Source organism: Pholis gunnellus, assembly GCF_910591455.1.
Source record: "Pholis gunnellus genome assembly, chromosome: 9".
Classification (NCBI taxonomy): domain Eukaryota; kingdom Metazoa; phylum Chordata; class Actinopteri; order Perciformes; family Pholidae; genus Pholis; species Pholis gunnellus.
Window position 1 is genome coordinate 20526276 of NC_136535.1, and position 121846 is coordinate 20648121.

At 42.4% G+C, this 121846-nt stretch overlaps 7 protein-coding genes across 10 annotated transcripts; 4 read left to right on the top strand and 3 right to left on the bottom strand.

Moving 5' to 3' along the window:
* Window positions 1-36093: 36093 nt before the first annotated feature.
* igsf5b (immunoglobulin superfamily, member 5b) lies at window positions 36094-48468 on the bottom strand. Its single transcript, XM_079166106.1, has 9 exons — window positions 48390-48468; window positions 46398-46715; window positions 43242-43369; window positions 42309-42474; window positions 41746-41877; window positions 38864-38888; window positions 38093-38181; window positions 37349-37413; window positions 36094-36457 (listed from the first exon to the last, which is right to left on the bottom strand). The coding sequence occupies exons 1-9, from the start codon at window positions 48436-48438 to the stop codon at window positions 36347-36349; spliced, it is 1083 nt and encodes a 360-aa protein (XP_079022232.1). The 5' UTR covers window positions 48439-48468; the 3' UTR covers window positions 36094-36346.
* A 2524-nt stretch (window positions 48469-50992) lies between these two features.
* On the bottom strand, window positions 50993-61700 carry sh3bgr (SH3 domain binding glutamate-rich protein). 4 transcript variants are annotated; one of them, XM_079166160.1, is made up of 9 exons: window positions 61563-61700; window positions 60391-60576; window positions 60184-60264; window positions 59208-59297; window positions 57593-57796; window positions 56949-56978; window positions 54199-54225; window positions 52719-52780; window positions 50993-51764 (listed from the first exon to the last, which is right to left on the bottom strand). In XM_079166160.1, exons 1-8 carry the CDS (start codon window positions 61605-61607, stop codon window positions 52763-52765), a joined length of 681 nt encoding a protein of 226 aa, XP_079022286.1. In that variant the 5' UTR covers window positions 61608-61700; the 3' UTR covers window positions 50993-51764; window positions 52719-52762. The 4 variants fall into 4 exon arrangements, with proteins under 4 accessions (XP_079022286.1, XP_079022287.1, XP_079022285.1 ...); XM_079166161.1 differs by having other exon boundaries at window positions 50994-51764; window positions 57608-57796; XM_079166159.1 differs by having other exon boundaries at window positions 50995-51764; window positions 56949-56981.
* An 868-nt stretch (window positions 61701-62568) lies between these two features.
* On the top strand, window positions 62569-66627 carry LOC306701228 (uncharacterized protein; the record flags this gene model as incomplete). Its single annotated transcript, XM_079166485.1, has 8 exons — window positions 62569-62803; window positions 62907-63178; window positions 63442-63684; window positions 63895-64032; window positions 64302-64371; window positions 64455-64567; window positions 65767-65878; window positions 66093-66627. The coding sequence occupies 8 exons, from the start codon at window positions 62569-62571 to the stop codon at window positions 66467-66469; spliced, it is 1560 nt and encodes a 519-aa protein (XP_079022611.1). The 3' UTR covers window positions 66470-66627.
* A 141-nt stretch (window positions 66628-66768) lies between these two features.
* On the bottom strand, window positions 66769-69434 carry get1 (guided entry of tail-anchored proteins factor 1). The gene is made up of 5 exons (XM_079166163.1): window positions 69303-69434; window positions 68452-68617; window positions 67583-67650; window positions 67373-67487; window positions 66769-67135 (listed from the first exon to the last, which is right to left on the bottom strand). The coding sequence occupies exons 1-5, from the start codon at window positions 69390-69392 to the stop codon at window positions 67062-67064; spliced, it is 513 nt and encodes a 170-aa protein (XP_079022289.1). The 5' UTR covers window positions 69393-69434; the 3' UTR covers window positions 66769-67061.
* Window positions 69435-70076: 642 nt separating this feature from the next.
* hmgn1a (high mobility group nucleosome binding domain 1a) lies at window positions 70077-73561 on the top strand. The gene is made up of 6 exons (XM_079165891.1): window positions 70077-70246; window positions 71363-71389; window positions 72155-72187; window positions 72295-72330; window positions 72454-72582; window positions 72689-73561. The coding sequence occupies exons 1-6, from the start codon at window positions 70229-70231 to the stop codon at window positions 72770-72772; spliced, it is 327 nt and encodes a 108-aa protein (XP_079022017.1). The 5' UTR covers window positions 70077-70228; the 3' UTR covers window positions 72773-73561.
* Window positions 73562-75174: 1613 nt separating this feature from the next.
* brwd1 (bromodomain and WD repeat domain containing 1) lies at window positions 75175-95588 on the top strand. The gene is made up of 44 exons (XM_079166334.1): window positions 75175-75354; window positions 75477-75535; window positions 75655-75684; window positions 75896-75955; window positions 76907-77057; window positions 77177-77275; window positions 78290-78450; window positions 78567-78788; window positions 79363-79463; window positions 80358-80428; window positions 80567-80667; window positions 80761-80801; window positions 80919-81020; window positions 82342-82495; window positions 82599-82733; window positions 83170-83298; window positions 83562-83710; window positions 83814-83890; window positions 84102-84326; window positions 84419-84602; window positions 84904-84994; window positions 85294-85404; window positions 85524-85591; window positions 85862-86105; window positions 86268-86384; window positions 86580-86687; window positions 86942-87066; window positions 87647-87729; window positions 87958-88069; window positions 88624-88685; window positions 88805-88960; window positions 89130-89250; window positions 89401-89526; window positions 89616-89682; window positions 89870-89920; window positions 90125-90250; window positions 90347-90499; window positions 90642-90802; window positions 90908-91080; window positions 91833-91952; window positions 92041-92205; window positions 92304-92603; window positions 92763-92918; window positions 93028-95588. The coding sequence occupies exons 1-44, from the start codon at window positions 75318-75320 to the stop codon at window positions 94464-94466; spliced, it is 6723 nt and encodes a 2240-aa protein (XP_079022460.1). The 5' UTR covers window positions 75175-75317; the 3' UTR covers window positions 94467-95588.
* A 1027-nt stretch (window positions 95589-96615) lies between these two features.
* On the top strand, window positions 96616-120251 carry LOC306700604 (mitochondrial intermediate peptidase-like). Its single transcript, XM_079165665.1, has 19 exons — window positions 96616-96951; window positions 97125-97298; window positions 97434-97522; window positions 97701-97787; window positions 97925-97988; window positions 98100-98282; window positions 98824-98980; window positions 99102-99150; window positions 100036-100096; window positions 100264-100316; window positions 102332-102485; window positions 102676-102753; window positions 103237-103444; window positions 104115-104224; window positions 104448-104522; window positions 104936-105052; window positions 108558-108679; window positions 110057-110130; window positions 119593-120251. Exons 1-19 carry the CDS (start codon window positions 96805-96807, stop codon window positions 119691-119693), a joined length of 2103 nt encoding a protein of 700 aa, XP_079021791.1. The 5' UTR covers window positions 96616-96804; the 3' UTR covers window positions 119694-120251.
* The last annotated feature ends 1595 nt before the right edge of the window (window positions 120252-121846 follow it).

Below are 121846 nucleotides of genomic sequence, written 5' to 3' on the forward strand. Positions count from 1 at the left end.
TTGAGGACCGTCTGTCTGTCTGTCTGTCTTTAACCAGGAAGTAACACATTGGATATAATGACTGAGTTGACGACTGTGATTTTAGTCAACAAGAGAGATGAGATTCAAAAAGCGTCCATTATTTATTCAGTCATCATGGCTAATGATTTGACATGATTTCCTGAAACTGATGGTTGTAAAGCTCTCTCCATTCATAGTTAGTAAAAATAAAAATAAACTATAACCAACAAAATGAGAGTTTGGTTAGAATTAGAGGTCTTAACATGACGGCACTGTGAGAAATCTCTCCTGGGAGATAACGCTGTTGATGTGGGCGCCGCTCGGCCATGACCATCCCAATGTTGCACTCAGAACGGGCTCTGCGGGGTTATAACTCGGCTCAAATACAAGACGTGACCGGAGGTCATTTTGTTTATGGCGAGTGGTGATGAGAAACTGTAACGCTCCCCGAGGGCAGCGGAGAGAGGAGGAACCATTACGGCCGAGCAGCTCTGGGGCCGAGCCAAATGTAAGCTGCAATAACGGCGAGAGAGAGATTACCGACGGGGGGGCAAAGGGGGCTATCTTCACTCTGCAGATAAATGAACGTGCACATGAAAAACACAAACACTGGCGAACAACTTTGCACACCTGTGGACACATCAGGACGTACTCGAGTGAATACAAATGCACCGTGAGAAGGAGAAAGCGGTAGATGAGAAACCAATCAAGCAGAAATAAAAAACTTTTAGATGACGTTGACAAGGGAGATGGGGAGCAGAGACGCATATATTGTTCCTCTCATTAATCGTCAACAGACTCTGAGGTACACAAGGTCAACAAACAGTGTTTTGATGAGTGTGTGTGTGTCTTTTTAGGTGAAATACACATAAACAGCAGAGCAACTGTAGAATACTACCGGCAGACTCCATAGTGGCTGCTTCAGTGTTTTGTGCCTCCAGGCTTTCAATTAGGATACTTCAAGAAGAAAAAAAGAAACACACACACATTCATTCATGGGAGGAGAGAGAGTGTGGAGGTTTTTCAGAGAGAATCCTTTAAAACATCATCCTGAAAAACATCCTCCTTTTATTCTGCTCAGAGCGAGCCTGTACTTTCCTCACTCAAAAGCCACACTCCTTTATCTGCCCGGCAGAACAGGATGCTGGAGGCAAGCGTTTTTTTAGTTTGTGTGCTGTAAATGTGAGTGAAAGTGACATTGATGAAACTCAAGTATTCAGATTATTTCTGTGTCGATGGACGTCGAAAATAACTCAAGGCTGCACTCTCAAATAAAATTTCTATGTGGTTCCTCCTTAATGAAGGAGATCCGCACAGACATGGAGCCTTATGCTGCTCTTCCACTTTCAATACAGATACATCTTTACATATTTCTTATATTTTATATTATGTCTCTTGACTTTTGCACTGTTTATTGTTGTGCATTACATCACCAAGACAAATTCCTTCTATGTGCAAACCAACAATAAAACCCTTTCCGATTCAGATGCTAGTCTGTTTATTCAACGATATTATATATATACTCGTGTTATCCTGCAATCAACAAACCATATCAAGAGTTAATGTTTATATTAAGAGTTCAGATTAAACAGACAGGATATATTGTGTTTATGTTATCTTGTCGTGTGGCGGCAAAGACGTCTTGTTTCCACAACAGCGACACGTTGGCATCATTCACGATGGATTGTTCCTCTGCTGCCTCTGAGGCGCCGTGGTTCAGCTCGTGGTTCAGCTCGTGGTTCAGCTCGTGGTTCAGCTCGTGGTTCAGCTCGTGGTTCAGCTCGTGGTGGGTGCTGCTGTGATGAAAACCTGCGCAGCAAAACATAGTTTCCCTTTTGATCCTCTGACCTCACTCTCCTGCTGCCTCTTCAGAAATCAGCCTGCTCGTCCTCACCGTGCAGGCAGTGGGAGTGTGTATGTGTTGTGTGTGTGTGCTCTTTACTACGAGTATTTTTATATGTGTGTGTGTGTGTGTGTGTGTGTGTGTGTGTGTGTGTGTGTGTGTGTGTGTGTGTGTGTGTGTGTGTGTGTGTGTGTGTGTGTGTGTGTGTGTGTGTGTGTGTGTGTGTGTGTGTGTGTGCGCTAGACCACTCATCTGTATGAGCTCCATTGGCAGTTACATAAACCATACTGTCATAAAGGCTACAGGGCATGCTGAAACACTGCCAAATCAGTGCTGGGTCAATAACTCCCTGCTGCAGAGTTTTTGGATTTTCTTCCCTTTGTTGGGTAGCCAGCACATGTCTGGGTAGAAACGAAGAGAAAGCCTGTTCATGCTGTTGCAAGTCAGTAATTACCATTAAACATATTTACTGGCTTTTCCCTGAGATGTTTTGTTTCTCTGATGAGACAGACACGAGTTCGACCGCAGTAATTAGAACATAAAGAAAGTCAGTTGAAGGGCAAATGGAAGAATGAGTTAAGGTTGAAATGCATCTAAACTCCCAGTTCAGAAATGCACCTTCTGCTTCTTCTTCTTCTTCCAAAATCCATCTCTGCAGCCTCTGGCACTGAGGAATTGTCATGCTATTTAATGATGACGCCATTAACGAAGTTAGATTTTTCTCATTAAATCATGCTAAAATGCTCTTGCGCCTTTTCCACAGTCCATTCAGAGACTACAGAAATAATAATGCCACTGCACAAGGGCCCACACAGAGAGTAGGTGTGGGAATGACTCTGAAATGAAGCTGGTTTTGGTATCTTTTACTATCTGTGAGTCAAGTGCTGAGATGGGTTTTTTTATCTCCTCAGCGGAGCCTCGGGGACAAGTGGAGCGAATCGGCGGGGTTGAGAGGAAGCGCAGCTGATCTGCTTGTCATAAACATCAGCTGTGCGACTGTGACACGGCGACGCTGCACCTTGGCACGGTCTCGCGCCGGCGAAAACCACAAGGCACAGAAACTCAGCTGCACACTTCCCATCTCCTCTGTGGCGGCCGGGGACTCCTGAGGTGAACAGTTGACGTTGAGGATGACACAAACGCTTCACATTAACTGCATTGTTGCATAGCAGTGGCAGCGACGCCGCTGTTCCCTTTCTGCAGCCCGTCGTCGAGCCACCTCCACACAATGCGCACGCCTGTCTGTGTGCGAGACACGCATCCGGTTGATTTGCTTCCTTTGTGTTTTCTCGGCGGTTCGGGCTGAGGAGGGCTTTTGGTAAAATGATGAGTCTAAGAAAGCAGGCCAGCTGTCATGCAACCAAGAAGCTTCCCCAGAAAAGCTGCGATCAAACCAACTCGCACTGACTCACTAACTTCTTTCCTTTTTTTTTTTAATCTAACATTTTATTTGGGGGGGGGGGGGGGGGGGGTTGCAATGCAGCAGTAAAACTCTCGGATCACATAATGCGGTCGACACCAAGCCAAGAAGTACTAATGCCTTCATGCCCCAGAAAAGCCTGAAATCACAAAACTACAAGGGCCTCTAGAATAAAATAGAAATTTGTTTATTTTATCTAAAAATACTTTGATTCACAGCAATTTCCACTGAGAAAAGCACTGAGGGGAAGAGGAAGGAAGGGGGAAGAAACACATTACGGCTCCTCTTCAAATTATTTCTTCAAACTCCCATCTGTTACACAACTTAATGAGCCTTGAAATTGGCGGGATTACATTTTTCGGCGTTCCTTTCATTAGTGTGGGTGTCGCCGATCTCTGGGGATTGGTTTCCTCATTTTGGGATCGGTAAAGCGCGCTGCCACAGTGCAGCATTGCAGCGATGAGAGGAGCAACAAACTAACCAGCAAGCCGGTAAATAGATGAGGGAGTTCCCTGTGATCAGCCGGGACTCTGGTTCAATCAGCCAGCTGATTTACACAAGCTGTGCGCTGGCTGAAAGTGCTTCTCTCTGCAACACGCTTAATCATGTGGCGAGAGCGGGAATCTGTTTTTCAATTAAATCACAATAAAAAAACAATCAAGCCAATGGGTTGAGATAGCACAACACTTGTTTTCAAGTCCCAATTGACCCTTCGCTAAGACCTCGTAAAAATGTGATTTCAGAGAAAAAAGCCGAAAGAACGGTCAACAACATGCGTTGCGATGATATATCCAGGATGTCAGCGGTGAAAACAGGTTAAAAAGATAGAAGCTAAAGCCTACAGATCAGAGGAAAAGTGAACCAGCACATCATCTAGTGATCGAGATGAACATTAACACTGTTCCTGGAAAGCTGAGTAGGTCTTTATTCCCTGTTAAAGCCATTTTAAAGCAAAAGCAGCATCTGTATACGTTCAGTGTATCTTCTGTAGTTAGCATCGCATCATTGCCAATGCTGGTTAATGATGTGCTAATGTACTCTGCTAATGTTAGCTCCACAGATTTTCCCGTAGAAACGTAACATTTTAGAAACGTACATCTCCGGGTAACAAGTGTCTCTCTTATTATACAATGATGAACCATGTCTAGCAGGAAGTCCACAAAACCAGTCAGAAACCCTGGTCGGAGCTGGCAGATGCTACGCTATGATTGGCCAGTTCGAGGGGCGGGACTTAGCGAAAGGTGAATCGTTTCAAGAGCGTACAGAAATGCGGTGGACTCAACAGACGTCAAGCGTTTCAGTTGATTTAAAGGAATAGTTAGAGTAGAGACAGCCAGTAAGCAGCCCTCTAGTTCATCTTATCTAACAGCTGGCCTGACAGTGTCCACAGGCATTGATTGAGTCCAGCAAGACTCACATCGCGGCATCCTGGATCTGGTTGTAGCCCCGCCCAACCTTTGTTGCACGTCATCACTTTCTCCCACCTGCTGGTTCTTCTTCCTCATGACAAACGGAAACGTGGCGTTGTTGTCAGGTGGCGGTTTCCTTCTTGGCTTAACGGTTTGCGTGGGCCATTAAAGCCTCTCGCTATACGCAGCAAGATGAGAATGAGAAAATCAATATTGTGTATCCCGAAAGCTTCTTACTTTGTTAATCTGTGATAGCTGATTCATAAGCATGGCTGGCATAATGCGATGATTGATGTTTTGGCTTCGTCTGGCTCAGCAACGCTGACCGTTTTTTTTTTAGCATGAGAGCTAAGACCCGGAGAGACTTGTTTGCTCAGAGGACGGCCAGCCTGTTGGCGGTCCGACTCGGTTGCTCCGATCCAGTGCCAAGCGCCCATCGGCTGCGGTGGGGGGGGGGGTCCACGTGATACAGAGAGCTTTCGCCATACGTAACCAGGCGACCCAGATAACACGCCGGGATTCTTTTTTTTTTTTTGTGGGCCAAGCAGCAGGAGAGTAGCTTTTTGCAAATGAACTGAAAAAAAGAGCAAGGTGTTCAAATTAAGACCCTAATTATGAGGAACGGTGAATCTGTCCCCGCTTGTGCCGTCCCACCAGAGACCGTCGAGCAGAGACATCTCATTGAACAACTTTCCAGGGAAGAGAAGAGCCAGGCATTTGATATGATGATAATAATAATGTGAGGAATCAGAATCGACTCGTAGTTTGGATCCTTTCTTCATGCCCAGTGGGTTCCCAAACGTCACACAGTTTGAAGTGTGGAGCAAAGCAATTTTAATCAAAGTAGAGCGGTGGAGGAAAATGAAGGGTGAGGAATTGTGGGAAATAATTTAATGATACTGTTCATTCGTTTCTGGGGTTATTTTAAGACTTTGGCAGCTTGGCATAGTCCGAGAGTTCCCTGACACACTCGATGGCCATTAAGAATTTAAAAAAGCGGAAGTAGGCCACAGATAACTGAAGCAGAAAGAACATAAGTCCAAACTTCCTCTTTCTCTTTCTGTTCTTCAAGCGTGGGGCAGAGACGAATGAGTCGCTGGTCTTTAAAACACCAGCTCATGGATGTGTAATGGACCGCATTGATCCCTGATCCGTACGGGTCCCCCCCACAGTTCGGTACGCGTGTGAACACTCAATTCAACCATCATAGTGTGGAATAAACTTTCATCGCAGACCGTTATTGGCCAATATATCCAGTCAAAAATGTTAATGCTTTCTAATAGCTCATCCCTGATTGTGCTACATTGTGAGCAATGAATCTGTGTTGATATCACCGGAGCTAAAAGCTAACGGAGGCTCCATTCAGTTGCGTTGTGATGCATTCATGCTCTCATTCATTCATGCTGTATTCAGTAAAGATAAGTATTGGGTGAAGGTAAATTATATGTTTAAATGTAACCTTGTAAAATTGAGATTTTGTTCAGAAACTTGACTACATACAGTTGGTTGAAGGCGATTTTTTTCACAGCAGTAAAGACATAAGAGATAAAATACTTCCTAACACTAGCTCTAAGCAGCTAACGATACATAATTAAAACTACAAATGCCAGCAAAATAGAGAATATAGATGACTATAACAAAGTAAAAGTATAACATATAGAATTCTTGACCGTTTACACTGACTTTTGGGGCTGTGGAAATAATTTCGCTCCCTTTATTTTCTGCTAATCCGATCCGTCACTCAAAACCGTGATTCAGTATTAACTGAGTTCTGTGATCTCATACCAGCTCAGGATCATGAACAGCCCATCAGGGGTTCACCGTCAGACCGACTGCTCCAAATTTCCCTCCACCTTTTTCCCTTTTTTTGATCAACTGATCAAACCATCTAACACAATTTTTCCTCATAACCTCTCATGTTTAAATGTGGTTCTGAGGCGCCGCCTGATGAAACCGTTCCTCAAAAGCTGCTGTGAATTTCAAGTGACATCTGCAGAGGGCATGCGTTGGCTTCCAGCGTGTGCCGGCTCAGACGAGCGGCGTTTGTGACAGAGTCGCTTTGAGGAAAGACAACGATAGAAAAGACCCGTGGGGGACATGAGCGCGCTGCAGGATTTATGAAAGAAGAGATTTTGCTGATACTTACTCGGAGCGTGTTTAATATTATCTCAACATCTGTCCAAAGACGCAGTTAAAGTTCAACTAGCAATTAACTGATTTTTAAATTTCATCGTGTGTGTCTTGTCATCAACATTCAGGAGTATAAACAATAGCATGTATGGATCTACTGGACTCTCAGGTGGCGGGTTAATCCCAAATGAATCGAGATGCGATGACATGTGTTTGCTGTCAGCTCATGATTTGTATCCGCTCCCTAAATCCATGTTTCACCTCCGTGCCAACTGCGACAAATCTCCGTCCACGTTGCCAGTTTTTCTCATCTTTGCCCCTTCCTGGAACATCCAAAGAGACACAATGTTTACTTTGAGCAGCAGGTTTTCTTTTCCACATGAGCTCCTTTTAGAAATGAGCGCAGATGTTAGGCTCCATTTAGTCCATAATGGGAAGAGCACAGAACACCATCAATAAAACTATGGCTTTCTTTTATCCTAACCAGTCCAGCACAGTGCTGCAGAAAGCTGATGCAACTGTCCTGACCTGCTCTGTAAGTGGCCATATAATGAGATACACACTTATATTAAAATTCGTCGTATTTTCAAATTATGCTTACATCCTACTCAAAATGGAGATACAATAGTACAAATCGGTGAACTCCAGCTCCTTCCTGTTACAGCTACTTCTACTTTGTGCACTGCAGCTCATAATAATCACAGACTGAATAAAGATACAGGACATAAAGTGTCTAAATCTGCCAGCAGGAACGTTCACAATGTTCTGTGGAGTCGGAGGCCATTTGCTGATTTGACACAACAGCCCTGCTGAAGAACAAAGTCAACTGCAGCAGGTGTAAAATTGAGAATATAGAAGTTTATTAACCTGTAATGCAACATTACCAAGGGGAACATAAAACTATGTTGTTTTACATAAAAATCAGCCAAGAAGAAAAGATTTATAATTCATAATCTATCATGAGTCGATGGAAAGCAAATGATTCATCTGGATTTAATCAGTCAGTATATTACAGTCTCACGAGGAACCTGGCTCCTCAAGAGCAAGTCCAACCTTTGGTAGAGTCTCTTTATAGGTATTATACGGTATATGGCTGTGACTGTCAAAACTGAAGGAGCAAAGTCTTTACGACTTTAAGCCTCAACATTACCAGAAAACCTCACTATTAAGCTCTGCATCTCAGCTGTCGTAATAAATCTCCAGAGACTAACACAAGTATGAACACTACCTAACGTTGTGATTCACCCTCATTCAAGGTCTTGTTCTGACGTCCTCTACCATCTCAGACTGTGATTACAGTCTAAATATTGGCCAAAAAGGGAAAAAAAAGCTAATTTGGCAATCGTTGTTTTGCAAGACAACAAATACTAGCTCACATCATGATATCTGACCCATTACTTTTGCAACATCTAATACCATCTATACCATTTGTAAAATCCAATTTAACCAACGCAAATCAACAATAACAACGCAGTCTGATTTAGAGCCTGAGGGAGTGGATGAGGAGGGCAATGTTACACATTTTAACACCTTTTATAACTGAGGTTTCACATGAATAGTGATGACTGAGGGCACAACACAGGCTGCACATTCACGTGCCTCGGCCACCATTTCTTTCCATTGGTGCAGATATCTAAAACGGGGGAACCTGCAGTCTCTGTAACCTGCTTACTTAATAAATTGGCCCGCAGACCCCTGCAGTCCCTGAAGTGTTATTTTCAGCCTCGAACCCGGTTGAGAGTGACGCTGTAATGATTTTGTGGGAGTAGATTTGCAGCGAGCAGCAGTAATGTCGCTCTGCTAATTCGGCCCTTCCCCAACCGCTCCGCTCCTAAGGTGAATGACTGAAACGCACACGCACGGTGCACTGCTGCCGACTTTGCTGAAGTGCATGATTTTCATGACGGCGATGAGAAGACGGGTTAAACACCGAGATGAAGCCTCTTATCACATATTAACACATTTTATGGTTGTCAAACTGTACTTTCACATCCCAATCTGTTGTGTTACAATTTGGATGCGGATGTAGAATATTAATGTTCACCAATAACGTATAATGTTTGAGCATTTTTCATTTATTTCATTATGAATTGCCATAAGTTTTTGACCTGAAAAGCCGAAACAGAAACTTTAAAGAGGATTTCTTTCTTTTTTTTTTCTTGCATACACGTAGTTTGATCTGACATCCACTCATCCATCAACCACAGCATGAAAGGAGTTCAGTAAACACCTTTCAAAGCACTTCACTAAAGCAACATGTTGAATAAAGACTTCAATTAATTTTATTGATTCACTTTACATCGCTATCCATGAAACTGAGGAACAGGAACCCGTCATCCTTTTGTACACAGCTTGTGGATTTACGGCTGCATAATAATAATCAAGACAACAACCGCACATGCATTACAAAAACTGTTTTCATCGCAGTCACTTAACCACCCAGTGTGGGATGGTTTCACTGTGCGTTGGGCACCGATCCAAGTGATTTATGAGGCTGCGGTTGAGTAAATAGCCGTTCTTATCTTCTTTGCTGTTTGATAAAGATCGTGTTGGTTGATGGAGTGTTTGTTGATTAGACTCGCGAGGGAAACCTGATATGAATCAACAAGAAGACGTGATTGTTCTACAAAGGAAGTAGTATAATTAATTGAACCCTTTAAGGGTGCTTTTAATTTGAGAATACCATTTAAAAACACCTTGTGCTAAGTGACTGCGATGCGAATGATTAAAATGGTTACAAAATGTTGCCGCAGGCAAAGAGAGCATGACATCATCGGAGAGTGCCATTTAAAGTTGTGATTACTTTCTCTGAAAGGTTTTTATTCAATTGTCTTCTAAACAAGACTAAGAGTCTACAGGATGTTTGAACGCTTGCATCGGCAGGTATAATGTTAACAAGATCACCACATAGGTTTAACGTGTTAATGCTAACAAGTGCAGCTGAAGCTGATGGGCGTGGCCGTATAGAAATATCAACCTCATGGTGGCGCTAGAGGAAAAGTCAGGGGATCACCAAAGTCAGTAGGATGCATCCTCTTGGCTCCATTAAAGATTTTTTTCGGGGGTAGTTCTTCCTTATCCAATGTGAGGCTCCAAGGGTGTCGTATGCTGTACAGATTGTAAAGCCCTCAGAGGTAAATTTGTATTATTGGGCTTTGCAAGAAAATTGAATGTCTGTACAAAGTCTCATGGCAGTTCATCCAACAGTTGTGGAGATATTTTAATCCGGCCCAAAGATGTAACTGTTCATCACATTAAAAGTACTTTTACAGGACAAACATCCGTAGATGCATAATTCCATCAAAATGCCATTATTGCTAGTGCAGAGAGTCCATTACAACAGCAGCGACATACTAATGGCAATAACTCATCTGGGTGAGTATTTATTTTTGCAAGTTTTAGTCCACTTACAAAGCCGAGCCAATTTAACCCCGTGTGCCATTAGGATGAAAAACAATCCCTCCAAGAGAGGTCCATCTGCCTGTTGGACAGCGAACAAGAATCTGGCCTCGACAACATTGGAGGCTGCGATACAGCAGATCAACACAATCCACAAAAGTCCCCTAATCCAGCAGTACATGCTCTAAAGCTGCTTAATGTTTGATTTGAACGCAGGGACAAACCACTTCCTGTTGTAGGTTTACAATCTGTGGAGACCAGGACAGATTTATCAATTGGCTTCTGCAGCAAAGAAATGCTGATTTCTACCCTCGGACACAAGGTGCATTTCAGGGATTGAGCATCTCGTGCATCTTATTGCAAAACCTGCTGAAGTCGGCTTTTAAATGGCGTGGAGAACAAACTGAACTGTTCAGAGCACAAGAAGAGAGGACAAAAATAACATTCTCTGAAGTAGATTCTCATATCTACCCCACATAATGACCCCGAATGAAAATGTTTGCCAACTACTTTATTTAACATGATGCATCCAGCTGCAGTGGAGAATGCATCCAATTTGGGTGAAGACATTATGATGGTAAATTTACTACAACTCCTCATGCAGTTCCTACCTAGTCTCATATAGCCAAACCCTTCCTTTAGCGCTGTATCAGCGCTAAAGGAAGGTCTGGCTCCACACATTATTATTCTGCTATAGGGGGGAGAAACGCTCTGGCTTGTTTGTATTTATTTAAAGCACAATCGTCTTGGGCGGCGCGAAACACAGGATGCAGCGAGGAGGAGAATGCCGGATGACAAGGCGGCTAAAGCAGTTCAGACTTCCCAAAGCTTAAGTGTTGAGTAGCATCAAACAAGAAGATGTCTGGTCTGAAGATGTCAGACCAGCATAAAGTATAGACACAGTGGGAGGACAGATGGTCACTGCCTCAAAACATCATTCGGTGAAGAACAATAAACCCAAAGGGCGATCTGCTGTTGACGAGTTCACGAACTTAAGTAAAATTAGACTTTGCTAAGTAAGCAAAGCTCTTTTGAGGCTATTCAGAGTTGCCTGATTTGTGCTGACTATTAATGTGGTGATGTCATCATCACATCCCTGGTGGGGGTTATTTCAGTCTAAGTGCTTGGAGAAATTTCAATCTCTGCTTTAAAGTAGATTAACGGCTCTTTTTTTCTGTTTCCTGTCCATGGGCTGTTGAATTTCAAAGTAAGGCAGGGCTAATTCAGAGTAGCTTGAATACATGCGTATGATTTCTCACTGCAGTTACTGACATAACCAAAGGCTTCTTTTTTTAAATATATCATCAGTAAAAAGCATCCAAAGAAGCTGGTACTTGTTATGATCTGGCAGACCATCAAGGCTAGGTTTATGCAAATGTTGTAATTACGCTAATTAGCATTCCTGTCCATTCCCAGCTGGGGAAACTTGTTCTAAAATGTTGCAGGTCATAAAAATGAATGGTGGGTAAAGAACTCCCATCAGTTCTCAAATGCACATAAAACTTTCTATATACTTGCTTAAAAAGACACCCACCACATCTGTGTTGGTGCATTAAGTGACAGCAGTACGTGAAAATGCTCCTTTAATGTTAATGAGCACAGAGCAGAGTATGGATCGGTGTCGAGCTAAGATCAATAATGTCTCAGGATATCTTTGACTTCATTTAGACACAGTCTGACCTGCTTCTTCTCCCACTCGGCAACAAACACGGAGCTGATGTGACAGAAAAGTAATTTTTACAAGAAACTGCAGAAACCTTTGGCTGCTGTCGTATGAGCTTTTGGCCTGAAAAGGCAGCTTAGTTATGAGTCGATGGCTGCAGGAAAATAACAGCCGGGTGCAATTTTGTAGTCCGAAATTACCTGCGACTCCACAGGAGTTCAAGCGTACTTGGAAAATGTCTCACGAAATGTGCAGTAACTCTTGAGAGTGGCTTTTTCAGTGCAAACTTACCTAACCTTTAAAAAACGTACTGACCTCCTACAGACAACTGTGAAAACTTCCAATGATTTGTCTCCTTGTTCACTGGGAAATGTAATCCTTTCATCCATCTTTGGGGTTTTGAATGAATGACAGCATTTTGCCTTGTTGCAAAAGGTTGATATCTCTGTAAAGTTGTCTTTGTTGTTTTTTTCTGAGCGCCGTGGGCCTTTTTAACAGCAGACATTTTGACATGTCACAGCAACAGAAGCACAGGTGTAATCAGTATCATTAATCATGGCTGCATTACATTCAGGTGTGTCTGTGGCTGGCTCACGCTGCGTTCATGGCATCGCGTTTAGACTGCAATTATGAGCATCTGAGTCAGAGGAAACGCTCATATCGGCCTCTGAGCTGGAAGAGCCACCATCGCTGGTGGTTGTGTGTAAATAAAGTCCAATATTAACGCGAATACAATTGATTCAGCTAAATTAAAGAGCTTTTTATTTTAACCTGAGCTAGGGGGCGCTTCTGCATTGCATCATTTTGTAATCTTACTTCTGTTTTAGAGCGGAAGTGCGATTACTTTGATTCGCGCTGTCAGCTTAATTATCCTTTACCTGCCAAAACAAAGTTTGTAAGCTTTTAGAAAAACATATTTTCCTGCAAAAAGCAACCATTTAGATTCCCAATATGTGATTACTTTATCCAAATAACGCCTATTTGAAAATGTACGGCAACGTTCTTTGGCGCTGCTGGCTGTATGAACCCGGCCCGTTGGCGTATACAAAAAGCGCATGTGACAGTGTTTCTGTAATTACTCTCACTAACATAAGGGATACACACAGGTCCACACTGCATGTTTAACCATATTAAGAATAATTACAAATCAAATCAAGAACCACCAATTTGGTGACAGTTAGATTCCTAGCCAGCTAGTAGCTAGATAGCTAGCTCCTAGCTAGCAGACAGACAGATTTAAATGATGCGACCACACAAGGCTAACAGCGGGGGTAGCCATCTTGGAACCTGGGGGTCTTCTGGTGACTCTTCCCATTCTGTTGACATTGTGTGAATGCAGTAGTTACTGGGAGGGTCTTTTGTTGCTTAGAGAATCAAAAACATGTCAAATACGTGAACGCAACACCACCGAGAAGGAGTGAAGACAAACTGCAAGCTATGAGACCTCAAAGATGTGAAGGCTGACTGTCATGACGGTTAGTAATCGTGTCAGTAGCTTAAACTCTACTGAGTGGTACAAAACACAGTGTCTGAGTCAGCCATTTTCCACCATCTGGAGCACTTGGTAGTTTTTTGTTTTTTTCAGTCTCTCTGGTGCGCTTGTTCATTCCTCCTTGACATGAACACACTGACAGCAATCTAAAGCTTTAGGGACTTTGATTGTTCCGTTGGATTTTTTTTTTAAAGCCAAGAGACAGATAGAGAGGCAGCAAAAGGTAAGATTAAGGGGTAGAACTATATTACCTTAAGAGTGTTGTACTTGTTCCGGGCAGGTTTGTGTATATAAGGAGGGGGAGAAAGAGGGAGGAGGAGAGAACAAGGGCAGAGGGTGTGGTAAGGAGGAGAGAGGCAGCGCTGCAGTGCTGACAACTGCGAGACTCATCCATCCAGAACGTGCTGAGCTGCTCTGCTTCGGGTAACTGGCTTCAGCTCAAGTTTGGCGCCCGAATTCTTTGATTGGGAACACCTCAACTCTGCAACATTACTCGACGCAACATAAACTAAGCATAAAAATCACTGCACCTCCTCTCCACTGCCTCCTCTTCCTCCTCCTCCTCTTCACATTCGCACAGGGGCCCTGCTCTCCTTAAAATGACACCTCTTTTAATCAACAGGAGTTGGCAGCTGATCTTTGCTTTGCACATTATTACCAAACAAAAAGGCTCAGGTGTTTTGCTGCCAGCAAGGGATTCAATTATTTAAAAGCTGTTCTAGCTCCTGTTTTGTGTGTGTGTGTGCGCCCTGACTTCATCTTTTATTGAGGCAGCCGGTGAATGACTTGTTACAAACAGCTCACAGGGAAGTACGCTGATGTCTGCCACCGATCCATTTGAGGGAATGACAGACCGCATACCCACCAGACTGCAGGATTGAACTCAAATAACTCTGCCTTCTTAACCTGAAGGCATTTGGACACTTTTCTTAAACCTGGGTACCTGAGTTTGAAGTGCAAGGTCTGAGGAGGTTTACTGCTGTTACACACATGTACGCCCTTATTTTCCCTACTTCAACACACGCACAGCGAGACACAAACACAAATGTGCCTGTAAGCACATACTCGTAAAAAGCAAATATATACCCACATAAATACGTGCGCAAACAAGAATATTCCGACAACTGCAACTGCATTTACCTGCATCCTACTGTTTTAACGTGTAGCAGAATACACTAGAAACCGCTTGTTGGATAAATTGTCAAAGCAGAATGTAAAGGCAAAGTAATTTACGTTCAATCTCCATTCTTTTCAAGAGGCACAATAAAGAGTCGCAGCAGTGAAAAGCTCAATTTATCAGATTCTTTTTTTGTTTTTAAAAAATAGATAACATTTGCTGCAAGTACCGTTTTGGTATTAGTTTCGTTCATACTATAAAACGTTAATAATTGAGATTGGACGTGAACTGAATTTTAATTCACTCGCATCTACTGACGATGTCCCACAATCTGCTGAGGCGTCGCAAATATTTCAAACACTGACAACTAGTTGTCACTTGGTTGCAGATAAGTCTTATGACAGTGTCACTCAACTGGCAATCAAAAAACAATTAAACGTCTCAGCGTCTGTTGAGAAAAAGATCAGAGCATCAGCTCTTTACAACACCTCATAATCTCTTTGGTTACTCATGTCAGTCCTGCTATTTACTAAAAATATACCCCATACTGACATTTTTATAACATAAACTACCTATTAAAAATAGTTATTAATGTCCTTCTCCCTCGCATGGGGCTGTAACATCTGTGACTGTGCGGCATCAGATGGGCGCGAGCTGTGGGAAAACCTCACAGCAGTTTTCCATTGCAAGCTGAAACCCCCCTGTGGATTCTATTTATACTAAGAGATAAACCTATACGTCTACTATCGTCCACAAACAGGTCCACTGTATCAATATACAAGACTTTATAATATTAGAATATATAAGACTTTAAATCGCTGTTTTTTATGACCGACAAAGTAAAAAAACTGTTCTCTTCTGTTACATTACGCTTCTCAACCCGTTCACGTTGCACTCCATTTTCGGCACATCGGTGTCAAACCACGAAGATTAAAATCCCGATTGGTCGTGAAGTAGGTCTGAAACATCGTAGTGACAAATGAACACCGTTATCTATCGTAAGTCCACCCTAGTGCCGCTTCAGGAGGGAGCAGCCCGCGGCACATTCATGCGCCCTGGGGGTTCCCTCCACTTTGACCGAGCAGCTGTGCAGCATCTGACACTCCGTAATGATTTATATCCGCGCTGCAACAGTAAATGTCGGATCAGAAATCTCATCAGTTAGCACAAAATCCGTCGACAACAGCAGCTTGGCCGTGGTCGTTACATCTCTCATAAACGACGGTTCCGCCTGTGTGCGTTAGCGCGCGCGTCGCGCGTAATTGGGTTAAACCCGACCGTTTCTCTGTTTTAATAAAAACATAAAGTAGTCCTACCTCGCTCATGATGGACGGTAAAGTGGAGGTTTTCTCAGCTGCTTCCAGTACCCGAGTTGCGGAGCGAGAAGTTTCAGCAACAGTGGTCTTTACAAGAGTGGCTCGCCGCGGACAGAGACGCTTTATAAAGTGTTAAGCCCAACTCCTCCGTGTCATCGCGTCACCAATAAACCAATAGGAGTGCCGTGGGCAAATGTGTCTCCCAAGTTACCACCCAACTCTTTCAAATATTCATACGCTGGGTAAGCCCCTTTTCATCAGAATCAGCCAAACGGAGCTCGTCTCCTCCTGTTGACGGGAGCGCCGGGAGGCATTTCATGCACCAGTCATCATGTCATCAGTAGAAATTGTTATTTCGCTAAATGTGCCATTGTGAATCCCACCTGAGTGCGTGCACTAGTGCGTGGGTGTGAGCTTCATAACAAAAGCTCAAAAGTAAAATTATGTTCTGCCTTTGTGTCTTTTATTTCAAAAACAGGGATTTACAGTTTGCCTGTGGTGCTTCACTGTAACATAATGTGCTTCTTTTAATCCACCATAGTGTTTATATAAGGTCCCTACATTACATTTGATTGTTTTATCTCATGAAATGTGTTGTGATGTTTGCCGGGCACTCCCCTCACATTTATTGTTAATTACATCCTGTAAAGTTTTACAGAATAAGCTAATTAGATTTTCTCTGGTGAATTCCCTAACAACAGCATGTTAAATTTATTGCATCAGAGAGACCAAGCGTTGCGTTTTACCTTTATTAAATGTGTTACTTGAAAGAAAAAGTGCTTGTGATTTTCTCAGCAAGAACAGTGCCTATTTCCAGCAGCCTTGTGTAATCCCTTTGCTTCAATCTAACTGCATCCAGCTCTATCCATTCCCTCCTTTTCATCCCCTTCAACATCAATTTCAGTTAGCTAATTATCGTTTGTCCTAAATCCATACGTCCATTTGTAAAAATTCAATACAGGCGGTGGTGCATTCAAATAGCAAACAGCAACTTGACTCAAGCCATGCCTCCATCTGGTTCCTGCACATCTAAATGGAAATGGTTTCAGACAAAGACAATCGGCACCGATATTCACAAAGCTCTGACGTGGATGTAACATGAAGGCTGTGCAGCTTCCTATTGGAGCGCCGCTGGAGCGTCGGTGAAGTCCCAATGGAGTCTTGATGGATGGGAGAATTGGAACCCGATTACAAATGAAGCCTAACATCTCTGCTGCTCCGGCCTGACCTGTGTGTCTCTTGGGTGTCTGTCAATGCGCCTGACAAGCTGGAGCGGATTTGCACTGAAAAATAGCTTCGGGGGTCCTTGTTCTGCAAAAAGAAATAGTCCTCATATCGCTCTGCTCAAGACAGTTTGCGAGAAGGGAGTCATGTTGGTAGATGCAGCACAATATGTGATGCCTGCAGCGTAGCCGAGCTCGTGTTGTCCTTCACAGCGTATCAGGACGCCTGCGGGACATGATGAAGTCAGAGACACCGGTCAGATCACACGTGAGGAAGTGGCTTGAACTCAGTAGTGTGGCGTTGTGTTGTTGTATATATCTTCGCAGAAGTATCATTGCACGAGTTCAGACATTTGGACAGCGTAGTAGGGAGACCTCTATGAATTTGGAAACTTCTTTAGTGGAGGGATATTGTGCAGCGATGAGTCCATTCCCAGGACCGACCTTCATAAAGTTGTAGCTTCAGGGTGTTGATCAAGTCCGTCTTGAGACGATATGCTCGGTGACGTAACCAAACGCAACTAAAAGATACATTGATCAGAGATGAAAAGGATGTGTTACTGCTTTTGTCTTGGAGGTAGAACGCAGTGAAACATTTCAAGCAGGATGCCACCTGAAGGCAAGACGTGATGTTTAAAGTCAGAGGAACAAATGATTGCACATTGGGATAGAGGGGGCACGTGAAGGGAAATGTATATTATCGCTGAATAAAACAATCCGTGATGAGATGAGCGTAGTGTAAACCAGCAGGGCTCTGGATCCACGATTGATAAGCACAACTCTGCACTCTCATGTCAGGTTTGTCCATCATTCATGTGGGACCTGAATTGATTCGCTTTGGGCTCAGTGGATCCTTACGTTGCAGTCTCTTTAATGGTAAATGTTGCACTTGCTTATTTTATTTTATGTAAATATGACAAATGAAGGTTATGGTGGATTTTTTTTCCCTGTAGGGCACTCGTTATCTGTTTGTGATTTAGCACTTAACGGTCTAAAAAAAGATTGCAATGCATGTACAGACCGTAGTTCTTACTCCTGTGGTGTTACAGACAAACCTCACTCCACACTGTGTAACTGCATCGCGACTGAAAGCTGAATTTGTTATTATTATGATTATATCGCATTGTTCTCTGCTCCTTTTTATCTCTCTGTGAGGTCTTTTCTGTCTGTGTCTTATGTCACATTCCACCGCGTATGTCCGCTTTGTTGTATTTCCATCAGGGTTTCGCCTCATGAATTATTCTGAAGAAACTCCTTTATTCTGCTCTGTTGTGTAGCTTGAGTTGGAGATACTCCTCCCTCGGAGAGCTGCACGGCGTCTTCCGTGTGCGTTTGTGTTGACGTGCTGCACGCATATATGTAAATGTATGTTAACTAGGCCTTTTGGAGACGTTTGAATATAATTTTTCCAAGACTGAAATTATTTTGCTGTTTCGTTGGGAAGCTCCAAGTACAGAGAGAGAGAGTCCATGCTTTCAGTCATTTTAAATGTCACTATGAAAATATCCATAGCTTGCCAGGCGCCATATGTGATGTAATACTGTCTGATATTGCTTCCGCTCTTTTGTGCTCAGCCAAGGCCTGGAGCCAAAACTGCTTTTCATTATTATTTATTTAAAATGTTATATATTATATCAGCAGAAACCCTTTGATATGTACCACCTCGTTTTCAAGCCGGTCCCAAATTTCAAACTGCTCTGAATAAAATGTACCAAGTGCAAAAGTGTTGCTGCTGATCTTAAAGATTCTGGTATTTTTATGCTTCGTAATTTTGATTCAACCTAATCTCTTCCACCTGAACAAAAAAAAATGCAACGGCAATAGTGGATAACAAATGAACTGCTCAGACATATGTTGTTACAGTGGCTTTGTTTTGTGACTGGTTTTCCGATTCGGTGTAATAACCAGTCAGTAACCTCCGGTCTCGACAAGTGAAGCCAATGCGGTAGTACCTTAAACTTGCATTCTCTATAATGGCCATCAGGGGGCGACTCCTCTGGTTGCAAAAAGAAGTTTGATTGTATGGAAGTTTATGAGAAAATGACCAGACTTCTAACTTGATTTATTACCTCAGTAAACATGAGTTTATGATCTCAAACGCTAGTTTAAAGTCTTCTTGAATACAGCATGATGATCATTTAGTAAATTATGATCCCAGTTAGAGTAAAGCTGACCATAAAGCAGAGTGTGCTTTAGGCCAGGCTACCTTGTGATTGACAGGTCGCTATCAGAGCTGATCACAGCATCTCTATGTCACTCCTCCGCAGTCCAACTGGTCACTTCCATAGCCGAACTCGAGGCTTCAAAACTGCAGTCCACAAACCAATGGGTGACGTCTCTGTGACTAAGTCCACGTCTTATACACAGTCTATGGTAATAACACTAGAGGAGAGAGTGAGACAGATCCTGAAAGTGTGTTATCTGACGGCCCAAGCATGACAGTTAACACACCAGGTGTGTGTTCAGCAACGTTCCGCTTCCATATCTCCTCAGTAAAGTATCTTTATCAAAGGAGAACCAGAGAGCATTTCATCCACAGATAGTTCTTCCTTTCATCTCTCTCTCTGTCTGAAGAAGCCAGCAGGTTGATTCGCAGGAACACAGAGAGTGACCCCAGTGCACTTCTTACCGCAGGGCAATGTGGATGGAAATAAAAGCCTCCACTGACCGAGTTGAAACTGTATGAACAATATAGATATCCAGAATAATACAAATTTAGATCGCTGTCATCATCACTTTGATCATGACCGTAATTGTACATGCATATAAGGTATAATATAAGGTAGTAAGTACTGTAGATGAGCGTTTTAAGAGAATAAAAACATAAAGACTGTGTCATAGCTATCAAACCTGTATAGCTTGTCAATATGTCTAGCAGTGAATACAGTTATAGAAATGTATTGTAATTGCAATTTTACAGCATGAAAAATGGGTTTGACATATAATATGTGACTATTTTATTTATCCTGATGTGTATACAGTGTATATATGTGTTTACATATATCAATTACATTGTAATGAATTAACTATTGAATTAACAACAGTATGATATGATCAGGTATGATCTCAAGAGCCGACTGAGAAGGTCCGTTCATGTAGCTATTCTATAAAATAGTGACTATAATGACAGAAATTCATGTGTTTTCACTAGATGAGTCAACATTTTCTAAAATAGTTGTACTGGAAAAGTTTCAGAACCAGTTTTTTTTGCATTCACATCACATACGGTCGGATTCGCCATCCCCTTGAATCACCGAGTACAATAGAGGCACCAACATTTGTCTTGGTGACACTGGTGCAGACTCAGTGACAGCTCACAGTTTGAACAACAGGAGCTAAGTGTACAGTATAATTCACACTCAGTGAGCACTGCAAGGGACAGATACATGATGCACAATCAATGCGCTCGGTATGAAAAATAAAAAACGGTCCACGCGTACATTTCCACCCTGCAGGATTATATAGCACTATGTGTTCTCACGCACTGTTCCATTCAGTTTGATTATATCTGCAGAGGGAAGTGATTTATCTTTATCTTCGTGTTATTTCAGACTCCACACAAGGAAGCTGAGCGGCAATTGTAGACCGCTGCCCGCAGTTAACGTGACCCCAGATATGTATCACACGACGAAGAACATGCCGGTGGCTTTCAATTACACACAGATAATAGTGTTTGCTTTGACTGGTAACAATAAATAATATCCTTCCACATTGGCTCTATATGTTGCTGGACGTTCTCTCCAACACATCTTCGTTTTCCAGTGCTGTAAATGTTGCCTTTGGGATTGGAGTGAGCCATGTGTGATCTTGGGGAGAAGGAGATTCTTTTCAGCCTGGCGTAACAAGGGTTTCATTTGTGCAGTTAATTAAATGATGAATAAATAAAAGTAAGCAATCTGCAAGAGACGTTGAGGAGCGACAGACTTTTAGCTCAGTGCGAGATAATGACTTAATGTTTACAAAAACATTAAAAAGAAGGGAACATATGGTGCAAACAAGATGCCACTGAATGCAGTGAGATATAAAGGAAAGCAGCTTCCTCCAGGGAAGTTTACGCGCTCAGAAGGAGGAGAACAAACAGATCAGAGCTGCCAGGAAGAAGAGGAGTGAGAAGAAGTCCAGGTAGACTAGGACAGATGGTGATGGGGAGAAGATAGTGAGCTATAGATCCTACAACAAAGAGGGACAGAAGAAAGTAAATATGAGAACTGGAGAGGCCAGGCTATGACAAAATGGGAGTATTGTGCAATGATGCACTGATCTTAGTCAAACTGAGAAAAGTGAGCTGATTTAGAGTAGAAAAATGAATGTGATGGTATGAGAGCTGCAGGCGGGGAGCTAACTGAGGACGAGGAGAGTGATAGAGGTGCAGAAAGAGAAGAGTAAACTGGAGATGATGAGGATGAAAACGTGAGCTAGGCAGAGTTGTGTGAAGATCACGCTCGGGGTACGCTGCCTCGGCTGATCATTTGTGCTTTGGAATCATGGTTCTTTGGACTCAAAAGAATTACTTTCTTCAGAACGAGTACGTGAAAGTGAAATACATTTTTTTCAAGAACTTTGAAAAAAAGTCTTTCTGTTGAAAGGCAAAGAGCAACAGTGATGGTGGTTGTGGGTTGTAGGTGGTGTTGTGCAGCTCAGACTGAACAACAGAACATTTTTCTTCCCACAAACAACCCAGCATCCCTACGAATGACAAACATTTTAGGCAATTCTGTGCCAACGTTGAGTACCAATGCTGGTAGTAGTCTCCAATATGTAGTGCCTTCCGTCACAGACGTGAGATAAATGCTGAAGAAATGTCAACAGTAGTTTGTAGAAAGAGTTTAATTCATCACTTTCTATGAAAATGAAACACTGTGTTTTCTGTTAAACTAAAGATATATTTACTAATACACAGGTACCATATTTCTAGGACCACATCCTTTTAAGATGGATGTTTTGTTAGAATTCAACATAAAGTTCTTGATCTGTCAACAGCTGTTTTTCCACCCACAGTATCCCATCAGCATTAAATGTATGAACTGTCATATATTGGATTGGGCTGATCAGTTACTCCTTAACTTTCAAGCTGTTAGTTAGTCTGTGATTCAGGGGCCACGACAGAAGTGAGGCAGCCTCATTCCTCTTGTATCGGGTTGTTCTGTTTGTCAGCCTTGAGCCATTTCAGCACGTCTGATTAAAGTACAACCACACGGCCGGCCTCATTCCAAGTGCAGCTCTTATAATTCTGCTCAGGGATGCCTGGATGTGTGAGTGCAATGTTAAAATTGCAGGCTGCGTCGGCTGGATTTGCACAAAAGGGTTTATAAGGCTCACATATGATTAATATACAGAGCAGTCGAAGGCATAAGTCCTTACTACGCCGCCTCTATCATCACATCGTCACACATTGCTTCCCCGCGTTCTTTCAACTTAAATAAGAGATTAACAAATGTATGCAGTAATGGAATTTCAAATGGGAAAATGTGCAGGTTTGTCAGTAATTGAGGGATGTTCTATGATGCCGTCTAATTTTGTGACCCAGGCTGGTGAGCAGGATGTGTTGTAAACTACTGCAAAGCAGTGATAAATGGTAAATGGGCTACCTAAAGTGCTTTTACAGTTCACCCGTTCATGCACCGATAATGGCGGGGGCCGCCACGGCAGGCGCTGGCCCACCCATCGGGAGCAACTTTGGGTTCAGTGTCTTGCTCAAGGACACTTCGACATCCAGACAGGGAGTTAGCCTTTTGCACTTTCAGCTGCCTCCTTTGTACATCCTAGCATTACTACATATCACTGATGTGTGTGTGTTTCCACACCTCGCGCTCTACCAAACAAACATTGTGTCAGAAAAAGCCCCGGGACATTCTCCTTGTTTTTCATAGCTGTGGTTGGCAACTTAATCTAATCCTGTGAGCACGGCCACCTCTGGAGAGCCGGAGACAGCGGCATAATGAAATCTCACGCAGGGAAGACCTGACAGCTCCGCCTGCCTGCCTGGGATCCTGTTCTTCATGATCTACATCTATTGTCTCTCTCCCTCCTTCCTCGCTCCTCCTTTTGTCTTCCTCTTCATGTCCTTGCTTTATAATCCCCTCCTTCGCGGGACTCCCAACTGCTGTCACACTCCTTCGTCACTGTCCGTTCCTGTGATGCTCCCCGTGTTGGAGTAGCTTTGGCGTCTCGCCGAGGCCGGGTCTCGGAAACGCTGCTCCTCGTCAGAGTGTGCCGAGCCATTTTTATAATAAGTGCTATAGCTGCTGGGCACTGAAAGCCACAGAGCCAATCAGCCTCTGGACACACAGCTCACTGAAGACAAGCTAGGGTTGAGCTAATGAGATGCATACTGTGTGTTTGTGAGAGGAGAAGAAAACACAGATACGCTACATCAGTGCTGGAAGACATCAGGGACCAAAGAGTGTTCTGTTACAGTAGATCGCATCATTATTTTATTCTATATGTGTTCAAGATCAGAGAGAATGGAAGTCTGACTATTAAGTTATATCTGACCATTCAATGCCAAAGAAAAGCAAAGAGCTGGATGAGAATATTGATGCCGCTCTCATGTTCATACAGTGAATATGAAGCAACAACCAGCAGCCCATTAGCTTAGCTTAGCATTAACAGAACTGTTCAAAAGTGACAACATCTATGTCTCACTAATTCATGTTTAATTCATAAAAAGACAAACTGTGGTTGGTATGTGTTGGACTATTTCTTGGTCGGACACGTTGGCTTCCTGGAGTCCTGTCGTCACTGTGAGGTGAGACATAATGGAAATTATTTAATTTGTTGAATCTCCTCAGCCATTGTTGCAAAGATAACCGGATTGCCTATCGTTTTCCACAGAGCCGAGCAAAACAGGACACACAGCATTATGTTTTCCACAGTTACTTAAGTTGATTTCCACTACATGGGGACAGTTACTGCATAGAAGTTACATTGATACTCTTTGGTAACTGGGGATAGCTACCGGCGGCGCTACCCTCTTCCTGTTTTGGACATTGCACAACCCGTTTTGGTTGTGCAATGGTTCTTTTGCTCCATAATTGGATCCTTGACTTTCCGGGAGATTGTACCCGGTGGCAGATAGAATTGCATAGTGAAAGCAAGGCTCATAAGGGAACCAATCCAAACAAAAATGGGGTCATTATTCAATAGCTATTACATTGTACAATCAACATTTACTTCATAATGATAACGTTAAGGCAAAAACTTGTCCATTGCCACTTTAAGAAAAATAGGCAAAAGCACTCCCTGATTATGAAAGTCTATTCTTATCTGAACCAACAATGCTCACGCATGTGCATATACAGCATGTGCACACATGCTCATCTTGCTCCCCTCTACACACTATAGGCCTGCACCTTCCTCACCCCTCTACACATGCGTTTCCCCGGCTGTGCAGCTCTCCAGCTGCCATGCCCATTGGGGATCTCCAGCAGAGCACAGCCAGTTCATTTCATGTCTCAGCTCTGCACACTGCAGTTATTAGTGCCTAATTACTAGGACTGTTGCCAGTCAAAGGAAAGTGATGATAGGCTGTGTTCGCGTCAGTCTCCAGTTGAATGTCGGCCTGACTGAGAGAGACGGTGACTGAACTGGAACCCGCTGACTTGATGTCCTGAGAGGGAATTTAACGTTATTTTGTGTACTGGTGAGGTCTGGATTCAATTTGTCTTGCCTTGTCTGTGCTGCTGATCAATACCAACTGTATTACACAGGCAGCGGGGCCAAACCAATGTGCACCGTCAGCACCTGCACGTAGATGGATCGGTCGGGGGAATATTGGCATTACCGCTTTTTATTCATATTAGGGAAAACACATTAATGGTAATTGAATCCATCTTTAACCAATCCTCATCATTTATATCAGCAGCAAATTAAGGATATTTGCATTGTCATTTGATCACAAAGTCAATGTGAGGGTGGCAGGGTGCCTCAGCTATGCAGAGTCTGGAGAAGCCTCATGTGAAGGACTATGAAAATAAAATGAACAAAGCATTGAAGCTCAGAACAATAAAAAAACTCAGCTACTTCGAGGAAAAGGTCTTGGCAGCTGAGTAACTCCAGGAAGTTCTAAATTAAACAAGATATAATGTGGTAATTAGTGAGCTTTAGAGGTGTATGTTGGCTGTTTAGCTTCGAACATAGCCAGGCTTTCCCCCTGTTTCCAGTCTTTATGCTAAGCTAAGCTAACCATCTCCTGTCGCTTCATTATTAACAGAAGTGAGGGCGGTATCGATCTTCTCATCTAACTGTCAGCAAGAAAGACCATTTCTAACAATGTCAAACTATTTCTTCAATTATCCGTAACATTTAATAGAATGTTTTATAGTGTTTAATGTTTTATCATGTTTGTTTAGAATTGGTTCAGTTTGGTTTTATGTCTTTTGGTCACTTTTTTTCTCTGCAGCACTTTGTAACAGTGGTAAGAAAATTATTTTATGAATCTATATTAATTTCATTATTAAAACAATTTCCATTTGTTTTATCATTATTTATAACTGAGTTTGAGCCCGTTCAGCTATCAATATGGCTACTTGAATGCTTTGAATATAATAATAAATAAATAAATGTCTGTTTTTCTAGTTTTTCTAAAAGCAAGCATTCGTCGATGATTTGTGTTTTTAAAATGGTCCTTAATATATTAATTGATTTGACAGTATATATATATATATATATATATATATATATATATATATATATATATTATAATTACAGTGTAGTTGACTTATTTGCACAAGGTCCGATGGGAGAAGAGGCTGGTGGCTTTTAAAAGAAACAAGAGAAGCTTGAGGGTTATTTACGGCGTCATCCTGTACATGAATTACATAAAAATATCAAAGAGAGATTTGTGTCACAATATAGAGCAGTAACAATGTCAATTTGTACAAAATAATTAGTGGAGCACTTTAATGTCAGGAACGTCTATACGCCTTTTACATTACCAGGACCACATTTATGGAGCTGTTAAAAGCAGCTGGTCCATTATGCGAAAGTGTTTTTATCGCCTTGTCAGGCTGCACACCAAACAGAAACTCTTTAAAAACTAAAAACAACCAGAAACAGGCAGACAATCTGTATACTGGAATAGTTACATGATAATAAAAAACATCAAAATGTCAGGTTGAATCTGAAAGTACAGCGAAACATCAGAGAGTTTCATTTGGAGGTAAACACTGTTTGGTTTAGTGCAGCTTTTATGCCGCTTGAGAGGACAGAGAACAACAGTCTGCTAGCTCAGTGTTCCTTGGATAAAGGGGGATTCTCTGTTTACTCGTATTTCCTCAACAGAGAGTGTAAAAATCAAGCATGCACCAAAAAAATAAAATAAAATCCACTCCGGAGGAGGTGTGCAATTACGTTGTTTCACACCGTCCTCGGCTCAGCTGGGAAAGACAGAGAAGCTGTTCTCTCATTAACTGAATAACGATGTATTTTAGCCAAAGAGCAGAGAGAGAGAGAGAGAGAAGCAGTCAACTCAGCAGCCGCGATGAGTCAGTGCTTAATTACCACACAGCCAGAAGACCTTGGTTTCCTCCAACTTCCCAATGACATTATTGGAAACTGGTTCTGAAGATTACTTCAAGCTGTATTTTATGAGACATGAAATTGCTGAACGAAGCAGAAGACCTCGTGAGCAGGAGCACAAAGGGCTCTGGCAGAGCACGAGGGTACATTACTGATGGCCTATCAATACCCATTAGCTCGGAGACCTATTCATCATTCCTCATTCACCCAACAGAGAGACCGAGACAGATGTGGGATGCTGAGACCTTCTTTAACACTCTCCAAAAATATAACCTACCTGTGACAAGAAGTTCTGTTAAATGGATGTTAACCGGTAGAAAACCCAAATATATACAAGAAGGATTTTAGTGGTTTCTCCTGCAGCAAAGATGCAATTAGTGCAAAGAGACCCGAAAAACACTTCACTGCTTGTCTGGTAAAGCGTTAATGAGGGCTAGTGTCTCGATAGTCTTGTAAAGAATATAGAGAAATAGTAGAATATGAAATACACGTCCAACTATATCAGAGAGAAGAAGGCAGGGCTCTCTAGCAGAATAGATTTCCCAGGTCTCTGATTTGTTTGTTTTCGATGTTTGAACTATGCCACCAGTGTGTAATTTCCCTGAATTTACAGCTAAACTTACCACTGCTGAGATTTCCAAGTGTTTTGGCCAGAAACCTCATATGGTCCATTTTTTTCCACCCAATTCTTCATGTTGGTCCAGGTCTCTGATTTAGCTGCAGCTTTGATGGTTTAGTGTCACCAGATCTCAGAGTGCAGAACTAGACCAGGACCCACAGGGAGACTGGAAGTAAATCTCACATTACACTGAGTGGGTGTTAACAACTGATTAAGGTGCTGCATGTTGTGTTACTGTCTTACATCCTCATAGATCCTTCAGTCACCTATTCGATTACTCCACATTCTTCAAGTTATTATTCCCTATATAGTCAACACATTTCAATCTCAGTGGGTAATCCCAATCATCAGTCAACCTCAGAAATAGGGCTACAGTATTACACCGTATGCATAATATTGCTCTTTCACTCCTTCACGACTAAACACACACTAAATGATGTGCATTGCATTGTGGGCAGGAGGTAGTGTAGGATATGAAGTTGTCTTTCTTACATAGCAAAGGTCTCTCCTGGTTGAACTGTGAATATTTAGGGATGGTGATACAGTAATGATGGCCAAGTCCTGCAGTTACAAATCTATTTAGCAGTACGTGAACTGGATATTGTGGGTTTATCTCTTCACCAGTCAAATGTACCTTCATCATCTCTCTACTCTCACCTGCAGCTTCTGTGGCAACATCTGTGCTTCTTCGTTTGGTCTTTGCAGGCTCATGTTGTGGTGTTAGATCTGCAACGATTAGTCGATTTAATCGATCGTATACCGAAAATGAATCAGCAACTATTTTGACAATCGATTACGTTTTTAAAGGAATATGATGGTTTTCAAATATGGAATTCTGCTTCTTTTTCTTTGACATTTTAATGAATTGAATATATTCTAGATATATTATATATACTAAGGTATTGTTACGGTTATATTTCTATTTTCCGAAGTATTGATCGATTGAAATAATCAGCAGATTAAATGATGATGAAACAAAGTGGCGTCATAGCAAATGTTCTTAACTAGCAACAGTGTTTAAAAATAATGCAAATATTTGAAACACCACCATTCATTTCTATGGAGTGTCATTAGCAATATTAATATATGAGTTTGTTAACATCCTCATAGCTTTATTGTAAAGGAAATAAAGTTTGGTCTGCATCCAAAGAGGGAAATGAATACAACTGGTGCCATTGAGTGCATAGACCTAAAATACGATATCCTAAGAGAACAGTTCAACAATAAAAGAATGGCGCTCGCCCTCGAGCAAGTGCTTTCCAGATTCCAGCAAGTTTGTCAAACATGTGCACGATGCATGTCAAAAGCTGTTGGAGTGAAAAATTAGCTGACTTTAAACAAATAAGGCTGCCACTGCAATATTCCAAAATGCCATCAGTTATGCAGTGAATACATTTGTCATGTTGCTGCCATTGATCGGTGTGTTTAAACAGAGGAACCGCTCAATTGCCTCCTAATAGCCCACATGGTAGTCAATGCACAACTTCATTTGATCATTTAAGAGAAAACAAGAACACCACATTCATGCAGAGAAGAAAGGAGGAAAATGTCTCCTTGATTTCTATGAAAAGAAAAAATACCTAACCCTAACCCTTTCACGTCTTTGGTAAAAAGAAAAAAAAACGAGGTCTGCCTGCTGGAAGAAAATGAGTATGTCAGAAGTGAGAATAAAAATGGATGAAAACTATTTACAAATGTAATGAAATTCTTTTAAACTACTTTTCAAATCACATATGTCAAACACAACTTGAATGCCAATCTCAGTTTTATGGTTTACTAAAGGTTCCGGTCCTCACACAGTAGAAAAAAAAACAGGCCTTCATGCCAAGCACTACCAGCACTCCAGAGCTATAAGTCTGCGGGTGTTTAGAAACGGTTTAAACTTATCTGTGTGTTGCGGAAACATTGAATTTTAGGACGTGGTGTCCAGGCAGAGGGCATACAAGGGGATCATCCAGAAACGACTGCTGTGCCGTTTGATAAAACGCTGCAGTGGACTAAGCTGTGCTAGCATGTTGTGATGAACTGAAAGCCTCTTAGGGGACCAACTACATTCTCCACTTGCCCCTTTTTTTTTTTTTTCACCTGACAGACGTTCAGGAGCCAAACACACAACCGGCCTGTGCAACAAACTTCAGCTCCATCCTCACACTGTAGACTTGCAGTAGAAGATAATTGCAAAGTTTGTTTAAAAACACTTCCAGGAATTATTCCTAAATGTATGGCATAGAAATAGAAACTCCCCCTTAAACCTCTTTCCCATACCCACTCCAACACACACACACACACACACACACACACACACTTCTTGCAAGGTGCCATGTTCTTGTTGTGATGGCCGCTGATCAGTTACATCATCATGTTGCTCTGCAGAATTTCTGCAGGAAAAATTGGCCTTCACCTTCTGTGTGTGTGTGTGTGTGTGTGTGTGTGTGTGTGTGTGTGTGTGTGTGTGTGTGTGTGTGTGTGTGTGTGCGTGTGCGTGTGTTAGACACCATTGATTTCTTTTTTTTCCATCTACTATTTTGGGCGTAAGGCAGATGAAGTGTGGGCGGCTTTCCTCCCTCAGCCTGAGGTGGATTTCTCTCATACAGAGTAGTAAAATACCCTTCATCTTCCCCTGCCCTCCCCAAGACCTCGCCAAGCAATCGAAAACTACCGAAACTACCTACTAACACAACAATGACACAAAAGTTGAGCGACAATGAAAGATAGGTAGAGAGCAAGAGAGATAGAGAGAGAGAGAGAGAGAGAGAGAGAGAGAGAGAGAGACAAGAAGCAAGATTGTATGTAATGGCTCTTTGGGAGAAGTCCTTTGAATATTTAAGAAGCTCTTAAATTTAGTCTTGATGCTCTGAAGCCATTTTTATCTCCGTATAATCAACGGTATTATAATATTTAGCAGTTTTCATGAGTCGGCACATGGCAGAGAAGAAGCCCCTGTGTATCTGTGGGAATTGCTTTGCCAGCCAACTGTACAGGTTGTCACATTGAGCAACGAGTCAGTGCTGGACTTCAGGAGAAGTGCTTTCTGTTACGAGAGAGTTGGTGCGTAAGTCTTTTTGGGTGCCCAGCTCATTGACAGCTGGGTATCATTCATTGGGACAGCACTATCAGGGGATGTGGTCTCGCAGAAGCGCTGACGTGCTGAACTGCTACACCCTCACCGCCAACGTTGTTGCCATCCGAGCACGGCCATGACAGATGGGCGGGTCGGGACAGGTGGAGGAAAAAAAAGTGCCAGAAGAGTTTCATCAGTCGATGTCCCTTTGGGCGAAACTCAAGGACTCTGTGTTCATTAGAGCTTGATCGGGAGTGGTATCAGTTCACCTTGCCACCTTGCTGGAAACATAATTTATTCAGCAGCTCTCGGTTAACAGTTTAACCATTATTCTAAATCAGGTATATCAAACTGCAGGTTTAAGATGAGCTAATTGTTACTCCTGTAGCCGACCTAACCAAGGGTTAACATGACAGCAAACACATTTTAAAAAATGTAGGACTATCTGAACACAGGTTCTCCTTTTACCTGTGGTTAGTAGCCATACTAAAAGTGCAATAATGCACTTTAAGGTGTGCTGATATAGAAAATAACGGATTGTCATTGACATTGATTGATATTTTCACATAGTGAGAACCACCGACACAGTGACTCTTGGCACGCACATGCCTCTACCAATGCAATGAAACTGTTCAGAAATGCCAGTTCAACCTGCTCAAGTTGCACTGAATATTCATTCTTAACAATTAAATTAAGACGGTTTTAGCATTTTAATTAAGGTAACGTACCTGAGACAGGAGTCGAGATCTACCTTTTCAAGTTTAAACCACTTTGAAACATTTTAGGAGAATATCACGGCAACACTTTATTGCTAATCATTCTCATATTTGTTTAGTCGGCATTTATCCATAAAAATCTGTTACGGGTCAGCAAACTAAAACGCAAGAGCTTTTTATTAGAGAGACTGCATGGGATTGGAAATACCTCTGATAGCTCTACTCAGCCGGGCGGCACCTCCGACAACCGCAGCATCGTCCAGTCATCGTCCAGTCAACCGGCCACGGGGACCCCATGCAAAAGACAAGTAACTCAATTATTTTCCTTTCTTTTGAATACCGATCGCTGAATAGCTAATCACTCTGGGGATTAGTCTGCAAAATACTTTGCTGAGTTGCATTAAACGGCTAATAAAGAGTACCCTACGCTAACAAGGTTATGTCAAGGATTTTAGCCTCGATTGCTGCTAATGGCCCTCGACACGTAATACAGTGGCACGGAGTTACCTTTGAAGGCCCTTTTAATTTAGTAGGAGCCCCGTGGAACGATGCTCTTGAAAGCATCGCCTTTCAATAATGAGAGGACGTGTTAAGTTATTCATCAGTGGGGCTCTACCAGTGCTGGACCTCGAGAGCCCAAACAAAGCACGGACCTTTTAATTTGCCCTGACCAGTGCCGAGAGGGCCCGTTTAATTCAAGTCAATCAACGCGGTGACGTTCTGAAGCGGCTGAGCTTTTTCATGTGTCGCCGGGGTCTGCTGTGCATTAATGCATATTTATAAAGCTGATGATCAAGTGCTCTTGTGTTCAATTATCGTATTCATGTTGGAGGAGGAACTGCAAAGTCCTTGTGGCCCTGCGTATTTTGTCAATGACAAAGTACAATTGTGTCTTCACCTTTGTGTTGGCCTACTTCAGTCTTTAAGGTTTTATAGTGTGTAGTGCTCTCCCTCCAGTTATCCCCCTCAAGTTAACACCGTTAGCTGCGGTCCAATATATTGGCTCAGCCGTCTCCATGTTGAGAGCCGCACGGAGGCAAAAGATATGCTATGACGTCCGTATTGAGCACCTTTAATCTATAAAACTAGCAAAGGAAGACTTGTTTGTCTTCACCCATCACAACATGTAGCCTATTTTTGGAACCAGTGAGCTTGTAGCTACGAGCAACAGACGAAGTAAGGAAGTATAAAAAGATGTTTTGGGCTTTTCATGGTGTTTTTTGACAACAACAAAAATATTGAATATTGCTACCTGTATGCTTTAAAATTGTCCGATAAAGAATGGATCACAAAGAGGAGGCCATATTAACATATTTGTAAATGTGTGGTTTTAATGTCCTTTCTCTGCTCCTCTCTTCCTAGCAGTTCAGTTACTGGACTGCTAATGGACCTTAACTAACGGGAAGTTGAAAGCAGAATATAACAAGCCACTGGAGACATCATGCTGTACTCCGGAGGGCCATTAGCCAAAGTTTCCATTTATTTATCCATACACCAAAAAAAAAAGAGTGCAGTGGCTTCTTGCTAATTGCCAACAGAAAACTGTTGAGGAAGCTGGGGAGCTGCACCCAAGCAGCAGACTCTCTTATTGTCCCCGATGGGTTGCGTTCCACTCTGTAATTTTCTGCGATGCATGCAGTGAGGTAGGAGATACCCGCTGTACCGACAGCCGGTCCCTTGCAGACGGAAGAAGTTTGCGCGTCGACGTAGGAGATCCTGAGATCCAGAGTGGCGCTGGAGACCGGGCATGTGCAGAGCAACTGCAGTGTCACACGGAGGAGATCGGCTTGTGACGGGCAGGAGAGGAGCAGAGAAGACAGCGACTGAGTGACAGTGACTCCTGGAGACGGCTGCAGCTGTGAAGGGTGAAAGCGAGGGAGCTTGTTACGGCCTCGCTGTTGGAAAGGCAGACACTGACCGGCCCTGGCTGGCTCTCTGAGCTTTAGATGCCTCCAAACGATACGAGCGCACCATTTTGTGGAGCGTAACTGACACCCACGGAGTGCCCTAAGTAAGCCCCAGGGAAGGCGATGGTAAAGCTGCAAAAAAACAAAACACTAAAGCAGGTCATGTAATGGGCCTCTCATTTTACGCCCGTCTTTGTCAGGCCCACTGGAGGAAACCTAATTTATTTAATAGCCCGCTGCTTCAATGCCAGGCGTTTGGTGCACGAAAAACAGAAGGCGGCAACGATGAAAGCGTAGCGGGAGAGAGATGGAGGACAAACACTTTCCTCACATTCGCTGGCGAGATGTGATTTCCAAAATGAAGATCTGTGTCAGCCATCTGGTGATGGAGAATAGCAGGAAACCATGTCAGCGTGCTATTTTCAATAATGCAGGCGTACATGCTGTCACCACATAACTGACAATTCAAGGGAAGATTTCTGCGAAACGTCAACTTTTTTTGTGTATTCCATTTGCTTTCTTTTCAGTTCCTATCTATCCATTTATTTTTGCTGGAAAGCCAAGATGGAACTGGCTTCGACACAATGTCAGAACAAAACAGAGCTTCACATTTGAAGGGTGCTGTGGTGAGTATTCAGCGATAAATCCCTGTGAACAGTGGCACTAGTGTGGCGCTCAAATGTGTCTTTTGGCACATCAGGTTTCAGCCTGGTTCGCATCATCTATGGCATCTATCAATCCGCCACTTTGTTTCAGAATGAAAATATCTCAACAACTATTGCATGGATTGCCGTGCAGTTATGTCCTCTAGCCCCACCACGAGGTTCACATGTGAGGTTTTGAGTGAAATCTTTCATCAACTATTGGATCCACTTTCATGAAATTTGATACTGATTCATGTCCTTTAAGCATGAATTTCAATTTGGATTTATTTTTTGGATTATCACTGAATACCTGGAAAACTACTGACATTCAGTCTCAGCTGTTCTGTGTTTAGTGCTGATTAACAGATATTGGCATTGTACAATGCTAAACTAAGATGGTAAACGTATCCGTGCTAAACGTCAGCATTTTAAAAGTGTCATTGTGAGTATATTAGCACACTGATGTTAGCATTTGGCTCAAAGCACTGTTGCATCAAAACAGCCTCGCAGAACTGCCAGCATGGCAGCAGACCTGGGGTGTCAAATTTGGCCGTAATGCATTTTATCTTCCTTGTTCTCAGTTGTCCTTGCAAGTTCTTGTATTTGCCTGATTCAGAGTCTGATAGTGGCTCTGAATATTATATTCCTTGAGCACACAGGCTTCCCATTTACCTCTGTGAAGAAATAGAAATGTCCTTTTTTCTTTCAAAACCTGACACTGTGTCCACTTTTCTCCTTTTTGACAAAGACATTTTTTTTTTTTACTGGTGGCTTCTGCATTGACAGTAGGCTTCAGAGTGTAGTGTCACATAGCATGTATCTATGCATGTGGGATCTGTACTAACATATCCAACATAGGGCCGCCACTCTTGTTGGACTCTAGAGACGGGTGGCTGGCTCGTTTGCTTTGTAGCTCGTCCATCTCTGGAAGTCTCAGACTGAGCGTTGATCCAGGTCGTCCGCTAGTTAGCTAGCTAGCTAGCTAGCTTGCTAAGTCCACCATGCATTAATGCTACAATGGTTACAGAAAATGAGCCGAACAAAGCTGCCACTCATCTGATGATAGCGTTGTGCTTTCAAACGTTGTGACAAGAAGCTGTGGATGAAACAAGTTGTTCAATTTGACTCATTTAATGTCTCTCTACGCTTCGTAACGTTACTCTACTGCTCGTTTTAGTCGTTACTGCGAAACCTCCCCTCATTGAGCCCGCTGCTTGCAGTACGACGGTTGAATTTATACAGATGTACTTCTTTTCTATTTTTATGATTGGACCTTTTGACACCCCTACAGTAGACTGGTGTTTTTATGGCCTCTGCCCTGGTTTATTCCTGACCTCTGGCTCTGACCCCCCCTGTTGAAGGGGTTAAGACAATTTCTCCTTCATTCGTGATTCCTTATTATATGAAAATATACAACTTCACAGTTGAGTCCACTGCAGACGACTGCATTTGTTTTCAGCATTGTTTGTATTTGCAGAGATTTAACCGCCATGCCATTCTCGTATGGGCTTGGAGTCATATTCAGCTAATCAAGGTTGCCGGCAGCGGAGATATATCACATCTAAAGCTGAAAGGGCGAATCAGAATGTGCATTGGCTTTCAGTGAAATGAAAGAGCATTTCCCATTCAACGAAGCATAAGCTGCCGATTGCATGATTTGGCATTTCTTTCACAGTCATTGTGGGAGGTGACAAACGATACGAAAACACAGCATCATCCAGAAAATATAGTTTTTGTCAGACATTGTGACATTATCAAACAATGATAATAACCCCTCGTTGTGAATAATTTAATAAACTCGCATGGGACCGGCTCATTCACTGTCTGAAAATGTGAAACACAATGCATGCGTATTATTAGGAAACAGCAGCAGTTTGTAAAAAAATAAATAATATTTTTTTCCCCCAGACACCAGCAATAGGTATGTCATCTTTTTTAATGCACGCCAACTCCTTTAATAACAATGCAAGCAATGCTGGTGAAACTATAGAGTGTCTGGCAGATTCATATACCTCCATCTCCACCGCTCTACTCCCCTCCATCCTTTACTATTATTAAATGCAAATGTTATGTCACCCACTTCACACAGAGATAAATCTGTTATTTCATGCATTACTGCGGAGAGCCTCACCACCACATCGTTCTCATTGCAGCACCAGTCACATTGTGTTAATTTACACCCCAGCCTTCCCCATTGATACGTTATCTTAAAACCATTTCCTTTCCTTGACTGGGAAATTGATTGAGTTTGAGATGCTACCACATATGAAACAGAAAAAGAGGCATACCTGCATGGCTTTCCTGAAAACAGGATTGTATGTAAATGATGTAGTATGGATATCAATCAACATGCAACAGCTTAGAGAGTCCCTTTAAATCATGCAAGACTAAACCAAGAGTGCAGTCGTTAACCGTAGGATTAAAACAGTTTAAAGCTTTCACACTTTCTAAAGAATACGTACGCCAAAATAAGATCCAAGTTGTAATAAACTGGAATGTTTTGAATGAAAGCACACACTGTAATTCAAATCCTGTTTTGGTTTAAATTACTATATCCTGCTCAAACTATGTAGATGTAAGCAAAGAACATAAAGAAGCACAAAAATGTATTGAACATTTAAAAAAAACTTTTAGTTTATTCTAAAAACAGTTTACATTTTTTAAGGATACATTGAAGTTAAAGGCATCACAATATATTTTCGAAATAATGTGCTGCACACATTGAGCTAAAGATTACAAACATTAGCTTACAGCTTTACAAAAACATGATATCGTACAAACGCTGGTGAGGGGCCCACCTGTAAATACTGTCCTGTACAATAGTGTACATCATTGACACCACATTCTTTTTATATTTCATATCATAATTCAAACTGTGGTAATTCTCCTGATATTCTTGGAGTTTTCCTCTGATAGACACACCTGCGGTGGTCCCATATTGTGTAGAGACAGGCTGCTGGAGGACACCACATCAGGGACCTGGGACACACAAACCATTACATTTAGGTTTTAGGGACAATACATCAGCACTGTAGATTGACAACAAGCAGAGATTCCTGTCCTGAAACCTTTCTCCTACAGCAGCAGTGACACTGGGGATACGCAGACGTATCGGAGGACGACTGGAGGACAACTATTGCCTTAAAGTCCTCAAACTGTCTTCCACCTTTAGTCCCTCCAGACTATACGGCAATCCTATTACCGAACTCATTACTTCAAAGACAGTGAATCAGAACTGAACTTGTGAACTCAACACAGAGCCGCTCTACATCAGACGTAATTGGGAAAAGAGGCCACGTGCACCAGCACAGAAGGGGAACACTTGTCCCTCCTTCCTTCATTGTTACATACCAGAACAAATCACAAGATATCAATGACAGAATATATTCATAGCAATATCTATTCAATATAAATCTATTCCTCGATTACAAGAAAGGTAGAAAAAAGTTCAGTTTAGTCCACGCCAGCATGTACACCTTGAGATCATCCCATTATTGAAATACTACAACATGATGATGATGACGATGTCGATGATGATGGCGCCACATTAGTGCCCTGTAAGCTGAAAGAATATAGTGCTGTAAGCTGAAAGAATATAGTGCTGATGACATTGTGTGGCGCTGTGCCAGAAAGCATGTTACTCCACATCCCTGTCTAACGTCTAGCTGTCTAATGGGAGAACAGGGGAGCTGCAACAGCACAGCAGTTTGTTCTTGTTCCCATCAACATGGGAGGATGTGGCAGAAACTCCAGCTGCAGAGTGAATGGCTGCATTATTCAGTTACAGTCTCTCTCTCTCTCTCTCTCTCTCTCTCTCTCTCGCTCTCTCTCGCTCTCTTTGCCCTCCCACCTTCTCTTTCTCTATCTTACCTTGTGAAAGCTGACAAGGTCCTCCTGCCTACGAGTTTCCACGATTAACTCATTGTTAACTGCATCTGCAGGGTGAAAAACAGCAGTTTAGCCTGATCTGACCTCGCAGTCCCTCTGACCAGCTACGGCCCACTTTGTACTTAAAGCTGACCTCGGCAAAAATAGAAAGAATCGGGTGATTTAGTGGCTCGTGGGTCTATTATGTTTACCAAATTGAGACAGCGTCCTGAATTAAACTCTTATCTTTTGTTTTTGTCTCAATTTGAAAAATATAAATATGCAAATATACAACAGCCAGCTCTGACTGAAATGGTTGGTCTTGCATGTGTACTTAATATTACAGCTCACCAGTTTGCAAACCATGCTGAACGGTTTAAGGAATTTCAGTCGATCTATTTCTATTACTCCAGACACCCGCTGGCTTCTTTACATTTCTGTAGAACATGAATATCCATTAACAGACTCTGGAATCGTGCTTAAATTGCGTAATCCATCACAGTGAACATCAAGCGTTTTTGTCAAAGTTACATTATTGTTATGGAGCATCAATCTGCGACAAAATGTCATTACAGGGTGATCATAATCTAACTTTGACAAAAGAATGACTTTATGTTAAATGTGATGAATTACACAACTCGTGCAACTTTTTAAGAATAGACGTAAACATACTGCAAAGGTTTTTTAATGTGACTGTTGCAGTAGAGTCGTACAGTTATCATGGTGAACTGTGTGTCGCTCTCTCACCTGTGAGGCCCTCGCTCGAATATCCCAGGTTCACCTTCCCTCCTGTCTGCTCAGCAACCGAGCGTCTCCCGCTCACCGATTGGTCGGACCTGCAAATGCCCAAATGAATGTCCAATGGAAAAAGATAACCTTTAGAGAGGCTGTGCTGTTGTGAACAGACAATCTTTCTTTTCTCACAAAGCTGCAGTATATATCAGGGGCCTCTGCATTGTTTTCATCATAAAATGCTTTGACAGATTAAAAAATGAACGTCATCATCTTTCAGGGCGTTTTATGAGACCTCGCCGACGTGCTCCACTCTCACAATGTGCCCAATGGGGAAGTTATAACGTGTGTTTCAGCCGCATGGAAGATCCTGACAACAGTGATGCGTAAATATATCTGCTTCTTAAATGAGCTAACAACAATTTGATTCTTAATTAAGTTGTTGCAAAATGTAATGACTATTTAATGCATCTAATTCATGTCTCCAATTTTCTTTTATAATGAGAAACAATGAAAGCCCATTCGTTCTCAGAAATAAGTTGCCCGTATTAATAGAGATTGCTGAGACTTCATATTCGCTTATGCAAAGTATAAATGGAGCTCAATACAGCCGGGACTCCTTCGCAGATTATTGGCAGCTACTTTCTCCTCAAGTCAATCACTTTTACATGATCTTAAAGTTGTGTTTATTGGTTTGGAAAGTGGAGGAAATCCAAGGTTTTCGTTGTTTGAAAATAGCCTCATAAAGCAAAAGGTGTCTAGGAAAAAATAGCTCTTAAATCTTACCTTATTGCCTCCTGTAGGCTCGGTTCTGAAAGAAAATGAGGCATTATGTTTACAGAATTATTATGAGCTGTCAGCTAAAAACTGTATTATCCTCACTGCCTTGACCACAGAGCCATTGTGCTTGCTCACCACAACAGTGTGAAAGCTGTAAATGTCCCGCCGTTTATTAGCTCTGGAGTCTGCACTAATATCATAGCCTCCAGTCAGTTTGCTGTTCAACGGTGAAAGCTGGAGCTGAGTGTTAATGAGTTTTGTAATACCGCTTCATGGTTGTCTTTGCCAAAGGTCCTCCTGACCACGGCGGAAACACAACAATATAACAGTGGTGCAGATGGCGCTTGCCTCAGGAGACGTATAAACTGCTCCTTTATACAGGGAAAGAAATTGCCTTCGTCATTATATTTGAAATCCCTGCTGTCACGCTGGCCAAAGTCTTTGAGGGTGACTACATTAGATCCCTTCTATTTTCCCCCAAATTACAAAGCATACATTACTCCCCATTGAGGTGGATTACTCAAAAAAGAGCTTAGTGGCTTGGAGCCATGCCACATCCTCTAACATGTGAAACATCCTCACAAAGTTAATTTAACTTATTTTGCTCCATAAAAGCCGCGAAGACGAGGGTGAAGACGGTATCACGCGTTTCAGGTATAGAGAATCGGCTGCCGGAGGAGAAAAGGTCACACCTGCTTCGTGATAATCCCTTAGCTCTAAACCATAGCCGTGATTTGCAATAGTCCACAATCAGTCAGGGGGATTACGCTGACTTCTAAATGAGTGACTTAGGGCCTCTTTTTGTTATCGCGCACAAACAGGCCTCCTCCGGCTCCGCGTGCTATAGAACAACGATCCCCTCGCCGATGGCACTGCAGAAGCATCTCCGCAACATCCCTCTCTCCCGGACAGACTTTTTACAACATCACACCACTTTACCTCCACCAACTTGCCGAAGCGTCGAAGTCTCTGAGGTGACACAGATTCTAGGCCGGGTTTTGAGCTCTAAAAGAGTTGCAGTAAATCTGTCTCACTGTGTGGTGGTTTGAAACCCTTATTGCTGAGCCATGCAATTCAGTAATGCCTTAGTCACCTTTAGACTTTACAAATAAACAAAATAATCAACATGTATGTCTTCAAGGAGTAGTTCAACATTTTGGAAATTATGTTCAGGGGCTTTTTTTGCAGAGAGTTAAATGAGAAGAGTAACGCCACTCTAGCAATTAATTAGCTTAGCTTAGCAGTTAGCCTGGCTTTATCTGAAGGAAACAACGCCCCTTAAGCTTACTGACTAACATTTATTGATTAATCGGTACAAAAACCTTGGCGTAAAAAAGGACAAATGAGTTACAATATGTGAAATAGTGAGTTTTGGAGGTGCTAGTATTCTAAACCACCTTTCCCACTGGACAAAAAAACCCCACTAACACCTCCTAACAACCAGCTTTTGTCTTTAGTGGCCTGCCCTGGTGTCTTTTCCTGAACCAGAGAGTATTTCACTGGTGTTTCTGAGCGAGAGTAGCTGCGACTTCGGTGTGTGACTCAACTACGTCATGGCAGGAGTATTGCCGAGGCATTCGGTCCGTTCTGAAAGGGCATGTTTTGAACAGGCGCCTCACTAGTTTATTTAACTCTACAGAACAAGCTGTGTCCAAAGGCTTCATGTCAAACATACTGACTCATTTGGCAGGAACTAGGTGTGAGTCAGGACCTTATGTTCCCCAAGGTACGACCTCTGCCAGTGTACCAACAGCGGTAATCCTCTTCACACACAGGTTGATAGCTTGTCCAGAGACGCCACATTAAACAACTGTCAACTCATCTGCATATCTCAACGGACAGGGTTATGATATAAACCCAGGACTGGAACATGGTCCCTTTATTTATCCAAGAGAGACTCAATGCAGTTACCTATTTTTTTGTAACCTATTTTCCTACAACATCCTGTAACACGTTCATTAAATCATGCACCAGTAGAGTAAAGACCACCAGTCCATTAAAGGAGAAATACTGTTTCCTGGCTGGTGTTTGATAGAAGACATTATTGAAAGTGCAATTGCACAAAGTTGAAACTTGACAGCCGTGGCCGGAGGCATTATGTTTTGGGGTTGTCCATCTAGTTGTACGTTCGTCCTATTTGTGCAAATACAATATCTCTGGAACGCCTTGAGGGAAGTTGTTACGTTATTAGAATTTGGTGGTCAAAGGCCACTGTTTGCACATAAAACACTTTTTGGCCATAATTCAAGAATTCATATGCCAATTATGAAAATGTCCACACACTGGCTTACAGGATAAAATGATGAAGTGATGACATTTTGGACAGACGCAGATGTAAAGTGCAAATTCTAGTTTCATCCCCAAAGAAGAGGAGGACAGATATGTACGTTAAAGCAGAAAGAAACATGCAACTTAATTTCAGTTGGACTTAGAAAAGCTACTCGGTAAAGTGACTGTAATTGGGGCGACAGATGTATCTTCGCACTGTTTAGCTGGTGAGACGTCTCGCTCAGGCTCACCCCTGCAGTGTTTATCCAGGGTGAGCATTAATAGTCCTTCCTCCTGACGATTTGTCCCAGTTTTTCTGGGATTTACACCTCCAACCCTGCAGTCATACAGTCCACTTACTTATCTAACATTCCTGCTGTTGCTGTCTTCTGAGAAGAAAAGCTTTTTGCGCTGACAACTAATGTTCTGCCATTGTCACAAAATATATGCCGTGTCCTTGGTGAAGGCCAGCGCGGGGCAGTGCCGAGTCACAGCGCGCAACCGCCCATCTTCTTCATTATCCTTTAATCACAGTTTCTGGACTGGAAAAGTGGAGGGGGAGGTGACGTTTTTTTTTCTCTTCTCACCTAAAGCAATTCAAGAAAGAGAAAAGTGCATACTTGCTTGTCTCCTTCGCCTGTGCCAGAGGACGGTGCAGATGCAGAGCAGGAGGAGCAGCAGAAGAGCAGAGAGGGAGGCCGTGAGTGCCAGAGGGAGCGTGCAGTCATCTTCCTCCTGCAGCACCTCTGCCACTGAGGAGAAAAAGGTCACGTCGGTGTTTCGCTAAAGAAACGACGAAGCGGCGTTGTTACCTTGCAATTCAATTACAGATTTGCAGACACAGTGTAAAGAGTGCTGTGTTCAATCTCCTGTTTTAATATGCCGTAGCGTGCGTGAGGGTGTTTGCCTTTGTGGATCTCAAGAAAATACTACAAATGGAACATTACTACGATAATTGTAGTATTTGTATTCTGGGCCTTAGAGAGGTTTGCTCTTGTGATGCAAACTCATGCAGTGTTGATCTGGCGGCTCTTTTCTCTTTTTCCCTCTCCTCTTCAATATTAATGCTCAGTGATGATTCACAGGCGTCCCAAAAAGAGAAAGGAACAGGGGGAAAAAGAAAGGACAAAGAGAGAGAAGGAATACTAGGACAGAACAAAGCACGACGGCGGCGTCCTCTCACCCACTGTCAGACGGACGCTGCTCTTCAGTGGTGTGAGGAGGGCAGACACGGAGGCCAGACAAGCCACATGAGAGCTCTTCACTGCCGTAACGCTGAGGTTGCTGGTTACAGTGAAGAGGCTCTTCCCTGACTCTTCACTGCTGATGTTGTATTCATCCTGGTTCACCTCCACGCCAATCCCCAGAGAGAGAGATAATTAGTTTTGCAGTTATTATGTAAATAATCAAAACAGAGCTGTATTTAAAGAAACAGTACAAATGTTAAAGCATATATTTTTTTCTTCTTGTGATGCAGCCGACGCCGTGACCATGTCTGTTTTTAAACGCCTAACTCTTTGGAGATGACGGATCTGTTTTAGATCTGTTCAGCCAATAAAACGCTCAATTCAGTGGCAGATCAGTGTGACTGTAGTTCACATCCACACCAGTGTAATGAAGCTCATTTGGTTTATGGTACTTAGCACCAAAAAATTAAACTTGAGACAATTATCGTTCCAGATACGATGGTATGATTATCTGTAGACTTTGTTTGGACCCTTTAAAAGCAGTGCAGTTGTCAAACTGACAGTCTGACATCGATCTAGAGTTTTTAGGCCACTTTCTCCCAACAGAAAGCCTCAAAATAATAATTCACCTGCAAATACACTCCATTAGAGACTCTACTGATTTTTAATGGATACTTGTGGTTTTGAGCTCAAATGATCACAAAGAGGATTGTGAATTTGGTCAGAAACAAAAGAATCCCTTCTTTGCCTATTGTATAAACCAAAATGAGTGCATTGTACTGTATTGGGATTATGGCTGATAAAACCGTTTTTTCTTGTGTTTTGAGTGCCCAGTCATTCCTATGTGTCTAAATGAAGAGTTGCAATGCTACACCTTGAGCTTGATGAGTGTTCTAAATTACCATAGTGAGAAGGTTGTATGCACTTACCTTTTTGTCATTCACCTGCCATTGCAAAGTGGGTGGAGGGTACCATCCTGCTGCTTGGCATTCATACAGGACCGACTGACCCTTAAAAGCCAACTTGTCGTCCCCAATGACTTTCACGCTGCCTTTTTCTGCAATCACAATCACAAACCCTTTTTTTCTCTTCTTCTTATTTATGTACTTATGTATATTCCTGTACATGCATGAGTGTGAGTAAGTTTATGAATATCAACGCCGGGCAGGAATCCATGAATCTCTGTTGAAATGCACATTGTTGCATTCACGCGTCTGCACCCAAAGGTGAGCATCACCTCTCCAGTTCTCCCGCTCATATACAAAAGACGGATTTCATTCGTCCCGGGCGGTTGATCGCGTGTCTCAAAGTCTCAATTGCCTGACGGATCCATCATCTCTTTTCCCCTTCATCTCCTTCCCTGCCAGCCAAATAAGCCACTTAAGGCCCTGGGAGATATACAGTATCTCATACGTGAAGTCCATTGTCTGGCAGAATGAAAGGCGGCGAATGCAACAGACGATTGCCACCGACAGAAAGATAATTACAGAAGCTTCGATGCTTTGTGTATGCGAATGACACGTCTGTGTTGATTTAAATTCAAATCCTCAGCTGGTTTGGTACGCTTTATTGGCTCTCCCTTTTCCCATGGGGCTTTCATTTGATGCCTGATTTTGTGTCATAAACATCGTACCGTCCCATTCTGACAGAGTGGACTCTGGCCGCTCTTTCAGAATCTCTGCGCCATTGAATAAAGGTTGGCGAGGAACCAGCAGCCTCATTTGCACTGACTGATGAGGGGCTCCGGGCGATCACGGCAGATTGGTACATCTGAATAGAGAAAGGGACGACATCAGCACTCAACCAAAGCTCCAATTTAAGTGATCCCTGAAATAAGGTTTCATAAGGTTGGTTAATCACTGTAGGGGAAATCTGAAGACGTGTGAGGCAGGGAGCCGTCAGCTAACTCTAATTCCAGTGATTTTTCAGCAGGGGTCCTCAGAGGGGAAATTACTGAGGGCAGCATTTAAACACTTTACATGTCTGTCACATTGCTGTGTATGCGCATGAATTTTGTCTTTCATTAAAAAAAGAATCATACAACACATGCACCGTATACGTGTGGGTGTGACTTTATTCCAAAGAGGACGGCGCTTCTACTCTTCTACTGTTCACTCTCCTCCTCTGATTTACATAGAAGACTTTTCTGCAGCTCTAGCCTTCACTGCAGACCTACTCAACAGTGCATGCAACTGTATTGATTTTCTCAAGTGAGAGGCGTGTGTGTGTGTGTGTGTGTGTGTGTGTAAGCAGAGAAGGACCAGCGAGAAGAAGCAGGAGTGTGTTGTCATATTTACATCATCTTCATGCTGGACAATTAAAGTGTGTGTGTGTGTATGTGGGGGGGGGGGGGGGGGGTGATAGCATACGTCGTCCAGGCCGCGGTGGATTTGTGGCTCCTGTCCAACAGTATATTTGAAGCTGCAGTACACAAATCACGGGCAGAGTTGCTGACTGTTAACTGGGCGTGCCAGGATGCACAATTAATTCAAAGTCTGTGTCAGGCCATAGTGATCCTCTGCATCCAGACCAGAGGGTCTGATTCACCATGCACTACTGTTAATGGCTGCATGTGTCAGTGGGGATTTGTGGCACTGGCAGCAACAGAGGCTCTCTCCGTAATATATCGGAGGCGATGGGTCATTGGTTTTGTATCCTCTCGCCTTTTTACAGAGAGGATGTTTCCGTGCTGATTTTATTTTAGCTGAGTTCTCGGTTCAGTTTGTGCGTACTGCAGATGCAAATAAGCTGAACGATGAGGTCAAGCACAGGTCCAAGCAGGTCTTGAGGCTTTGTATTCCGTAATAAGTTGTCTAGTTTGAGGCGTGCCGCCTCCGTGTGAGCTAAAACTGTGAATATCATCGAGTGGTCAATATCGTCCCAGAGATGCGTGTGTCAATAATCTTCTGAAATGTGTCATTTTTCATCAAGCAGTCTTTGAACTTGAAACGGCCGTACAAAACTTTGATCCTTCTTTTTGATTAAATGTCAAAATTGAAATATCCTTCTTTGCCCTCCCTCCCCCAAAAAAAGCCCGGCTGTCCTCCCTTCAGCAAAAAGGAAAACAACTGCTTCACCTTTCCTGACCTCCCCACAAATCCTAATCATTTTTTTTTACCGTCCCTAATTCATGTGGAAATGAAAATGTTCGTGAATGGTACGGCCAATTTAAGTGAATCTGCTCTAACTTGCTTGTTTAGACCTTTTTTTGTCTTTCAATCAGGTCAAAATGCTGCAATGCTCTTCAGCGTGAGTCATCAACCTCATCGGAACTGCAGAGAACTACTTACAAAGTCCTGACTCTTAGGAGAGGAGGGGAGATCGGCCTGTAAATCCTGCTCTGCTGCCGGGTCTGACTGGCATGGAGTCCGGTGCTTTTCCTCCTGGTATTTATATCTTAGGGCCAATCAATTCCCGTCAACCGACACCATCCACACTGTCATCAACAATGTCACAGAGACCATCAAACATGCCTGGGCACCTGTACCCCACCACACAGGCCCAGATGTTATTGATACACACCGTGATTGATCACTGAGGCGCTTGTTCAGCTGCTTTTACAGAAAACTTTCATCCTTAAATCCCCACTTCAAGAAATGTAAAACAAAAGCACTTAATTAGGATGAGCGCCTTGAATGCTGAGGCAAAATACCACGTTTTTGGTCTCTGACTCTTTGTGTTCTGTCTGCAGAATCAATGCAGCTGTACAACTTTAATGTAGTCCCTTCATTTACCTCCTTTTTACATGGTGCTTTTTGCCTTGTCGAGGTTAAATTCAGTGTGTTTCTGCACTCTCTCGCGCTGCAATAGTTGTATTTGAGACTTGCCATCTGCTTGGTTTCCTTCACTGCTTTGCGTGTGTGTGTGTGTGTGTGTGTGTGTGTGCGTGTACAAGACTCTAGTTTGCAAGAATGTGAGTTCTGGCTGCACAGAAAGCCTTTGAAATTCTCTGCAACCGAAATAAACAGTTCCTTGCTGCCTTCCTGTTACAGTGAATCACACACACATGCGTACACATGCATGTTGCGCCTCCTCTGAGTCTCTCTCTCTCTCACACACACACACACACATACGGACATACAGACCTTGTACAAACAGGCTTGCTGTTTTCCTATCAATGCCCTGGAGGTCACAGGTCACTGGTCCCTGGTCGTGCCTCTCTGTGCTCTTCAGGACAAACACCCAGCTGTCTCCATGTGAGACGGGGCTCGTCTCGGCCGTCACATTCGGATTGACGGAGGGCAGGAGACCAGTATCCTTGGCGATGGTGAGAACCGCTGTGCCGTTCAGCAGCCACACCATAACAGTCCACCGGGTGTTGGAGGCACTGCAGGTAAACCGGGCCTCCTCTCCTCGCAGGACGGTTAGTGTTTGAGGCGACAGCTTCATCCGACCTGCGACTACTGACAACCAAAGAGAGACAGACAAAAAACACATTAGTCCTTCCATGTTGAGCTGAGTATGAAACATATCGATCACCAGAGCAACACTGACTAACGCTGCTGCTAACGTACTTGAACGAAGTAGTCTGGCATGTTGAGAAATGCGCTTATTTGCTTTCTTGTTGAGAGTTGGATGAAAAGATGGATACCACTCTCAAGTATGTAGCTATGGAGCAAGTAGCCAGTTAGCTTAGCTTAGCACAAAGACTGGAAAACGTGACAAAGTCCCAAAAGTGACAACATCTAAAGCTCAGTACTTAATGCACCTTGTTTGTTAATAAGTCCAGTGGTATTAAAAAGCAATGTTCGGCCATTCATAATTAAGAAGCTGGCTTTGCAAACTCACTGTTGACCTCATCAGAAAATCACTCGTAGTCGGGAAACACAGATCTATATTCTGAACATAAACAGTTTAACAACAGACAAAGGCTACAGTTCTCTTGAGTGACATTAACACGTGAATGCAATTTTAGCAGGATAGGAAACATTGTTATACTACAGCATTATTTATGCAATGCAAACTGATTCCTTCAAAAATGATCTCAAACCACATCAAATGAATGCAATGCGCACATACAGTTAGATTACATTTGTACAGAAATAACAAGTAACACGTTATTGGAGAAGTTATCACAGATTATTTGAGAAGAGACCTTGAATTGTATAGTCGGGGGGATGAATTGAAGATTGGTTTAGTAAAGGAAACCCATACATATGGTGGAGAATCAGTGAGCCGTAAGTAGAGGCAATCGCTCAGTTTGCTCAAAGAACACAAAAACTATAGCGGAGCCATAGTGTGTCACTTTCAAACACATTTCCCGTAACAATTAGGACATGGCGAGAGCGAGAAAAAAGGAAAGAGAGAAAGCCTTTGAGGAATAAAGAGACAAAGAAAGAGAATGAAACAACTCCTTAAAACGGTTTCTTCTTTCTTGGTGATTTAGACGGGTGCATGAATGAGAGCAAGTAGGATTTAGGGAAGAATTACGATCAAAAGTAGGAGAGTGTAAATTAATCTGTAGCTGTTGGCAAAATGCCACTGCATCATTCTGCAGGTTACACATTTTAACACGCAGAGAACCCTACAGAGTTTGATAAAGCCTGCAGAATCCTAAATTAAGCATCCGTTTAGGACATTAGGCCTGAGAAATATCGAGGCCAGCCTTTATGGCTTTTTCTTTTCATTGCAATTAGAGAATGGCAGTCTAATGAGCGTCATGTATGCATGCTCCTATTGGGACCATGAACCAGTAACTCTTAAGCCCCCTGACCACGGTCTTCATCTGACTGTTAACTTAGATAGGCAGCTGTGGACAGGTCTTGTAAATTAGCATTTCGTTACCAACACTATACTCATCGCCTCTGGTCTGTGGTGTAAATGTGTGTTACAATTCTAATGCTACTGTGATGTCCATATCAAATTAACTGAACATGTTTTTTTTTAAGAAAAGTAATTATAAAGGATAGGTAATTAGGCCTTCTAATTAGATTGTGGGTTTTAGCTGAATGATGCTGCTACTAAGCACACCACAGCACTGAATGTGGCCGTTAGTACAACCACATCACTGGCCCTTTGTGACACAGCTCTACTCAAACAAGCGGCTGTGTTTGTTTGGAGCTGCACCGAACTCTCACCTTGAATCCTGCATGAAAGCAGGAGCACGAACAGGTAAAAGATGTCCATGTTTAATCCGTCGATCCAGTTAATCCATTGTTCGATGCTGAATGGACCGGAGACAAAAGGGATTGAATTATTTCCCAACAGAGGAAGACGGTTGATCACAATCTCAAGTCTTCAGCCATGCTAGTAACGAGGCTTCAGGGGTGGGTTTGTCTTTCTGTTAGTCCACAGCTCTGGTCCAGACTGAAGTGTCTGAACTATGGGATAGATTGCCATGAAATTTGGTCACATATCCATGTAACTCAGAGGGTGAATGGTTCTTTCACATCAGCTTCAGCTGTACTCGTGTTTACTGCTAATTAGTATCTCTTTGAGCTGCTAGCATGGCTGTAGTCTTGTTTAAAGAAAGCCTTTAAAATATAAAACGTATATTCATATCCTACATCTTCTATAAAAGACAAGAGGACTTTTCCATTGCAATCAAATATTTGAAGTTCTTCCTGGAAATAAAATTAAATACAGTTCAGAAAGATTTGGTTTTATTTTGTTAAATTAATTATTATTTTATTCCGTCTTAGCTTAACTCATCCTTGTGCATTCATGTCATTTAAACAATAACTCAGTATTTGCTGACATCAAAAGAAAGCAGTGAAATAAAGTCTAACCTGAAGAGTTAAACGAAGTTTCAGTAAAATAAGTAATAGAATTGAGGTCGTCGTAGTTCAGTAATTAATTTGTTATGGGAACGTCCTGCTGTGAGATCTGTGATAAAAAGTTTTAGATGTTGATCTTTTCTTTTCTCTTACTGTATGCATAACACATTTATATATTGTATATGTTGTATATGAGAAGTGAATAAAAAATGTTAACTATTTAAAAAGTTAGCGAACATTTTTTGTATACAACATGATCCTCTGTTTACTATTTCCTAGTTTCTATGACCACTGGTGGTAGTAATAATCATAATAATAATATTTATAAAGTTAATTAAACAATGCTTTACATAGTTTGGATTGGGCCGATGTGATCTTGTCTTCTAGTATTTGTTGAAAGCCGAGCAGCTGTATTTTGTACTAGCTGAAGGCTTGACATAGTTTTTGGCTTAACCCTGAATACAACAAATTAATTAATTAAGTTGGGACATTTGTGGACAGAGATACTTTGTAGGATGAAAAAGAATGATTAGAGATTTGTTTCCATTTAGCTGGAGATGGTTTTGAGGTATCCAGCACTTTATCTCTGACAGAAAAGATAATACAAAGAAGAAAGTTACTTTAATAGGACTTTAAAGTTACTCCATGGAATGAACTCTCTGATCATTTTACAACAAATCATATTTTAGTAAAAGTAAAATAGTTAAATTGAATTCAGGTCAGAGTATGTTTACTTATTTAGACACAAAGTTAACCAGTCAAATCACTGAGATCTTGTATATAAAAAACCTGCAACGCTGCACCTGTGTCTCAGCCATTTCTTTCACTCGCAGCATAAAGCAGCACCGACTGAGTGAAGTTCAAGTTGAACAGTAAATAACAATAAACACCGCTGTGTTTATCTGACTCACCTCAGTTTGGTGTCTGTGGATAAGCGGTAAGTGTCCCACGCGGTCGAAACATGTCAACAATGCTGCACCTGCCTCACTCTTGGTGCTCAGCCATGTCACCCAAAATCTGTCCTGTTAAATATTACCAAACTCAGTGCGAACTTTGCCCCGAGCTGCACTGATGTAAATATAGAGTGACTCAGAGTGCAAACAATACCCCTTGTAAGTCCCCAGTTCCCAGGGGGCCATAGCCCTCCGCCCTCTTCAAATGATTGGCTGTGGACACGCTGGATGATGTAGCCTTATGGTAAACATGAGAGATGTACAGTGTGAAATTCTCAGTGTGCTTTGAGAACTTTTAGCCATGCTGGATGGCAATGTCAGTCTGTCAGGTTGGTCCAGACTGAAATATCTCAACAACATTCATGTTCCCCAGGAGATGAATCCTAATGACTTTATTGCCTCTAATGCAACTACGAGTTTCCTTTTTTGGCTTTTAGTGAAATATTCTAATGAGCCGGAATGTGACATCTGAATGGCTTGTTGAATCACATGTTTTCTGATACAGGCAGCCCACAAGTTTACAGTTTATGGGTTGGTAGGCACTTCAGATACCCAAATGAATGTGTACAAGCACTAAAAAGTTAGTTTTTCGTGATACGTTCCCTTTAAGCCTCAACTACGTTTTGGTTAGGGCTAATTTTAGCAAATGTTAGCATGCTATCAGCTGAAATAAGATGTTGAACAAGGTAAACATTATACCTGCTACACATCAGCACGTTAGCGTTAGCATGCAGCCTCACACGGTTGCTAGCATAGCTGTAGACCCTTTGTCTTGTTTTAAGAACTTTTGGCTGGTAAGGCCTTTTAATGTGTTTTTTTAATTTTGTAAATGAGGAACACAGATTTGCCAACACCAGTGATCAGCTTGTTTCTTTAATTAAACATAATAAATTCCTTCGTACTGCAGTGGTTAGATGACAGCCTATTGTACCCTGCTGACAGCTCTTACATTGTATTGTAAAGTACTTACAATGCCTCGCCAAATATATATTTCTCTGGTATCGTATTTCCTCTTTGGATGAGGCATTTGCTGTATCTTCCTGTTTGCCCCCTGCGCTACTCACCATGCACAATGGTCCATTGATCTATAAATATGTCAACAAAAGAAATAGAACCACTGGGGTTTCTTTCTATACCAGTCTACTTTATTGCATTTTCCATTGCATCCAAGACGTAGTCACATGTTTCACTCTTCATTCAACAAAGTGCATTGATTAGACAGCCGTATTGGCAGAAGTAATTGTAGTGGTATGTGCGTAGTCTTTTCTCATGTGGCCATTAGAAGTCTTAGTTTGCATTTATACATTCACTTGGTGGAGGGAGTCAACAAGGCACGACATTGGTAAAACCGCTGAACACACAAGAGAGTGAGTAAGAACCTTTGAATCTGAAGTAGGCCACGGTAATATTTTTTGAAAAGGTCACTGTCTGTGTTAGAAAACGAGACTTTCTCAAAGAAAAACATGAGAAATATGTTTGAGTCTAACAAAATAACTGTTTTGCATTTTACAAAAGCTACTCATTAAAAACAAACTGACACCACTAGGCTACTCATTTTCAGTACAGTCTCTAAATGCAAAATATAAAAATTAAGTCAACATTGCAGTCAAAAGGGAAGAGGGTGGGGGGGGGGCAAATGTGGGTTTGGACTCTTCATTTCGGATTGGCGCCTTCAAGCACATGACCGACAGTTTCCAGTGGGGTCCAGTGTGGCCTTGGGGAGAGGTGGAGGGGTTCAAGCATCATGGGGTCAGGGAGAGACGTAACGGGAGGCTCCTTCAGGCTGAAACACAAGGCCAACAGGAAACAAACATAAAAAATAAAAAAAAAACGAGGTCACACATTTCCCAGTAGACAGTCTGCGGTGGCTGAGACAGCCACCACCACCGCTACGCCTGTGCCACCCAGCGTGCCCGCTCCTCCGGAGGCACATCTGAAGCTCACTTAGCAGCTTCCTCTAATAAGGCGTGACAGGGGCTCGCAGGGGTTGGGAGACAGCTGAGGGACACGAGCGTCGCCCGTTCCTCCAAAAGCTTGCTCTGTGGCCCATAATGCAGCGGGGTCATAGATGCCTGACATGCACAGAGGGACTAAAAGACATGCTTTGAAGATTAGGATTATTATTATCATCATTACCATCATCATCATCATCATCGCTGCCTCAGAGGAACAAAAAAAAAAAAGAGGAATTGTGGGATGTTTTTGTTGTGGCTCCAGATGATCCCCAGGCATTCTGTGTGCTCACTGAAGCCGTCTGCAGATGGAGCCAGTAGTGGCAGTCCCTTGTAAATAAGCTGCTGCATTATTTAGTTTCTTCTGACTGAACACCTCAAAGTGCAAGTCAATGGAAAAACCAAAAGGCAACACAATGCAAACACCAAGGTGAAGCAAGGGGAACGTCAGCGTTAGCATGAGATTTATGCATCCCATATGTGAAAGGCAAGACACTACAGCGCTGCTTCATAGGCACAGTATACAATGTAGATAAAGCAGAGAGGTTTGAGTAATCGCCTGCTATTATTCGGCGGCCTTTGATTTGATAGCGGGGTCAAAGAGGCACATAAAAGCAAAACACAGTTTAATTAATCTGGTTACATAAAATGGCAAATTTTTCCTCTTCGGGACCTATTCATGCTGTGGTGTAATGTTTGCTATTAATTCACATAATGTGTTACTGCCCTCCAGTGGTAAAGCACAAGCACTGACACAAAGCAGTGGAGAAAGTGTAGTGTTTCACCTGGAGAGTAGCAAGTCGGCATCAACAAGGTCATCTGGCTTCAACTACTCGGCCTCTTCCTCCTGTGAAAAAGAAAGAGTCACGTATGAATAACAAATAGAAAAAAAGAGAAAGATGACAGAAGTAGAAAACTCTCAAGAATGTGTCAAAAGCTGTGTTTTGAATTGCTTTCTGTAGAAATGTTATGTGATTATAGCATCGGAAAGTTTGCACAAATTGGTGCTTGTTGTGTCAGCAATTCCTCTCAGTGACCCGGGTCGGATCCAGCGAGTGAGTGGGGCTTTAAGCTTAGTGGATTTAAGCTCAGTTTGTTGCACAAATAAAAGCAACGCTGTTCCTCCGACAGATGGTATAAAATAAAAGCTAAAAGCTTCTCTTCTCCCTTATTGCTCTCCTAAAATCAGTGATTACTGGGTCTGAATAATCAAGATGCCCTGTTAAAGTGTATTTGTGTCCCACACAGAACCACCCTCTTAATAAGAGCGAAACAAGACTTTCTGCAGGGATTTCAAGCACAGGAAGCAGTTCAGATGTAAAAAAAAGAATGGATTCAACTTGTTGCTGTAGTACTACCTGTGTTTCTTCCAAGTCTTCTTCTTCTTCCTTTGACGTGTTGAAAAAAAGAAAGACAGAAGACAGGGGTTGTGTGAAGCCACGGCCCCGAATGACAGCGAGGTGAGAGGACTTGACGTGTTAGTGTTTGTAGGGAGGGTGGGTTAAAAGTGGAGGAGTAACCCGAGAGAGGTGCGGCCCGTGGCAACGACGGCGGGGACGAGAGAGAAAGGGAGCTAATGACCCACAGAGTTCAGTTTATCCTGGGATGACCTAAGTGAGACAAGAGTGGTGCTTAAGACGGCGCACCATACAAGATGAGTGCCAAACGCCATCACACAAACAGATCTATGACACCTGGAAACAAACCAGGCAGCAGTTTATAGCCCAGTGGGTCATCTAATGTAACTCAATATATTTGTGTTTTTTTTTGTTAGTGTTGCAAAAACAACAAGATGTGCTCCATCTCATCCTCTTTGGAACTCGTCGCATCCACTTTGTTTCAAAGCACTCTTGGCAAAAAGAAACAAAAGGTATGAATTCTTCTTCTTCTTCAAAAAAAGAGAGAATAAGACATGTCCCTCTGTCAGGTCAGAGTGTCCCCTCTCCATGCAACCAAACATTTCCACGTTATGCTCGTGTGCAAACAGGCAGGGTTGAACAACACATCAAAACTCTCCACCTGTTCTCAAGGCATCAAAACAAAAAGAAGTAAAGACGTCTTGGCAGACTCCCGAGAAAGTTGCCTGAGTAAATGTTCTTTAATGCTACTGTGTGGTCAGATGCCATCTTGAAGTAATGCTCATCTGTGAAAATCACAGCTGAGTCACTTGTGTGCACTTGACTTTGTGACACACTGTTGTCTTGCGGTCAGCTCATGCATCAAAATCCAAATATGATTCACACAATGCAAAAACAGTATATTTACCTCTTGTACTTCAGCCTCTTCTTCTTCCTACGGAAGATGAAAGCGCGTAGTGTTTAGTAATTAAATGTCACACAGAAGGAAAGAAGATCAACGTAATTTGTGGTCTGTATATAGACTCGCATTTTTGTTACCACACTAAATCCACCATCGATTTAATTAACATTTTGTCATATCTCTCATGCTGCACACCATCAGGCATCTCCATGTAAAAATAACCGACAAATCCATGCAGCAACACAGAGAGAGAGAGAGACTAAATAAAGAGGGAGGACAGTTTAAACCCTACATTTTATACAGCCTTAAAAAAAAACAGAACTCCACAAACAACAACAGAAACAACCTCACGGCCTTGTTTGTCTTGCTCCTGCAAGAGAAGTGGGACAACAACAGATGGAGAGGTAGCGAGGAAAGAAGGCGAAGCAAAGCAGTGAAGCATACGTGACAGGAGATCAGGCAGAGGCTGGAATGTCTCAGAGAGGCGGAGCTCTTTTCACACACAGCACATCAAACAAACGGACATTTTAGGATCTGGATTTTTGTTTGTTGTTTTTTAATCCTGGGATCTGGTTAAATCCGGATTCTCGAGGGAAGTTAACCCAGAGTTAAAAGCAATACTGTGAGAAAAGTCGCAGAGTTGTTCACAAACGAGTCTTAACCAAGGAACTTGCAAGCCTGCCCTTTATAGCTGAAAACTGTCAGTGTGAGAGACAATGTGTGATCGAACGCATAGGTCTGGTTTTCAGGAGTGTGTGGTGCTCAATGTAGCCGGACGTCTTCCTATATGTGCAACAAAAAGATGACTATTCTCTCATCTGGAGAGCATGAGGACGCTTTTTAGAGAGGTTTTTAGGAAGTAAAAGTGTGTGGGTTAAAAACAGGACTTCAAAAAAAGGGTGAGAGATATGTCTCCACCAGACCCAAGAAGAGATGACATCGCTGTGTGTAAGTGCATGCTCAGATGTGTGTGTGTGCTTGAGCTCGTGTGAATGCAAACAGGGATGCAGAAGAACTTTGAGAACATACTGTAAATTCATTGCACACTCGAATGCAGTATCAAACTAATGACATATATAAGTAAAGGGACTTTATATTAGTCAGTATATTGCAGTATTACCTTTCTAAAAAATGACTCTTGTATTGGATAGGTTCTTATGACAAGCACTGGAGGTCATACTTTCAATCGTCACTGCATTTGTGAGCGGAAACAATACACACTTGAGGTTGCGAGCAAAACCTCTTAGTATGGCCAACAGTGTTGTCCTAAATCTCAGTCTACTAGTTATCTAGTGAAAGAGAACATTTGATGGAATGCTTGATGGATAGGAAGTTGATGAAGGAAGCGATAAAAGGAAACTGAGGAAGGATTGGGGCAGGTTAAAGAAACATCACGTGAATCTACCTCAAGCTGCCGAAGCTCTTCTTCCTCCTAGAAGTAAATAACAGATAGCAGGTCAGCCGGCTGTGTGGGGGAGCAAAAGAGCACCACAGGCATGCGCTATAGAAAAGTCCTCTGACTTAAAATGGAAACTACGTGGGGATGGTTGAGGTTGTCAGGAGGCAGCTACAGAAACTGGGAAGAAATGAGGAACGAGATGTTAGCAGAAAAGAGATGGGAAACAAATGGGAGTAGAGTGATGGAGAGAGAGAGAGAAGATAGGAGGGGAAAGAAAGAAAGGTGAAGCACACTAAAGAGTGTACAGATGAGTGGGAACAGCAGACCAAGCCCATCCCATCCCAACCCAACCCAACCGGAGCAGCCTTCCCTGATCTGTGCACCAGATCAGGGACGATCAGACGCAGACAGAAACGATCGCCGACGCACAGTTACCTCTGACTGCAAATCCTCTTCCTCCTGGAGGGAGCAAACCAAGAGATGGACAAAAGGGCAAAGAGGGGGGTCAAAGGCCGTACGGTGCGTGCATGAGGAACAAGACTGCTGCAGGACTTCTGAAACTGATGCATCTAAGTGAATGTGAGTGTTTTAGAGTCAGTCGATTTGCAATGGACCAGAACACAAGCTGAAGAGACGTGCCAGTTCTTACATGCAGCTACCTGAAGAAGAAGGTGGAGACTGTGTGTGTGTGTAGCTTTAATTAAAAATGGCAATAAGAACTCAATAAACCTCACAGCATATAAATGTGTAACGGTAAAAGACCAAACTGTGTAGTTAAAGTGGAATGTAGCATTTTTTAAATGCTGACATGCCGCATAATAGTAGGTCAATGTTGAGTTAAATCAACTATAAATGCCAAAATGTCTTCTTTGTATATTTTTCATAGTGGTGTGAGGCTGTTTCAAACTTTGTTTGATGATCATGACATGCATTCTCAACACCAGAGTCTGGCAAACAGCGGCTGAACTGAAGGTATTAAGTTTAAGGCATTCAAATGCTTGTGCACAGTCCAAGTGGTGCGTGAATTTAAAAAAATACCCACTATCCTTGTACAGACAATGGGAGAGTATCCACTAAAACCTGAGTGTTGTACAGTAATTTACAGTCAGAGTGGGTCATTTTAAAATCGAAGGAGAAACTCTCACGAATAGAAATTCTCTATTTGAGGTTCTTAAAACCGACGGTAAACAAAAAATCTGCCCACATTTTTTTTTTTTAACAATATCATTAATCCAGCTCTGGCGTGAGATTTAAAACAAGTCAATAGACACCCGACAAGTTCAGCTCATGTTAGCAATCATTATTTTCAGATCTCCAGAAGCAGACATCGGTGTTTGTAAACTCTTGATAAACCTACCTGTTCCTCTTCCTCCTCCTCTGCTTGGGCCTGCTGACAGAAGAGATAAGATAGTATTAGTGATGTCAGACTGTGCTTACATGTACGGACTGATGCCCCACACACAGAACACATACTGCATATTATTCACACGAAAAACACAACAGCATCCACAGAGCAGGCTCATTGAACCGGAGACGTGGGGTGTTTGTGGGACCCTACTGACAGACTTGGACCAGGACGGTTAATAGTGATCGGAGATGTGCAGTGAAATGTGGGATGGAAGACAAGTGGAAACAACGTCGTCAGCAAAATACAAAGACACATCGAGGAAAATAAAAAAAGAAATGGACAAAAGGTTGCAGGAATACAACAGTGAAACGGTTAAATGAGTGGTGCTGAACAAGAACGGTGAAGAGGAAAATCCTGAAGAGGGACTTGACAAGGGGATGCAGTACGAGGAGGACAGGCACTCAAAAAGGAGGCAAAGCCTTAATAAGGAAGAAAAGGACATTAAAGGGACAGTCGAGATGCTGAGGGAAGGAAAAACAGAGCATTCCAGGAATGATGGGAAGGTGGAGGAAAGACATTGCATTCAAAACATTAAAGGGACGGAGGGAGAGGCAAAACTACGGGAGGTTGGATTGCAGTTGAGTGGCAATTACTGTGTCTTCTGTGACCTCGTCTGTTTCTTCCACTGCCTCCTCCTCCTCCTCCTCCTCGTAGTCTGCGGGGGCCTCGTCTCCTTCCGTGACTTCCTCCTCTGCTACCTCCTCGTCACCCTCACCTTCCTCCTCCTCCTCCTCGTCGGCTGCCTGCTCCTCCTCCTCTCCGTGTGCATTCCCATTTCGCGCCTCCACCGGAACCTCCTTTTTTTGTGAGGTGAGAACAACAACAAACTGGTGATTGAGGAAAACAAGCAACTTGAAATATTAATGGCATAGTTGTTCAGGCACTGGTTCATCAGCTGGAGAGGTTCAGAAGCTGAAATGGTCGGAGTTAGTCAATCCTGGGAATAAAGCAGAGGAGGGGTAGAAGTGGCAGCGGTTAAAAGAACCAAAAGTTGGCTATGATGCATCATGAATTGAAGAAAGCCTCTTTGTCACATGTGAGAATCAGTCATTGCCTTAAAGGAATAGTTAGACAACAGTCAGACTATTACAGAATAAACTAACTAGATATAATGAGTTCATCTGAGAGCTTTTTAGGTCTTTGGACAGAGCCAAGCTAGCTGTTTCCACCTGTCTCCAGTCTTTGTGCTAAGCTATGCTAACCGGCTGTAGCTTAACATTTATCTTACAGACATGAGAGAGGGCCAAAATGTTGACCGGTAAAAGCACAGGGCCAACCGCACTCCTGCTGGAAAGAAAATGCACCTGAAATGAACTCTGTGCTTTGTCCCTGCAGAACAGAATTATACACTGTGGGATCAAAAGAAACGACATACAATCTTCTTTAGTTACTTTAAATCACAGAGTAGAACATTATTGGGGTAAAATCTTGCTTTTAAGGAACGTTTGCTTGTATCTTGGACTTACATTACTTAAATAGTATTCCATTTTAAAGATGGTTAACGCAGAATATAGATTTAAATGTAGAAAGTGAATGACGTAGGTTCTTTGGTATCTTCAGATCTGGGCTAGTGTCCAAATTAAATTGTAGATATATGAAAACTGGAATTACTACTAGTCATAATTCGGTTACAGATTGTAGATATCTGTAGTGAGAAACCCTTCTACACATGAATGGCAAAAGCAGTTTGAATCGTACTAGTCAAAATGTAATTACAGATATCTAAAATTAGGTTTTGAGCAGTCAAAATATAGTTAGAGCTCTGACTCGGCACAATGGCATTGCAGATACTGTGGTGAAACAGAGCACCAGCAGGGATTTTCATTTGGGAGGAAAGTGACTGGAGGTATGAAGAACACAACATGCTTTTAAGTACGCATTGAACAAAACCACAATAGTGAAACAAAACATCACATTTTACAATGCAAATCAACTGTAGGGACATGACGCTTCACACCTCTGTGGCAGTCCGGACACAGTGACGCAGCGATGTGACAACTCAGTGTGTCGTGTTATTGACAAATACAATTCTCTCTCATGCAGAACACCAGAAGATTAGTCAGTTGTGATGACTCGGACAGAGAGGAAGTCAAGAGTCTGTTCGAGTCGACAAGTATGGAGAGAAGTTACGCTGGGTGGAGAGGAAAAGTTGAGACACGGTGAAAAAGGAAACACGAGGGGGGGAAACAAAAGTAGCGGCGGCATTACTATTGATTCATCAAGGCTCTCCTCGGCATTAGTTTCCTCAGCGTGGGTCCCGTTCTCCACAATGAGCGCCTTGTTGGCCTGCTCTGCTTCCTGAGTCAATAAAAAATGATCAGCTTCAACAAAAGTGTGTCAAACAAAAGCGGGGCTTGAACTGTTTAGATCACCAGTCAATATGTCCACTCTATCAATTTCAACACGTTTAAGGTTACATTTATGCTTCATCGGTTACAGTCCCTATGAGTTTTGTTATAGGCATCAAGATCTGACAACATGATTATGTACGTTACGTTGTTCTTCACAGTATTTTGGACTCTGTAGTATTGCTTTAAAATGCTTGTGCAGCATTCTGGATCTGGTTTAAATGAGTTCTGCTGTTTTATAATCCCATGTGGGCTGTATGCGGGATGTATGCATGACATGGTAATAAAGAAACATCATCATATATAATGGTGTCTGATGTTCATTTCAAGCCCTGTGCACGCTTTAAAGTTGTTTAATTAGAAACTATTTTGATATTCTGTGATTTATCAAGCACAAATGCCAAATATATCACCGCAGATTCATTATGTTTCTGTCTTGGACTGTTAGTTTGACAGGAAATGTAATAGAAAGGCATCATTATGGGCTCTGGGATACAGTGATGGTGTCTATTTTTCACAGATCTGTTGATTGCACAGGTTTAATGCTTCTAATGAGATTTTTGCCAAATTGCCTAAATTGTATCGTTCTAGTACTTAAAATCCTAAAGGAACATCTTTCTCTGACAGATGTCACATACTATCTACTACAAACAGCTGCTGACGTATTGCACAAAGACACATTTTGTTCCACTAACTTTAAACCTGCTTTTAAAAAAACAATAAGCTCTTTGGTTAAATAGAAAAAAAACACTGTCGCTGCTGTCCCAATACAGCAGATCTACAGTCTGGCGTAGGGGCGAATGAAATTATTTTATTTAGAAGAAAATAGTTCCAACCTTTGACCCTGGAGGAGGAGGCAGCCCCAGGAAGGCATACACCATGTTGTCCTCCTTGGCGTCGAAGAACGTCTCATAATCCTGCAATAAAAACAAAAGAGAACGTTGTTTAACAACTCACTGCATCTTCCATTCCCACTTCCTCATCATGCAGGTCTGTGCAGTTACAAATCCAGTAAATCCCTGTTTCTGTGTAGGCCTACATACCCCACAGTAGCCCTCCTCGTTGAAGATCTGAGGGGGCAGCGGGATGCCGTTGGAGGGCTTCTTCTCCTCGGGGACGTTCTGCCTCATCCACATGCGGTTCTCCTCGTTGCAGGCGATGTCCAGCGGAGCGTAGTCCACTTTGAGAGACTCCAGGAAGCCGACCACATCTTGCTGCTTCTTCTTGATCTGGGAGGCAGGAGAACGAATAGTAATCTGCGTTAAGAAAATCAGCACTGATTGCACAGCGTGTGGGGGGAAAAGGGCTGTAATATTGTAATATTTCACTTTAAAGATTGTAAATTGCAGCATTTTTTGTGTTTAATAAGTGTGCACCACCTTTCCCCGTTCCCGTGTCCTACCAAACATATAAATTAGGACTTGAGCAATTACTAACTATTTTGATATTTGATTAGTTGTTGAAGTTATTTATCGAGCACAAATGCCAAATATATCGCTGCAGATTGAATATATTTGTATTTTGGACTGTTAGTGTGACAGGAAATGTAACATGAAGATATCATTTTAGTGTCCTGGGATAAAGTGAGGGTCTATTTTTCACTATTTTCTAACAAATTAGAATGAGATCTGAATTGTGTAAGACACAAAGTGGACTAGATTCAGTCGTAACACTTCTAAACACAGTGTGGGGACCTTGCAACTCTCCCAGTGTACGCTGCAAGGAAGACAGACAAACAGACATACAAACAAAAATCTACTCAAGAGGACAAAACCAAACTTTTACTGCTGTGAGACAAACACTGTTGGCCAGCTGGGCCACCAGGCCATCAAACTGCTTATTTAGCTTTGCCAAAAGTAGCACCAGAAGATATATTCAGCCCTCTCTGCTGTGGTCATCACACATAGTGTTTAAACAAGGTACATCTGATCACAAATACTACGATAAAGGCTGTTAGTGAGGGTCACAATGAAAGCGTCTCGAGACATGAAAAACTTTGGGAGCCCCTGTTCTTAGAAAGAGCTGCATGTGAATCACATAATAATAGCATTGAACCGCTGCAGAGGGACTCAATACTAAGCGTCCATCATTTACGTATATGCGAAAATCACAAGCAAGTGACATTCATGTCGAAGGTTTAGCGCTGTGTGAGAGAAAGTCCTGCTCGGTTTAAAGAAGTATCTTCAACCGGAGGAAAGTTGATAAGAACACTTACCGCGGTGGATCCCGACGAAGAGGCGAGGAATACTTTGATAACCATGTTTGTTGCAATATGTTTTAGTGGAGTAGGCTATTCAACAAGTAGGCTCTTAAAGGAGCAGGCGGCCTCCTCTATTATTAGAGCTCACCCAGGACGGGGGACATAGCAGCGAGATCACACACACACACACACACACACACACACACACACACACACACACACACACACACACACACACACACACACACACACTACTGCGGCTATTTTAGGTCTCTGGGCTCCATTAACGCTGGATTGGCCGGTTGGCCCCTAGGGGCGCAGCGCCACACAGACTGATTGGCAACTTCAGCTGTCTGTCGGCGCAGGGGACAGTGAAGCTGGTCCTCAGCTCGTTACTGAGTGCATATATGGACAGAAATAGCTCTGACCAGCACTATAGGCTGTCCCGGCTTTGGTTTCCAAACGCACCAACTCGGGCCCGTTTAGGGGGCCCGAATGAGGGACACACATAAAGCCTTTATATTTTTTAATGCATATTGAATATCATTTAATATTGTAACGTTTTTGCAAGAAGTGTATCCCTCTTACTTTTGAGTTTTCTAACCATTACTTCCGCCGGTTACGGTGACAGTTTTCAGTCATTTTTAAAAAAGGCCCCGAGCAAACCGTTGGTGAAATAATGTACCGTTAGCCTCATTAGCTACTAGCTAGCTATCTTACATGTTTACAACCGTCAGGAGAGAAAACAACGAGATTATTTGCAGGTAAAGGTATAGGATGCTCTTATTTTCTCAGGCGACAGCAATTAAAAGTTTGTGGTGGAGGAAGTTTTTTTTTCTCATCAAACTCTAAACAGGGATTATACATTTTTAACTCAGAAAAACATTTTTTTTTAAATTTTATTTTTTTACTCTGTTGTTTAAACTGGTTAAATGATCTCCAATTTACATTTTCCTTTATGTGAATTCTCTGATTTCCTTACGTTTTTTCGTCTTTTCTGGAGCAGCCTATAAAATAAGTGATGCAGAGCCTCCGGCAGGCCTTTGCTCCCAAAGAGGAGGAGGGTGACGGTGATGCTGTGAGATCCAGCACCGACACCTCCAGGTGGTCCAGTCCCTCCAGGCTGCAGTGTGACTCTAACAGATCATACTACACGTCTGACTCTGAAGACCAGGATGACCCGCTTATAGACAAGGCCCCAGAAGTCAAGACATCAGACAAGTGGCCAAGATCGAACACACGGGGACGAGAAAAAGGCATTTTAACATCATTGATGATGATTCACTACCTGTGTAATAGAACTTGTGTTGTTTATGTGTAAATGCATTTCACACTATCCTGACTTTTCTCTTCCTTCAGGTAAAAAAGCACAAGGGCCCAACAAGCAAAAGACAGACCACACTGCCAGCCGCCATTTCCCCAAGTTGCCTCCAATCAAGCCCCTGCAGGTTTCAAAGCCGGGGATCCCGTCTCCCGACTTGAACTGCATCAGGGATCTGAAGAGCCAGGTGTGGGATCTGCAGCAGCAGCTGAGCGAAGCCAGGACCGAGATCAAGCTGCTGAAGAGGCTCCAGCATCGCCACACGGTGGCACTGCAGCACTTCCAAGACTCCGAGGGCTGCCTCTCCCAGGTCTGTTGGTTTGTCTCCCTTTAGTATCACTGCTCAGATTTCTATCATTGCCACAGAAACATGGCCTGTGGTGGGTACTCATCCTTTAAACGAAGAGTTATATTATCTGTGTGAACCATTCATCCTACATCTACTCCACCAAAGCTGCTCATTGGTCTCTCTCCAGTCAGACATTTTTTTTTTTCAGATTTCCAAATAATGTTTTATATTTTTCTCTACAGCAGTTTTCTAATCCTTCCTCTTGACACCGTCCCTATTCCCAGATCCTCGAAAACCACAGCAACGAGGCCCGAGTCCTGCAGGGGTCGCTGCGTGAGACCCGCGCCTGCCGCGACAATCTGGCAAGGCAGCTAAAAACCACAGAAAAAAAGTTGCTGAGCACAAAGGCCAGTCTCCAGCACCTACAGCTGCTCAGTGAGGACCACCGCCTGCTGGAGAGGGAGGAACTCACCTTCAGGCTGACCCGGGCCTCTGCAGAGCTGGAGGACAAGGACAAGAGGATACTGGTATGGATGAGCAGGAGGGTGGGACAGTGGTGGCTGATACTGTTCGGAGTTAGATATGTCCAGTGAGACTCCATGTCTCCTAGCATCACCCATGGTCATGGCTTAGAAATATAGATTAGACCGCAACACTAATACACGGGGCATATAAATAGGAACGGGAATGTTTTATGATTTCAGTCACTTTGCTTATTCTTCAACGCAATATTTTAGGACTTGGAGAAGAATCTTGAATTGTGCCGATCCTCATTCAATCGTCAAATAGTCGGTGAACAAAGAAAGATCAGCAAGGCAAGAAAGATGTCCGGCTATCTGCAAGAGCAAATATATCAGCTAAACAAGGAGATTCAAGTAAGTTTAAAACAGCTTGGGTGATATTCTTTATTAGACATACCCTAGTCCTTGTTAATGTACAGTATTGTTTATTGTGCAAGCTCCTGTCTTCAGTGATGGGAGCAGCTCAGCACCCCATAAAGAAAACCAAACATTCTAAATTGAATTTTCCAGGCGTAGATTTCCAAATAATGATATTCCAAACTGTCACACGGTTGCATTAGCATATTAAGAGATATTTAATAACAGACTATAATCACAGTGTGTCTTTTGTTTCCCCTTTACAGGATAGAGAGAGAGAACTGGAAACACACAATATTTACTCCCACAGGTTCCTAAAAGGACCGTCCAAAAAAGGTGTACAAACACAACAAGCTACTCTAGCTCAGTTTGGCCATGTCACATTTGTTGTGTCTCAGTTTCTTTTCCCTGATTTTTAGTCACTGAAAGCAAGATGGTTCAAACGGATGGATTAGACCTTCTCCCCGCTGCGGCTGTGAGTCTTTTGCCGTTAGAACATACGGAGACTGAGGAGGAGAGCTCTGTGAACCGGGTATGATTTCAATATTGTGTTGTGTACTGTCAGGGTTTTTACATCACACCATTTTACTCGTTTGCCTACGTTTACTGGAGTTTAATTGTTTATAAAGAACCTTGGGGTAACTTTTGATGGCCACTTACCCTTTGAGCAGCATAACAGAAATATCATACATGCTTGTTTTCATCAATTAAGAAACACCTCGAAGCTAAGACACATGCTCAATTTGAACAAAACTGAAGAAAAAAATCATACATACTTTTATATCATCACGCCTGGACTACTGTAACTCTCTTTTTACTTGTTTTGACTCCCACTCAGTCTCACAATTTCAATTTATCAAGAACTCAGCAGGCAGATTAACTATATCTAGTCCCATCGCTCCAATTCTATTATCACTGCACTGACTGCTCACTAAGTTTATAAAACTATTTAACTTTGTATTAATTATCTACAGGGCCATCCGTGTTCTGTTAACAGATTATATTTAAGAGCTTTTAACTCCTTGCAGCCCAAACAGGCGCCTAAATTCAGCTGACCAAGACCTTTAAGTTGTTCCACCGGTCAGACTGATAACCGACGGTGACGGTGCGTTTTCGGTTACGGACGATCGGCTTTGGAACTGATTTTTTTCTCAGTGAGATCGGCAGACTCCACTGCAGCTGAAAACTGACTTTTACAACATAGTCTACACTTAATGTTTAGTTTTCCCTTATTGCATCACTTCATATTTCCTCTTTATACTACTATTTTATGGTGCTTTATTTTATCTTAATTGTCATTACATTGTCATTACAATTGTGCTTGTTTTAGTATTATTTTATATGCACTTCCATATATTTAGGTTTTAACAATTTTGTATATATACTTAATTAAATATGGGCTTATTTATTTGTCTTTGCACTTGTACCTCCATCTGATATAGGCTCAGTGCTGATATGCTCTTATGTCATACGGAGGGGGCTTACATGGGTGTCTGATTTTTTTATTCAGTTAATCTTTTAATTTGGAAAGGACTTGCTTAACCTTGAAAAGTGCTATATACAATTATTAATATTTATGATGAATGTAAATGTGCTAACAGGACATTTAAAGACATTTCCTTACTACTGGAGTGTTTTCAAATCTATATTTTTTTATTTATGAATTTGTTTTATTATCCAAGTAGTTCAAGATGTTGCTCTCATATTAACAAAGCCTGTATATCATTTCAGTGTTGTTACAATCCAGTGCAGGAGTCTTTGGTACTAGAAAATCCAGAGAAAGACATTTCTGCAAATGTCTCTTTAGAAGAGAATCAGCAAGAGGAAACTGAGACGTGTTCAGGTGAGCACTTATTAAAACTGACACCAGAAGCAATGCACACATACAAAGTTGTTGGAAGATAAAATACCATAGTGGTACTAATCCACCAACAACTCTCACACAAGACAACAAACACCATTAAGTATGGGGTCTTTGTAATTTGGAGCTAAACGTATGTTTTGTTTTAGACTCATTCAGCATTTATTCAAAGAAACTATAAAACATTTGTTTTCAGACACCAGTGAGCAGAGTAGTTGTTCAGAAGAGAGCCCAGAATATCAAACAGAGGAAGCAAAAGAGACACCAGAGGTGTTAGAAGAGCAGCAAACAGAGGAGTACGAGACGTCCGTCGTTTCACAACAGTCGCTGAATTTGACTGAACCCAAGAGAAAAGGATCCAATCTCCCCAAAAACAGACGCACTTACACCTTCAAAGAATCCATCGAGAACCTGCACAGTGGAAGGCCTGTCTACAGCAGTGTGGACTTGAGTCACTGTCAAAGCGCAGAGAGCCCAATCAAGGTGGAGGTCATCAGCAGCGAGAGTCGTGAACTCGTTCCTCCAGCTGGGAAATCCAGGAGAGGTGAAGCAGGCAGCCCTCAGGGTGAGTGACGACAGAAGCAGAGCCGGCTGATGATGATGATGACTAGACATCAGGACTGAGGTCAATAATGTCAGACACACCTATACTCTCCAGCTGCCACACACAGAGATTGCGGATGAGGAGATTTCGTCTGTAGTGGCAGAAGATTTTCTAATATTCAAGTATTTCTCTGAATAAATTATTTTTTGACCAAAAGCTACACACGTTCCATTGTGATCCATCTACTTTGTTTTATAATTTTACTACAAGGACAACCACCCGACTTGTTTTTTTTGCTTGTGAATTCCCAAATCATAACATTACAATCCTTTCTTGATGTTTTATTTCTTTAAAAATATTTCGACATTTCAAAACCATTGGTTTTGGTCCAATTCAGTCAAAACATTCTCACAATTAACTTAAAATCCTCAGAACAAAATTCAACATCACCAACAACAAAAAAAACTATGTTGCAACATGAATCAGCCAAAGCCAAAATGCACCGCGTTTTACACGTTGACCTGAAGCAGCTGAAAGTAAAATAACACAAAATAAGGCTTTCAACAACTGAATGTTGAGCAATAAATTAGAGAACCAGTGTGTTTGACTCAGCAGCCATCTCTAGCTGACGGCATGGAGACCCAGAGAAACCACTTTGTTACAAACCACCAGCCAGCATGTGATTCCCACTCCACCTGAAAGGAAAGAACAGCTCCGTCAGTGAATTAATGGAGTAGGGAAAGTACAACATACTGCAACTTATACACACACACACACACACACACACATCAGTATCGTGTCTGAATCAGTAGAAAAACCCAACAACATCTAAACTAAAGTCGTTTTATTATCAATGTATACTCAACTGTTCTGTCTGTATTTTATAGATGAGTTGTTCTGCGTATATGGAATATGAAAAACAAATTGATTACCTGCAACTCCTGTTGGGAAGGCCACAAGGCGCTCCACTGGGGCGATCCATTTACTCGGGACCACTGTGACTGGATCAGTGTAATACTTCCATATCAAGGAGACCATCAGAGCAGCCTGGCAAATAAAAGAAACAAAAGTGTAAATACCTAAAGGATGTTTTGTTAGCTTCACTAAATGCTTTTGTGCTTCTTCTTACAATCTCCACCTACCTGCAGTATATAAAAGACGATGTTCACCACCCATTTCATCTTGGCTTGATGCGCTGTTCTGGATTTCACTGCAGAAGTGAGGAAGTACACAGCTGTTAGACACAGATTTTAGTGATGATGTGTCCTTCTTTATGAGAGAAGAGAGGAGGAACAAACACCAGTGTTAGGAGAGGTGCTGACAACAGTGAAAACACAAGTATACAGGAAAATAGTCGCACACTCGTAGATGTGGTGCAAGAACAAGACACAACAGTCTTCTTTAACACTAACCCAGTGCCTTGTCACCTGTTAGCCAGATTGAATAGCCAGTGTGTTGTACTTCATTGGAGAGTTCCTCTTGATGAACACAAGTAGAGACTACAAGTCAACTACTGTTTTGAGAGCCATAATCAGGGTTAAACTAGTGATTGTTGGTATTCAATATGGAACATATAGCTTGGTACTGGGAGATTTAAAACTGCCAATGTGCAATTAAGATAAATAAAATGTAAAATCAGAATCTGTTACATCCTTTTGCTCTGCTGTGCATGTGTATCATATTGACAATCTGATTGAAGCCACTTCCTGTCTGTGCACAAGATAATCCTGAGGCTGGGTGTGAAGGACAGTAACAGGCAGCAGCTGTTCCCACTGAATACTCGGTATGTCATCCTAAACCTCCAGTGGCTGGTGGTTTTGGGTAATCTGTGAGCCTTTATAGGGGTGGACTAAATAACAGGAACACCGATACAAAATGGCCCTGCAATTAACACTCATGTTTGATTTTGTGTTGAGACTGTCACAGAAATGTTGATTTAATAAGAGGTCATCATTTGTAGTGTCGCTGTATGTAGATGTTATGAATGTTTTTTTTTACTTTTGTCTCTCACCATGTGTTTTCAGCTTGTCTGTCATCTTGTTGATTTTGCGCTCCAACCTGGCATATCTAGCAAACTCATCCATCATGCTGATCGAGACCTGCTCCTTCTTCATCTCCTGGACTTCAGCCCTCATCTCACTCTCCTGCTCAGCATCTTTCTGCACCATCTTTGTGAGCTTGAAAGAAGAAAAAAAAGACTATTACTGAGTTAACAGAAGTAGTTTAACTGCAGTGTGGGCTTTTATTTATGGATGCAGGGGCTCAGACACACAGTTCCTCAATAGTCCTGCTGGACAATAACACATGTGGTTATTATTACCCATGTATGTTTAACGACTAGCATGCAGATTTCCACTTTTGGTAAGCTGTTGTTGTTTTTTTGCCGTTAACGTTACAATTTCCCAACGTCACAATCACCTTCCGACATTTGAAGAATTATGCAGAACAAAATGTTCCCCGCTCATGTGTAGCAACGACAGCGGGATCCTGATTAAACCCCACCCTCTGACTGTAGCTAACAGCGACGCTGTTTAAAGCTAGCTAACAGCTAGCTATACGTGTAGCTAAAAGCTAAGCTAGTCAACAGCAGTCTGCCGACTGTGAGACGAAGCTAACAGCTAGCTATACGTGTAGCTAAAAGCTAAGCTAGTCAACAATAGTCTGCTGACTGTGAGACGAAGCTAACAGCCAGCCAACAGCTAGCTATACATGTAGTTAAAAGCTAAGCTAGTCAACAATAGTCTGCTGACTGTGAGAGGAAGCTACACGAATCAGCCTACAATAACACTCACGATATTGGTTGTCGCTTTAGCATGTGCCTTCAATGCACACACACTTAATATATTCAAGAATCCTACTTACGAAAGAGGATATGGTCGGCAGGAGGCTTTTCATGAGATTGCACAGAAAAACCGACCCCAGCACAAGGAACCATGCATAGCCCGACGCCATGTTTGTTCCTCCTTGTTGCAGCTGTGGAGCTGCAGGACGAAGTTACACAGTGAAGTTGCATAATAATTAGGCCGTTCGGGTTATTCTGGTAATGGCGGTTTTTTAAAAAGCACGTCGTCTTCACAACATCAGTGAACTCCTTTATTTAATACGTTTGTCGTACAGCATTATAGATTGCAACGGCCAAAAAAACAAAAAAAATGTTTTTATTTATTTAATATGTTTATCATAAGAGTTGATTATTCCAAAATAAGTTGCAGTAAAATATGATTTCAGGGTATATACAACTTGTATATAATGACGGTATGCATGGGGATTTAAAACAAAAACAAGAACAGGCCGCACACACAAGGACTCGGCATGCTTCTTTAGATATATGTTTTTGTTTGTGCCTGTACATTCTTACTTAATATCTCATAACATGTAACATGTCGCGCATGTCTTGCACACACACACACCCCGGGCACCGTGTGATTAAAAAGTGAGAGCTGGCTTGGGCCGACTGATTGGCACACAATCCTGCCCACACAGGTAAGATGTTGTGGTTCAAAAATGTGTTGCCTTGGCCCCAAAGCCAATCACTGGAAGCAAGGGGCGGGGGATTACTCTCCCTGCTAGGTTGGTAGGATAAGGGATAAAATATACAGAGAGGGTGATCCAATCCGGTTTGAGCTAGTTCTAGTACTGGTCGGACGTTAATGTGGAGTTACAGACGACTCTGAAGGTGTAGGCTGAGGTGTATACAGCTGACCCACATTTCATTTAGTTTCCCAAACGGTGAAAGGCTGCGCTGTTCTTTTTTATTTATATACATCTGTCCTACAACCTCAGCAACAATGGGAAGGAAAACTAAAGTAAGTCAAAACGTGTACATTGTGTGAAATGTAATATATATACCGTATAATTTAGCATTTTTAAAAATAAATAAATGCATTTCCTTTTTAGCAAACGTATCTTTTTCACAGTGCATGCGCTTTAATGTAATGTTGTAAGGACTCGTTACAGTATGTCCATGTGCATGCATGAGGTCCGCCTTTGCTGTGGTCACGTCTGTCGTGTCGACCCTGTTGATACAGGGAAGTGGCGCCTTTTTACTTAGTGCAGTGCAACGTGCTTTTTCGTCGTCTCCTCGAAAGCGACTACACTTGGCGGTACATTTGCTAAAAATAAAACCCTAATGTGGCTGTGGTTTAATAATATAATATGTTGTCTTCAATGTGTTGCTGACATCAAACAAAGGGGTGCAACCACCGTCGATGAACAGGTTGCCATTTCAAGGAAATGTCTTCCGTAGTTGCCTCTGGATGTAACTTAAACGTGGACTGTGCGCGGTACTATTTAGGCGGTTATTTGCCCATGGTACATGTCGAGGTGTTGTCTTAGTATTTGCAGCCCGCGCTGTTTTTTGTACTCCTTCCACATAGAGTACTGTAAAAGCTGCTGCGCGTCACCATTCGAGGTGTCTTTTCATTTTCTGAGTGTCATGGCAGCTGAAATATCCTCGAAAAGACAGCGACACATCTGGTCGCTTTTTCTTTTTTTTTTAAACCGACGCCCTATATTATCGTGTCGGATACGTTTTATTGAAGGTTTAGTCGTTTGTGTAACATACAGCGGATCCATTTGAATTGATGCATGGAAGCGCGTGTTGAGGTAGAGGAAGGGGGCTCTTCTTCTCTTAGCTATAAAGTAGCTACAGACCACCATGCTTACTCAACAAAAACATGTCGATCTCAAATAATGATGCTGTGCTCGGCGGGAAGAAACTAAGAAGTGGCTAAATATCCAAGTTAGAAAACGTGTTATTGCTCCCCTCCCCACTTTAAGGTTGCATAATGTCTTTGTGACCAGGGGGAGGGAGAGGTGCCCATCCCCCCCATGCGTTACACGCCCACATTAGCTCCGTCATGAATGGCTGTTGTTCATTCTTTTTTAATTTCTTTCTCCTTCTCTCTCTCTCTTTCTTTCAGACTGCCAGCTCCGAAGCAAGCGACGAGGTTAGTATCCGAGTAATAACTCACAAAACTGGCCGTGACACCCCCACTTGCACCCAAGCGAACATTTTGTTCTAGTTTCTGTCAAGACAAAGAGACAGTCTTTGTTGGTACTGGATGGCTTTTGATGCGACTTAGTGCAACACAGTTTCAATCGTGCAAGCAAGAAACTCAGGTTCAAAGGACGACAATGTCAATTAATCTGTTTTAATGTACATGTTATATTCCAAACCTGGTCAGTCTATAGGGTTCAAGGAGCTGTACCGCCTCTAGGGGGTGCTGGTTATTCTAGAGCCCCCAATTGATCTGCCACTTAGAGTGCCCAGATGCTTAGTGGAAATTCCTCGTGTGTGTGATGCCCCCACGAGGCAAAATTTCATGTTGGATCCATAGTATTTTGCTACAAAATCCCTCTGCAGTATTTCACCGTTGCCCCCAAGACAACAGTACACGGTTATATATTATTACTGCTGATTTCTCACCATCTGAAATGTCAGTTAGCTATTCACTGTAGAGTGCCTCTTTTGTAGGCATGAAGCTAATTTAGCAAATAATACATTTTTACAAGGACAAAACTTGAGTTGGAGGGATTATTAAACTGATAATTAAACTAAATGTATTCCCCCACATTTGCTGTCATGTGTCATAATTTCCCTCCTGTGCACATTGAGAAACATTAGTTTAATCAAACATTTTGGATCAGGATGTATATATTGTGTATTAATACTTTCAAATGACTGAACTATTGTGTTTTTATATGTTCTTCAGCAGCCACAGAGAAAATCTTTGCGATTGTCAGGGGTAAGTTCTACAAAGACTTTAATAATAGCTGTGCATATTCTACTATTACTATGCTTATTTTGTTTGGCGTAATATGTAAATAACTGTATGGTGTGTTTGTGTTACAGAAGGCACAGCCAGAAGCTTTGCCAGAAAAGAAAAAGGTAAAAATTAGATCTTTTTTTTTAGTGGACAAGAGCACCGTATCCATTTAAAATAGTTTAAAACTGTGTTGCGAGCATTTTACCGTGTGTTTTACACTGCTTGCTTGGTTGTTGACATGGTAGGTGGCTCCCAAGATCAAAAAAGCAGCCAAACCAGCAGCAAAGGCCAAGGCTGCTGAGGAGAAGAAAGACGAACCCGAGGTTGAGAAAGAAGAGACTCCTGCTGAAAATGGCGAGGGAAAAGCTGAGGAGGTACTACACGCTTTTGTTTCTTCATGACTCCTGCCATGTGAAATCTGCACCGTAGCAATATCCCAAGAGAACCGAAATAATAAAACACGTTTTCTCCATCCTTCAGAAGGCTGCAGCAGCAGATGACGCAGAGGACAAAGCTGATGATGATGATGAGGAAGAGGAGGAAGAAGACAAAGAAGCAGAGTAGTTGTGACACCCCAAGACTCACTTGTCAGGACTCCCTGTACCTCGTTTCTTGTACAATGCAGAGAATATTTTTATCTACTATTTTCATAAGACAGTAACGTTTTTAGGCACCCGGTTGCAGAAATGCATTTTTAAAAATACTACAAATTCCACTCAGTTTCATGGCCTCTCGGTCATTGTGTTGGTTTTTTTTCTCTGGCTTCTTACTTTGCCTTGTTTAGGTTGTAGTTTTCTGCATGACATGAAGTTGTGCCTATATCAGGAATTAAATGTTCAACTTCGGGGGAGTTTACCTGAGACATTCCCGAGACGTCTTGAGGGATTTTTGTAACCTGTACTGTTTTGGAATCTAATACATCGTAATACTATGTGTTTGATAGGGAATAGGATGATTGAGAGTTGTGAGCTAGGCTAAGAAAGTCTTGTTCACAATGTTCACTTTAATCCCGTTCACTAGTACTGGACATGTTTTTGTTTTTATATGCTGTCAGTGATGGTACATTTGAGGATGGTTAGACTAATCCGTACTCTCTGTGCTCAAAACAAAATGCATTACAGAGCTTATCCCTCTTGTCATGGTTTGTCCTTTTTATTTTTTTTAATTACTGTATTTTCACCTCAGTCTACAAAAATGTATCCCACATATTTGTGGGTATATACATTGCGGTTTTGGGATTTCTCTTCCAATGTACAGTTTCCTCGGTTTTTAAAAAAAGAAGAAAAAAAGAAAAAAATGTTTTGTTTATGAATATAAAATGCCAATTAAAATGGGAATTCCTCTGAAGTGTTACTCATCGATTGTGTATTTAATTACATCCTGAGTCCAGTGATTGAGTAAAAGTACTATTTCAGATGTTTTTTTGCTACCTGAAATGAATCATTGTTGCTGTTTACCACATCAGTGAGCGAAAATAATACAATCCGGGTTCAATTCCAGTTTTGGGGCCATTGTCCTGTTAACATTACACTCTGTCCCCCAATTTCCAGCCTGTAAAAGGAACAAATGCTCACGCATAAAAGGTCTATTACACTAAATGTTTTGTTTACATTACAGACCCTTTTTTTCCTAGTATTCTTTATAAGATAACTACTGGATACTGCTGTGAATGAGGCCAATATATGTAGATAAAAAAGCTTGGACATAAACTCAATAGGTGGACCAATTTGCTAAAGGCCTAATTGGTTACATCATACAGTTTTACTGGTAGGTAAAGTTAGGATGAGCAAAATTCAAAGTGAATTGCTAAGTTTAACTTTATTGTTAATAAATAGCATGGGGTTTTACTTATGTAGTTTCCGAAATAAGGTGTTAAATGCATGTTATAATGCAGTGATATTGCACAGTGTAAACTATTCTGAAAAAACTAATGTTGGCATCATTAAAGCCAGGAATTTGGGGGAAAGTATGTTTCATAAAACCTTGTTGAGCATCAATAACATGGCTGAAATTAACGTGTGTGGGGCGACATGAAAATGTGCAGCGGTCCCAAATGTACCTTCCACTATATTGTGCACAGTATTTCTTTGCTGGATCAAATACATTTAAAATGACTTAATTTAAGAGTATGCATCATGTAAGTAAATGACATACAGTGAATCTAGGACCTTTGGTGCTCTGGGGATATCTGATAACCAGTGGTGGAAGTATTCAGCAAAACGACAGTCTAAAAAAATAGTAATAATATAAAATGAGTACAAGTACTCATTTTATATTACTATATTATTATTATTGATTAGTCTACATCACTTAAATATTACATCTGGTAAAGTTGGGGTTCATTTTACTTTGTATATATAGTGCACGGTGAATTAATGTAAAAATATACAGCAGGATTCTTTAGTTGTCTTACATTTTGTATTAATAATCTGAATCTACAGAGTACCTACAAAAGCGGTTAAATACATGTTGTGAGTAGAACTATAAATTAGCATTAAAACGGTACTCAAAATTGTACTTTTAACTTAACTTGAGTATATACTTAGTTACATTGCACCATTGCCAAAAAAAAGAATGTATGCACTATAAACTCACGTCTTATTAAGTACTGGTTTGATGATTTAAATCAATCAATACATTGGTACAGCAAATTGGCAGCCATTACGTATGACGTCATGTGCAGAGCTCGCGATCCTGGTAAAAAAAAAAGAGGCGGCCGTTTGATCTCTACGCTGTGTGTAATTAAAAAAAAGATATATACATTTTTTTTTAATTTAATTTAATTTAATTTAGCAATACTTGACTTCCATACCATAATGCTAATGTTGCTAGTCGTCGGGCTAACGTACACGTTCGTCTTTTGTTGAGCGCGCTCCTCCCCACCCCCTTGTTCCTGTGTGTTACTCCGCTGTGGCGGAAGTAAGTCGTATCGCTAGGGCCTCATCCTTCCAATGGCGACTGCAAACAGGCTGAATAGAAAGCGGGAGCAACCGTGGAGGGGGGTCAGAGCTGTGTAACCGAAATTAAATAAATATATATCCTATTCTCTGTAGTCACAAAGTTAAGCCGTACAAATTTGTGCCACCTCTCCAAAATCACGGCCGATTCAATGGCCAAAAATCGGAACATTTCGCTCCTTGAGTCGGGTAAGCCGCAGAAGTAAAAAACCCAACTGATAGCTTGATTACATACGATATCGCTCGCGCTAATTGACATCCTAACTGCTGTTTTTTCTCACGCTTTAATGTCTCCGCTGTTTCAATTTCAGAGCTCTATTACTTGATTTCTCGTTTTCTAACAACGGGTCCGTGTCGGAGAGCGGCTGAGGTGAGCTTGGTGGTGCTTTTGACTCGTACCAGTGTGTAGTATTTCAAAAATAGTTTGACTAGCTAGTTTCTAATGAAGTTAATAGAATCTAATCGGAATCTCCTTTAATCCTACTGCAGGTCCTCGCGAGTGAACTAGAGGAGTATCAGGTGTGTATCCTCTGCTGCTGGTTAACGGCTAACGTTCGCTAACCGTCGGTTTTGGACTTGAGTTGCATGAAACTTGTCCACTTTTTTTTTTTAAATACTTCTGGACGTCTCACTCGTTTGACATCACCCGGCTTTTTTTATTAGCTAGCTGTGTACATGGTGCTTTTCTGTGGTGGCTCCGCTTTTACCCAAAAACTTGTGTTTTCGACAGCTCTTACCCGGGAGATTGGACTGGCTGGGGAACGAGCACCCGAGAACATATGAAGATTTGGTGAGATTAAATTTAATATATGTGTTATTAAAGCTCATTGTCTCATTGTTTTTGTCTTGTGACAGACGGGACTCGGTATCCATGCTTCTTGTTTACGGTCTTTGTTCTTTTTCCTTGCTACTACTGTTGGATTATTTGGAGGTGGGACAGTCGACGTGGTCGCAAGTCGTTACCACTGACTTAATTCGTCAGCGTGAACTGTACGGTCGCTCAGAAAACTGTATTTGGATAGAGAGAGGGTTTAATATTATTTAGCCCCGACTGTTGTACCGCAGAAAGGGTGGGTAGTTCGGCTTCATTGCTTCGTCGAGACGGCTCCGCTGGCCAATCAGAGACCGAGATGCGCTGTCTCTGCGTTATTTAGCTGGTGACCTGCGCTGTGATTGGTCCATTAAAAAGAAGCCACGCCTCTCGGGATATGAGTTGAGAAGCACATGAAACCACCAACTATACCCTGTCCCACATTTATTCTGACTAAACTGTTGAGACTACACTCCCTGGAATATTATACACAACTAAAGACCACACAATGTCATGAGTATATTATAAGTTAAATAGACAAAGTCTCAAATCAAGATGGGTTTTTTGGTTGCTAGTTTTCATATGAAACAAACTTAACCAGACTGATCAGTACAGAATCCTACATTACATACAATTCTACAAAAACGAACATCTGCATTAGCAAAGCCAACAAACATTCTCATTATTGATACATCTGTTCCGATTGTTTATAAACAACACATCAGAAAGCAGTGAGATATGTCGATCACAAGTTCTGACATCCGCAGGTGATGACTTCAAATTACTTGAATTTACCGGTTGTTTTTTATTGGTTGTTTGACATTTTAGTGACCTAATTGATTGTCAAAATTGTTGTTTATTCGAACAATTGTTGTCTTCGGTGTCTGTTCACTACTCATGTCACTACTCTGTGTTTTTGTGACCCGTCAGGTTGCAGCCAACAGACATATTGCACCAGACCATTTGCTACAGATATGTCAGCAGATTGGACCCATTCTTGACAAAGAAGTGCCATCATGTGTCCCAGGTGTACACTCTCTCCTGGGGTCTGGAAAGCAGTCGATGCTGAGGACGGCAAAAAGTACATAATCTTCAAGTATTTCTGCGAAATTTATAAATAGCTTTTTTTTCTTCCCTTATCCATGTATTGGTGATTCTACGTGCCTCGTACACTGACACACTAGTTGTTTTGTTTGTCAGACTGCGACGGTGTGCGGTTCAATGCTTCATCATATGCAGCCCTTCACCGGGGCAGACCACCAGAGAGGCCTTTCAACTGCAAGAAACCTCCACACCTAGGTACGTCTGGCCTCGCTCAATTTGTTTAAAAATACATGAAATAGACAAACGGATATGCTAGACATTGGTACTTGTATGTATGTATGTTATGTGTACTGTACACACTGTGTATTCCTCTTTACCCTGACCGTAGAATTTTGAGTAGATGGCATTTCGTTAGGCTATTGTTGTCAAAAAACAGTTTGGTGCGCTGCCACGACTTCGCCAGATTGGTCGCCTTGATGCAGTCTGTTACCCCGCAGTGCTAGTTGCTATTAACACGATTGTCTTGATCATAAATCATCATTTCATCTACGGATTTGCAAGGAATTATTGGTGTGTTTTTAATGCTTTACTCCCTTGATTCCCATTTGCTGTGACAGTTATCTACTACACAGTACTGCAAAGATTCTAGTTACGCCTGTTTTCTATTTAAAACCTGTCTTGGCCTTTTTGGAACATTTGTTAATTTTCAAGAAATGCTGTTGAAGTAATTAAACTGTTGATTAAGCCACCTTTAAGAGGACATGCTCTCCAAAAGCGGCCTCATAAAATGCTTAAAACAGCTTCATGTTGAGGCAGTGAGAACAGTACGGACCAGGTGCATCAGACTTCAGCAGTGATATTGTTATTTTTTAGAGATGGGGATGGCAGTTTTGTTTCATGCAATTGATGTTTAAATCAAACTGATGTAACCCGGGTTCGATTCCGATCCATGACCCTCTGCTGCGTGTCATACCACCTGTCTCTCTCCCTGTTTTCCTGACATTGTCCAGCTGCTCTAAAGAGGCAATAAAAGCCCTAAAAATATATTCTTTAATCTTAAAAAGGTTTATTGGAAGACGATGCATTTACATGCTTGGTTAAAGCCCAACAATAACGGCTTCTTATATTTATTTTCATCCTGTGATAGTGCCCCTCCACTCCTGATCACATTAGAGTAAATGTATCCCATGCCCACATATTTGTGTTGTCTTGTTACAGCCCTTTAATTTCATCACTGTTTTCTGATGATTGGCGTCTTTTAATCCACAGTGAAGGTCCATCGAGGGAGAGAGCTGACGGGAGCGCAGCGCTTCAGCTCCGTCAACCCCGTCAGCAACTATGAGCACATGCGGCTGCACAGGCGGATCCTGGGCCATCTGTCTGCAGTGTATTGTATTGCATTCGATCGCACCGGTCTCAGGATCTTCACAGTAAGATGGAGCTTGTCAACATATCGCCCTATTTAGAAATATACCTCTACTTCATGTGCTGGGATTACAGCGTCGAGTAGAATATTAAAGTGGAAGTTGGTATTTGTCTTTGTCAGGGCTCAGATGACTGTTTGGTGAAGATCTGGTCTTCGTTTGACGGAAGGCTTCATTCGACGTTGCGAGGACACTCTGCAGAGATCACAGACTTGGCGGTTAATTACGAGAACACACTGATTGCTGCGGGAAGCTGTGACAAGTCCATCCGTGTGTGGTGCCTTCGTACCTGTGCCCCCGTGGCTGTGCTGCAGGGGCACAGTGGATCCATTACCTCCCTACAGGTAAATGGATCTCTGTCGGGAAAAGGGTTCTTTTTTCTATACAATAGTGATTTATCATCATTTGAATGAGAGTAGAATACCAGTCACACCAGCTCTCCTAATTCCATTGTGAGATACTTTGCTACTGCTTTGTAAATATTTTTTTAAATAAGATAATTAACTGACTATAACATTGTTGTATGCTTTCTGCTTCCGCCTATGTAATCAGTTATTATATTTAAATTTGTATTTAATTTATTGGACCATACTTTTGTGATGCGCTTTAAAGATTGGGTGGCAGTATATATTTTTTAATAATGCCTAAAATAAAACAAGAAGAGGAGGTGGTAGCAGGACTGGCAAAGATATGTTTCTGTCAGCCTTTCATTCAATCTTCTCTTTATCGCGATGACAAGTCTGTACTGCAAGTGGATAAAAACATACTTCCTGTCACCATTGTTGTCTACGCTCTGGTCTGGTCGTCTGGTCAGGGGGGGGTGTTAATATTTAACCCTCCATGTAGAATCCATGTCTTGATTTTAATATAATGTGAGTGGTTTCAGATGGTTCACCTGTGAATGTCTTGTGTTCTCAGTTCTCACCGTTTGCTAAGGGCTCCAAACGCTTCATGCTGTCTACTGGAACTGATGCCACCGTCTGCTTCTGGCAGTGGGACGTCAACAACACCAACTTCAGGTGAGCGCTGCTTTAAATGGGATTTAAAATGGTGACTTAGTGATATTCAGTTGTAGTAATTAAGAAAACAAAAACCTGTAATAATACTTATGTGAGAAACACATCAACACACATACATATGTGTTCCATGTGATCAATTCATTTTGATTTAAAGTGTTTTGCTCTTTTTAAAGGAGCAAAGATTGAGAATGGTGTTTTATGGATTTTAAGGAAACATTGACATTGCTGAGCAAACAGTTTTAAACTGGTAAACTGCAGGCTGTTGGATGTATATAGTAGTTGGATATGACAGTTCTTTTCATGGAAATCAGCAGTAGACATGCAGCAAACATTGGAAGACAAGTCGAGTTGGGTTGACAGTCTTTCTGTCCCAACACTGGCTACTATATTAGTAAAATAAGTGCATTCAAAGAGCCTGCTTTACTTTGACTTTCCATCATATAGTTGTATAGCAGGCAACCAGGTAAAAGTATAAAACAAATACAATATTGACTTAAAATAAATGGGTTTTAAGTGATCTTTTAATTCCCTCAAAGTGTGTTAATGAGTCTCACCTGACAAAGGAATGTGAGATCAGCACCATAGCTGACTGTTGATGACATCAGTCATCTGAAGTTGAAATGCCGGTTAGATTGGATGGAACTTGCACTTACGTCTTTGTTGAAGGATATGCCAACAAGTCAATACTAGATGTAAAGGTGAGCACTGGTGCTAGGTCTGTAAATTAATTAAACTGCTGGCTGACCGTAGACATGTGCAGGACAATTCTTTAAATCCTTCTAAAGGTCCCCTGCAACCAAATATTGTGTATTTTACTGTGCACTGTATTCAGTTAAATGCACTTTTCCTGTTCTGAATAAAATCAGTAAAACATTTTCTTTCTATCTTTTGAAGCGATCGGCCACACAAATTCACAGAGCGGCCGAGACCCGGAGTTCAGACTGTGTGCTCCTCATTCAGTCCAGGTATTTAGTCACTTTAGGTAGACGGTTATGTTGAATGTTTGTACTGTTTATGTTTAATTAACCCGTATCTATGCTACAGTTCACAGAACGATCATCTAGCTAGCACATATTTATGACAGACAAACTTTTTTTTTTCAGGTGGGATGTTCTTAGCAACAGGAAGTACTGATGACGTCATCCGAATATATTACTTGGGTGGCGGAAGTCCAGAAAAGATATCGGAGCTCCACGAGCACACGGTAAGAACCAAACATAAACTTTCAGCTGCAGTGTCTGCTTAAACATTCCACAGTCACTCATGATTACTCTCCATACTTCTGCTCTCCGTTCAGGACAAAGTCGATAGCATCCAATTCTGCCACTCGGGTGAAAGGTACAGTAGAATCCTTGTACTTGACTCACCATTGTTTGTGTTTAATAGTAGATGTACTGAATGAAATGTAACCGTGTGTGAAGTGATGGTTCACGGTTTGGTGTCGTCCTGTCTCAGGTTTGTGAGCGGAAGCCGAGACGGAACAGCACGGATCTGGAAGCTCCATCTGCGTCAGCAGTGGAGGTGCATCCTGCTCAACATGTCCGCCACTCTTCCCGGGTAAGCAGCACTGTCGTACACCAGCGCATATTCTGAGTGTACATTCCTTTTGATGTGTCCTCAATGTTTGTGTCTCTCAAGAATAAATAGTGAGACAAGGACGTACACTTTTATAAGCATCAGGACAAGATTCTCTGTAGAGAAGTATTTGGAAGATTTGCTGTGTTAGGCACAATCATTTGCTCCATTGGTCGCCTCAGAGAGCTGTTGGAGCATGTACAAGTAAACCAGCTGCTGATGTAAGCTGAGGAATTCTTTCTCCCAATGTTTTATTTATGCGCTTGTCAGATTGTGTTAGCCTTAGCACAGCCTTCTCGCCTGCCTGTAAAGCAGTGGTTAACAGATTGTGAAGACATTTCTTCCCGCTATGGTCTGAAAGACGTGACACTATTTCTGGATATAAAGTTCTGATAGCTAAACATCTTTGCCTGCTGATGTAAAGGATTTTGTAAAATACTACATTTGTTGCCCAATTTGAACCTTGTTGCTGAATTGTAGGTTAATGAAGGCGTTAATGGAGCCTGCTGAAACATGAAAGTAATTAACTACATTTAATCTGAGGAGGCTGAAAACATTGAGTTGCTACTCCCTGTTGTCATGCTTTGCCTGCTGATACAAAGCCAAACAGCATAACGTCGCCCAACAGCAATGTGAAGGACGTATGAAAGCTGTGATTGTAAATCAAGGTTATTCCACCAAATATGGATTTCTGAACTCTTCCTAAGTTAAAACATTTGTATTGTGTTGTTTAAAAATGAATATGAACTTTCATTGCATTATTCGAGATCTGAAAACACTGCATCTTTTTTGTTTCTTTGACCAGTTGTCATTTCCTGCAAATAAATGCTCTAAATGACAATATTTGAAATGTTGTCAATAGTTTAAAGGAGATGGATCTTACGGGATGTCAAGCAACTTCTAGTTGTTGCTAAACAGTTGGAGCCTGAACTACACGACATTTGCGACAAGAGGACAGGCTACACAAAATAACAAGAAGCAATGTCGAGCAGAAGGAGTGAGAGTCACAGGGAGAGAGTGAATCTCCTGGAGGACGAGAACCAGATTCAACATGTGGAATGAGGCCGCAACAGCCGGGAGAAAGAGCGGGAGAAAGGGAGGGAGGGAGGGAGAGAGCGCAAAGGGAAAATTAATGGAGAACTTAATTTTTAGAAGTACAGCATCAGATACAAGCAACTCATTATTTTATTCTCATTTGTGTTCAGTAATGAATCAACTGTATCTCCATTACATTGTATGCTTTGAGAGTTGCATCATGGTGTGTGTGTGTGTAATATCTAATTAGACTTTTTTTCTCTCTCAGTGTTGAACCATTGACTGAAGAGGAAAGCTACTTCAAACCCAAAGTCACCATGGTAGCGTGGGATCGCCACGATATTACAGTCATCACGGCTGTGAACAACCATCTCCTCAAAGTGTGGAACTCCTACACAGGACAGCTGCTACATATCCTTAAAGTAAGTGTTTCTCCTCGTAAAATATATAGCAAAGTGGATATCACAACCACCTAGTTTGACCTCTTATTTTCAAACCAGAGACTAACTGGAACATTGTTTTCAGGGCCATGAGGCTGAGGTGTTTGTCCTGGAGCCGCACCCTTTTGACCCCAGGATCATCCTGTCTGCCGGCCATGACGGGAACGTCTTCATCTGGGATCTGCTGCGAGGGACGAACACACAGCACTACTTCAACATGGTACACTGAGCACTATCAGAACAGGGCATTTACATGATGGTCAACACGACAGTTCTGTAACACGATGAACAGACAGTTACAGACCCACCATAACACACAGCATGACAGTAAAGACAAACCTAGTTCAATGTTTGTCATCAGCTTACCTCAGCCTCACAGTTTGCCTTCAAGGGTTTTTCATCCTCTAACTCTCATTGTTCCTGAATCTCGACCTACAATCCTGTTTTTTTTTTTTTCTTTACTTTCTATTTCTGTGCTGTACGATGAGTTTGACTGCCTTATTATTGTGCATTTTTTGTTCTCTACAAAAAGTTTGTTTTTAAGAAAAACGTACGGTCCTGCAGGATCTGAAAAGGGAAAAAAAAGCATGAAAGAAAGTTGGCTTCCCTTTCTAACGGGTTTCTGTACCTGGGGTGGTTTTGTGTTTGTCTTCCAGATTGAGGGCCAGGGTCATGGAGCCGTTTTTGACTGCAAATTTACCCCCGATGGGCATCGTTTTGCTTGCACAGACTCCCATGGCCACCTGCTCATCTTTGGCTTCGGCAGTTCCAAGCCGTATGAGAAGGCAAGGATATAACTCGTTTAAATGTTCACACAAACAATTGTAGCCTGATGAAATCTATTATAATGCCGTTTTTAGGGATACTTGGTTTCACTTGATAAATACACTACAGCATTTTCCAGATGTTATAGCCCTTGAAATTGAACACTTTCAAATCTTACTGTATTGTATAAAAGTCTAACATTGGACATCCCAAAATAAGTGTCTGAAAAAACATGAACATAACAAAAACCTTAAACATCCTCTTTCTCCTGGTCGTCACACAGCTTCCAGACCAGGTGTTCTTCCACACGGACTACCGACCGCTGATCCGGGACACCAACGGCTTCGTGCTGGATGAACAGACGCAGCAGGCACCCCATCTCATGCCCCCGCCTTTCTTGGTGGATGTGGATGGAAACCCCCATCCACCAAGGTAGACATGATGACCGTCTATCAGTTACACACCAGCCTTTCAGTCTTCAGTTATTCCCTGTGGGCTCAGTTGTTTTGACTCAACGTTTTGACTTGATTTTCAGGTACCAGCGCCTCGTCCCAGGCCGGGAGAACATTGCTGCTGAACACCTGGTTCCTCAGCTGGGATACGTAGCCACCAGTAAGCAACCAGCCAGAAGCATGCCTTAAATTCACTGTAATTAGCTAGTTTACAGAAAAAGAAATTCACTTTTTGATATATACAGTAAGTGACAAATCTCGATTTAAGAACATCTGAACCATATCTTTGATGTCTTCAGTGTTTGACCAGCGTTAACCTCTGCTACCATCCCACTCATGCTCTCTGTTTCCCTGTTTGATGGCGTCTTCAGGTGACGGCGAGGTCGTGGAGCAGGTGATCAGCCAGCAGACTGCAGAGCACGACGAAGTTGCGATAAGACGCAGCAGCCTTCTGGACGATGCCATCCGAAATCTCCAGCAACAACAAGACCGGCATAGCCAGCCTGGGACAGAGTCGGCTCTGCCGGCGATACCAGAAGGGCCAGCTGAGGCACAGGGCCACGCCTTGGCACCGGCACCGAGCACGCCACGTAGAGGTATCAATGCGCCACCAGTGTTTTATCTGATTCTTATCAGCATATTGATCCAGTGAGCTGTTGGATGCTAGGTATGTGATCCTTCGTTGCAGTGTCTGTGAATGATCGAGCAGACGTGCAGTCACCCCCCAATGTGGGTCTGCGCCGCAGCGGACAGGTGGAGGGCGTCCGGCAGATGCACCAGAATGCTCCTCGCAGCCAGATGGCCACAGAGAGAGACCTGCAGGCCTGGAGGCGCAGGGTGGTGGTGCCCGAGGTGGCACCCAGCAGCTACAGGTACCAGAGATATAATGTTAGCTTCACCGTCAACAGCTGGCGCGTGTGACTGGCAATGTCTGTACTGTTGTGGTGTTTTATATTAGTTTGTTTCTAAGTGGAAATGGGATTCTTCTCCCATTTTAGATTACATTAATATTTTAATAATACTCAAAAGAATTCAACACATACATCCATGTCAAACGTACCCATCAAGCAACAGAGCGTGGTTTACAAACCTCATGACATTTTGCAGCGTTTACTTTACATTTTGTGGCTGTTCCACTTAAATTTCATACATCGTGGATTTTGTTTTTTTTAGGATCCAGGAGCGCCTGCGAGCGGCCAGAGGAGATGAGGAGATGGTTCTGTATAATGCGAAGAAGAGACGCATTATCTACAGCAGCTGTCGAGTAGGTTTCAATGTTGGAAGTCTTCAATGGCAATTTGAAACAATGGCTTGAGTACCCGTGTATTGTGAATAATCATCACAGTCTGTACTGTAATTGGCAGGAAAACTGCATATTCATTAAAGGTGTTGTTGGAATGTGTCATTCATATATATACTGTGTCGATAAAAATATCGCCTCTGTCGTATTGTAATTTATTTATAAATATTGAAATAATTGTCCGCATTTATTTTCCTCTGTTCACAACTTATTTCTGTAAGAATCTTTGCACTGGTTTTGAGTCGGCCCGTCTGTCCCCTCAGGATGATTCAGATGATGATCCTCATACAACGAAGCGAGCACACGGCCGCAGTGACGCGCTGGAATACATGGACATGTCCTGCGAAGAGGGAGAGGAGACCGCAAGTTCAGAGGTACACACTGAGGCCTCACGTTCTCCTGACTTTGCGAAAAAAGTCATTTACAAGCACCTGTGGTCCTTTTTGGGGGGATTTTACACAACTTCCTGGTTTTAATTTTTTAATCTGTTCAGGACAATGAATTGGACGGCAGTGACATGGATTCCTCCAATGATGAGGAGTGGAACAGTGACAGCTCAAGGTATAACGTTTTATAGACTTAGAATTTGTTTTAACTTGTTTAGAGTGCCAGATAAAAGGGTTTTCCTGAATCACAAGAATGATCATATAGACAGAAGAGTTTTGTCTTTCACGTTAAAATCTTGTATTACTCCTTTGTGTTGTCTTAGGTGGCAATCCCCACCCATCTGGTACCCCAAGCAGGTTAAAACAAATAATTTAACTACGTTTTTCTGCCTGTTTTCATATATGTAATTTAGAATTATAATTGTAACTGCTTTTGATTGGACAGCCACACGTCCAGCGAGTACTCGGACTGGACGGCAGACGCCGGCATCAACCTGAAGCCCTCCACCCCCTTGTCCTCACGCAAACGAGTGCAGCGCAGACTCAGCAGCTCTGAAGAGGAGGAGGAAGAGAATGAGGAGGAGGAGGAGGAAGAGAAGCAGCAGCAGCAGCAGCAGAGTGACGAGGAGGAAAAAGCTGGCAAGAAAAGCAAAGAGAAGTCCAAGAAAGAAAAGTACAAGTCGCCCAGGGTGAGTTATTGAACACAGTGCAGTATACGCAGTAGCCAACCGAATGTCTCGCTGTCTGAATCCTAACCGGTTGATTATTGCCCAAACTCTGCGTCTGTCAGGGAGGAAATATAAAGATGAATTTAAAACAGCCTCATATTTACCCTCGTTTTACATCTTCAGCGTCCAAAGGTCCGACCGTCCATCAACAGAGAAGTGTCCAATGAGTTCAGACCCTCACCGTGGATCACCGACGTCATTCCCAGGAAGTCTCCTTTTGTTCCCCAAATGGGCGATGAGGTATTTATCGTTTAATTCCTCATGCACTTTACAAGAGCATGAGGAAAAAAACACTCCGTACAGTACAGGTTGTTCTTTAATAAACAGCAGTTGTATTGATCTTTTGGTGGTTTAACAGGACGTCATGATCACAGTCCTGTTTCTCATCTTGTAGAAAAGTTTATTGTCTAAGCTCTGAATCTCTTGTCTCGTCAGGTGATCTACTTTCGGCAGGGACACGAGGCCTACGTAGAGGCAGTGAACCGAAATGAACTGTACCCCATAAACCTAGAGAAACAGCCCTGGAAGAAAATGGAGCTACGGGTAAGACTACGGCAAATAAGAAGACAATAAAAATGTTCTTGGTTGAATATACAGAACTCTGAAGAACATAATTTACTAAATCTTCATGGATGTCATGAAAAATAAATCTATCTATAAATACATTTTTGGTTATTTAAATGTGGGCACATTCCCCCCCCCCCCCCCCCCCCCCCCCCCCCCCCACCACCACCACCACCACCACCACCAAAAAATGAACCCAACATTTTGTGTTTGTTTTCTCAAATGTGTTCTAGGACCAAGAGTTTGTGAAGATCACCGGGATCAGATACGAAGTCTGCCCTCCAACCCTTTGCTGTCTGAAGCTCACTCTTATTGACCACGGCACCGGCAAAATATCAGACAAGTCCTTTTCTGTCAAGTAAGCAGTTCTTCTATTGAGAAACGCATCACATGCTGTTGCATCTCTTACTCCCATTAGGAACCCAACGTGAAGGCGGCATTTAAACAATGTATCTAACATGGAGGTTATGATTCTAAGATGTGTTCTAGTGAATGCCTACATTTTGGTTGTGGGTTAGTGTTATGATCAGGACAAAACTTTGAGGATAACAATCAGTTTTTGGCTCGACATGTACGTGAAAAGTTTCCAGATTCATTCATTCAAATTTAGGACATTTCTACATCTCATCTAGAATCGTATCTATTAGAATCTGCTAATATGTTTAATAGTATTACCAAAGGACGTCATATAATTAGAAATTATCCACCACGTCTGCATTTCATGCAGCATATTTAAGCGGGATGAGCGAAGTCATTATCCCTCAGATATATCAGGGCTCTGTGTAACACCCAAAAACATAACAAATTAACGACACGGCAAATTTAAACAGGATTAAGATCAAAGACGACATTCATCATTGGGGGTCAGCTGAAAAACAAGTTGAGAATCTCCGGTTTATTGTACTTCGGCATTAAAGTGACGTATATTTCTCCCACAGGTATCACGACATGCCAGATGTGATCGATTTCCTTGTGTTGAGGCAAAGTTATGACGAGGCGCTCCGTAGAAACTGGCAACCAAGTAAGTCTGTGCATTGTGTTAAAGAAGTTGCATCCTAGCATTGAGGCCAAGTAGCATCCTCTTAGTATCTGTTTCATTCATTTCAAATACAGAAGAAAGGTTTTCCCAAGTAGTTTATAACTTCAGACTGATAAGTACTGTCTACTCTACTGATTATTCTGAGTTTCTGTGTAGATATAGAAAATGTGGATCCTCCTCCTAAATTGGTTCACATCTTCTCCTGTGCAGACGACCGGTTTCGCTCAGTGATAGACGATGCCTGGTGGTTTGGTAGCATCGTGTGTCAGGAGCCGTACCAGCCCGAGTACCCTGACAGTCTCTTCCAGTGCTTCAAAGTCAGGTGGGCCAACACACGTTATCGTGATACGGGGGGCTGGAGATATGGTGGTTGTGGCGTCTCCATCAATTCTGAATATCAGCTAGTTTCTAGGACTTGATATTGTCAGTCTAGGACAAGTCTGTCTGCCCCCTAGTGGTTATTAAGAGGCATGACAGTGTCATGTCTGTATCATATTAAAGAGTAATTGCACACTTAAATATGCTTTTTTTTAAAGCTATAAACTCAATGATATGACTGTACTTAAACGCATCAATGCTGGTGTAAACATACAAATCTACATTTCATGGTTGAAAATGGCTCAAAACGCCAACTGCGTTTTTAAATCTGCCCTCATATTGCAAGGCAAATTCTGGGATAGAGTCGACCGTTTAGGACTCACCTACCTCATGAAATAAAGTAAGTAGGCGTGGTTGCAGTGGGTGGACTATTTAAGGCTCAGACCAGGGGGTGCAGTTACACTTTATTCTGAACTAAAACCTAAAAAGGGTATCGGTCAATGTTGTTGGAAGTGTGATGGTTGACTTTGGCAACACTTTTTTGTGTGTTTTCATCAGATGGGACAACGGGGAAACAGAGAAACTGAGTCCTTGGGACATCGAACCTATTCTAGATGGTGGTAATTCAGACTTTTTACGCTCTTATTTCTGTCACATCCACACACAAACACAGAACTGATGTCCGCTCACAAAGTGGGGTTAATGCATATTAAATAAGTCCGTCGTCTCTGCCGTGCAGCCCAGCAGCCAGAGACAGAAGGAGGTAGTATCCCCGTGACTGCAGATGAGATGAATGAACTGATGTACAAGCCTCAGCCTGGAGAGTGGGGGGAGAGGAGCAGAGACGCCGAGTGTGAGCGCATCGTCGCTGGCATCGACCAGCTCATCATCGTCGGTGTGTATGCGTGAACACGCTCTCTGTTGTTTGCTCTCAATCGCACACTTCTACTTTCACATGTCTGGTCCCAATCCACTCGCGTCAGCGTATCTATACGTTCCTTTTAACTGCAAAATCATTTCTTCCCATTCGTACTTACCCACCTGCTGCTGTGTTTCTGCTATAGAGATTGCAGCTCCCTTCTCTGGTCCTGTGGACTTAGTCCAGTATCCCACCTACTGCACTGTAATCGCCTATCCCACTGACCTGGGCACCATCAGACTGCGACTCAGTAACAGGTTCTACAGGTCAGTCCTCCCTCCTCCCACCAAAGCAACGGCATGGACGTATTTGCCCAGATCACTGTCGACCCAGCTCTGTCCTTGAAATTCAAATAATTGATGTTCTGTTTTGTTTGTGAAGACGCTGTGTATTTACTCCCCTCTGGTTATCCACAGGCACCTCTCAGCATTAATTTGGGATGCCAGGTATATTGCACACAACGCCCGCACTTTCAATGAGCCAAGGAGCAAGATTGCCCACTCAGCAAAGCTCATCACAAATGCCCTCCAGAAGTTTGTCAAGTAAGTCAAAATTAAGATGATGTAATGATACTGTAACAACAGGCAGTGTGTCATTCACACTAAATTGACACATTCTTCTACTTTCCCAGTAATCCCAGCTGCACAGATATCATGGAGATTTACAATGCTGTAGAGGAAATGGATGATGATGATGAGGTGAGTCCGAATTAAATCAACTTGAGTCATTAGTGTTATATTTGTTTGCTCTGACTTGCGCTGCTGTGAAAGTTACAATTGGTTGTTCATAGATGAATTACTAAAAATGGAAAGAAAATCTTTGGGTCACCTTTTGCAATTGAAAAAGTAATCTGGTTAATAACAATAATGTGGTTACTGCCTACAGGAAGAGGATACAGAAGCACCAGGAACATCCTCTGGACACAGACTGCGTCAGGTAAATACATGAGATGGGATAGAAAAGATAACAAAGGCCTTTGACATTCTATTGATTAACATTGATTGTTATTAAATCATCAGTCTGAAACATAGGATTATCTTTGATAGAATTGTGTAGCAGCTGTCGGGTTAATGATTCAATAGCAGCAGATGGCATGCATTGCACGTCGTGATGATCTCCTCTCTTTCTCCTCTATGGCAGCGCTCTGTCGAGGTGGTGCCTGACAGAGACGCCTGGAAGGAGCAGTGCAAGTATCTTCTCACCTACATATTTGATTGCGAGGACTCCGAACCGTTCCGACAGCCTGTGGATCCTCAGAACTATCCCGTGAGTTAACACAACAGACTAAGGGCAAGCGTGCAACATTTTTTTGTGTTCCAGTGTTTTGATCAAGTCTAAATGATGTTTTGTCTGCCTGTCCAGGACTACCACAACATCATTGATACACCAATGGACTTTCACACGGTGAAAAGGACTTTGTTCGAAGACCGCTATGAAAACCCTGTAGAGCTTTGCAAAGACACCCGGCTAATATTTGCAAACGCTAAAGCCTACACACCCAATAAACGCTCCAAGGTAAGTGGAAGAAATGCCACGAGAACGGCTCTTTAATGCAGGACATATTCATATAGTTGTAATGTTTGGAGTTCGTTTAGTATAATCTTCTTTGGGTCCATCATTTTGTTTGATCTTACTCACCTTTTCTGTTCTGTTGTAGATTTACAGTATGACTTTGAGGATCTCTGCCTTCTTCGAGGAGAAAATCAGAACAATCATATCAGAGTACAAAACGGCCATCAAAAGCAGCGATAGGCTCCGCCGCAGTCAGAGGTTCCGCAAGAAAATGCAGCAGCAGGATCAGTCCAACGCCTCATCAAGGTCTGTTTGAGTTATGCATCCTTATAATAATCTGATAGGAAACGGTTCAGGTGTTCCATGTCTGGTGAAAAGTTGCATTCATTTTTATTTATTTTTTTACTCAAGTCAAAAGAAAGCTGCTGTAAAAACTCAGGAAAAAGTGGAGTCGACATCAGTGACCAAATCTACCTCAGCCAAAGTGTCTGTTCCTGAGAGAGCCAGGAGGAGTCGACGCAGCAGCTCAGGTCACAGCTCCTCGGACGACGACTCCGGCTCCAAAGCTGCTTCATCGACACCAGGTACAGAAGAGACTCTTAGTAGGTTCTGTAACAGTTGTCTCATCGTTGGGTTCTCTGAGCTACTGTCAGCGACGTGGGTGTATGATGAGGAGTAATTCAGTCCTCATAACTTAAGTGAAGGCCCAAAACCAAACCAGACAAGCCCAAACCAACTTCTCCCCACTCTCTCTTTCTCTCCTCTCCCCTTTCTTAACCCTATAACATCCAGCTGCCTGAACAGCGCAGACTAGTGGCGACATCTGCTCCCAGATCATCAACTTAACATTACTGTCGCCACTAAATATGTGGAAACAAGATGACGAATAGCAATTCAATAACATACAAAACTTAACGTTTGCACATCCACAACTATGTCTAAACTTCACTCTTCCTCTTATGGAAGCAGTTTGAAAGCTCAAAGCTAAGCTGTGAAGATGTATGTTTAACACTTTCACAATAGGTGTACTTCCTCTAGTTAGATGTTGTGCAGCAGAAACAAGTGCAATAACTTACTTTAGTGTCATTGTAGGAATCACTTTGACTCTTGACACTTCTAATGGACGTCTTAGTTCTGGTGGTGGAATGAACTCCTTAAGTCAGGACAGCAAAGTCGCTGCACATTTTTCACCATCTCCGCAGTTCTCCAACACGCTTTTAGACGTTTATTTGGGATGGTTGCATGTATCTGGCTCTGGTTCCTTCACTTATTGTAGGTCGCCTTGGGCAAAGACAAATAAATGTATAAAATGTATTTCTTTTTGAATGTATTTCAGAGTCTGACAGTGAGAGCGAGCTGAGTGAGGTGGAGAAACGCCGTGGCTCGTCAAGGCACCATCAACTCAGACAGAAAGCAAGAGTTACTAGAAGCAACCGGGCCAAGCAGAGGAAAAAAGGTCAGGAGTCAAATCCAAGTTTTAATCATGCCGCCTTTTAGTGGGGCTTTCTTAAGTCGTCTGTTAATTGTGGTTGTTGTTGTTGCAGAGAGCGATAGTGAAGAAGAGGAGGAGGAGGAGGAGGAGGACAGTGAAGGTGAGGATGGAGCGATGCCCTCCCAGTCTTTACGTCGCCGCTACCCCAGCAGGAGTAAGAACAGCAGGAGCACACGGCTAACCAGAAACAGTGCTGGTGCAGACAGGAAGCGCACAGGTAAACACTACAACAACCGTCTTAAGCCTCGCTCTTAGTGAACCACATCACACCATTAGCCCTCATCTTAAACATCCCTCCGCATGGCTTGTTTTCAGAGGGCAGAGCAGAGATGAACGGTCACGGCGGCAGATCGTCTCGCAGGGAGAGACGTCACCACCGGGACTCTGACAGGGGAGAGGAGATCACGGTTCGCAGATCCCTCAAGAGAAAGACAGCGAGGGCGGCTGTGAATAAGATGAAACTCCTTGAAGCATTAGACGAAGAATTCGAGGAGCAGGACGAGGAGGAAAAGCCGAGAAGGAGCAGCAGCCGCCTTCGCCACACAGGCCGGAGCAGCAAACGCACCGCGGTGATCCAGAGCAGCTCAGATTCTGATGAACAGCCATCAAGGCGTGGTATGCAAAAGCTCTTCTTTAAACATTTAAATTCAGAAGGAGTTGCTCTTAGATCTCGTAAACGCAAACAGTTGTTTAAACATGTGTTAAACATATTTGCGTTTCATGTTTTGGGCAGCTTACAGGATACATTTTTTAAAATTCTATTTCTCTTTCTAGCTTCTCGGACAACAAAGGAATCTGGTTGCGAATCCAAGGACGAGGAGGATGGCAACGACAGTGAGGCTTCATCCTCCTCCCATAATCTGCAGAATGGAGACTCGAGATCCAGAAAACGGAGGACATCAAGACAAGCTGCTAAGAATAAGAGAAATGGTGAGAAATGTCATCGATCATTATTAGTTTTTGATTTCTCGTTGCCACTTGCTTGGAATTGTGATGAAAGTTTCTCTAACAGCTGGATTTTTCCCCTTTTTTTCTGCAGATACTTTGTCCCATGTGAACGGACACAGTGCAAAACTTCACAAGTCTGACAGCAACTCTGAGCAAGAGGAAGTTGCAGAGGAGAGTTCTGGAGAAGCTGAAGTTTCTGTGTCTCAGAAACCGTCTAGAAGCACAGCAACCACTCAAGGCAGGAAGAAGAGGATTACAAGTGAGGAGGAGGAGGAGGAAGAAGAAGAAGAGGACACTGATCGCAGGACCACACGACACAAACTTCCCGTCAGCTCAGATGAAGAAGAGAAGGTTAACAGTTCTCAGAAACACTCGCACCAAAACGGAAGAAATGTGGAGGAAGCAATCCACAAGGACTCTAAGAAAAAGTGTAAAGTTTCACCGTCAAAAAGCCAAGATAAACAAAAAGCTGCCTCAACTAATAAACTGGATGGTGCTGAATCAGAGGAACTCAGTGATTCTCCAAAGAGATCCAGCCCTCGCAAGAAAAACCTGAAAAAAGATGAAGAACGCAAAGCAGAAAGCAATCACTCCAGTGAGGAGTCGGAGGTTGAAACCAAGTCAAAGAGGCCAACGAGAAACAAGACCAAATCTAAACGGCCTCGTGGCGACACCTCCGCGTCAGAGAGTTCTGAGCAGGAATACAGACCCAAGAGGAAGTCGAGGAGGAAATGCTCCACCGGCTCATCGGACGAAGAGTCGAATAATTCAGACAATGCATCAAATCGACGGCGGAATCTCCGAGCCCTACCAAAAAAGAAATACATCAGTGACAACTCTCCCTCTGAGGAAGACTCTGCTTCCGCAAGCCAGCGTAAACAGGGAAATGGTAACAAAAGAGCCACAGCGTCTAGAGAGGACAGGTATAATACGAGAGAGTCGAACAGAACCTCACCTAATGAAGCCAGGAATCAGCCGTCTTCCACCAGAAAACGTATTTACACCTCGGAATCTGAAGATGGGGAGGAGGAAGGAAAGAAGGAGCCAGTGTCCAAGAACAATAAAAACAGCAAGTCCGGCTCCTTCAAGCGTCCCAAAAGGGAATCCAAACAAAAGGAGGGTAACCGCAATGAGGAAGACGCCTCTTCCCAATCCGGTTCCAACGAGGAGGCCGAGCAGGAAGATGTCGGTCCTTCAAGGAGCGGAAAGAATGCGAGGCGGCCGAAACACAAACGAAAGGAGAGCTACAGCAGCAGCAATCGCAGCTCCGTCTCGGAGAGCGAGCATTCGTCTTCAGCCTCTGAAAAATCGTGTGCCAGCTCAGGGTCCCGCAGCAGTCCAAAGAGGAGGAGTCACGGACGGTCCGGGGTCGGTGAAAGGACTGCCGGCCGCCAGCTGAGGCGGCGCCGCCAACGGTCCGCTTCAGAGGAGGAGAACAGCGACGAGTTGTGCAGCAAAGCGCAGCAAAAGACCCGCGTGAACACTCGCAACCGGGGAAAGCGGACAGTCAGTTATCACGACAGCGAGTAGAAGGACGCAGCAGCTGGAGCTGTGGAGGAGAGAGGGAGACGGACATTAACTGGAGACCTTTAAAGACCTCGATGGCCACGTTATGGTAGTAGCACTGGAGTCCTCGAGAGAAAATGCTGTGAATCTGTTTCATTCAGGGATATTTATATTTTCTATGAAAAACATGTTTATAGATGTAATACAAATTCAAGCATTTTTGAAAAAGCTGGTTTTCACAAGGATACAGAGCAACAACACCACCGCCCATACTGCTTGTTGTGATTTTGGCCAGCAGAGTAAACCATTCTGGGGAATCGTGTCAGCTTGGGTGCTAATCTAATATACCTCTGTTAAAAAGGCTTGCACTAAGATACACTGTAATGAGGTATTTCATACACTAGTTTTGCATTAGAAACTCAGGGGTCAAATAAGTTTACTGTAGTCTCAGACATGCAGTTGTTTTTTGAGCTAAATTACGGACAAGAAACGATTCCAGGTTGGCAGATGTCCGAGCACACACTCACTGGGACGAGTTCATGTTCACGCTTTGACTACAGCACTCCTTTGTAAATCCACACACTTAATGCTTGACATGAGCCAAATGAACGAATATGTATCTCCTCCCCCCCCCCCCCCCCCCCCCATACCCCCATACCATTTCATTTTTTTTATTAATTAGTTTTGTTGTTTTCTAGTAAATGGATGTAAATAGTTGATCTGAAAGGTTTGTTGATCAGTCGGTATCAAAACGTTTATTTAAATTTGAGCTTTTTTATTTTTCTTTCTTTTTATACATTTACCTACATTGGCTTGCCATATGTCACAAATTGGTACCTTTTTGCCAAGTACATGGAAACAAAAGTACTTACTGCAAAAATACTGTGATTTCTCATATTGGGAAGACCTTTTTATTGTTCTGCGTTGTCTACTTTCAGTATTAAATTGATTTTCAGAGATGACTTAAGACATTTTGCCAGTCACATGGTTCGGTTTTGTTTATGGGGAGGTTTCTAAATACAGTCGCTTTATGACATTTTGCTTAATGTTTTTCATACTACACCTTTAATAAATCGCTCTCACAGGAAAACTGTTAATGCAATGTGGTTGTGGAGTGCAATGAATGAGTTATTCCTCATATTAATAAAGACATTTCAAGGTGTATTCTGTTTCACATCTATTGACATCATGAATATTCCGTAACTAGATCGCATCCGTCTCGCTCAGTTTATTCATTGCGAGTATAAACTTAACAGACAGTAAGAAATACAATAACGGGTATTATTTATGAAATCCTGGCTTGTAGAGATCTAATTCAAATTCAACACATAATCCAAGTTTAGGATGAAAATATTGTATTTCTGCCTCCAAGGAGTTTATATCAAGAATTAAAGGAATAGTTCACTATTTTTAAGAAACATGTTTACAGGAAGTAAGCTAGTTCCCAATAGAATAGTCATTAATTTAAATGACATTCACTACTCTATTTTCGAGTCTATTTTTAAGACCTAACTTGATTTAGATCGTAATAAATGTAATTGAACAGACCATCATGTTGCCGCTCTCTCTCTGAATGCTTCACGGCAAACTTCCATTAAAATGCTTTGAGGCAATCCCAGAAGACAAAACAATTGATTTCTTGATAAATAATGTATCAGTTTCCAGATGAAATAAAACCCCGATTAGCATTTCCTTTGCTTTCTTTATGATTTATTAGTGTTATTTGCTCTTTTGTCATCCTAATATATTGTATAGTTAAATATAGTTTTCATACAGCATATAACTATTACGGTAAAGGTGAGATGTAATGTCTTTGGTGTTTTCGATGCACGACATTGACCTGCTTTTATTGTGTAGGGGCTTCAAAAACAAGTAACCACCGTCGCTTCTATGTGACGTCATCGCGTAATGGTTTTTCAGTAGCCGGTCGCACTTTCGACACATGTCAGTTGTACGTTTCTTTATTATTGTTACTCAAAATGCAATACTTTGACAAAATAAATATGCAATGTGTTACTACATTACATTTTTTATGAAGGTGACTTATTTTAAATATGTATTTATACAATTTTTATTTTTTAACGAAAGTACCACCTGCTACAGTCGCTTAGCTTGGCTTAGATGGTCATTGAGCTAACACGTGAGTGTCTGTTGGCTTGACAGGTACGACTCTTGACACATAACAACAGTTCAGTGAGGCTTAAATTAAAGAAAAACGGTTAGAATATATCAACGTTATTTATATTAGTTGTTGTACATTTCCGGCTTTTAAAAACAGGCTCACATTGACGCTAAAGTTTAGCATGTCCTCTGTCAGCCACTGTCAGTAGACATCACCAGGAAGGAGCAGATATAGTACAACATGTCTGCGTGTAAAAGGTTACTTTACGTTGTGAAGCACCGGAGCTTGTGGACGCATGTTCGGAGAAATGTCACAACGTGGTCTCCTGTTGGAGCTGCTTTCAACGCCAAACATCAAAAACGACCGAGCTTGTTCGAGAAAAACGTGGTTTGTATTTGTCTTTAAATATGTCTGCTAAGTTACAACACCGCTACATGAGTGCATGCAGCTTTACTGAAATAATGTAAATAGAGAGTGCATCAGTCATGACATTCCCATTGTGTGTGTGTGTGTGTGTGTTTGTGTGTTTGTGTTTTGACCTCCTGACCTCCTGGTTGCAGGGTTTGTTTGGGGTGCCAGAGCTGAGCTGTCCTGCAGGCTTCCAGGCTGTCACAGACAGAGCTCTGAAGAACACGGAGCGTCTGGTGGAGAACGCCTGTTCTTGTCCTCCAGGCGTTGAGACGGTCGAGTCTTTTGACCAACTCTCAGATGGTTTGTGTAAAGTGGCTGATCTGGTGAGTTCAAACACCCCCACAAATGCACACTTCTGAAACTGTGCCGCTAGTTACGACTCATGTATTCTGCATCATCTGCTTAATTGTGTTATCTGAAGAGTTGTGAGCCAACTGTCATTTTTCTTGCTATTACAGGCAGACTTTGTGAAAGTGGCTCATCCAGATCCAGCGTTTCGCGAGGCTGCAGAGAAGGCCTGCATAGAGATCGGCACGGTTGTGGAGAAGTAAGTGGCACCTTAACAACGATCTGCACAAATACGCACCTCAGCACATCTAGCTTATGATCTATGATCAACTTGTACAACAGTAAGAAAACGCTGGTCGTTAAAAGATATTAAACAGCTTCAGTACTCGATAGATGTTCACTTGATGATGTTCATGTTCGCTGGTTGTGTGTTTCAGGCTGAACACCAATGTTGAGCTTTGCAAGAGCCTAAAAACATTGCTGGACAGCCCGGACATTGTGGCTAAACTGGACGCTGATACGAGGTAATTTTTTACCGTCATCTTATTTAGTATCTGGATATGTCACTTGTTGTTTATCTCTTGCCATACATACATCGATGTCTAATGATAATATCCTCCCGTATGATGGTAAGTGATTGATTGATTTCTGCCTTCTCTAGACGAGTGGCAGAGCTGTTCCTGTTCGACTTTGAAATCAGTGGAATTCATCTGGACGACAAACTGGTGAGATGGTCATAATATAGATGAGTAATCAATACTGTGTAAAGACAACATGTTTCTCCTTTATGCAGTGTGATTTTTACTGAACTTGGTGCTTTTTATTTCCCTCTGCAGAGGAAAGAGGCCGTCGCCCTCCACGTGAAGCTGTTGGATCTAAACAACGAGTTTCTGGTCGGCTCTCACCTGCCGAACAGAATTGCGAGGTCTGCGATTCCCGAACATCTACACCTGCACTTTGCAGACGAAGGAAGCTTCATCCAAGTTGGGGGATTACACGCAGACTCCCCCGATGACTTGGTGTGTGTGCTTTATTTGCTCCGGGTCACCACAAAACCTTTCTCGCTTCTGCTCAGCAGGTGGCACTGTTGCCTTATATTAGATTAAGGGAATTTTTTTAATTATAGTAGCCAATAATTTCCTGATTAATGATAAAATTAAAGCTTTCGAAACACAAAAAAGGAGAGTTTGAAAGCATTTTTTTATTAAATATTAGCTCCTCCCTCCTGGAGGTGTCTATAAAATTGTCCAAATAATCTCTTACAGTTACGAACTTTAATTTGAAAGATTTCAATATTATAAAGTTACAAGAATAGGCTTTATTTATATTAACCGTTTTTCTCTAATCTTAATGTCATCACAGTCTGAGTCACATAAACACAACTATCTCACGCTGCAGGTAACGGTAAAGTAATAATTAATGTCTACACATGACCATCCAAAGATCTCTCATCTGTAGCTCTGGATTAGCAGATTGCATTTGTCTTCTTCTTTGTTGATATGTCGCTTAATATTATGTTGTGTCCTGAATTTTGCTCTTCATTCTCTCTTCCACCTGCAGGTGCGAGAAATAGCGTACATGATTTACCTTTATCCAAACGCAGATTTGATGGAGTGTCTGGAAGAGCTGCTGAAATGCAGATACAAACTGGCCAAACTGGTCGGCTACGAGTCCTACGGACACAGAGCCCTGAAGGGAACGATGGCCAAGACACCAGGTGGATACGTCTCTCGTTGCTTCAGCAAAATTGTAGATTCTAAGTTGCTCTTATAGTGCGTTTGGCAACTAGTTTTAGATATTTGAACATGCTGCAACGTCATTTTTCTCTCTGTTTGTAGAAGCGGTGATGAGCTTTCTTCAGCTGTTAACGGACAAGCTGTCAGACAAGTAAGTGTTTGTCAAAGATGTGGGGAAAAATGTAAAGCTCAGTATTCTGTGACATTACAACTGTCATCCATAAAACCAAATAAAACGACTAATAAACTAAAGAAATCTTAGTTGACTTCGACCAAATGACCGATAGGATGACTCGTCTTTTTATTTTTGCACCTCCAACATCTCCACACATCCGTGCACTGCTGTCATGGCCGATCTACCCACTCTGCTTGGTTGGAGTTGGGCTCTGTTGTGGCTGTCTGCATCTTCACTGCACATGTTCCAGTAGTACATGTGTTTGTGTGTTTTGTGGGTTTGTAACCTTTTAAAAACATTAGCTAAGGACTGTAAAATACATCAGCCAGGTGTTGTACGCTAACTTGCTTTGAGCCTGGAGTGTCTTGACGATGCTGAGTTTGTGGTGGAATTTGGTTTGATGGGCGAGGAACCAGAATGTTGGCGGTGCGGAAGTTGTTACAGTTAATGTATCTGCAAATTGGCAGCTTTGGTACTAAGTGCTACAGCTCACGCTTTGTTTTGTTTTGTTCCTGTGAGCCAGTGTTGGTACCGCCGCTCACGCCCTCTGTTTAATAGTTTGTTTTTGGACTCCCTCTGTGTCACATTCCCTGAGCCGGCATCTGTGATCTTCCACAGCCCAGAAATATGCAAGTCAGGTGCACCTGAGACTCTAAATTACCCACAGGTACGAATGTGAGCGCGTTGGCCCGGCAGCCGGTCCAGGGTGTTCCCCTGCCTTCAGCCAAATGCATGCTGGGATAGGTTCCCCCCCCCCCCCCCCCCCCACACCCTTTGACCCTGGAGAGATACATAGGTAAAGACTGGAATGACTGCCTCAAGGCAATGAGCTCATAACCGTTTTTCTTTTTCATCTCACAGAACAGCCAAAGACTTTACGATGTTGAGGAACATGAAGAAAAAACTCAACCCTCGAAATTCTGTGAGTGATTTTTCTTTTTCTTTTGTTTCGCAACATATTCTTACACATTTCCCTTAATCAGTATTATTTGCCCAATGGTTTAAAGCATTTTCTTTCTATTTTAGAGTCACTATAATTCACTGTAGTCTATCACATGTAAATAAAGTACTGCTGGTGTTGTTTCATAGGAGCTCATGCCTTGGGACCATCCGTACCTCAGTGGTGTGTTGCGTGCTGAAAGGTGAGTAGTATCGGATGCCTGCTGTCATTTGATAAAGTCATGTTGATCAGTATCTTTGAGATGTTTGTAATTCCATATTACACCGAGGTGTGAGCTGTTATTGACTCATCCTCGGGTGTCGGGTGTTATAAAAGGTGTTAGGAGAGAAGTATGGGAGTTGTCCAAGTGTTCTCTCAGACTCCTTTCTAATCCAGGACAATCATATCTGGTATAATCTGTCTTCTGACTGTCTCTTTTCAGTGTTTGTAGCTGTGGCATTTTGGGGGTTTTATGTTTAGGCCCTGAATCCCAGTGTTTGTTTACATTAGACACACGGCTACATTATGGTGGTCAAACTGTTGCTCCTACACATTTTGTCTCTTCTATTTCTCTGGCTGTCATGTGTTGTTTTGACGTTATTCAGTTTTTTTTAATTTGATGACTAATGCACCAAATATGATTATTGTGAGTAAATATAAATAGCATGTATTTCTTTGGCCTTAAAACATGTATTTGTTGTGCGTCTGTATTTCTCAATAATGGTCTCGTGTTAATGTGACAAACTAAACGATGGTGTTCAGAGAGCTCGTGTTCTAACTAGTTGATCTGAGGGAGTTTATAAGTTCGGTCAATGTTGAACGTCTGCTGTGACTGACGATGGTTCTGAAACGGTACAATTAATCGTTTCGTCATTTATTAAAGCCAAACATTTACCGGTTTCCCGCTCCGTAACTTTGTAAATGGAAGAAGGTGTTTTGGCGTTGGACTGTTCTCTGGACACGAGGAAACGATGAAACACATCTGGATCAGTTGAATACAAAAGTGTTAGTTGCAGCCGTTACCAACAGCTGCTTTTATGTTGTAATAGTTTTGATCTCGTCACTGAAACACTTGATTTTATACCTTTTTTTTTTTTTATTAGAAAGATTCAGAACAGTGATATGGGGAACAAAAGGCAACAGAGGTCCCGGGGACGTTGCAGTTCATGGTCTGCGCCTCAAACCTCTGCGCGCCCCGTTACTCAAACTCCTTTCTCATTTCAAACTCATTGAAACAGCGATCATCTGCCATTGAGTGTCTCCAACTTCAGCAGATATCTCTGTCCTTAATGAACTGCACATTTCCCTCCCAGCAGTCTCCAGAGACTAATAACACGACGGGCCAAGCGTTCCGGAGAAGTTTTAGATAAATCTTTATTACAGACATTATGGATCCCTCAGGTGTCCTTTTGGATTTAAGCGGCCAACAAATCGTCTGCGTATTCGTGTGCTGGTGACTGTTCCCAGGGCTTCTGAGGAGGAGTGGATCTGCTCACTGGTCCTCCTCTCCGTCGCGCCGCCCTTCATTTCTAATCTTCTCCTGTTTTGGTGGTTTCTGGGCTCCGCTAGTTAGCAGAACATTCCTAAAGAAATTCAGGATTGCATTAATGAGCGGTTTCCCCTCTGAGCTGCTTCTGTTTTCTGCCTCGCACAATTTAACACTCGTCCAGTCTCTCTCGTGACTTTTCTCCCAATCGCTCACTCAATCATTTTCTCTTTATCTCTGCTTGTCCATCAGTGTTCAGACTCTCATTGAAACGAGGTCCAGATTGTGTTTGTTCGGTAAACGGAGCCGCGCTCGGCAGCCGCAGTCTGTTAGTCATCACTGATAATACACTACATGTGGTGTTGAAGCTAAACAAGCGTTTACAGCAGCATGAACGCATCCATTTTAAACACGGTGGGGCCCTCTCCTCGCGATGGTCTCTTTGTCCTACCGGTTATCACAAATGTGGAATGGTCGGGCGAGTTTTAGCCGGACTTGCTCAGCCTGCAAGGAGACATCTACAGAAATGATGGTCATTGTCAATCTTTTATCTGTCTTGTCCTTTTTTAAATAGTGATGTGTGTGCATTAGGACTGAGTGGTGTTTGGGACGTTTATACTCTATCTGGTTGTGTTTTTAAATAGTCCGACACTTCCATACACGGAGTAAACTTGAGTCCTAAGTCCTTTTTATTTGTTTTGTTTTGTTGTGGTTTATTTTGCTCATGGCAGGTACAACATAGAGCCCAGTCTGTACACTCCCTATTTGTCTCTGGGCGCCTGTATGGAGGGTTTGAACAACCTCTTCTCTCAGCTGTACGGCGTGTCCCTGATGTCCGAACACGCCAGTGCTGGAGAGGTCTGGAGCGAGGACGTCCGCAAACTGGTAAACCTGACTAACGGATCACTGCCTCTCTCTAAAATGTTGGTGTTTGAAGTCTGTTCTGTGTCTCGTTTTAAAACAAAGACGGCTTTCTACCATGTGGTAGCAAAGGTGTATATTTCAAAGATCAAAGTTTTTCAATACTGTGTTTTAATATGTCTTTATGTGTGTGTGTGTGTGTGTGTGTTCCCAGGCTGTCGTACATGAGACAGAGGGATTAATGGGATATATCTACTGTGACTTTTTCCACCGGCAGGATAAACCTCATCAGGTGTGCATACACACATCTACAATGTCTTCACAGGTTGTTGAGAGTTCCTCCTCAGGAGATGGGCCTCTCCGTAGTTTTTAATTCAGCTTTCAGATCAAATATTCTTTATCTGCGTAACAGAATAAAAGCCCTTTTCACTGACGTAAGGCAACGTGGAACCTTGAAACTGACAAAATGTAGTAAAAGGTTATCAGACAAGTCAAAAATATAACTGAATACATAATATTGATAGTCAAATAATCAGTTGATCGCACTGCAATGCCTTTAAACAGTGTAATAGAATATGTCGTGAAGTAATGATTATTAGATGCCAGAAAAGAAGACTGTTGTAATCCGTGACATGCTCTTGTGTTGTTTTCTTAATTTAATCAGTGATAAAATATGCAACTACGTTGTTTTATCTCCTCCTCCTCCTCCTCCTCCTCCTCCTCCTCCTCCTCCTCCTCCTCCTCCTCCTCCTCCTCCTCCTCCTCCTCCTCTCAGGACTGTCACTTCACCATCCGCGGCGGCCGCCGGTGCCCAGAAACGGGTCAGTACCAGCTCCCAGTCGTGGTGCTGATGTTGAGTCTGCCCCACCCGACCAAGAGAGCCCCCACCCTGCTCACCCCCGGCATGATGGAGAACCTCTTCCATGAGATGGGACACGCCATGCACTCCATGCTGGGACGCACCCGCTACCAGCATGTGACGGGTGAGCTGTGAGCACAGATGAAAACCATGTGCAACTTACAAACTTCTTTTAAAATATTACATCTCCATAGAAATGATAAATGACCAAGTAAGACAAAGATATATGAGGATTGTACATGTGTGTCATCTTAAAATTATGTCAAAAGCAGTAATTGTGTTGTAACCTACGGAGCCCCAAGTTATTCATAACAGTGTGGTGAATTAAAAATGGAGAGTAAATGTGATAGCTTGAGCCCAGAGGAGAACTTTTAGATCATGCTTGGCAGGTAAAGTTGTCATTCAATACAGTTTCTCTTGTCAGCTAAAGCTGATGGATGTCTTCTCCAGTAATTCAAGATCCCTAAACTGTTTATGTTACACTAATAACAGTATCCATGAACTCAACTTCAGGCTGTTTTCTTGATGGACACCATGTTTACAGCTGTTTAGACATGCTACTTTAATTACTATTGTGTCTGAAAGCTCACGGCAGTCACATCTCCTGTAACTTTAATCTTATCTTTTTTTTTACCTCTAAATCTCTTTTTGCATCAGATGTTGTTCTTGATATTCCGTTAAAACGACGCACAGTACTGACCACAGTCGGGTCGATTCTGGAGTGATTTGGTCAGACCTCCTTGTGTTTTAGTTTTTGTGTTCTTGTCTCTGAGCTCTGACGTCCTCTCCTGCAGGAACCAGATGTGCGACTGACTTCGCTGAAGTCCCGTCCATCCTCATGGAGTACTTTGCCACTGACTACAGAGTCATCAGCCAGTTTGCACGCCATTATGAAACTGGACAGGTACACCGAAACCCTCAGAATAACGATCACCTCGAACCACTAAAATATGACTCAAGATATTTTCCAATACATCAGGATTATATGAATATTAACACCTTCATTTTTCAGCTTTTAGCTGTGACAATCTTTATAAAGATTGAGTGACATCTGCAGTTATCGTGACTAAAAGGATGGACTAGGATGAGACGAAATGATGTCTTACTGTCTGTCATTGTCTACTCAGCGTCTCCCTCAGAGTTTGGTGGCTCGCCTGTGTGAGTCAAAGAAGGTGTGCGGAGCCGCAGACACCCAGCTGCAGGTATAATGACCAACCTCTCACACACACACACACACACACACACACCTAAAAGTATGTTTCACTTTCACAAGAACACACAACTGCAGAAAGACTGCTCGCTGTGTGATCAACAATCCATCCAGTACAAAAGCCTCCGGTCCGTTTTTAGTGTGGCTCGTCATAAACATTTAACAGCATCTTGTGGTTGAAAGGCACGAGCTTTGTATCATTAAACCGACACAGTTAGTCAGATATTTCATTATTAAACCATATTACCGTAGTTTTCCTTGCTGAAGGCTGCTGGTTTGTCTTTTAGCTGTTTTAACGAACAGGGATTCCACGTAAACTACTTTAATATCGTTATTGATGGTTGATGAAAACTGTATTCATTTTCTTAGCAGAAAAATAAATAGTGTTCTTTTTTTCTTGTGCAGATTTTCTATGCGGTGTTGGACCAGATCTACCACAGCCAGCCTCAGAACCAGACCACCACGGAGATCCTGGAGGAGATGCAGCAGAAGTTCTACGGCTTGCCTTACACGCCCAACACGGTACATCTCCAGCTGAGGCGCTTGTCTCTAATACCGTGTCTTTAGATCGATTACGGTCTTTGGGGTTTGATAATTCGGGGAAAGTTCTGTGCTTTGGTTCCCTAAAGACTGAGTTGATCTCGGCACAGAAACAAACTTGGACGAGGACTCCTTTCAGCTTTCTACTCTTTCTCCTTCTCTTTCCTTTCTCCCTGGTTTTTATATCTTTTACCAAGGCACAGCAGCGTTTAAGGGATTAAAGCCTTTTTTGAAGCCCTGCTAAAATAACAAAGCGGAGGTAAACTCTGAATGAGCTCTCCCTGGGGTAAATATTTGAAACTCTTCCTCCCGGTCCTTTAATGAAAAACGCTCTCTATTTCCCCCACTTTTGCAGCTGTGGGCGAGTGGGTGAGGCAAAGGAGGGAGAAGTCATAATTTAGCCAGGAATGGCCTTCATAAAGCATTTACTCTGGGCTGTAATTATGTGGGGTGCCATCAGGAATAGAGATTACACAACTTCTGTATATTCTCCCAAACGTCTTGAACGTCCAGGGCGGCGTCCTCCCACTCCTCTGCTTGCGTCCTGCTTCGTAGCTCCCTCTCTCCAGAGGTTGTGCTTCATGTCCTATAGTCTCTTCAACGTTTCAAACCACACTGAAAGATCTAACAGACACTTCGCCCCCGTGTGCACAGCCAACCACAGCAGGATCCTCTTTCCTCATTCCAACTCGGCAGAAACTGAAGGATGATTGCGGCGCTTTAAGTTTCATGTATTGGATCATCGTTGGATCGGAGCAAGTGAAAACAGATTTGTTTAGACCCTTCAATGACAGACTCTACTTAAGCTTGTTTCTTTTAGAAAAATGTGCCCTCTGTTTCTTTCTCTCTCTCTCTCTCCTCGGGAAAAGTTTCCACAGCAAAGTGAACTTTTGAGTGGCTAATAGGTTACGGAGAGCGCAGATTATAAACATTAGGGTGATGGTGACATGTGTATAGTTTATAGAGCAGGGCTATCATTTCCCACTGCGTGCAGAGAGAGAGAGAGAGCGAGAGAGAGCGGATCAGCTGTAAGTAACACACACCACATGCTCACCCTTGAGCCGAAGATAATATTTGGAAATAAATGGCAGAAAGCAAGATGTTCTGCTCGCTGTGTTGACATTTCTTTAATCTGCTGTTCTTGGCTCGAATGCTTCATGATTTTTTTTAATGAGCAGTGTTTTTAATGCACACTCGAGCACATTTAATCCACACTTTCCTGTGGAAATGAGAATGCACCACGAGTTGAGTTTAGACGGAACAAAACGTGTCTTTTATCTCACTTGCGAGAGGAACGGAGTTAAAAGCCTGTGCTTTTTCATTTTTGAACGTCGGGATCAAAAGGATATCTCGCTGACATGTCGTCCACTTGCACTCTCACACAAAAGTTGACATTAATCATTTGATGTGAGGCGATGGGGGTTTTGGAAACAAAGGAAGTCTGAAGATCATTTATGTGGCACGTTTGAAGTGTTTAAAGCGTAAAAACCAAACAGCTCTTCAATAGATTTTCATTTGTTTCCAGTATACGAGGACGTACAGGGAAGCTGAAGAGTCTCCAAATGAAAGGCTAGATTTAAGAACTTGAGCAACAAAAAGTCCAATATGAATCTTTATTAATGTTGCTTTCATGAATCAGAATAATTGATGCACATTTTGTTTTTGTCGGTGTGTGAATTAGCTTCAAGCCGCTATAACAGACTTCTAATCTACATGACTGAAGGCACCGCTGCGTTCAGCCGACACAGCAAACTTTAGCGTTAGCTTGCCCGCGGTTATCTGATCCAGAGCGGCCCTCAGGAGAGAGTTTCACTCTTATTAAAAGTCACCGCAGCCCAGAGCAGCTCGTCAAGTCAACACTTTCAAGCTTATCGCTGGATCGACCCAGCTGTTTTTAAAGTTTATTACACTTTGAGATCCGGTAATATCAGTTTGAAGGTGTTTATGTAAGATGAACGTAATATACAGGATTTTATATTTATGTTTGTTGTTTTGTGGCTTTTGGTTTGTAGATTAGTTTTCCACTTTGCGGTATTTTAATTCAGTCCTTGTTTCACTCCAATGACTTTAAACTGCTTTATAATCATAAGGTTAATACATTTTTTATCAGAATAATAAAGTCGGTATAATTCAAAACTGATGAAACAGACTTTTTAATTAGTTCTTTATAGTGTATTAATATTATAATGCCTTTTATATAAAGTATGAACTCAGGTCTCCCTTGGAAATGAGATCTCAATGAGATTGCTCTAGTTATTATGTTTATATAAACAAAGGATCACGTGTAAAAAAGATTAGCTCGTACTGATGAGCCCACAGAGAACCCGACTGCTGTTCCCCTCAGATATTTGGCTTCTTTCAGCTCAGTGTTTTGGTTTTGGTTTTGGTATTGCACCATAACGTTGTTGTGCCAGGAGCTCAACTCCGTTTGGTTCTCTTTGTATTCCTTTAAAGACAGATTCAATAAATGTGGGTCACCTCACACGACCTCTCTTCCAAACCGTCTGGACCAGAGTGAGGGCCGAAACTGGAGCCTGCGCCGTCGGCACGGTCACAAATGTCGTGCTGCACATTGGCGTTGCAGAAATGATGAATCGGCTTCAAGGCATTCTCATTAAACATCCTTTGCATTAGACAATTATTTCCCCCGCCATTTGAGTATGAATCATAAATCCGTTTAAAGTGGTGGCGGGAGGCGTCTGCAGTCTGTTATGATTCTGTTAACTATGTCTTTTCTAAATGGCTGAATGTTTGAGTATTTGCCAGCTGAATTCCCCCAGAGTCCCCGTTTGCAGAGATCATAAAAAAAGGCTCGTCTTTATAGATATGTGGAGGGCCCCCCCGGGCAACCCGGCGGGAGGAGAAGGGAGGAGAAGGGGGCTTTCTACCATTTAGGAATTTCCATGTTTTGGCCTTTTTAAAGAAGGAGCTGTCAGGTTGTGATTTAATGCTTTGTTATAGAGGTTTGTTGTCGGAAAAGGTGTATTTATGCAACAGTATAATGGCATCAATAAAGACGATGGAGGCGGCTTAGAAGATGAAACAAACGTTTGACATATTTGTCAGCAGATATTTAATAGTTGTATGTTTCAATTTAGTTGTAATGCCAAAACTAAGTACTTTTTTTTTTTTTTTTTTTTTTTTTCAATTTCATTGATGTTTTTCACCCCCGTTGAAGTCTCAGCTGTCATTAATATTTTGTTTACTGGGATAGTTCGCTGCGGTCATGGAACAGCTTCTCTCAACCGTTTCTTTACGAGCAGAAACATTTTAAGCCTTTTTTACGGCTGTGATGTCGTCCTCTTCCTCACTGCTCCCTCACCACACACACACACACACTGATCATACATTAATACTGTAGAGGTTTGCTGTCACATCCAGTCTGGTAGAAGTAGAACCTGCTGACGTGCAGATTATTTTTAAGATGCCCTGTCTGTGAAGGTGATGATGTTGTGGCTACATTTTTTTTTTTTTATTTCCTCCACAGGCGTGGCAGCTGAGATTCAGCCACCTGATTGGCTACGGGGCCAAGTACTACTCCTACCTCATGTCCCGCGCCGTGGCCTCAATGGTGTGGAAACAGTGCTTCGTTCAGGACCCTTTAAATAGGTGAGACAGCTGCTCATGGTTAAAACATTCAATAACAAAATATCAAATTAAGCGTGCAGAAATGGGAGGAAAGATGTTCAACTTCCCTCTAACAAGAATGTGAATGTCCTCGACTTCTTATTGAAACACTTTGTGTGGGAGGGAACTGGTTCATTACAAGAGATTTTGGGAAGTTTGACTTAACAAATGAATTAAAACTGATTCTCCTGGCAATGAAATATAACAAACATGGAGACTTGTTGAGACTATTTTTGCAATAGAAAGGCTTTTTATGACATTTTAATGGCCTTTTAATGTGAAGCGGCTGCCCCCAAACAAGCGAGACCAAAGTTTAACAATAAAATCCTAAACAGTGATTCAGCATTGGCACTGACTCACCAAACTCCACTACCCCAAAGTGGAAGCACAGCTGGTGGAGAACAGAAACAAACAGCCAGTAAATATAGGCTCCATGTTACTTTGATACAGAATAGTGAAGTTAAACTAAAGCATATGTGCAGATTTCAATATTTACACGCTTAATTTAGTAGTACATGTCGTCATGAAGACTTTCAGTGGAAAGAACACATGAGATATATATTTAAGTTCCGTATGACAGCTAGTGGAGCACACAACAGTTTCTCGGGGAGAAGTTGTGACACTGCTAACTTTGATTGCATTGATTTTGATTCTTGCGATTTATCGTTATGGAATTCATTTGAATAATTTGCCTAATTTGAATGGATTTGATGTGTCTCAGAGGTCAGTGAGGTGTCTTTTACAGTTCAGCTCCTCTACTTCAGTTTCCACACGGGTATGTTGTGATCAACCCTGAATCTTCGCTCTGTTTTGAGTCACTCGTTACCTTGTGTTCCTGGTGGGAGGGGCACACAGATGATGTAAAAGCATTAGTAGCGCTGAGACGAATGCCTTCTGACAGGCCGTCTTCCCACGTTTACCGTTAAAGTCTCCGTCGTCTGACATTGAACATGACGTTGATATGAAACTCACGCCGACTTGGCAGGTTTCTGATGTAATTCACAGAAGTGTTTGCCTTTTGGACAAAGCACAAACGCTTTGTTCGTAAAACGAGCCCTCTACCGTCTCTCCATCGAGTGGAGCCCCGCAGCGTCCCCCCCCCTCCGCCTCTCTTTTCTTTTCCTTTGCTGTCTCTCTGTCTTCCTGTCTTCCCGTCTTCCCTTTCCCTCTGAGATTTGTTTTAGTTCCACCTGCAGTTGTCAGATCTCTGTTTCCTGTCACCTGTGTGTTGTGAACAGGCAGCTTAGGAGACTTGGCCCCTGGGCTCCGAGTGGCAGTGGTGGAGTTGTTGACGGCAGAATTCAGGTGTCTGTAACCTCATCTCCTTCTCCCTTCTGTGTTTCTCCTTCTCTTTGTCAGGGACATGGGTGAGCGTTACCGTCGGCAGATGCTGGCCCATGGAGGAGCCAAGGAGCCCATGCTGATGGTGGAAGGTAACTTTACCACGTCCATCACTTTTTCCCCCCCAAGATGTTTAAAGAATCTTTTTAGATTTACCCATAAAAGTCAACAAAGCTCATTATTTTAGCACCAGTTTATCTGAACATGTTTGGGTTACATCAGATTTCTAGGCCTCAGTTCTCCTAATATTTTTGGGCTCTCTGCTCACCTTTTGACCCCGTTGCCTTAAGATAACAGTCGCCCCTCCTCGTGGAAGACAGCTTCTCTTCTCCAGGCAGATTTAGCTCATTTGTACCATCTTTAAAATGTTTTCAGATCCCCCAGAGTTCATCTCCAGGTTTCCTTCGGTTTAGGAATTAAAGTGTCAATCCATTGGCTAAAAGATAGGTTTTTGCATAATTACTGTAACATTATGCTGTTGAATTTGTTTTGACAGCCTGGAGGGTCAACTGCTCTAAAATGTGTTTTTTTCCAGCAGCCTGTGAGGCAGAAAAACATCCTTGAAGGACGACATACTGATTTCTAGTTAGAATGTGCGTCAGAGGGATACACATAAAGTTAGATCATAAAAGTAACCTTTTTTTATTTACCAGTTATTTTTCAAATGTGTAAAAGGGTTATACAGTATTATAGAGGAAGAAGAAATAAAGAAATTACATGACAAATAGATAAATAAATGAATAAAAAACGATACATGAAAACAGTAAACATTGTTATATATTCGAGTACATGAGACAACTGTGAACCCAATTTCTCCCACGAAGGATTATCAATCTACAGCATAAACTAAGGAAAACATGTATTTATATTTTAAGTAAGATTGACAAGAGTGCTCGGTGTCCATTACAGTCCTTAAACCTCGCCAGTAAAGATGGTGTTGAGCATCACCTGAAGGGAATCGTAGCTTGAGTTCGTCATCCAACAGGAGCAGCTGTGAGTCCATTAGTCAGGTGTTCACACCGGCTGCTGTTGTGGTTTGGCTCGCTCTGTGCTTGAGCTCCCACAATGTTTACCGATTTGAACACGCCTCCCAATGTCTCTGATCTTTGTTTACAACAGCAACCCAGAGACACAGCCGGTCCTGCTGTGGTATAAATTGTCGAGTCAGCTCCCTCTGGCAACCACACGCTATTCATGCTAGTCCAACCCGTTTCTGAGGTCAGTTATATGATCTGCTTCGGGGGGAAAAAAATAGCTCAAAGACATTATGCTGCTTTTTTTTTCTTTTTTTTGAACACAGACAAAATCCAGAAGGCAGGAAATACAGACATGGATGATTATGGGTTTGAACCATAAAAAACGGCTGACTCTGCAGGGTTAAAACACACATTGAACACATTCAACTTTGTGTTTAACCAACATTTTTCAGCCATGCGAGCAGTGTGGCTCTAGAGATGGCATTGTCAGTCAGTTGGTCTACCACGTCGGTGACGACTGAAACTTCTCAGCTGTTGGATGGATTGCCGTAAATTATTTTGTTCCTCCCTTGGTGGGAACTTTTCAACCAGTGTAATAAAGCACTTAATAAACACATAACAGATATTCAGGAATTAGTCCTCTGTCGGGGGTATCCTCCCCTGATAATTTGGATTGCAATCAAATACCTGCAAAGCTAAATGCATCCCCATCAGTCTCAGCTGTACTTTGTGTTTTAGCGCTAAGTAGCAAATGTTAGCATGCTAACACGCTAAACTAAGATGGTGATCATGGTAAACTATATCCCTGCGACACATCGGCATGTTATCATTGTGACGTTGTGTGTAGCCAAACATGTAAGCGTGTGTGCATCCTCACAGAGCTGCTAGCATGGCTGTAGACTTGTTGTTTGGATATCTTCTGGTGCGTCTGTTTGTAACCGTCAAACTGGCGTTAATCAGGTGATGTCATTTTCAGCAGAAGCTGTAGTTTCTTCCAATAGACACGACGGGCGAAAACAAACGACTTCCTCCTGTTTCTGTTCCTTCCTCCTCCCCATCACTTCCTCCTCCCCTGCTTCAGCAGTCACTGTGGCATGTCTGGACAGGACAACAGGAGAGAAGGAGAGGGATTAGTAAGATCAGGTGACATTTGGGAGTGTACTGTAAATCTCTCCCTCAGGGTCACCTCGACGCTCCTCCTCCAGATTGTCCCTTTGGCAGCTCCAACTAAGGGCTGCGCCCAGCTTCTGAAGTTACAGCCACCAACCGATCAAGTCCTTGTTATTAGATCTACTGTCCAATTAACTGTTGTTGAACTGTCAATATTTGCGTTTTATGGCTCCCTTTGAAGTGAGTGCTACTCTAATTATAGGCCAAGGCCTTGTGTGCAGAGTAGTTATCCAGGTCATATTGATCCCTCTGGCTGTCATAAGTCATAAGTCATCGTACAAGCCTTCTGCAAAAATGTCTGCTTGGGGGAATAACACGAACACAAAATGATTTCAGTTTGCAACAGACAATAGATTTAGAGCCTTGAAATGGCTAGATGCCATTTCTGGTCCCGCATGTTTGGCACATTTCCCATAATACATATTTTTTTGTCGACTCTGTGCACCTGCATTTATGACAATCATCTGAAACCCATAATATCTATTCCATGTCTGGAGAAACGCTCAAACAAAGATAAAAAGGATCCTCATTTTTTAAAGAGACTCATTCAGCCGCCTCGCCATTTTGATGGCTTCATACGTCCTCGTAATTTACATTAAGATCATGAAAACCGCAGTCAGATTTATAAAAGGACATCGGTGCATGTGCTGAAACATTTAGCTTTTCACTACTCTTCACTGCGGGGTTGAGAGGTTCATAGCAACCATCTTGAATTCCTATTTTAGGAAAGGAAAACGGGTTTGAATAAGAACAGCCCTTTCTATATCAAACGCAGTATTTAGGCCAGAAGAGAGCACACGACTAGAAGAAGGACGACGCAGACTCCAGATCCGACCCATTACACACAATTCTTTCAAACAAAGACCCCTGTACACATGGCGGTGTGTAACATTTCGCTGCGATCCCCTTCGGCGAGGTGGTGGACAGGGGGGGCACAAGGGCACCCGGGGGAACCGGAGCGGACCCGGGCGAGGCTGATCTAGAGGCCAGCCTTTATCTGCTTGGCTCCTTCCCCACCTGCTGGATGTTTCCCAGGAAAAGACCAGTGTTGAAACGTAAACCCGGGCATTAAACCCAGAGCGGCTAGCGCAAGGACCGAGTGAAATGAGTCCGAGGAAAAAGTGAGAGTAAGACGGAAGAACAAGGCGAGAGAGGGAAGGAGAGAGTGAAAGGTGATCGACTGGCTGAACTGAACCTCGGCTCCTGCCACAGAGAGGGCTTTCATGGCCCAGACTGTTCCCATAGCCCCGACCGCCCGAGCTCAGAAAATGGATCTACTCCGGCTCAGTAGCCGAGTTCTTTTGTCTGAATAGTTCATACGACGGTCGCTAATAAAACCCCACGAGCACGGTGGTCTGCACAGTCCCGCAGCACTTTTGTGACAGTGATGTATAGTTCGGCCTTGAACCAGAGGAGAGAAACGCGACAGCTAAGATGTGAAGCTGCAGAATTCATAATTTATAGCCCTTCACATAAAAGCGGACATGATTTGTGATGCAAATGATCCCTCTCAACAGCACAGGTTGAGAGGGAAGTGTCTCCTCCCGTGATTGAACCTTTAGATGACTCCAGCGCTGTGAAGAAAATAGTAATACAAGTTTTAAAGGCGACATATCATGAAAGACTTGCTTTTTCAGTGCTCGTGTCTTCCAACCCACAAACCGTGAAGTAAGACAACCCAGTCAGGTTTTTTTGTTGGCTTCCTGTATCTGTGACATGCGGGCTCATTAGAATATACAGCCCACGGCTTGAGAACTACCTTTGCAGTGATTCATCATATTATTCTCGCATGCCAATCAGAGCAATTGTGGCTTTTTAATGAGGGAGGCTTAAAGAGGAGCACAGTGATCCTAATATTTGCAAAAACAAAGTATTGTTTGGACAGTTAAGTATTGGACAGACCAACTAGTCACACATCTTGTATGCCTCACATTAGCATAAAGACTTACGGTACATACGTTTCCCAGTTGCAATAATCAGATTTAGCATTTTGTCACAGATTAATTTTCTTCACGTTTTAAGTGGGGAACATTTTGCCACATTAAAGGGCTGGTGTACTGAGTTTTGTACGGTTTATCCTCAATACCATTGCCGGGCTTTCTTTTGTGAAGGCACTTACTCCACAAAGAGCCTCCCTGTGCAGCGTTTGTCATCACCCTTGTCTCGCTTACTTTCTGGGCCTGTCTTAAGTGCTGTTTGTAGAAAAAGCTTCCTGAACTTCAAAGGAGTAATTACAGAGGCAGTGAGCCAAAGTTTGCCTCCAGGTTTGACAGAAGTAACTGCTTTTCACACCTCGACATGTTTCAAATGGTTACAAGCAGCAGCTGAACGGCTTCTGAGGCAGCCAGGAACACGTTTTGAAATGCGTGATCAGCGACTCTTAAAGTGACTTCGTTGTAGTCGTTTGTACGAGCATCTTTTTTTATACGCGTACATGGCATGTGACGCTACAGAGACTCAAGTTACTGCACTCTGAAGTTTGTTCCCTTTTTTTTCAAATGCACAAATGTGGCGTACTGCTGCTCACCTGCGAGTGGGTTTAATTGGCCAATAAAAGCAACCAATTAAATCATGAAAGAACCGAACACAGCCGAGCCCGAGAGAGCGGGATCAATGGCTCTTATAAAACAGCCGGGGATTGGGATTGGTTCAAGACACTTTCCAACCGTGCTGATTAGTACTCTGATAGCAGAACAGCTGTATTCTGCTGTTGGTGCACGAACAGTGTGAAAGTGCTTTTACTACACATACTTCAACAGAGCCAATAAATACATATATTTGTTTTTGTAGGAAATCTGCACTACTCCAGAGGTTGTTGTTAACTCTGACTAATGAGCCGAGCCCCCAAAAAATGGGTTTACTGTTCTGTGAATCTGTTCTTAAAAGAATGTATCTCAGCAGACACTTAACCACCATCTCTAGAAAATAAAAGAACTGGGCGGTAACTCAGATGTTTGATGATTTCAACCAGCAGTAGCCGCAGGCTGGGCAACATTTCTACTGAGTTCTTGTCCCCAGAGCCGTCATTACCGAGGCTCAGAGCTGTTAGCCAGCCACACAGGTCTTCATCTGACTGATAGCCATCGCCCACCACCCTTTAAAGTAGATAGATTACTCTGTGTATGTTCTCCTGTGAGAGATGACTCTCTGTTTACTGGCAAGAGATTTCACTTTGAAGTGTAAGTGTAGAAAGATACTAGGGCAAGTTGCAGCTTCAGGATCAGAGAGAGGAAACGGTAATGGATTTAAATATTCACTAAAATGTCCGTTTTGTTGTTAAAGCAGGTGGCATTTGTGGAAAAGCCAAGTGCTACGTTTAAGCACCCGTCTGAGATAAAACGAGTTTCCATTTCTCAGTGGAAAGAATCTCTCTGCTCTGTATTGAGAGACTAGAAGAGGCCGAGAGAGTCGAGCCAAAGAAAAGGGTCTGTGATGTGAACGTTCCCACACCAGCTCAGGAAGATCGGGGCAGGAATAGAGAGCGAGTGCTGCACTTTGCTTCCCAACAAGTACTCTTGAGCGAAGGTACTCAACCGCCAACAGCTCCAGTGGGGCTGCTCAGTGGGCCAAACTGCAAAGCAGGGATACAGTTGTTAAGAAAGATCCACTGTTTGCTTTTTGTTTAACACTTTTTTTGTTTTTTGTTTTTGTGCGTCTTTTAACACCTGCCCCAAACTCTGCTGGCCAAGTTGGCAAACGCTCCCGGCCCTGAGATGACTGTAACGGGTAGAAGCCCGGGTCCTCAATGGCCGTGTCAGCGCCATTATGAATGGAAATGGAAACTCTTAAATACGAGATGACTCACAAGGCAAAGCCTCTGTCCTAAGGCTCTCCTAACAATGGACACAAAGCAAAGCCTATGTTTGGTTTGGCTCTGCGTTTCCTCGATGCGTCGCCAAGAGTTGAGTTTTAGAGGTCTGCCCACTGTGATGCTGTCAACTCATACAGTATCTGTTCAGAAGTGACTGGAACTCCTTCTCACCAAAGTAGTTCCAGTGAGGTCTGTGGGTAACCCGGTGTGTAGGGACAAAACAAACACATTGCTGTTGAATTATTTTATGTCATTTTTCAACGATATGAGAACAGCAAATAAAATTGGGGCTTAGGCAGAAATCTCAAGACCTGGAAATATAAAACCAACTATTTCTTTGGATGAGTATCGATGACATTTGAGAGTTTTTATATGGAAATGAAAAAAGTGTGTAATACAGTCCAAAACAATCCACTGTCTGTAGTTCAGCTTTTCTCAACCCCTGGTGGGCCACGGCGGTACCAAATGGTTTGATTGAATTAAAATATTTTTTCTAATTTACAAAGCTTAATATCTGAATGTGCTGGTAGCTAACTTTCCCTCTGATGCAGAGACACAAAATGGATCGATGTTGAAACTAAAAGCGATGTCGGAGACAAACCTCTGCCAGCAAAAGCTACAAAGCCTGTGTGGAGGAAAACCCTGAATCCATTAAACGTAGATTCATGGCAGTGATGATTAGGGAAAAGCAGAATATTTATTTTGGGTCATTATAGCTGACAGAGGAATACCACTTAAATACAGCCCAGTATAGGTTAGCCTTAAGTTACATACGGGTGATAAACCCTCCGTGGACTGCACAGCTCCACCATTAACCTCTGTGGTGCCTCCATTTACTTCAGTGCTCACCTGTTTACAGCGTGCTGATGGTGCCCTGTCGGTGTGTTATGTCTGACTCAGCACCACCTCCTTGTGTGTATCTTTTTAAAAGCCGCTTCTCACATCAGATACTCCTCCGCAGTGTTGTTATGACTTTGAGGTTATCTGTGCATTCCTCTCAAACTCTCCCAGGGATGTGGGCTGAGAACAGACTCACTCCTCACGGCTCATTGTTTGAGCCTCTCTTCATCTACTGGCGCTGACACCCGCAGCTGTTGGTGATGAGAAGCCGGCGAGGGCGCTTTTGTTTACCCGACAACCCTCTTTCATGATCACGCCTCCCTTTGCGTCTCCAACTTTCTCCCTCTCTCTCTCTCTCTCTCTTTAGCCTCCCCTCCGTCTCTCTCATCACTGCTGTCATGTTAACGTTGCTTGTTAAACACAGTAAACTGGAGCAGACATCGGATCCCCCCCGTGGACACGCAGTCAGGAAATTACATCTATTAGAGAAAGTGCCGGTGACGCTGCAGACGGCGTACGGCACAGCTCTGTCTGCTCACACGCTGCAGAAGTCAACCAACATGTAGTGTAGTTGTTTCATAGTTGTTTTTGCGATGCAGACCGCTGTAGTGACTGGGGAGATGAGTACCATTCTTTCTTCTAAGCTGTTCTGTGACTGACCTCTGACCTTTTGTGTCGCGTTTGATCATTTAAAGGGGGATAATAATGCAAGGATTAGTAAAATGTCTCATCGACGTGTGATTATTCTCTCAATCTTGACCAAACTTAAACCTGATCACAAAATCTTTTAGATTAAAGCCGCACTATCATATTTTCTTTTTTGTGATGTGAAAGGGATCGTAAGGACAAAACCACAAGAGAACGATCACCTGACTCAGCAGTTCTCAGAGTGTTTAAGCATCTTTCATTTTGTTGTTTTGGTTTTATTGCACACCACTCTACTGTCAGCGACTTGCTTTAATTCAAATTAAACAGTGGCTGTTAACGGCTGTTTAATTTTAGCATTTTTTATGACATACTATACTTAAACAGATTACATTTTTTAATGATATATATATTATACTTTGACTTTTAATGACATTTTTATAGTATGCTGTGTAAAGATTTTCATGGTATACTATACCATCAAATTTATATATATAGTTTTACATTGTTTTGGACAGACATTGACGTAAATTGCAACTCCGCTAGTTGTCGGAGGCACCACAATGCAGTAACTCTTGTGATGACTTGCTATACTATGATTTGTTTTTAATGATATACTATACTATGACATTTTGTCTGACATACTATATGCTTCGACCTTTTCCTCATGTTTTGTTGCACACTGCACTATGAAGAGGTGCAGTGGATACAGCAGAACTTCCTGCAGCCCTTTTTAATTAGGACTGTCATTTATGGTTAGAAATCATCTCTTTCATGTGGCTGCCTAGTTTCCAGGGTCCTTTGCGGTCGTGGTGCATTAGGTACCACTGTGTGCTGGTATCATCTTGTAGCCAAGGGGTAGGGAGCGACCGGTGGGTAAGAGGAGATGATAATCCCTTCTCTGGTGCTCTTATCCAAGGTGATTCTCTCAGGATGGCAGCATCGTAGACTCCCCAGTGTGTGCATATATATATATATATATGAGTGTGTGTGGGGTTGACCGGCCATATCTTGCTGTGTGTGTCCATGTGTTAAGGATCGCTGTGTTAAAAACTCTTTCGCGTGTCCATTCATGCGTGCCTGTGCAGACATGCTTGTGTTTGAGTGAGTGTGTGTGCGTTGGAGTTGACCCGTGCAGGAAGGAGGGGGTGGGGGTGGGGGTGGGGGGGAAAGAGGGCCTATTTACATTGGCAGCTACACAAGGGGAAATGAACTGACTTCAAAGCGGGCGTGCAGCTGAATTGTAAAGCAAGCGAGGGAGTCCTCCACGCATGAGCTGGCAGACAGGTTCTCAAAACACAGACAGACATTCCCAGGGCTCGCTCACGGGCTGCACACACACACGTATTTGCTCTGCAGCGCTGGTCATAGTCTGGTGTATCCAGAGTGTGTTGGTGTGTGAGCTCCGTATCGCCCCGCTGACATGTACAGCATACCTTTTTGGTTTTGGTAAAGGCTGAAATTGAAGATGTTGAGAACTTCATAGCCGTGTTTCACTAGATGCTCTCTGTCGGATCATATCACCATCTGAGGCCCGTTAAGAGAAACAAGCTGTGGAGATACCTTTGAGTGTCTGTGCCCGTTTACACTTCTTCTCAGTAAAGAGAGAACGTATGAGAAGAAATACAAAAAGTACGACATACTGTATTGAAGGATTAGATGTAATATTATACTTTGCACTGATTGCACATCAAATAACGAGATCCACATGTTAAGAATACGACCATCCTTAAAATACATTATACTTGTGAGGATGACGTTGCAGAATTAGAGCAAATGTCTCTGGAGCAGCAGCCCGCATCCATGAACTTAATTAGATTTAAGCATAATTTGGGATAAAAATAGTCCTTGCTTCAAAGGATTTCTTAAAAATGCTCTCATTAGCCTTTTTTTTTTTTGCTCTCTTTTGTAAAACCACTGCCGTAAATTCAGCTTAAATGTTCCAGAAAGCTGCACTTTTCCTGTCCGAATGAGGTGAGATGATTAGAAATAGAAAACCAGTTCATCCCAGATCCCCAACAGTATTGTTTCCTTCCCAGAGACAGATGTGCATTAAGCGCGCACACACACACACACCTTAAAGCCTGCTGCTTTATGTGTTTGTGTGACAGGGATGCTGCAGAGACAGCCCACCATGGAGGACTTTGTGGACGCGTTGGTGTCTGAGCTCAACCCGAACTTTGAAACCTTCATCATGGACTCTGAAAGCTGAAAGACGCCTCTGGCGCCATGGAGGCGGACTTGAACCTTTTACAAGGCAAAGACGTGATACACTAACTAATGATGCACACAGATGTGGCAGCAGGGTGCACCCTCATGCTTACTAAGCATCTTTACTTTGTCTGTAAATGAATTAACATTTTATAAATTGCTGGTCTCTCTTAAAGTCACATTGACTTGTTTTGATGTATTTGGTTTATTACGCTGTTAGTATGAGATTGTGTGGTAAGAATTTAAGACTTGCAAACAACCAAGTCTTCAATTCAAAAAGTCCTGAAGATTTTTTAATATTTTTGCATGTTATTATAAACCGTGTCCCGTTCACAGACCCAATGCTCTGGACTCCCTCGTGTCACCGTTAATATCTTTTCAACAGATTCAACAGTAACTTGTGCCGGGGTCTGATACTGTTTGTTTAATATCATAAAACGGTCTTGAGTTTGTACATGCTGTACCTTTTATCACCTTTTAGTAGCACTGAGCGTTGTTAAAAATGAACAGACAAAAATGTGCTCTGTAATGTAACAAACCCCCATAAATTTCACTACGTTCCCTAATTTTGTGGTTATTATTTATCTGCCTTTAACTTATTTATTTAATGCCATTTTCAGCTCCCATACCAGCAGAGTATTATATGTTCCTGATTAAATCAGTGTGAGGAGCAATGCTTAATCTGTTCTTCCTGTCATGTGGTCATTGTTTAGACTTTACATTAATAACGCTCCATCTGTTTTGTCTGTCAGGAGTGAGGAGGAGGAGGAGGTGGAGGAGGAGGAGTGGGAGGAGGAGTGGTAGTGGTGTTTGGTGAATTTCTCTCTCTGACCTCAAGAGCACCACTTTGTGTTTTGTTGAGAGTTCAGATCTGGATTGTTGTAGCTGTTGCAACAAGGTGTTTATCCACATTTACCCAAATGCTCCAAAATATAGCATGTGTTTCAACAGATTCAGCCAGTTATCATGAGCTGAACTGGGAACAATGTCCTTGCTCGTCTAGCTCCGAAGGTGTGAACACGCCGTCATAGAGAGACTGAGCGAGATGGCTCCAACCGCACAGATGCTGCAGCACAGAAGTTTGACTGGTATGAAATGTCTCCAACATGATTTTATTGTGATTTTAGATGGGTTTTTTTTAACCTCAACTAAATCCTGTGAAGTTGAATCTACAGCTCACTTGTATTGCAGGACTTTTGTATTGGACTGTATCAGTTTTAGATAGTTGCCAGATTATTATCCCTCAACTCTGGAAAGAAAAAAAATATATTCCTGGTGGTTTTATTTACAAAAAACTATGTGGAAGTGACCGGTAAAGAAAACATATTTTCAGTAATGTTACTAATGTATTGACCTGTTTAATATTTTACAATATCAATAACGCACTTATCACACAAACATTCCAGGTCTTAACTTTGTTACCTTTACACACTAATGCTTCATAACACCACCTGTTCGGTCAGTGGTACAGTTCATGTTCTCCTACATGTAAATATGAAAGACATTCTCAAGCCCGAGCAGAGGCCCACTGTGATTCACTGTGATTGACGGTAAGAAGTCGATACTCCTCGACGTTTGAACTTCATGCGATTTCACCTTCTGGGCCAGTGAGTTCACATTCAGAGTGTGTGTGTGTGTGTGTGTGTAGATCTCTATCCCCTTTGCCCTCATGCTTTGCTTTTCCTCTGCAGTGCTTTTGTTTTTGCATCTATGCACGTATAATATTTGGACCCTCTGAGGTCAGTGACATTTCAATCACACTTTAGAAAGACTGCCGCTCATCTGTTTGAGGGGGGGGGGGGGGGCAGGGGGGGACAAGTAAGCGGTCTGATAGGGGATCTGGCAACAGCTCTTGTTGAGTCCAGAGTGGTTCAAGGGAGGAACACGAGCCAAAGAAATCCATGTCATCCTGGAAAGAGAGCAGGAAGAGGATCACAGAGACACAGTGATTAGTAACAAATCTATCTAGAGCCCACCAGGGGCCGACTGGAAGCAGGATAGTCTTGTCTACATCAAAGAAGTTGTGGTGTCTCTTGTTTCTTTGACCAGCTGCTCTTAAAGCCACAGTATGTAAAAAATGTCATGGTATGGTATGACGTAAAGATCGCTTTAAAGAAGTCATCGTAAAGTATTCCATAAAAATGTGATGGTATA

What these genes read in the sequence shown, in the direction of transcription:
- igsf5b (XM_079166106.1), bottom strand. Translation starts at nt 48,438, where the DNA reads ATGGACATCTTTTACCTGTTCGTGCTCCTGCTTTCATGCAGGATTCAA. An exon ending in AGCAAGCCTGTTTGTACAAG is followed by an intron (nt 43,370 to 46,397) that starts GTCTGTATGTCC and finishes TTGTGATTGCAG; the next exon opens with AAAAAGGCAGCGTGAAAGTC. An exon ending in GGCAGGTGAATGACAAAAAG is followed by an intron (nt 42,475 to 43,241) that starts GTAAGTGCATAC and finishes ATTGGCGTGGAG; the next exon opens with GTGAACCAGGATGAATACAA.
- sh3bgr (XM_079166159.1), bottom strand. Translation starts at nt 61,607, where the DNA reads ATGGTTATCAAAGTATTCCTCGCCTCTTCGTCGGGATCCACCGCG. An exon ending in ACGAGGAGGGCTACTGTGGG is followed by an intron (nt 60,265 to 60,390) that starts GTATGTAGGCCT and finishes TTTTTATTGCAG; the next exon opens with GATTATGAGACGTTCTTCGA. An exon ending in ACGAGGTCACAGAAGACACA is followed by an intron (nt 56,982 to 57,592) that starts GTAATTGCCACT and finishes CTCTTCTGTCAG; the next exon opens with CAGGCCCAAGCAGAGGAGGA.
- get1 (XM_079166163.1), bottom strand. Translation starts at nt 69,392, where the DNA reads ATGGCGTCGGGCTATGCATGGTTCCTTGTGCTGGGGTCGGTTTTTCTG. An exon ending in AGACAAGCTGAAAACACATG is followed by an intron (nt 67,651 to 68,451) that starts GTGAGAGACAAA and finishes TCACTTCTGCAG; the next exon opens with TGAAATCCAGAACAGCGCAT. An exon ending in CTTCCCAACAGGAGTTGCAG is followed by an intron (nt 67,136 to 67,372) that starts GTAATCAATTTG and finishes CTTTCCTTTCAG; the next exon opens with GTGGAGTGGGAATCACATGC.
- hmgn1a (XM_079165891.1), top strand. An exon ending in CTTTGCCAGAAAAGAAAAAG is followed by an intron (nt 72,331 to 72,453) that starts GTAAAAATTAGA and finishes TTGACATGGTAG; the next exon opens with GTGGCTCCCAAGATCAAAAA. An exon ending in GCGAGGGAAAAGCTGAGGAG is followed by an intron (nt 72,583 to 72,688) that starts GTACTACACGCT and finishes TCCATCCTTCAG; the next exon opens with AAGGCTGCAGCAGCAGATGA.
- brwd1 (XM_079166334.1), top strand. Translation starts at nt 75,318, where the DNA reads ATGGCCAAAAATCGGAACATTTCGCTCCTTGAGTCGG. An exon ending in ACCGAGCACGCCACGTAGAG is followed by an intron (nt 84,327 to 84,418) that starts GTATCAATGCGC and finishes CCTTCGTTGCAG; the next exon opens with TGTCTGTGAATGATCGAGCA. An exon ending in AGCTGCTTCATCGACACCAG is followed by an intron (nt 91,081 to 91,832) that starts GTACAGAAGAGA and finishes AATGTATTTCAG; the next exon opens with AGTCTGACAGTGAGAGCGAG.
- LOC306700604 (XM_079165665.1), top strand. Translation starts at nt 96,805, where the DNA reads ATGTCTGCGTGTAAAAGGTTACTTTACGTTGTGAAGCACCGGAGCTTG. An exon ending in GCGAGGACGTCCGCAAACTG is followed by an intron (nt 102,486 to 102,675) that starts GTAAACCTGACT and finishes GTGTGTTCCCAG; the next exon opens with GCTGTCGTACATGAGACAGA. An exon ending in GCCCATGCTGATGGTGGAAG is followed by an intron (nt 110,131 to 119,592) that starts GTAACTTTACCA and finishes TTTGTGTGACAG; the next exon opens with GGATGCTGCAGAGACAGCCC.